The sequence below is a fragment of the Corapipo altera genome, unplaced genomic scaffold (genome assembly GCF_003945725.1).
Source record: "Corapipo altera isolate COAL_440 unplaced genomic scaffold, ASM394572v1 75, whole genome shotgun sequence".
Taxonomy (NCBI): Eukaryota; Metazoa; Chordata; class Aves; order Passeriformes; family Pipridae; genus Corapipo; species Corapipo altera.
In genome coordinates, this window is record NW_020884887.1 from 11,191,028 (window position 1) to 11,331,289 (window position 140,262).

General features: G+C 46.0%; 7 protein-coding genes and 1 long non-coding RNA gene across 20 annotated transcripts in view; 3 read left to right on the forward strand and 5 right to left on the reverse strand.

Annotated features, from left to right (window-relative positions):
• Positions 1-34,371: 34,371 nt before the first annotated feature.
• On the forward strand, positions 34,372-50,044 carry MGAT4B (alpha-1,3-mannosyl-glycoprotein 4-beta-N-acetylglucosaminyltransferase B; the record flags this gene model as incomplete). Its single annotated transcript, XM_027643506.1, has 14 exons — positions 34,372-34,624; positions 35,313-35,453; positions 36,269-36,402; positions 38,859-38,905; positions 40,956-41,069; positions 41,513-41,588; positions 41,966-42,080; positions 42,826-42,956; positions 45,903-46,010; positions 46,952-47,145; positions 47,555-47,633; positions 48,087-48,174; positions 48,849-48,961; positions 49,037-50,044. Coding segments are annotated over 14 exons (1,617 nt in total), but the record flags the coding sequence as incomplete, so codon positions are not given.
• A 369-nt stretch (positions 50,045-50,413) lies between these two features.
• Positions 50,414-57,336, reverse strand: LOC113947191 (leukotriene C4 synthase-like). Its single transcript, XM_027643515.1, is given in 5 exon segments — positions 50,414-50,845; positions 51,117-51,198; positions 51,925-51,995; positions 53,673-53,828; positions 57,254-57,336. Coding segments are annotated over 5 exon segments (540 nt in total). The 3' UTR covers positions 50,414-50,697.
• A 2,521-nt stretch (positions 57,337-59,857) lies between these two features.
• MAML1 (mastermind like transcriptional coactivator 1) lies at positions 59,858-82,318 on the reverse strand. 2 transcript variants are annotated; one of them, XM_027643775.1, is made up of 5 exons: positions 81,805-82,173; positions 71,663-73,072; positions 69,370-69,639; positions 66,358-66,472; positions 59,858-64,247 (listed from the first exon to the last, which is right to left on the reverse strand). In XM_027643775.1, the coding sequence occupies exons 1-5, from the start codon at positions 82,171-82,173 to the stop codon at positions 63,256-63,258; spliced, it is 3,156 nt and encodes a 1,051-aa protein (XP_027499576.1). In that variant the 3' UTR covers positions 59,858-63,255. The 2 variants fall into 2 exon arrangements, with proteins under 2 accessions (XP_027499576.1, XP_027499577.1); XM_027643776.1 differs by having other exon boundaries at positions 63,256-64,247; positions 71,663-73,069; positions 81,805-82,318.
• A 2,677-nt stretch (positions 82,319-84,995) lies between these two features.
• On the reverse strand, positions 84,996-103,463 carry CANX (calnexin). 3 transcript variants are annotated; one of them, XM_027643778.1, is made up of 15 exons: positions 103,384-103,463; positions 95,470-95,658; positions 94,934-95,007; positions 94,349-94,407; positions 93,985-94,126; positions 92,617-92,698; positions 91,004-91,196; positions 89,971-90,160; positions 89,119-89,232; positions 88,487-88,643; positions 87,959-88,174; positions 87,423-87,542; positions 87,181-87,319; positions 86,952-87,043; positions 84,996-86,359 (listed from the first exon to the last, which is right to left on the reverse strand). In XM_027643778.1, exons 2-15 carry the CDS (start codon positions 95,653-95,655, stop codon positions 86,306-86,308), a joined length of 1,818 nt encoding a protein of 605 aa, XP_027499579.1. In that variant the 5' UTR covers positions 95,656-95,658; positions 103,384-103,463; the 3' UTR covers positions 84,996-86,305. The 3 variants fall into 3 exon arrangements, with proteins under 3 accessions (XP_027499579.1, XP_027499580.1, XP_027499578.1); XM_027643779.1 differs by lacking the exon at positions 103,384-103,463 and adding an exon at positions 103,283-103,378; XM_027643777.1 differs by lacking the exon at positions 103,384-103,463 and adding an exon at positions 102,741-102,901.
• A 13,407-nt stretch (positions 103,464-116,870) lies between these two features.
• On the forward strand, positions 116,871-124,715 carry LOC113947333 (leukotriene C4 synthase-like). 5 transcript variants are annotated; one of them, XM_027643772.1, is made up of 6 exons: positions 116,871-117,163; positions 119,623-119,697; positions 120,501-120,600; positions 121,634-121,704; positions 121,938-122,019; positions 122,393-124,715. In XM_027643772.1, exons 2-6 carry the CDS (start codon positions 119,640-119,642, stop codon positions 122,517-122,519), a joined length of 438 nt encoding a protein of 145 aa, XP_027499573.1. In that variant the 5' UTR covers positions 116,871-117,163; positions 119,623-119,639; the 3' UTR covers positions 122,520-124,715. The 5 variants fall into 5 exon arrangements, with proteins under 5 accessions (XP_027499573.1, XP_027499571.1, XP_027499570.1 ...); XM_027643770.1 differs by having other exon boundaries at positions 116,873-117,163; positions 119,460-119,697; XM_027643769.1 differs by having other exon boundaries at positions 116,873-117,163; positions 119,526-119,697.
• A 5,346-nt stretch (positions 124,716-130,061) lies between these two features.
• LOC113946999 lies at positions 130,062-131,463 on the reverse strand. Its single transcript, XR_003527614.1, has 3 exons — positions 131,102-131,463; positions 130,370-130,731; positions 130,062-130,176 (listed from the first exon to the last, which is right to left on the reverse strand). It is a non-coding gene; the product is annotated as an uncharacterized LOC113946999 (long non-coding RNA).
• A 21-nt stretch (positions 131,464-131,484) lies between these two features.
• Positions 131,485-140,262, forward strand: part of HNRNPH1 (heterogeneous nuclear ribonucleoprotein H1) — a 16,032-nt gene continuing 7,254 nt past the window's right edge. The window contains exons 1-5 of one of the 6 annotated variants that reach the window (XM_027643124.1): positions 131,485-131,541; positions 132,102-132,233; positions 138,369-138,428; positions 139,261-139,398; positions 140,248-140,262. The exon at positions 140,248-140,262 is cut by the window's right edge and continues 141 nt beyond it. In XM_027643124.1, the coding sequence (XP_027498925.1) occupies positions 132,185-132,233; positions 138,369-138,428; positions 139,261-139,398; positions 140,248-140,262 (262 nt within the window). In that variant the 5' untranslated portion in view covers positions 131,485-131,541; positions 132,102-132,184. Of the gene's footprint in view, positions 131,542-131,932; positions 132,234-138,368; positions 138,429-138,968; positions 139,065-139,260; positions 139,399-140,247 lie in introns of those variants that run through there. The other 5 variants (XM_027643125.1, XM_027643126.1, XM_027643128.1 and 2 more) reach the window with 5 other exon arrangements.
• LOC113946997 (deoxycytidine kinase-like) lies at positions 132,826-137,953 on the reverse strand. The gene is made up of 7 exons (XM_027643130.1): positions 137,436-137,953; positions 136,769-136,884; positions 136,119-136,312; positions 135,754-135,901; positions 135,407-135,522; positions 133,915-134,014; positions 132,826-133,120 (listed from the first exon to the last, which is right to left on the reverse strand). Exons 1-7 carry the CDS (start codon positions 137,533-137,535, stop codon positions 133,097-133,099), a joined length of 798 nt encoding a protein of 265 aa, XP_027498931.1. The 5' UTR covers positions 137,536-137,953; the 3' UTR covers positions 132,826-133,096.

Here is a 140,262-nt window from a genome sequence, read left to right on the forward strand (position 1 = left end):
TGCAAAGCCAGCATCAGGGCTGGGGCAGCTCTGGGGGAAGGCTTTTTGGCTCTGATGGGCAGGATGACATGAGCCCATCCAGCCCAGCCACTTCCCTGGCAGCAGGGCAGGAGAGCTTGGGACGTGCCATTTCATCCTGGCAGCTTCAGGAGTCGGATGGGTGGCAGCTTGGACTCCCGTGCCTCATTTGTCACTGAAGGGCTCTCCTGTCGTGCTGCTAACGTGGTTTAAATCCCACCAGAGCTGCCTCCCACAGAGGTTTCAGTGACAGGCAATGCAGGGATGCTGTCAGGGTACTGGTGGATTGGTTTCCTTCTGCTGGTGGGATTTTTAAGTGGCCAAAATGTTTGCACATCCCGGTGTTGGTGTGTGCCCTTTCAGCCGGAAATGCTGGACCATGGTAGTCGTGCAGAGGCAGGGGAGCACTCTGAGAGCTGCTCTGTGGTTACCAGTGAGCAGTGGCTCTGCTCAGAGCTTCCTCCCATAAACAAAGTGAAAACAGTGTGCAGTGCTGTGTGGGCTTCCAGCAGTCCCTCCAGGTGGCCAACCCCACTGGGCAGTCTGTCCTCCTTTGACTCACCTGTATTTTTTAACAAATAGCTTTTCCCTGCTGCTCATGCAAGTGCTAAAATAGCAACCCGGGGTACCACTGTCCCTGTCCTTCTCGCAAGGACCCTTCCTGGGGTGTTTCCCTCTGACAGCAGCACAGTCAGTTACACACAGGGATCACTACAACAGGTCACAGATAACACCGGTTGGGCTGTGTCAGCACAGCAGGTTTCCGGCTGTTATGGTCATTTACGTATCAGGCCGTTATTCAATACAGAGCTGGAGGAGACCTTGGGAGGTCATTCAATCCATCTCCTGCCCTACCCACGATCGCTGATAACCAACCCCTTCCTGACAGATGTTTGTTGTATTCATTCTTAAAAAGCTCCGATGACAGAAACGCTCTAAGCTCCCCGGACAATCTGTCTGACATTTAGCAGCCCTGATATTGGATTTTTCTTATGACCTGAGCAGAAATGTCTTTTTCTTCAGTTTAGTTTTATGATTGCTCTTCTTTTTTCCATTTATTGGGCACAGGCAGAAAAGTTCCTTCTGTCCTTTGCAGGAGCCCAGTAGATATTTGGAAGTTGCTACTGTGTTTCCCTGCACTAATATAGATTAAACCACGCTAGTTCCTTTGATCACTCATTTTAGGTCATGTATTCTTGTTCTGCGGTTGTTCTTTGACTCTCTTCTGGACTATCATCCCTGGTGAGGAATGTTGCTTAGCCTGTGATAAAGGACTGAAATTGCTGCCATATTTTTGCTCAGAAGACTAAGGGATTACTTCATGTCTTTTACATACAGTGATCCTGTTAATACATCCCACTGTTTGCTTTTTGATTTTGCCACAGGTGACTCATGTTTAATTTTTTTATCCCATTGACCTTTCAGCCATTCCTTTCCAGAACTTTTCCTACTTTTCATTCCTTATCTTGTATTTGCCTGGTTAATTATTCTTACCAAATTGCATTACCTCACGCTTGCCCTTGTTGAACTGCATCCTTTTTTTTTTTATTTCAGACTGCTTTTTCTGAAGTGTCAGGATTGTTTTGAATTCTGATCTTGTCCTCCTGCATGCTTGCAGTCCCTCTCAGCTTGGTGTAGCCTTCCAAGGCAATCAGCATGTTTTCTCTGCCATCAGCCAAGTTGTGGATGAAAACACCGAGTGGTATTGGAGCTGGGATGGGTTTCACTGGAACCTGCTTCAGTGGGGTCTGTGCTCAGAGAGCAGTGACCACTTCACTGATGGTCTTCCCAGCAATGATTCAGCCCTTGCATCCCTCACTATGTCATGGGTACATCCCATTAGACACTATCAAAGGTCTCTCTGAAGTCTTTGCTTCTTGCCCTTTTCCTGCAAGCCCCGGCACCCCATCACAAAAAGAAATATTAGAAATTTGGTGTGATTTGTTCTTGATAAACAGAGGTTATCTCTTGCTCAAGTTCTCCTTGTCTTCTAAGCACTTCAACTGAAGTTAAGCTGATTATTCTGTAATTTCCTACCTCCTCATTATTCCCATTCCTGTATTTTTCAAAGATAGGCTTTGTGTTTGCCAGTCCTCTGTAACATCAGCCATCCCCTGTGAGTGACTGGAGACAGTTCCCAGTGATCCCGAGCTGCTCATGTTGTTGAGTTCTGGGAAAGGCTGGCAAGGTGTCCTCATTGCCTCTAGTGGGGAATAAAATGATATTAAAACACGTGCAGAGTATCGCAGAGCCTGCTTGTCTTCCCACTCTGTGTTGGGAGGACAAAACAATTAATCAAAAGAAAATAAACCAGAACAAACCATCTCTAGAGCTGCTTTTCCGTGACCAGCTCAGGGCTTGTTTACCTGCTAATGGCGTTCTGCTGTGCTGTGGTTATTACCAAAGTTTTGACCTCATGGTCTGCAAAAAGAGATGCTGCCTCTTTCCAATTATAAATGAGGTTTGAAATAGTCTGCTGGAGTGGGAAGAGAAGGGCAGCCTCAAATAGCACAACCAGTCACCCAGGCGGCCAGTGTCCAGCATCACGGGGTGTTTGGAGGTGGACCACGTGCTGTGCATCATGGTGGTGGGTGTCTTGGACAAAGTCTGATATTCTCTCTTTGCTGGTTCTAGGTTTAGATGTGGTTTAACTTTCAAAAACCAACAGCTACCATGGAAGAAGCTCTTCTGTGACCTGGTGTCATGCATCGTACCTGTAGGATTTAACTCTGGAGGATCAAGCCCTCAGGAAGGCACGGGCAGGCTCGGGCATTAACATGCCCAATGTGAGAATTCCAGGGGGTGTTTTACTGAGAGATCAGTCACTTTGTGACTTTAGATAAGTCACAAATGCAGATGGGATGAAGGCAAACAATATAACCTACCTGCAATTAAATTGTGTTTTTTTCTTTCCAATGACAAAAACTATTCAGTTCTCATCCACGATGTTTGTTCTCGTCTTGACGAACTGACCAACCATGTACTGTTTATGCAGCCCTTCTCTTTTCCCCTTGCAGCCCAGAGCCATAAATACTGCAGGATATTTGGGGTTTAAGTGTTTGTGTTTGGTTCTATATTGAACAGGAAATTCTAAACCCTTGTGTTGAACATTTTAAGGAGATTCCCAACATGCTGCCCCTTGGAAATGCTGCAGGTTGAAGTTGGGACTGCACCTCCTGAGTGGAGCTGCATAGCTCAGGGCAGGCTCTATCCCCATGCTGCCTGTGCACGCTTCCCCTGACAAGTTTTTTTCCCCCTCAAGTTTTAATGATTTATAGTTGCCCAGTGCCAGCCAGCTCCAGGCTTCCATTGTAAAACCCCAACTGCAGGTACCTCCGTACCTACAGATTTGCCTTTGCGTGGTGGGGTTGTTCTTTGTGTGGTGGTTTCACACCCCTAAGATCAGTTGTGACTATGTGGTGTTTTGGATGCTCATCCCAGGGGAACCTTTTTCCTGTGGGTGTTGTGAAAGCTCTTCAGAGCAGATGTGCAAAGCTCCTTGAAAGACTCGCCACTTGCACCCCGGTTGGGTATCTCGGTGCAGGTCTGAGCGTGGGGTCTCTCCCTTGACTTGTGGGCGTGGTGGGGAATGGGATGTTGGGTGGCTGGCGTTTTTGGGGCACTGGCTGCAGCGTGGACGTTGATCTGGTGCAGCAGGGAAGGCTCAGGCAGCACCTCTGTAAAGAAATCTCTCTTGTTCGGTGCTGCGCACAGTGGGATGCTCCGCGCACAGCGGGATGCTCTGCTCGTGGCAGGATGCTCTGCTTGCTGGGGTGTCCTTTGTAGGAAGCCAACTTTGTCCTGGAGGGATGTTCCTCTGTGTGTGTTTACAAAGTCTTCTTAAACAGTACATAAAAGCCGTGAACGCTAATCCGCTCTGGAAGCAGCAGAGTCGAAGCTTGTGGTACCGCTAAATATGAGCCGTATCATGAGGCATATGGGGGTTCCTGCTGCTTTTTCATTTATGATGCCTGCACCAGCTTGACTTCAGGTTTTTGTAGTTTCTTTGAGGTCTTAAGCTCTGGTTGCAGCCAAACGGATGTGAGTGCAAGCCCTGGTTTGAGCTGGGGTCATTTCACTGCAGCCCTTGGAAGTGTTTCCCAAGAGGAGAGTTGCCAGCTGCAGACCCAGCGGGTGCTTCTGATGGCTGAGGAGGTGCAGGCAGGGACCTGGCTGAGGAACTGGGAAGTTTAGAAATCTGTCATTAAAAGGCATGGTGAATAAAAAGATGTGCAGGAGCATTTTTGAGAGCTTTACTTGGCCTGTGTGGTGCTCAGCAGACATTGTGTAGAATTGGAATTGGGAATGCAACAGCATCTGCAAAATTATCCTGCCTATGATTTGACCAAATTAATCTTGAGAGCAAGGGGCACTGTGCAATCTGTTGATATGCTTTTACGAAAATAAATTTTTCATTGTCTGGAGACACATTTATTTCTGTTTTTACTTCTTTTCAGTTTTTATTAGGTATTGAAATGGGGCTCTTGACCTGTATTTCACGTGCACTTGTCCATGTCCTGTTGCTGCTCCCAGCTGTAAGAGCTGCAGTTGTGTGATGGAGTTGAAGTTACTGGAAGTGGAAGGGGCTTTTCTCCTAAGCTGTGTTCCTCGGAGTGGGAGATTTAGAGTCGTGTCCTTGCTGTGCTGTATCTCTCCCAGTCTTGGAAAAGTCAGCTGGCTGGTTTCATGCCTCAGTTCCCATCTGCTCTCTGGGGACAGTGACATCTCTTGTCACAGGGGTTTGGAGGACACAGCCAGGCTTCTGTGACAGCAGGGTCTGTGTCAGCGTGTAGGAGAGGAGCAGTCAGAGGAAGTTAACACACACCCCCCCAATTAGATCAAGTACTTCTCTTGGTTTACTTCTGTTGCAGAACAAAACTCTATCTCATTTGCAATTCCCTTTGATTCATCTAAAACAAATAATTGATTTGTACTTACATCCTGAATGTTCATTGATTATTCACTTAGTGTTTAATGTAAAACACATCTATAGCTGGCTAGTTTAAGTGAAGCTGCCAGTCATCTCTAGAAAGCCTTGAAGCCACTAAGCAGTGGAGAAATTGCTTTAGCAATAGATGGACAAGGCTGCTGCAGATAGGCTTGTGATATCCACAGTTCTCCCTGTTCACAAAACCCAAACCAGGACCAGTTTTTTCAGTTCATGATATAAAGAAACACACACACATACCCATCCTGGGGTGCCTGGCTCAGCACAGGCATCCACAGCCACCAGGGCTCTGTTGGAAACCCCTGCAGAGGTGAGGCTGAGCCACCTGCCTAGAAATATTTGGAGACGATGCTTTTATATTTCAGGTGAAGATTTTCCATATCATTTTCATGCTAATTTTAATGTTGAAGTTTTCTTTTTCATGAGACAAAGCCCAAGAGGGCGGGGGGCTGGGTGGGTGAAGGGGGCTGCTGCAGTGGCAGAACTCACTGGGCAAATAAAAGGACTGTGGAAAATATTAAAATAATCAAAGGGCTTCAGCGGGGGCAGGCAGTTTAGTGCTGTTAGGAGGAGAGGCTTTTCAGGGAGGGCTGATTAAGCATCTGCTTAACAGCTTCCTGATGCAGGCAGAGGATTGTTGTCTTCGATGGAGGAAAATACATTGTTTCTGCCTTCTCCATTTGAATTACAGTGCAGGGGTCTTTTTATTCAGCAATGGCCTTCTTGGGTTTATTTTTGAGCTCACATCAGGCTTCCCTGGCAAAGCGAGAAAATCTGGGAGTGGCAGATTCCTGTTTTAAATAATCTCTTTCTGCATTACTTGTGTCACTGACCACTTCTTCTTCTGTTTTTGTCCTGGTGTCAAGATACATTTGAGTCTCCTGGATCAGTGCATTAGCATGGATGCATCTCTGATGCACAGAGACAGCTCTGTAACTCCATCTTCCCTCCTGACTGCCCCTGCCTTGGAGTGCCTCTTCCAGTATTTAAATATTCTATCCCTTCTGTGCTATGTACAGGATAAATACTTACCTAAAGGTTAATCTGTATTTTGAAGTGACTCGACATGCACACGAAAATGTCTTGTGCAAGGTATTTTCATTTCTGCTTATATTAAAGTGGACAGCAGGAGCATTAAAATGTAAATTGTTAGGCTTTAAAGAAGCTTCTGGGCAAAAATTAATCTCCACTTGTCTTTTATGTTCATGATGAGTTTTGTTGTGTTGCAGTGTCCATTTACTTGTGACTATAATTGTTGCTCTGGTGGTTTAGGAGCTGTTTGTAGTGGGATGGATTTTGAACTGGGGGAAAAAGCACAGTGTTGGCTTGTGTCAGTGCTGGTGCCTGGTCCATGCCTGTTCCTCAATGAGTTTTTAGACCATCCTAATCATGTTTTCAAGTCTGCCTTAGAGCACTTCGGTTTTTCTTCTCTCCCTGCGATGGCAAGAGCTTTCTGGAAGGTTTAACCTGGTTTAAGCTGGAGACCCTTTTTTGTCAGTCGCTACTTGTACTTAGGCAGCAATAAATCCTTTGTGTATTGTCACTGTTCTGAGGAATGTCATGGCTTAGGGAGGAGGTCCGTGGTACCAAAAGGTTGTGTAGCTTTCATGAGCTCTTGTAAATAATCAAAGAAACACTTCTAATACTGAGAAATCAGCTACTTAAGATCTGTGTAAGAACACTAAATTCTTCTACAGCCTAGTTTATTGAAAACATGGTAATGAGACCAACCCTGCCAGTACCAAGAACTTCACACAGAAGAAAGTGGAGAAGTTTTCTGAGGGAGAACTAAATTTCTTTATCCCTCCCCAGAAGACAGACATCAGGGGAGCAGAGCTGCTGAGCAGTGTCCCCGAGCCATGTCCCCATGTAAAGAGCAAGAGCAGTGTTTGACCAGTCCTTTGCTGGGTGAATGGATGGACCTGGGTGGTGGTTGAACTCTCTCAGACTCAACCACTGCCACAGACAAGTACCTGTCAAATGAATTATTCAGTTAATGCTGGTGAAAATGGTGTGGTGGTCTCCCCTCCCCCTGCTCTGTGCCCTGACTGTGATCTTTTATTTGATCTTGCTTTTCATGTTTTAACCATTCCTTTTTCGTGTCATCTCTCATTGCGCTCTCTGGAGTTGGCTTTGATATCTTTTTTCTTTGTCTTCTATTTCACTTGATTTCCTCCCTTCCTTCTTCCTTTGATGTTGCAGAAAATGACCAGGATGGACATCTTCCCACATGTCTTCCTTGTCTTAATCTTGTCCAGTTCAAGTTATCCACTATTTGAAGAACTTTACCAGTTACTCATCTGTGTGGCTTCATTAAGTGCAAGCAATGATTTTGGGTAGAAGCTGGTTGGGCTGCCTGGGGAGGAGATGGTGCTGGTCTTTGCACTGGGTGTCAGGGGTTGTTCTGGGTCCACCTGGGTCCCAGGAGTGGTGGTGAGGCACGATAGAGCTCCCCCAGGACAAACCCTCCTGGTTCCAGAGTGGTGATGGGCCCTAGGGGTTGTTTCCACAGGCATCTTGCGTGGGTGGCTGGTGCTAATGGGGCAGCAGGAGCTCATCTTGCACCTCAGCTTCTAATAAATTGAAGGAAAAACAAAAACTGTGTTTAAAAGGAGATTAATTTGCTGACTTTGACGAGCAGGAAGTGCTTAGGTAAAAAAATGGAAATGCAAATTCTGGCTGAGCACAAGCTTCATCATTAGATGGCTGAAATTCTCCACTCTGTTGTGCCAGTGAATCTGCATGAAACATGTATTTTCCCTGAGCTAAAGAGCTGACCTGGGTGGGGGAGGTAAGTACCCAGAGTGGTGGATGAGCATAATTAGGACATGGATTGTGGGTTGGCTCCATATAGATCAGTTTGTGTTTCGTTAATGTCTGGTTCCACCCTGTCTGTCTGTTTTATTGGATTAATTTATTACTTTCTGAAAGTGCCTCTCCAGTGAGCTAAAATATCTATTTACTGGAAGTATTTGGTTACCATGAAAAAGTGTATTTGGCATGTGTTTGGCAAATATTAACTACTTTCTTCTGTTTCTTTTGCAATTTAATCTTCTATTTATCTTGGGTATTGATTGCTGAGGCCTTGGTAATTATTTGCTGATTTTGGAAATAATCATTTTAGAGGCTTGGATTACTTTTGTAATATTAATCATTACCATGGTGTGCTTGCCTGAAAGGATGGGAACTCTCTGACAGCTCCGGTTGCAGGGTGGACATTAACTGTCTGAAACTATGCCGCCATCTTAAAATAACAAAATCATTACTGGCGTTTTGCTCCTGAAACTAAGCAGATATTTGCAGGGATGCAAACCTGGCAGTTGCACTCAGCTCACAAATTTGCCGTTCCTCCTGATGGGAGGAGTGGCCAGATTCTGAAGTCAAATAAAAATATGGTTGTGTTCACTTTCCAAATTAATTTCATGGTGTGTTAGTCTCAGCTCTGGCGCGGGGTTGGTGGGTGATGGGCAGGGGCACAGCAGCAATGGAGCTTTGCCTGGGGGGAGAGAAGCAACACTCCAAAAGGGTCTTACACTTGCAAGTGAATGTGCTGCCATACAGTGGCACATCTTGCTTTGGGGGAAGGTGAGAAATTGGAAAGTCTCTGCTGGGAGCTGAGTAATTGGCACCTGCTATTATTGTGTCCCTCCTCCCCCTTTTAATATCTTGTTTATAGAGATACCTCTCCTACGGATCTCATTACACAGCCATAAAGCATGATTCTTTAAAAAATACATGCATTCCTATTCTTGTCGAGTCTGAATACCTACCTCCTTCATTTTCCATAAGGAGGAGGGATGGTTTTGGTGGCATCCAGGCATCTTTCCTCACTGCTGGGCAGAGTCGCAGGTGCCCATGAGGAGATGAGCTGTGCCCTTGCCATACCTGGACGGAGATGTAATTCTTCCATTAATACAGAACCTGGCAGGCAGTTAAGAGTGGCTGGGAGGGGAGTTTTGTCTTCTTGTTGTTTTAGGCCTTAAAGCAAGCGATTGTGTTGGCTGTTTGAATGATGTTGGCTCGATCTCCATCGGAGCTTGCACAGTGACATATATTACTAGAGAGCACGAGAGGCGACGTTTAGCCTACGCCCCTGGGATCTCTGGTGCAGTGAATCCCATTTCTTTCTCATGCATCAAGTGATATGTTTAATTGGTTTTAACAGTTTTGTCCTTGTTCTTTTATTGGTGGATTGTGGTGCAAAAGGAAGCTGGGAGCGTTTTTGGATCCTGTCCTGGGTAATTCGATGACTAAGTCTCGTTGAGCTTCATCTCCGTGCAGGTGCAGTGATGCATCTCCTGCAGGGGATGTGGTGGGAAGAGCGTCTCCTCCTCCTCCCAAACACTTGTGCGGGGAAGGAAGAGACGGAGAGGGCAAAATCATGTTTGTGACAATTGTTTTCTGATTCGTTTCATCACCTTAAAGAACAAAAATTATAAAAGGCGCCTCAGAAAAGAGGGCATTGCAGCAAGCCCTGGCAGGGATGTAATCTCTTTTCTTCATACGGAGGTATAAAGATAATTCCAATCGGGATTGAAACAGCGGATGGCAAATAATTCCTGAACAATCCGCTTATGGTGTTCCAGGATGCGAATGAAAACCACTAATGGGATAAAGAAGGATCTAGATAATTATCTTGACTGCATTAAATCCCATCCTTTCAGGAGAATACTCTTGTGCGGACACCAATTTCATGTGTATCAAATGCTAAAGCTGACTAGACATTTTCAAAGCTGGCTGATTCCAACTCAGTCATCCTTGCTTGGTGATCACATATCTTTTATCTACCTGGTTGGTCCTGATAAATCTGATTTCTGGTCTCTGCTGTCCTGGTTCCTTTTTTCCCCCTCCCCGCAGCAGGTTAAAGCTGTGACACACATTCTCTCCAGGGCGGATTTGAAGCCTCCTTCATCTTTTTCTTCTTTCATTTGGTTCACTGTTTTGGGAGACTTCCTGGAGTTTTTTTCCCTTTTACAGCTGGTAGTGCTGTTGTTTTAAATCTGGCAGAAGAGCTGCATGCAATATTAAGATGTGCAAGATATTTTTTAATTTGATCCATTTTTTTCTCCCATCAAGAGCTCTGCCTTGAAGTGCGGGGGATGACACCATGCTCCAAAACAAATCTAGTTGTACAGTCAGTTAATGAGGCTCTTGTTGTAGGCTCTTTGCTGCCTTTGTGTTTGAACCTAATGGACACCCCATGGATGGAGTGGAGGGTGGCAGGAAGAGAAAGGAACAGTTTTGTGTTGAGTGAGACCATGACATTTGGATGAGGCTGGAGTAGTTAAAAGTGTTCAAAGCTTTGCATTGCAGGAACTCTGTTCTCTGTGACCCCATGCTGTTTGGAGGTATGGGCCACAAAAACACACTTCTAAGAAGGTGGGTGTCAGAAATGCACCTCTAGGAAGCAGATGGTTCTTCTTTATCCCCTGTCAGCTCGGGCGGCTGAATTTTCCATCTGTCAGAGAGTCATTTCTGTTCTCCAGCCTCACACCAAGTGTTCACCAGGTGAACTGAGGCATCCCTGAGCCAGCTGCAGCATCCAGGCTGTGTGTCCCACAATGGGAGCTGGGCTGGGGACTTTCAGCTGAGATGGCTGCCCACGAGCCATCCTCCAGCTGGAAGAGGAGGATTGGCAGTCAGCATCATTCCTTTGCACTCTGGAGGACAGATGCTGTTCATGGCTGTCTTGTCAGGGAAAGACTCCCATCATTCGTATGGAGAGTGCCCAAATGCAGCTCCTCGGTGGCAGACCCTCTGAAACCACAGGGTTCCCATCTTTACTGCCATGGCAGCACTGTTTAGGCTCAGTTGTCTTTTGAAGTACAGAAGGGCTTCCTTGCTTTTAGTGAGAAGTTGAAGAAGAAATGCCATCCTGTCCAGGGTGGATTTGGGTTTCCAATCTCCTTCATGTCTCACAGAGAGGGTACAAGGGTCAGTTTTGTGCTGAAATCCAAGGAGCTGGTATGCTCATTTTGGCTGTGGACTGGAAATTGCTCTTGACACCAGCTTTGCTGTTTACATGACTATGAGCTGTCACTTGCCTGTCCCAACTAGTGGATGTCTTTGAAGGCACATGAAGCTCAGCCCTTCCATGCCAGGCTTAAATTTGGGACAGGTAGGCTGCACGAGGCTCTGATGTGCATTGGGGCACACCCCCATAAGGCACTTGCTGAGCCGGGCTGTGTGTAGAGAATAGGATACATGGTATCCTTGCTGCCTCTGGAAGGTTCTTTAAGAAATAAGTCATGTCAGAAACAGTGGTCACCTTTTGTTTTGGTGACATGACTTCTTGAACAGCAGCTCTTTAACTGAATTGCTCACACAGAAGAGTCAGTATCAAGGTTTCTTCAACTCCTGATCACAGTTGTGTCCCCTGGGGCTCTAGGAGCAGGGCTTAACTTTAACAGTGATGCCTGATGCAGGCTTTTGCCCTAAAACCACCGACATTCTGCAAGAGGAGTCTGTTGAGGTCTGACAGTTGACCCCTAAAAGTCAATTGATTCCTGTGTAAGGCAAGACACTCATCCTACACGCTAGTGACTTGCAGAGAGATCTTGGTGGGGATTTTTACCTGGTTCTTGGTATCACTACACACCCTTCAAATGAACAACTCATTAAGAAGTCTCGTTACTTGCTCCTCATTAAATGCATCTGGTTAGCCGAGTTGCTAGTTGAAGTCTCCTTTCTTCAACCTGGTGCTGAGATGGAGTGGTTCCTGGAGCTGTTGTGCTGAGTGTTACCTCCATGGAGCATTATAAACCATCTCCTGCCATCTCCTGCTTGGGTGAGCACTACCCAGAGAGAAATGGTGGATTTTTTCCAGATGTCTGCACAGCTCTCGAGTGACTTGCACGATGCACACACGGAGAAAGGCAGATACTCCATGTCTCTTTGAAAATCTGTCAAGACAGTGGCAGATCGCTTAGCCTGAGTTGTGTTGGCTGTTCATAACTTCTAAAATGCAGGTCAAGGAGTATTGCTGTAGTAGTTAAAGGTCAGGCAAAATTGCAACCTTTAGCCCTTCGTAGCAGCTGTGATCATCAAAGGAGGTGTTCTACTCCTGGGATTGAAACTTCAAGCGCTCATCTGTTGTTCCAGAGCACTGGTAATTATTCTTCAAGCCTTCAAACCAGAGGTGGCCATTTCTGCAGCTACCCCTGATGGTGTTCAGAGGCCCCACCTGAGACCAGGATCCTCTCTTGTGTGCCCTGAATGCCCTGGGTGCACCGGGAAGCCTCCCGTGAAAGGCTGGGCTAGGAGAAGTGGGCCCATGTAGGTGAGGCAGTTGTCAGTGGCAGAATTTAAAATCCACATCTACTCATCAGCATCATTTGGTGACCAAGATCACTGAGGTGATGGGATGTGTGTAAGGGTCATTTGCATCAGATTTGGTGGAGAGGATGAAAGGGAAAGATGCTGGCAAGAGAGGGCTCTTAGGTGGATAGAATTCAAATTGCCAACCAGTGCAGAAAAGGTCAAGAACTTTTTGTCTGCTGGTGTGTGGCATAGCACGGGGGTGAGAAGGTGTGGGTTTTATACTTGCTCTGTTGTTTAGTTTGGCTTCCAGGAGAAGTCCTTACCTCCTCCTGCTGCCAGCTTCCTCAGAGTTGCCCTCTTTCCCTCTGCTCTGCCTACACTTCTTGCTGTGATTTCAATTATTTATACCATTTCTTTTGCCCTTAAACTGCTCCACTGCCTGTGCACTGTTGAAGCAGCTGTCGCTTCCCAAGCCCGTTACGCTGATGTGTGAAGAGCCCATCCCTGTGCACACAACTCGTTAAGAGCATTTCAGGGCTCTTCAGTGTAGGCAACTATGTGAATGTAAAATTGCAATTGGATCTTATCTTATGGAAGATTTTGAGTGCGGGCCGGTGAAGTAATGATCTACTTATTAATGTAGGGTAGCAGGAGGGAGCTGCTGAGGGTTACAAGGGGAGAGAAGGAGGAGTTTTACAAAGGAGAATGTCCCCTTTCTTTGGTGTAAATTAAGCAGCTTACAACTAGAGGCATATTCTCCTCTCGGTTACATCAGTGTGCATTTGGAAGAACCTCGTTAAAATAACTAATGTCTTTTTAACACAGGCTGGTGTCACAGAGGAAGCCCTGGGTAACAGGGAGGCACAACCTCACCCGCTGGCCTGGATCCAAATCCAAGACTGGGAGAGGCAAATTCAGCCCTTCAATTTTGTCCTTCCTCATTTTTACCTCTGCAGCATTAAGCTTGGAAAATGAGCGGAAAATATTTAAATCCCTTTCTTCATTGCTGCCGTGTTCAGACTGAATTAACTCTCATCCAAAGCAAGCCTGTGCTATAGGAAACATCTGCCGTGGTCCAAATTGTGTTTTGAGGTCAGAATTAAAATGTATGTAACTGCTGAGCAGTGAACAATGGATCCTCAAATCCTGCTCTTTGCCAACTGTTGTTTTGCAAGATGTAATTTGTGTGTGTCCCTTGTACCTGTGCAGGTACACAAATGTGTTACTGAAATAAGAGCCAGCACAACGTGTTGTAGGAAATCATGGTTATAAGGTGGAGTGGTTTGCTAGAAAGTTAAATAATTTCTTATTTCAAGCCTACATTTGTTTATTTATATGACTTCTGCAAACCTTGTTTCTGAAGTGTACTAGTAATTGCTGTGAGGATGCAATTCTATTCATGGCACATCTGTGTCAGAGACAATATTTATGTGCAGTGGCTGCTCGTGAAATATTTGTTCTCCTCTTGGCTCCTCCATCCAATAAGTTGACGTGAGCTCTCAGGGAAAGTACCAACAATTTTTAGAGCTGTTCTAGATATAGTCCTTACAGAATTTTTTGATTGTGTAACTGAAAAGAGCTTTTGAAAAGATAGAACAAGTCTCAAGTATAAACTGGCCAGGGAGAGGCTGGTGCTTTGCTGTATTTGATGAGCTTCGAGTCTGCTGATGAAGAAAAACTAAAGCTCCCATTTTACAGAGTATTGTCTGAGGGTCAGGACTCGTGGGGTGTATTTGAGTGCCTGGGCTTCCTTCTGTCTTCTTTTGGGTAAAGACCATTCAAGTTCGAAAAAATTGCTCAAGTTCTGTAAATTGCATCCTGTCTTTCAGCTTAAATTGCAGATATAATTACAAAATAAACTGAGGAGCAACTGACAAAAATGAGTAAGGCAGAAGTTTGGGCAGGACTTCCTGTTTGCTAATGCCATGTGGTAAATGTTGGTACCATGTGCATTTCAGGGGTTAGTTACATTACACTGCCAAATTTCCAATGGATTAATGGACGTTTTTGTTCAGGCTGGGGGCTCCTGAGGCCCCAGAGCAGTAGGATGAGGGTAGTGGCACCTGACTCCTAGATGTGGAAGTGAATTGATGAAAAGCAAAGCCCTGGTTAAAGCTGGCTGGGTATCATTCACACAGGAGGGAAATCAAGGTACAGGAGAGGTTCCCAACCTGCTGGGTGCATAAATCCCTTTGGAACCTCCCTCTGACCATCCCTCCTGCAGCCCCTCAAACACAAAAGCTGTGTCTACAGAAGGATGGGTTTGCATTTCTCTTCTGGCATATTTGTTACTGAAGGAGTGGCATTTATTGGGTTTCTCTGGGAGGTCTGCACTTGTTCAGAGCTGGGAAGTTCTGCAGGGCTCAGGGAAGGAGCCTCGAGCTGTGGAAGCTGCCAGGAGCACAGACGGAGAGAGCATCCAAGCTGCAGCGTCTCACCCTGCTCAGCTGTATGTTCTTCAGCAAGGCTCCAGTGCTAGACAAAATACATGTGTGGGGAGGCAGACAGTGCCAGAGCCTCTCCAGGAGAGCAGCAGTTGGCCATTAGTGTGCTCAGAGGTTGGGTGGATTGATTGTGCTGCTGTGGGGTCCCAGGCGGGTGAAGGGGCAGGGGTGGGAGGTCACACCACGGGCTGCTGCCGGCGTGGAGGAAAGAGGGGGATTTTTATGTTTCGTGGCGCCTCTTTTCCTACTGTGGGAAAAGCTTCTGTTTTATGTGCCTGTGTAAATGCTTTATAGCCTGGGTGCTGTGAGTACTTAGAGTAGTTGCTCAAAAATTGATGGTGAATTTTTACTGTCTGCAGACAGTGTCTTCAGGTTCCAAGGATTCTTCTGTCGGTTTGTGATGTGGGTTTTTTTACTGCATTTAAATGAGTTATTTTATATAAATTCTTAGTATTTATAAATTCTGAGTATTGGCAGGCTTACAATCACTTTCTTTCTCTTCCCCCCTCCCCCTCCCCTCCTGTTTTCCTTTTTTTTCTTCTCTTTTAAACTTGTTTTTTCTAAGGGACTAAAACTGTGTCCTTCTTCCCAACAGCTTGCAAACTCCTAGTCTTGCTTTAGCCCAGTTAGGCCATTGTATGGAAACCCTAGAGATGATCTAAAATCCTCCAGATATTTTGAAGGTAGCCAGGAGAGCAGAAAAGAGATTTGTGGATGGCTCTGACAGAGGATAGCATGAAGTCCTCTGTCAGGCGTGGGTGGATCTGTACAGAAGGCATTATCTTCATAACCCCAGCCACAAGAATGCTTTAATCAAAGCTTTTTGTCAAGTACAGGATGCCCAGGTGTTGGGTGGGGTGTGCCAGGGTGGCTGTGGCCAGCACCGTTCTCTGCACCCGTCAGCAGCTCAGCCCATCCCTCATAAATCCTGCCAAGTACAGAATAGAAACAGGACCAAGTGTTTTTGTTCCTTCTCACACCTCTAGCAGGGGTTAAACGCAACCACAGAAAGAAAATAATTTTTTTGTGGGGCGCTAATGGGACCATCCATTTCGGATCCTACCTATGGCCAGAGCCTCATTCTCTAATTTTTGTTGCTCTGACTGCTTTGTTTTTCCTTCATTGCAATCAAGATAATGCAGTACAGTAGTGCACTAAGAATTCCAGCTATTCAATTACCTTTCAGAAGTTGACTTAATTGGCTCCTTAAGTGATAGCTCTTTGTTGTGTGCAATCAGCACCACTCAAGGAGGGAGCAGGAAGAGGAGAAGGACTTTGTTTCTAATCAATAAATAAAAGTCTTTGAAATAATGCTGCCTGCGATTTGTATCACAGGTTAAATTATGCCAAAGATGATCATCTGCACCTTTCTTGAGGGGCACGACCCTAGCAGAGTAATAAAGCTTTGCTATCCACAACCACGTGGACTATTTTACTCTGTGTTTCCAGTTAATCCAATATTCTCCTCTTGGATTTTTTTTTTTCCTCCCCCAAGTATTAGAGAAAACCGAAACCAAACTGCTGTGGAGCCCGGCACAGATGGTTTGGGAAAGTCTAATGTGTAATGACTAATCATTTGTTTTGCACCTCATAAAGTATGCAAATGAATGTGATACCTGATGATAAATAATTCAAAGTGGAGATGCAAGGCAAGGGGAGATTATAGAAGGAATAAATATATGTAAACCAACTTTAAAAAAAACCAAGCAATCTCAAAAGCCTAAGCTCTTCCAAGCTACAGTCCGTGGAAACAGCTGCTTCTTGGTGCAGGTTTGCCTCCAGTGCTTGAATCCAGGGAACTTTAGGCCAGCAGGATTTCCAGTTCATAGTCAGAGTTTGGCCAAAACTACAAATCTCAGGAGCTGCCACCGTTGCACAGCTCTGTTGTGCTTCAGGTCATCACTGAGCCTTGGTTTAGGCAGCAGGAAGACTTTGCCAAGCTCACCGGGTTTCTTTCAGATATATATATTTTGTTTTCTTTTCTCCTAGTTAGTGGGGGGAAAGTCCTGAGCTACTTCATAATTTCATTAAAGCTAAAATTATTAATTATAATTCACTATTTAGTCCTAATTAAAAATATTTTTAATCCAGAAAGGTCGTCTTGAGATTGCAAGAGGCACAAGACTGGAAGCCAGCCTCAGACCTCTGGTGCTGCCACTGCTTGGGGCAATTTCAGCTCCCATCCCTGAATCCATCCCCTTCCTAGCCACTGGAGTAGGTGAGAACTGCTGGTGCAGACCTGTAAGGAATCACAGGTTTTAATGTTTAAACATCCAGTGCACTCCTGGGTAGGGTGCATGTCTCTCTGCACTGCAATTCCAACACCTTCTGCACACGTAGGGAATTTCATTCGGTTTGGGGGAGCACCCATGGGGTGTTCTTTGCAGGGATTGGCCAACTCAGACCAAGCTGGGATTTAGTTGATTAAAGATGCTTCTTCCTTTGCTCCCTGCCCCATCCTGGTAAGAAATGGCTAATCACCCCTCAGTGCAATGTTCTTGCCGCAGGAGGGAAGATGATGGTGATCCAGATTTATAATCCAAAGAGCACCGAAGAGCAGCTTTTAAGATCATTTCAGGTGTCGGCTCGCAGGAGTTTTCACTAAACTGTGGAGGAGGTAGACTGAGTTTGCCCTTTTATTGGCCAGAAATAGCGATGCTGAAATGTCCTGGTCCAGCTCAGCATTTGGCAGCATTCCCTAAATTGCCAGCAGCCTCCTCCTGGCAGCCGCTGGCTGGTGTCAGGCGCCTTCGTGCCCAGACACCCCGACAAGGCTGTGTTTGTTAGCAGAGGGTTGGTACGGTCTTGCTTCGGTGGAGGAGTGGAGCTGAATGGTCATTTTGTGATGACAGTAATTGCAGCATCCGTGCAGTTTCACCCTCCAAGTGTTTCACTGATGATCCCAAGTGCCGGGTTGATTCCGTAGTGACTTTGCAGAGCGCCCAGTGGCACTGGGAAGGTTTGTGGCCTTTATTCACCAGATGCAGTAACTGTTGGTTTGCTCGTAATTTTGTCTATGTTGAGTTAAGCAATATAGAGGAAGAAGGGAAAAGAAGCAACTTTTTTGTTGCAAATTTACTCTGTGGCTTCTCTGGCTCCTGGGAGGAGCTGTTATGATAAAGTCTGATGTGTTTTCGCATCTGCCTATGAAGAATGTAGGATTTATCTTTCAAATGAAATTTGCTCTGCTGTGCTGCCAGCAGGGTGGTTTTTTTTTTGAGTAGCTATTTTTGTGAAATATAACCCGAGAATTTGTATTGGCTTAACACTTAAAATGTAGCCAGGGGAAGATGGAATATTTGTCTTTATTGTATTTGTTTCTCCTGTAATGAGACATTACTGTCTGTCGTAAAGGAAGCAGTCCTAGAGCCCAGGGAGCATGCCCAGTGATTTTCTGCTTGCTCCATTAGCTCGTGTGCAGACCTCCTGATTTTTTTATGTGCATGTGCTTTTCTACTTGTTTAATCCTGCCAACTGCTCTTCTGGTTGGAAATCCATTTCTATAATGCTGGGTATTACACAAATTTGTTGAAGCTCTTAATGCAGATAACGGGGAGGGGAGATGAGGCTGCTTTGCCCAGTCAGCCTGAGCCAACTTTCTGCTTCCCATCAGTCACACAGAGCTTTAGCTGCAGCTCACTGAGGGCACAAAATGCACGCAGTAAAGAAAAATAAAGTTTAAGGAACAGCTAGAGTGCTGTAAACGTCGCTTGGATTTTGATTTACGAAGTCCAAGCACAGCACAAATTGGATGGCTCACTGTGCCCTGTGGAAATCTCTTTGTCTGCCTTTTTTTGAAATATTTCCATAACTGGTAATCATGGGATTGTAGCAGAAAGCCCTTCTGTAAAGAGCTTTTTGGTCACTGCTGCTGTTTACTATGACTCTGCACAGTGTGTTATCACAGCTTGTCATTCATGGGAATATTCACCGGGAATTGCAGTGTGGATGCCAGCAGTGGGGCTTCCCAGCCCTGGAATTTGGGGGTTGTGTGTGTGATGCTTTGGGGACCAGAGCTGGGGTGGTGAGAGGCATCTTCTCTCTCCGAGCACTGTGTGTGATTTGCAGTGTTTGTGGAACTGTTTCCAGCAGAACTGAGCACATCCCTGCCTGTTGTACTGTTCTGGTTGTTTTAATCTGTTGAATTCATCCGTGGCACTTTGCCTGGTGGAGAGCGGTGGGAATGTTGTCAGCAGTGGCAGAGAAGGATGCCAGGCTGCTTTTTTTTATTATTATTTGTAGTGAAGCCATACGAAGTCCATCCAGGGCCTCATGATTAAGGTTTGAGTAGCTGTCAAGTGTGCATGTACCCTTTGTTTAAGCAATGGCGTAGGCGACCTGCTTAAAGTTTAGTCTGAGTTGATGTATTTGCGTTAATTTCTGACTTAACTGTCCAGTTCTATTAAAAATAAAAGGAATAAAATCATTCTGGCACACTCTGATAGCTACAGCATTTGGAAACTCCTCTCTTTCCTGATTTCTTCCCAAGAATACTCACAACACTTTTCTTTTTTAGGACCTTGCCCTAATAATTACATCTGCAAAGATCCACTGGGATGGGTTATCCCACAGGCAGGATTATGCCCTTAAATGGAAAATAAGCTGCCACAACAGCCAAAGTTTGGGGGGAAAAAAATCCTATTTTGGGAAAACTAAGTTGCTAAATGTGTTATTCCATGTCGTGGAGCTGCACAGTCAGGAAATGCTTCTTAGTGCAGAGAGGAAATGCTCATGTCTTCTAAACGCTTGCTGCATTCTTTTTTAATTGTCGTTAAAATAGGAAAACATACCCCTAATAAAACACCATCTACTACCCCCTCTGCTAAAGGGATGAGGGTGTGAGAAAACATTCGAGGGAGATGGGGAGGCCAGTCTTGCTTTATGAACTCTTTAATTTATTTGCTGGCTTCTGCTCCCTCCCTTTCCCTCCAAGCCAGGGTGGGTGCAGCTCCTCTCCAGGCTGCCCGTCCAGCTCCCCGGCCCCGCTGCCTCTCGGCCAACGATTTGGGCTAAATAATCCAATTAAGCTTTGCAGCTTATATAACTCCCTTGGCTTGAGGCAGCAGCCGGACTGACGGGGATAGAAAGCACATCTGGAAATAGTGTACACTAAACATGCTGCCGCGGACGGAGCCAAAGCGATTTGGACAAATTTGCTCATACGCACAAGATGTCCTTTGAACAGCAAGATGTGTGTGTACCGTCTCCTTGATGAAGAAGCTGAAGTTAGAGAATGCTCCTATCCATAAATTATTGCCCTAACTGGGAAACAAAACTGGTTTTTTTTCCTCCCTCCCCCGTCACCTTTGGAAGATCATCTGGCTCTTCCTTTTCAGCCCCAGAGGATCAACCAGGCCCTGTAGTACACTGGTCATAAATAACACATTTTTATTTCAAAGGTGGGAAGGACCTCCATCATCATTTAGAATGACTTCTTATCTGCTACCCATCATAGGAGTTGCTTTTTATTTAAGCTGAAATACAACCTGGTGAATAACTGGAACACAGCTCCAAAGAAACAAACAAGTATTTTTTCTGAGAATTCATTATAACCCTGATAATTTATCCTAATGGTTAATGGCACTATTAAAACATGGACATTTTATGTTGGCTTGAGGGTCGGGGAGAAAAAAGAACTCAGCCATTCCATATTTCAAGTAGTGTGCCCAGCACAAGCTTAGAAAAAACCCAGTGCACGTTTTGGCGCTCTCGGATGTCTGCTCTCCTGTTGGCATCCATTACTCTCTGTAGGGAAGTTATGGACATTAACAGCAGAATGCATTTCCTTTCATATGCAGTGATATGTGCTTATAGCTTCGTTTTATGGTCTGCTGTCTAATGTTAAAGAATTTATTTGTCACTGCAGGTGTGCAGGGTGGGCTTAGCACTCACGTCCTGCCTGTTCCTGGGCGCTTGCGTGGCTGCCTGTTTGACACCTCCCAAATCTGTGCTGGGGAAGGGTTGTAGAAACATCACCCCCCCCAAAAATCTGATATGGCACACACACACATACATACACATACACACATGCTCAGCTGCTGGGCTTATCCTCAGGAAAACATGCCCAGGGAATTAACTACAGTCAGTGTGCAGTGGCCAGATTGCCAATGAGTGGTGCCAGAGCTGCAGGGGTGCCGAGGGTGGTTTGGCAGAGGGTACATTGCTGGGGCACGGCAATGCCAAAGCAGTGCTCTGTGGTATCCTGACCCCACTGTGGCTTTTGAAGTGGCTTGGCCACTTCTGGGCCGTGCCCAGGAATATGCACCTTGTCAAAACCCTCCATGCCAAGGAGGTGGTGCAGAGCACTGGGTGGCTCTGCGGGGACTGCCCCTGTCTGCACCAATGTAGGGCTAATAAACACTTGGCCCCTACTGATTACAACATCCTGGGTGACAACATCCAGGATCCCTTCAGGATCTTTGCACTGGCAGAGCTTACTCTGGTTTGTTATGGAAAACTTCAGATATCTCTTCTAGTATGCTGAATTATAAGGCTGTTGTGATGCCCGTGCTCTCACTAGGCTTTGGGTATGGCCATGGGAGTATCTTCATAGTCCTAAATACCTACATACGAAGTCATGATCTTATAGTTTATACATTTTGGGGTTTTTCCATGGTCATAAGACTAAATAATGAGTTCCACAAAGGGGACTGTGTATCTTGAACTGCTCCTCCCAGCCCATGACTGCACTGGAGCTCTCCTGTCTCCATTGCTCCTTCAGATATGGTTTTACTGGCAATGATGACACAACTCTGCTGCAGCTTTTTCCACATTGCTGCTGTATCTGGCAGGCTGACTGCCTGCTCTTGATGTTTTATTCCTAAAGAAGACAAAAATTGGATTAGATTTTTCTCAGCTGTGCACGGTGGTGATCCTGGGTGACGAAGCTGATCTGTGTGAAGGAAGCTTTGGGAAGCTGGGAACGAGGGTAAGTTATTAACAGGGGACTCACCCAGGGTGTTTTGCTTTATTGATGCCTCATAAAGGCACTCCAAAGGATGAACTGATTGCTAAGCATTTCTTCACTTGCTCAATGACATCTTTTAGTACTCAAGGAGGTGCTGAGCAGCCTCAGTGGTCGGTGAGAGACCCTTTCCAAAGCGATGTTTGGATGCATCAGGGGTACTTAAAGCACCTGAGTACAGAAATCACCTCCTCGGGAACTGAAGTCCAATAAACCCCTTTGTACACAGGGAACAAGGGCTCCAATTACACTCTAAATGCTTGTGCTGAAAATTTTAAGGGCAGTTGTGTTGTGGGTGAGTCACGCTGCTGTTTTCCCTGTGCTGTGCTGAGCCTCACTCCCCCGTGGTGGGATTTTTCCTGAGTTTTGACCTCCTGGCACCCCTGGGACAGCCACACTGCAGCGAGCGGGGTCAGGCCCTGTGCTCCCTCCCTCCCACTGGTGTAGTTTGCTGTGATTTCTGCAGTTTAACTCCTTCAGTACCAGCTGTGACTTTGCTCAGAAGTGCTTGAGGTCTGTCTTATGCAAAAGCCCTCTCCCTCCTCTCTCCCTCCTGTGCCTATGCTGAGCAGCCATGGCCCCTCTGGAGCTCTGTGCCCACTCTTGCCTTCCCCTCACACCTCCTTGAATAGACAGCCTGATCTGATGTCATCCTACACATGCTCCTGTTGAGGACATACGGCTGCACTGGTGCTTTCTGGGCTGCATGAGATGCAACTGTTTAATCATGGAAAACTCTCTCAATGGGCTCTGACACTGTTTGCTGGGCATAGCTTGTGGGTTCCTGCAAGAAGACTGGGGATCTTCTCCTGGCAGCCCATTTTGCATTCTCCTGGCAGCACCTAAACATGTCAAATTTCTGTAACAAAGGTTCCCTCTGGGTAGAAGGTCTGGAAAACTGATCCACAGCAGCCCACATAGCAATTAGGTTACCTTATACATGGCACCAGTAAAGGTAACAGTGTGTGAAATACTGAAAACCCAAATCCATTTAAATAGACATGTTCAAAGGGAATGAGAGGTGTGAACAGCATATCTCTGCTCACAGGGAGCGTGAAGTGTCCTCTGCCAGGACTCAGCAGCACTTTAAGAATAGTTGTGAAATTAAGCATAAATACCATGGTCTTGTGGTCCCAGGCTCTGGGAAGCACACCTATTTTGGAGGTGGTAAGCAGCAGGCTGTAAGGCTCAGGGCATTGCCTTTAAGCCTTTAGGTAAACCTGACATTGCAAGAAAGCAAAACCTCTAGGGATGTGGTTTCAGAGCCATTTAAACTGTTCTCCGTTTGGGCTGTTGTCCAAAAGGGTATCCTAGTTCCCATGTGCTTCCTTTGCATCACTGGCTCGGTCAGCAGGATGATCTGACCCAAAATTAAGCCAGCAGTGAGGATGCTTTCTTTTCCAGCTGGATCAGCGCGTGGGATCATGGGGCTGGTTGGGTGTTGGTGCCCTCTGAGGAGACACAGAGTGCAGGGAGCACCCTGCCCATTCCGGCACACCCGACTGGAGATCACCAGGAGCTACTCCTGACACCTTGCCCTGAGCTCGGCGCGGGGGACTGGGAGAAGCCAGTAACATTTCAGAGCAGCAGCTTGTTGAGAAGCTTTCAGGCATCATTTAATAAGCAACCAAAGGTCTTAGCAGTAGGACACCCGTGTAGTCAGCATCCTCCTCCCCTCCAGCTGTTTATTTTCTACCCTTGAAACGTCCTGCAACCCCCACCTTGTGCTGTGCCATCACCAGCATCTGTGTTGCCTCTCAGCAGAGCTGGTCTGCTGGAATAACGCTGCTGCTGCTGCTGCTGGCACGAGGCTGCAGGGCAGCTCTGCAGCTGGGCTACTGTGGGATGTGGAACCAAGGCCGCCTGGTTCTGGGTTAGTCCTTGTGTTTTGGAGTAGGGAAAAGTTAAATTACTGCAGGTTGCTGTTGCTGGCAATTCAGTAATTTCATCTTTGTGCTTCCAGTGGTGGGTTTTCTGCAAGGGGAAGAAATAAGGGCTTTTTTTCACACTCTAAAGCAGTGAGAGGGGGAGGGGGTGTTGACATTATTTGATAACCCTTTCTCATGTTTTCTTGGCTGGTGAATGACAAAAGGGAGAAGTGGGTCTTCCTACTCTTTTAGCAGTATGTTTTTCTTCCAGGAATTATCCTAGCATATAAAATGAAACAAGAGCCCTCAGATAGCATCAACACTTATAGTTGGTCTAAGTGTGCTATTTAATGGCAATGTCTTGTTTTTCCTCCAGAGAGAAGAAAATGTACCCCATTAAGTGCTTGTGTTACAAGCCTGCACCCCAGGGGATAAATATTTCAAATATTAATGCTGAGTAATTTTTAAAAGGTTCTGCATGCCTTTTATTTCAAGCATTCTGCAAATTATTTAAGACTGCTAAAACGAAACGCCATTCAGATCAGCTCATCCCCGTGATCAGTATGTGATTTTAAAATCTGCTTCTACCCAAAGCACAGTCGTGCATCCGATCAGACGTTGGTACAATAGGGAAATTGTGACCTGTTTGTGGGTGCGGATCCGTAGGTAGACAAGATGTACAATTTACATACACAGCGGAGCGAGGGGAACACTCAATACCCTTTCACTCCAATACAGTCACATGCATTGCAAATGAGTTACTCCTTTGGAAAAAGAAGTCAAACCTGACTTGCATTGAAGTTCTCAGCTATTAACATCAGTGGAGCCAGGGACTGCAGCCAGAACTTCTGTGATTTCCTTGATATCCCTCTTAGTGCATCGCTCTAACTTTTCCATATGTGTTCTCTGGTTTATAACGCAGCAATACTTTATTTCGCTGTTGTAAAATTCTCTCATACACCCAGCCCTGCCAAAAGCTTCATATGTTATTGATTAAACAAATTCCCCCTGTTCCAGGATTTTGGCTGTTCCGAGTCCGGTGGCAACTTTAGTGGAACGATGAGTGCGATGGTCGATCGCACAAGGAGGTGGGGAAATACAAGGTCCCAGCACTTATTGCTGCTGATCAATAAACTCACCTTCAATTTGCAAAGTGGAGCTGATTTTTCCACCCGCCAGTGCCGCATCTCTCCTGAGATGGGCTGAGCTCGTCCGTCAGCTGCAAAGTGCTGGTGGCTCGTGGTCATTTGTGGGGGGGGATGATGATGGTGTTGGATTTTAATAATGTTGGGAGAAGGATTAACAAGAATTTCATTTCAACTCCTTCACAGGCAATTAGCGACAGCTGCTGCTGGAGAAAGGGCGTGATGATTAACACAGTGACCTTTGCAAGGATTGACTTCCCTTCTTGGAGGGATTCCTTTCGGACAGACTTGGGAGTCGTTAGCACTGAGCACAGAGCAGGATGCGTGGGGGCCTTGGGGTTTGGTGGAACAAGGCCTCTGTTTCACTATTAACTTAATTAGGTTGTAATAAAAAGGGTTTTCCTCTTGGACTGCAAGGCATTTGCTCTGCTTCAGAGTTTTCTCCTTCTGTAAAGCTCCAGAGCTGGGCCTTGCCAGCACCCGCGGGGACGAGGTCCTGCACACTCCAGCCATCAGTTGTTCCTTTGGGGTTGTTTTGCTTCACGAGATTTTACTCACTAGCTTTGCTGCTCATTGTGAGAACAAGGTGAAAGGGAAAGAAATGCAGTCCAGAGGTTTGGTGAGAGCCAAACAAATCCGATTTGGGTTTTTTACTGAGTGTGACTGGTTTGCAATCCAGTGTGAAGCTGACGGTCACAAGTGACAAGGAGAACAGCCCATGGTATGGTCGGTGCCCGGAGCCATGTGCCTGGAATTCAGTGATGCACGGACAAGGTGCTGCAGGTTCCTGCGTGTGCATTTTCAATTTGAGAGAGCAACATGCTGTGAGTCTGTTTCTGCTGCCCTGAGGTGCATCCAAGAGCATTTTCCATGCCCATGCCATGGAAGAACAGTGCATTAGGCAAATATATCTTCTTTTAAACCATGCAAAGGTTTGGTAGGATTGACCACATGTACAGGCTTTCAGCCTTTTCAATTCCTTTTTTTTTCCTTCTTTCTTTCCACCCCTCAGGTTTGCCTGTGTAATGTCCTCACTTAAAAATCCTGTCGAGCTGCAATTATTTCGAGGTTTAATGACCCGTGATTTCTGTAATGCTTTATTTTGTTCACTTTCAGCATGTTTTTATTCCCCAGTCAAATAAAGAGTATTAAAAAGCCCACCAAGAACAAAGCCTTCGCTTTCCATTTGAGAGAAAAATGCTTTGAAAGTCATATTTGTGCTACACAGGTAAATAATTAGATTGCTAATGAATTAGCTTTGCTTTGAAGACGAAAACTTCAGTGTTCCTAATTAAGTTGTAAGGAGACATAGAAATGCTGGGTCTTTCTCCCAAGGAAGAGGAGGCTCCCAACCTAGATGAGGCCAGGCTCAGCACCTTCCAGGTCTTCGACATTGTTTAAATTCCTCTGTGAATTCAGAGAAATAGTATACTTTCTCTGTGCAACACATTTCCTTTTATCAGTTTCAAATTAATATTTGAATGGGATGGTTTCTTACTCCTATATTTTGAGACAAGGAGAATGGAAGTCTGTGATATATTTTCATTATATCACTCTATTTTATATGCTTTTCATCATAAGCCCTATTATCATGCCCATCCTAAGATGAATAATCTCATATATTTTTTTCTTTCCTCACAGAGCAGGGTGTTTTTTTTCAGGCCTTTGATCATTCTTATCACCCTCTCTAAAGCCCCTTTTAAGTCTGTATTAATACTTTATTTTAGAAGAGGTGAAAACTATTCTGACATTAGGCAGCATAATTTTAATAATGTTGTAATCTTCATACTATTATTCCTCATCCCATTCACTAAGCACACTAACACCTTGTTTGCTTTCCTCTCCATCCTCCTTTTTTCCTTGGATTGCAGCTACCTGCAGAGCAGCATCAAGACACTGAGGCTGTGATCTCCTTAATATTATTAATTAAGAACCATGTGAAAAATACCTTGACTTCTCCTGCCCAATTATTTTGCATCTATCAGCTTTGACATCAGTTTGCTGTTTTGTTGGCTTTTCTCCTGATTATTTGCTTCATTTCTGGCTTTGGCAAACTTACCTTCTTGTCAGCTCCATGTTTGGCTACTTCACAAATTCACCTCCTTCCCCAGATCCTCACTAAATCTATTAGCTGGTGAGTTTAATACCTACCCTTATGGCTTCCTCCGCATAGTTAACCTTTTGCTATGATGAAAATTCACTGTTTAATCCCATCTTCTTTCTCTTTAGATCAATGGCAGTATTTGCCCTCTTCCCCTCTCCTCCTCAGCTGTTTTGCAGCAAAATAAATTGCCCTCCGATTTCTCTGTCTCATAAATCCCTTGAATGGGTTGATGAAACCCCAGGACAAATCAGAAGCACTAGTTCCCTTGTCAGAAGCTGATGGTGGTTTATACCTGCCGGGGATTTCCTCTCCTGCCAGAGCTTTTGTTTGGCAGGTAAAACCCAGGGGATTCGCAGTGATCTCGGAGCTCTTTGTACCCTTCAGTGTGATTCACCCACGGAGCTGGGCTGCAGAAAGAGATCCCAAACCTGCTCTACAGGTACCCAAGAGCAGTCTGACAGCTTCTGCTGCCTCTTCTGCCCTGATCCAAGACATTTTAGGCAGAGGTGATGGGCATTACTGTTCGCTTTCCTAATATTTGAGTTTCTACATCCTTGCTTTGGCACCTGCATCCATCCTGCCAGCTCCCTGAGGAGCTTTTGGGTCTGCGTGGAGGCATTTCTGTGACTTGTTCTCCTCCTTGGAATGGGGATTTACAATGTTCACCATCTGTATTATGTTTTACCATCCCCATAATGGGAAATCTGCTCATCCCCATCCCTGAAAACTTACTACTTAGGACTTTAAAAGCAAAAAAAAAAAAAAAGCTTATTTTTTGAAAGATCTGTGTGCCTGTTTGAACTGAATCTCAAATGCAAACAGTTGCTCCTACTTTTGAATAACAAGGCACAGGGGATATGAATTTTCCTCTCTCCTTCTGATGACGTGTGTGCTGAGACAACATTAAACTCCAGCGAGGAGACGCGCAACAGAAATATGATCAACACCTACTGCTGCAAAAAGAAATAGTGATTTAAAGGTGCCCGTGTTCCCTCGGGAGAGACCATCAGTGGAGAGATGCACTGCATTTCTATCTCATTACGTGGAGCTGCTGAAGGTTGAAATGCTGTTCAGTATAGCCCAGGCTCTTATTAAATGGCTGTATTAAAGAAAGGAACACACACACACACACACACACATATACTAGATTGGAGCTGGGCAAAGAGCTTTCTTCATTTGAGGATCATTTTTTCAGACAGGCTGACTTTTAATAAGCCTCTTGCTCTGGCTGATGTGTTGTCTCAGCTTGATGGTGATGTAGTGGGATGCTCAAACCCAGCAGCTGACCCAGGGGCAGCACAAGAGCCTCTGTGGTGCTGGCCTGAGCAGCTGGGTGGGCACTGACTGCAAAGAGTGACTCTTCCTGCCATGGCCCACCTGGGCAACCAGTGTCTTTTACAGGATAAGAAGGGTGGGTACTGGTTCTTGTAAGATGCTCCAGAATGGCTCTGTGTCCAACCAGGACAGCACTTGAGCACAGTTGGAGTGTAGCAGTGGCACCAAGGGGTGTGTCGTGGTGGTAGTTACACCAAAAAACAGCCCCAGTTCAGGATAGCACACACTGTAGGTAGTGACTGGACTGAAACAAAGTGTAAACAAAGGGCAGAAGATGAACAAGTAACTAAACCAGAGCTGCTATTTTTGATGGCTGCTTTGACCAGCGGTGACCATTATGCCCTATCCCTGGAAGTGTTCAAGGCCAGGTTTTATGGGGCTTGGAGCAGCCTGGTCTGGTGGAAGGTGTCCCTGCCCACTGCAGGGGGATGGAATGAGATGAGCTTTAAAGTCCTTTCCAACCCAAACTGTCAGGGCCAGTGCCAGCACGATCTAACCCAGCCCGATTGCTTTGAGCTGGGAAACCCTTGTGCCACCTCTCTGCTTCCCTGGTCCCAGCCCTGCCTGAAACTCTCCACACCTATAGCTATTTTCCCAATAATAATCAGCTTTCTAGGGGTACTAGAGATTCTATTTTCTGTGTTACTTTCTGTCTTGCTGGTAACCACAATTTATAACAGAGCGTAATATACTAAAGAAACCTTGGAAAAGTTTCTTTAAAAACTTGTTTTACTTTAAAAACCTTTTTTCTTAAAAAAAAAAGTAAAAACCTTACAGTAAAGAAACTTGGGGTGTATTTTTTTTAAGCAGCAGCTAGGAAATGTCTGTTTTGACTAAGTATCCAGGTGGTTTGGGACACAGTGGAGATGTAAATGTCACATATTGTTTACTGAATAGAGAGCATCCCTGTCTGCTGTGTAGTGATGGCACTGCTCACACTTTCCATGGGGAAAAATCAGCCCCCAGCAGGATAGTTGTGACTGCTGGAGCCTTTTAGGAGGTCCACCCTGCCAGACACCACCTACTCCCCAAAGTCTGGCCTCGACAGTGTTTGAATTTTTGCTGATTTGTCTCTCTTCTGTGTCATCTCACAGGAGCATCGTTAGTGTTTCTTTAGATTTGAAGGAAAAGACCTGCTCAGTCTTCATCCCTGGCAAGGGCAGTGACTTTGGGGGAGATATTTTTGATGCTGAGCTATCATCTCTTTTTCTTTCTACTACTTAAAAGAACATTTTAGTGTCACAACTTACCTGTAGCTCCACGTACCCCGACAGAGTCTCTTCTCGGTGTTTTTTGGGTCAGTGATTTGGGGGATTTTTTAATGGTGAGCCTGTAAAGCTGGTTTCTACTTTCTACAGCCAAATAAGCAAAGGGCAGCATTTTGCTTTTAATTGCTTTTAATTGCTTTTGAAATGTTTCTTGTGTGGAGTTACTGCAATCCCTGTGTACCTGTGTGCAAAGTGCCCAACACCTGTGTGCTGCACCAGCTATCAGATTTCCATGGGAAGCAGGACTATTCCATTTTTGCAGCTGAATTTAATTAATTAATACAGCACAGTAACTCCTTCTCTCTATTTTAATGGTCCAGTGGAATTCTGTTAGCAAAAGACCTAATGAATGTTGCGATTCAATCAGGGCAATCTAGAGTGTAATGCGTGGAGCAGTGCCAGCATTATATAAATCATTAAACATCAAAACGTAAAAAAAGAAAATTCCCTAATCATCATCTAACTCCAGGAGCTGCTGTAAATGGCTGGGGCCTGGTTCCTGTGCTTCTTCACTGCTTGCATTTGTGGATAACATAGATGCTGTAGCATGGGGAGGGGGTTGTTCATGTGCCCTGGAGTCCCCCCAGGGGCTTGCAAGTCCTACAGGGGGGAGCAGTTATTTATTAAAGAGGTGCTTTTAATAAAATGAGGGAGAACAGTCATTACAGAGAAATTTTCTGTAGCCAGTTCAATTTTCTGCTCCAACTTCACTTATGTTTTAAGGGAGCTGCACTTTTTCTTGGCTCTTTTTGCCCTGGGAACTCTTGCGCCAGCCGGTCAAAAGGTACAGTTATTCTCTTGGAGCTGAGATTTTATGGAGATAAACACTTCAGAGGTTTGAGGGTTGTTTTTAGTTTTTAAACCAAGTCTCTTGAAAGTCTTCCTAATGAGAAGCAAATCCAGCTAGCAAAGCCTTTGCGTTTGCTTTTGAAAAGATTGAATTGGAGGGAACTCTCTGGTGCTGGCCATGGGTCTGCTCTGCTGGGAGAGGTTATCGGCGGAGAACAAAACCAAAAGCAATTGGGCCTGAAATATGGACGTGTTTAAAATGCACCTCAGACTCCCTGGGAGGTTGGAGTGTGATTGGAAAGAAGAGTGCAAAATACAGAATTCTAACATTCCTGACTGTATATATAGATATACATATATATATATATATATGTGGATGACTATGTGAGATTTCAAGGTGGGGGTTTTATTGGCAATGGACTGATTTTGTGCCCATCTGCTGGTTTGGGACCAGATTAGGTATTTTGCTTTCGCTCAAAAACTGAAAATGGATAAGCAGAGTGGACACAGTTGTCCCAGCCCTCACCTCTGCTAGCAAACATGGTTTGCACTTAATAGTCACTTGAATAAGAATGAAGCCACAGAATTCTCCATCATGGAGAAATCCTTTTTACTAAACGGGTGCTGTCTTGCGTGGACGAATCCTTTGGAAAGGCTGCAGGAGCTCAGCTCTGTGGGGCATCCATAAGACTCCTGGGGCACCCATAAGCCCCACCAGCACATGCCCATCTGCTGCATCCTGGCTCCTGGAAAATCACAGAATCACAGAATGTTCTGAGTTGGAACATTTCAGGAGCTTCAACTCCTGAAAGGGCCCATTCAAGCCATCCCTGCCTGCTGCTTTACCAGTGGTTTGTGCTGTTGCTCAGCAAACCCAGCACAGAGTTCTCAGCTAAAAAAATGAAACCTGGCAGCTGTGGCTGGGGAGAGAAGGGAGTTTGGGGAGACATTGGTCAGTGAGTGATGCTCAACTGGATGCTTCCTGTGGCCTCTGTCCCTCAGCGCCAGGCTGCTCCCTACTCCAGGAATCCCCCCTCCAGATCTGCTCCAGTGAGCATGGGATGGACAGATGGTGACTGGCACTCAGCTGTGCCCAGCGCTGCTTCCCCGCCCTGCTGAGCACCGGAGGATGCTTGATGCCCTCCTGGAGCTTCACAGCCAGCCTGCTTCTAAAAACAGCTTGTGAAAAACCACTGAGTGCAAATATGGGCCCTGGCAACGTGAGAAATGTGTTCTTTGCAGGGCACTGGCCATGCACAATGTGTGCTGCAAGTTCGAGAGGTTTGTAGTCTCCCAGGTCTGTCCTGCAGCCTGTCACCTAACACCTTCTTTCTTTCTTAAACCAGTATATTTTAAGCCCAAAGCAATGTGTTATCTCTCAAAAAAAAAAGTAAGCTAAATCTTTTTTGTTTAGATATAGTTATAGCTGGGAGTTTTTGTCCTGCAGTGCATGAGTCTGGGGATATTTTAAGAGCTCTGTTATCTTGTGCTGTGAGGGAATACAATAAATATGTAGATAGGGAGTGCTGCTGCTTTGAAAGGTAAGTAAAGGCTCTGTGCTGAACTGACACTAGCTGAAAAATTTGTTCAGCCTAATTAGCAGCAAATCACTTCTGTGTCCAACCTTGCTTGTAGAGATGGGAGCCAATTCCCCCCCTTTTATCCTCTGCTGCCCTTCGTGGGTTTTCACAGCCCTCCCTGGCTGAGCGGTGAGGGTTTTTGTGAGGACACAGATCTGCAACCACGTGTCACTGCAGACTGATGAGTGCAAAATTACTGGAAATTCATGGGAAACTGTACTCCCATCTCAGGCTTTGTCTAGGATTGTTCAAGCTGTCATCAGAACCAGTCATGATCGATCAGCTTTTAAATTTCATGAAATTTTAATTAAAGAATGGAAAGCCTGCAAAGACATCATAGGACAAGAGCGCTGGAAACAAATACAATTTCACTTCCAACCATTAGCCAGAAAAGCAGCAAATGGTTGACTGCACATCACCATTGCAGTCTAAGGAAAAGTACAGCTCTTGGCTTTGGCGGGCAGGTCATTAGCGACTGAATAATCAGTGACATTTCCCTTCTAAATCTGACACAAATGAAGTGCAGTGCTCTGGAAAAAGCCATTAAGTGCAAAGCCTTGCCTTTACTCTGCTCCAGGTATTGCAGAACAAGTTCTAATGGCAGCCTTTGGCTGTGATTTGGCTTTGATAGTATCCAGGGGATAGTAACCCCCCAGGATGCCGAGAACCAAATGCTTCCAGCCTTGCACAAGCCATCGTGTTGTGCAAAAACAAAAGTGAGACTTGTTCCTTGCTGATGTTCACAGATGCAGCTGGTAAAAGATACAAGTAGGAAAACCTGTAATCTAGAATACTGGGAAGCTGAAAGGTGTATTCTTGTGCCTGAGAAGTACCAACAGGTAAAGGTCTTACTCGTGGTGGAGTCAATTTGGAGCTGACATCCTCCTGTGAATTCCCATGGCAGCGCTCAGAGCTGGGTGTTAACCTGTTTTCCTGCACATTTGAAAATGTTTTCTCGATGGGAGTGGAGAGAGAGTGACACTGCACAGGAAAAGGGAAGGACTGGTCTTGTTTATGTCTGTCCTTGACTTTCTCTGAATAACGTGTTGTCAGATGGACAGAGTAATCAAATGGGTGTAACTTCCTCTGCTCCCTCCCCGTGTGCCATGGCTTTGAAAATAGTGTCAAAAGGTTAATAGGAGCCAGACTGCCTTGGAGGGGGACTTGTGCTAAAGCAGCGAGTCTTTAAGAAGATTCTTCTGGGGGAAAAGACTGCATAGGGGAAACTTTTCCTAGGCAAAAGCATTACCAGGAGCTGGACTGGGAAGCACTGTTGTCTTGGAAACTCTGTGCTTTGGAGCTGGATGTCTGATCTTCAAAATTCCTTTTTCTTTTTCTTTATAGACCCCAAAATAGAAGTTGTTGATGCAGTCAGTGTATCTTTTTTCAATTGCTTTGATTTATATTTGGTCCTACTTTGGGAAGTTCCAGGGCAGTATTTTTGATCATTAGCTCTCCTGGTCATGTTTGGGTTAAGAGTCTACTATTCAGAGGGTAAATCTGTTTTGGGTATAGTCCCGTGAGTTATAGTCGTGCTGAAAACACATGAGTGACCACAGATAAAAGTGTATTTTTAATGAGCAATTTCATTAATAATAGGGAAAAAAACATCCCAGGAAGGTTTGTTAGTTGTTCACCAATTCCACTCCCAGCTATTGAATAGTTAGTTCCAGCTGAAGGCTCTTGTTAGTTTTATTGCCTAAGCAGGGCATGGGAGAAGATGTTGTTTGAAAACAAAAGGCTTTGTTGCCTTATCAGAAGTTTCTTTTTTATATATTAGGTTTATGATGTATCTTTACAGTGTGTATCCAAACACTTAAATTTATATAAGCATCCAGGCAGATATTGCCATGTGATATTCTTTATCCTGGCATGTTTTGGAGAGGTTAGATTCCCAAAATCTCTTTTGACTGTTAAAATTTGGGAGTATTTTCTGAAGCTGGAGGAGGTGCAGTTTAAACCCTCATCTCACTGCAGAGCAACATTTCCCCTTGCCAGCATTTTGCTTTCCATCACTCAGGGTCCTCCAGGAGATGGTGGTATTTGTGTGCCCAGAGAAGGGTAATGGAGCTGGGGAAGGGTATGGAGCACAAGCCTGATGAGGAGCAGCTGGGGGGGCTCAGCCTGGAGAAAAGGAGGCTCAGGGGGACCTTCTCACTCTCTACAACTCCCTGACAGGAGGTAGAGTTGGTCTCTTCTCCCAAGTAACAAGTGACAGGACAAGGAGGAAACAGCCTCAAGTTGCACCAGGTGAGGTTTAGATTGGATATTAGGAAAAAATTCTTCATGGAAAAGTCTGTCAAGCATTGGCACAGGCTGCCCAGGGGAGTGGTGGAATTACTTTCCCAAGAGGGATTTAAAAGATGTGTGTGGCACTTGGTGATGTGGTTTAGTGGTGAACATGGCAGTGCTGGCTTATCAGTTGGACTTGATGATCTTAGAGATCTTTCCCAATTTAAACAATTTTATGATTCTATTTCTACGTGACCCAGAACCCAAGTTAAAACAGAAAAAAGGGAGTAACTTTGTTTTGTTCTGCAACTTAACCTTCCCTCTCGCCGACCCTCTCACCAGTGGGTGCATGCTGGGCCACAGCTCCCATTAAATCCGTGATTTAAGGACTGAGGGGACAGGAGAGGTATGAGTGATGGGCGTTGCTTTTGTGCCTTGGAAACCTTCCGAGCACAGAGGACAAGGCTTCTCTCTCTTTCCCATCCACAGGTGACGTTGTGGACATCTACCAGCGGGAGTTCCTCGCCCTCCGGGACCGCCTGCACGCAGCCGAGCAGGAGAGCCTGAAGCGCTCGAAGGAGCTCAACCTGGTCCTGGAGGAGATCAAGAGAGCACTCTCGGAGAAGCAGGCCCTGCGGGATATAAACCGGACCTGGAGCAGCTTATCTGGTGAATAAACAGAGAAGTTGAGGATCTCGGGCAGTTTTGAAGCTGTTGCTAATGAGGAGGTAGAGAGGTGTGCGTGGTGTGCGTGTGTGCAGGGCTGTGGACAGGACCTGCTCTCCTCTCCCCCGGCACGAGCAAATTGTGGAGTTCAGAGGGACTTGGGAGCTCTTAAACTCCTGTTTAATTAGAGGTGCATATGCATCATTAAACAGAGATTTGCCTCTGCTGAGGATATTTGCCAATTTGCTTGCTTACAAGCTTTTTTCCTCCCTTGAAAGTCACACACACTGTTTCCTATGGCTGTATTGAATCCATATGGAAAATGGGTATCCAAAGAGAGGGGGGAGGAAGGAGTTAGGCTGGCTGAGCACCCCTCGCCAATTTATTTGTTTGTTTTTTTTTTCTTAAGTTGCTCGGTTGAAGAAAATTGGATCTCTACAGAAAGATCTGATTTGACCTTCATTTTATCTTCATTCTCCCCTCTCCTTCCCAAATATTTTGGGACTTCTTTGAGGCCCTCCTGGCTCCTGCTGAACTTTAATTGGGTTTGTGGTAGCATGTTAAAGGTTGGCCTGATTTTTTATAACCCAGCAGTAGTCTCAGGTGGCCAGGCTGCTCTAAAAAGGCTTTTTGCCTTGCAGTCTCTTCCTACCTACTGTGCCTTGCAATTGATTCCCTTTTCCTTTTTAAGACGAAACCAAGTTAAAACTGTGGAATATCACCAACAAGAATGTGCTGCACCTTCCCACCATCTTCCATCATTTGCCACATTTGCTGTCTAAGGAGAACAGTCTGCAGCCAGCCGTGCATGTGGGACAGGGGCGCACTGGAGGTAAATGGGAATTAGTGCTGCTTCTGGTGCTCTTCCTCACCTTGGTGCCTGTCCCTCCCCTTTCCTTCGGGCCTGGCTGTGGTGCAGGAATGAGCAGGACTGGAGGAACGGCTGCATGCATCATGCAAGCTTCCTTGGTATCGTGACATGTGGGGTGGGTAAGCCATGTCACGTCTGCAAGTCTACAGGGGAGTGCTGTCTGTGCTCTGGACTGGCCCTAAAATGTTCTCGATGCTTCTGCCAGATGTTGTTTGCTGCTTTCCATCTCCAGAATGCTCTAGCCTTTGCCTGGAAGGGGGTCAGATAATGCATAGTTTGCAGGTGCTTCATGGAAACTCTAATCCATTTGAGGAAACAAATCCCACCTGAAACAGGACTCTGGTTACTAGACAATTCCCCCCTGCTCCTAAATCCCAACGCCAAAGAACTGACTTACCTCTCCTAAACTGAAGTGCTTCTGGTCATGGGAGGGGCTTGAAGAACAGGAGTGGTCTTGAAGTTGCTGTTCACAGGCTGAAAAGGCCTCTGGGAGGGGGAGTGGGTTTGGGTGTGTCCTGAGACATCGTTCCTTCAGTAAGAAAAGGCAGGGTCTATCTGACTGCCATGAGTGCACTGGGGTGCTGCTGGTTGGCACTGAGCTGGGGAACAGGAGCGTGGGAACCCTGTGTAGCCCAGGAACCCACCAACCTGCTGCTCACTGCTGGGTTTTAATGACAGAGCCTGGCCCTGAGCAGGTGAACCATGAGGTGGTCAGGGAGCAGAGTGTGTTGCCCAACACAGCCCCCTCTCTAAAATCTCTCCATGGCCCTGGGCAGTGTCCGTCGTGATGGGAATCCCCAGCGTGAAGCGGGAGGTGCATTCCTACCTCACCGACACCCTCAACTCCCTCATCTCAGAGCTCACTCAGCAGGAGAAGGAGGACTCTGTCATCGTTGTCCTCATTGCCGAGGTAAGACACACCTTTCCCAGTTTGCCCTGTTTCCCTGGCTCCCATCCCACTGCCTGCCACACTTGCTGCCAAACAGGACACTGCTGACCCAGCCACCAGCTCTGTCTCTTGCTGGGAGGATAAGCCCAGCCCAGGACCATCAGGTGTGTCTTGCCCAAAATGAAACACCAGTTGGGCCAGAGAGGGTCAGGATGTGAACAGGCAAATGTGTCATGTTAGCAGCTGCCTGTGGGGCACATCTCATCTAAACTGTGGTGCTTCTTGCAGGGTACTTGAGTGGTTATTCCCTAAATGTGCTGAAGCAGCCCCATGACCCTGTCTAGGGGAGCTCTGAAGCAACTCTGTTTCACCACATATCTGTAGGACAGCCCTAACCCCCTCTCAAAACCCAAGAGTCGATGATTTGGGGCTGAGACTAATATGCCTCTTTGTACTGGTGCCTGGAGCCCAGAATCAGTTGCTGAATCCAAGGGCTAAAAAGCCTTGATACATTAATCCACTAGAGCTGCTTTTATCTATGGGTTTCGATGGTTATTTTTCTCCATGGCTTTCCCCTCAGGATTATTTTCTTGAGCCCGAAGTGCATTTGTCTTAATTTCCAGAAATCCAGTGAGAAAGATAAACCTCAGTAGCCTGTTACTGGGAGCGGAGTAGAGATGAATGTCTGGGTTTGCTGCCTGTTTACCCATAATGTGACATTTTGAGTAGCATTTGGCCTCAGGGGCTCTGGCTTGTATTTTGTACAAGAAGGTGTGCACAGATGGGTGCAGCCCTAAGTGCCCAGGACAAGGTTTGGTCCTGGCTGTCAGCTGCCTCCCTTGGAGCCAGGGCAGGTTTGGTGGCTGTTTTTGCAGTGTGTAGGTTGAAGCATGAGAGGTTTTAAGCAACTTGACCCAAACCAGCTGTTTTAAACTGCAGTAATATTATTTTTTGTTGACTTGAAAATAAGTTGCACACTGTGGTGGCAGCTCCTGACTTCCACGTGTACCTGTGATGAGGGAAGTAAATTAACAAAAACAACAGTAAATTAATTAAGTAAATAATTAAGTAAGTTAATTCCGATACTGTGAAGTGTAGGAGCACACAGGCCATATCCCAGTAACAGTGGTGGAAGTTGTTGCAGATCCCACCATTGTCACAAAGTTTGCCCTTAGAGCTACACCCACTTCTGTGCCTGCTCTGCCTCTTCTCAAAGCATTTCTCTATGTACCTACACTTGTTAGGGCTCCTTGGGCATGGGATAAAGAGTAAAAAGTGGAGAGGGTATGAACCTGGAGCAGATGCTGAGTAGTTTGGAGACTCAGCACAAGTGCAGCAACTGAATGTCCCTTGTGGGATGGGGACCTCTCATTTCCAAGAGCCACTGCATGTGTCATCCACAGTGGCTGGGCTGCCTGAGAGACCCAGGGGCTCCTTGGCTGCTGGATGGGAGCCCTGAGGTGAGGTAGCCACCTTGGCTGTCACCAACCCACTGTTTCAGACACTTTGAAGTGGAGCTGCATGTTTCCTGCCTTTGTTTTTCCCGTTGCTGTTTTTTTGGCAGCACTGAGGTAAGAAATCAGTCCAGTGCTGGGACTCTGAGCCCTATTTAGGAAAGGGACCTTTTCCTCTAGAGAAAACCCTCCCTTGTCACACTTCCAGTATGGAAGTGCTGTCCTCAGCTTGTGACACATGTCCCTGGTGTCTCACTTCTCACCTCCACTCGGCGCCGAGCGCAGCAGCAGCCGGTCCCGGCTTCTGCGATGCTGCGTCTGCAGATCCACCACAGTCCTGTGATCCATTTGACTGCCCAAAACAATGCCACCAGCAGGAAGCAGGAACAGTTTTTTCTCTGGGGTCTCCTGCCCTTTGTTCTGGGGTTTTGTTTTCCCATTCACTCTGCAGATGTTTTCTGTCCCGTGCCTGTCCCTGCGTTTGCACTTATCTCATCCTCAGATAGCGGCGCTGCCGACCTTTGTCTCCCAGCATGGGTTGCCAGGTTGATTGTGGGAACAAACTCAGGGTTCTTAGGAAGAAAAGTGTCAAAATGAACGTGAAATGAAAAATGCACACTTATAAATAAACCCCTCTTTTTCACCAAAGGGGTGGAGATCTTCTTCTGCTGAGGGTATTCGCTTGGATGCAAGCCAGTGGGTGTAGGGAAAAAATAAATAGCCCAGAAGTTAACACTTTGTACAAACACTTGGTGCTGGCAGGGACAGAAGTGCCACGAGAGCACATGGGGAAGATGTGCTTGAGTCCTTTGGGATGGATTTTGGTGTGTGATGCCTTTGTTTAACATTGGCCACAGAGGAGGGCTTGTGAGAGTAAAACTGGATAAAATGAGACCTGAAGGTGAATGAAGATGGTACAGAGGTGCTGACAGTACCCCCGGGGTGTGTTGAAGCTGATTTCTGAGCCATGGGGGACACAGGCTGAGGCTCAAGGCTCTAACACTGCTTTTCTTTTGTTTTCAGACGGATCCACAGTACACAGCCGGAGTGGCAGAGAATATCAAAAACTTGTAAGCATTTCCAAGTGGGTCCAGCATACAGCTTATGCCTGCAGCAAGGCCAGGGAATAGCTTCATTAAGGAGAAAACACACGCTTTTCTGCTTCCCTTTTTTATTTTGTTGTTGTTTCAGGGGTTTTTTTCCCCATTTTTAAACTCTGGGCTGTCTTTGCTATTGCTGCTTCCACTTTCTGCTTCTTCCAAAGTGCATATGCAGCTTCCAGGAGTCTGCTTTGTGCTCATGGCATTTAACACAGGCAGTCCTGTCGTTCTGTTTTGCTCCTTCTGTCCTGGGGCATTGTGAGGAGATGGATTATTTAAATTTCCAGTTGTTTCTGTGTCTAGTGCAGCCCTGTACCTGTTCTGTGCAGTCTGGGCAGTGTGGGAAGCACACCCAAATGCTCCTGCCTTATTTTGCTTTAAAAATCCACAATCCATCTTTCTTCCCCCTCCAACCCGTTTGTTTTCCCCTCGTTTCAGGCTCTAGTTACATTTGTCTCTTGTCTTGGCTGCTATTTATGTCCTGGAGCCTTAGTGGCTTTTGCAGCTTCGTCTGTGTCTGTTTAAGCCAAAGCTGGTGTTGGATCATTAACCGTGAGCCGGTCCAGGCGTTAACGGCGTCAGAGCTCTGAGGCAAAGGAAGAAGGTGATGAGAGAAGGGGCAGTGACTCCGGTCCAGCTCCTGCGATTGCATGTTTCCAAAGGATCGCAGTCGCCCTACGAAGGAGAAGCAAAAGGGCAGCACATCCTCCCGTCCCCGAGCCAATGATGGGAGAGGGGCTGGGAAGTGCGTGGTGAGGGTTGTGTTCCCGGGCACTTGCAGAAGAGCTAAAACAGAGCCCTCCATCTTGCTGTGCAGGAGCTGGCAGGGCTCCCCTCCTTCTGCCTGCTGGCAGGAGGACACACTTATCGGGGGATAATGGACTGATTGTCCGATGGAGCCTGATGAAATTACCGGGTGCCGCTGCAGAGAGCGCCTCTGCGCAGAAGACCAGAAACTTTAATTGACTTAATGATTTGATTTCTCGTCATCCCCCTCTCCAGTGCCTCCTACCCCTCCCTGATTCACTGAAATTATTTTTCTTCCAAATCGAATTGAGGTGGTGTGGGGCCAGGGCAGGCTGGACTTCTCTCGCAGGAGGGAAAAAGCTGTCGCTGCCTCAGTGCAGGTTTTGTCAGTTCAGTGTGAAGCTGCTGTTTTGCTGCTGCCCGAGGAAGGGAAGATTTGAAAATGTTAGCTGAAAAACCTGCCAGTCCCAAAGAAGGAATAAGGAAGGGAAAAATAAGTGAGAAGTTTTTGGCAGTCTTGCTGCTTTGTCTCCCTCTGCCCCATCTCCCGTCCTCCAGACTCTGCACAAACAAAGGAAATCAGCCTTGCACCAAATGTTCTTGAAAAGGCAGTATAAAAATAACTGGTTTTCCCGCTTATCTCTCACAGTTAGAGCAATCCTGGGGTATTGCTTGCAAGGGTGATGTAGGTGCCTGCTTTTCAGATGGGTGACATTATTTTCTGTTTGAGTTTGACTCTTTAAAGGGTTCTTAAGCACATTATAGGAAAAGTAGATGCTGATTTTATCAGCATAAGAGAACTAGGTAGAATTCCTGCTGGTTCTCTGAACTACAGCACAGCAGTGTTTTAAGCAACTTAGCAGAAATGTATAGCGTAATCTCAGCTAAATTAATTTTAATTACTGGTGCATTTGGGAAATCTCTAAATGCCAGTAATGCCAGCAAGTCCTTTCTTTGGTGAACCCATCTGCTGGTCGTTTAAGCCTGTGAAGAGTACATGGTGCTCACGGCTGGTCCTTAAATCTGACCTGTGTGTGTGCATGGGAGGGAGGAGGAGCATGTGGAGCAAATAGAGACCATGGGAGGGAGAGAACGGCTTAAAAACTCCATGGCAATCCCTGCTGACGTCCTTTGGTGAGGCCTGGAAGTACAGTAGCTGCTGGGGGAGTTTGACCTTAGGGGCTGTATTTTCTGTTTGGGTCTGCGGCTCAGTGATGGGTCTGTGGTGTGTCAGACATGGAGGTATTTGTTTACTGCTGCTTTTCTCCCTCAGATTCCCAAAGGAAATACACTCAGGTCTCCTGGAGGTAATTTCCCCGTCTCCACATTTCTATCCTGATTTCTCCCACCTGCGGGAATCCTTTGGGGACCCCAAGGAAAGAGTCAGGTAAGAATCAATGAGCTTATAAACAAGCAAGCCCTGAATTAAGGAACTATAACATCTTCCCTGCCGACTCCAGCAGAGAAAGCTCTTCTGCAGGGTCAGGCAAGGCCCTTAAACTTGCTTTATCCAAGAGCTGGAAGGATGTGGTGTGATGTGGCAGGGATGAACTGGCACCAGCTTTGCCAGGCTTGCCTTGTGCTGTGCTGTTTCCATCACCAAAGAAGGAGCTCATTTTAACCCAAATTATCTTCATTTTGGAAGTCCCTGAGCTTTCCAGTAACTCTTAGCTGACCAGTGTGAGACCAAAAGGGAGAGGCTGAATGCCATCCCCTCCACCTCCCAGAGCTGTGTCACCTTCTTGGCTTAAACCAAGCCTTGGGAGGCTCCCTGGAGCACCCCACTATCCCAGGAGAGGCCAGCACTCCCACTGTCTTTGTCTCTTGCAGGTGGAGGACGAAGCAGAACCTGGACTACTGCTTTTTAATGATGTATGCCCAGTCCAAAGGCATTTATTATGTGCAGGTGGGTGTGGTGCTGGGGGCAGAGGGAAGATGGGGGTACCTAAGAGTTCACTATGTCTCTTACCAGCTGAGAGAGGACAAAGAGCATGTCCAGTTGTGTGATGCAGCAGAGTGGCAGCGGGTTTTAACAAGATAGGTTCAAAAGCTGGGTTTCTAAAGTACTTTTAGACTTGGAGGCCTCCCACCTAGGGAGGGCAGGAATCCTTGTTTCCTTTAGCTTTTAGATTGAATGAGAAAAATCTGCTTGGTGCATCTTCTGAAACAAACTGGGTCTGTGCCAAAGCTTTCCTCTGGTCTGTGGTGGGATTGCTCTGCGTAGAGAGACTGTTACTGTGACCTGCATGTGTCATTGGCACTGAGTGTCCTTTCCTTTTACAGCTGGAGGATGATATTGTGGCCAAACCAAACTATCTCAGCACGATGAAGAACTTTGCCTTGCAGCAGCCCTCTGAGGAGTGGATGATCCTGGAGTTCTCTCAGCTGGGGTTCATTGGTAATGTTCTCCCCCACTCACCCCAGTCCTTTCAGGCACAGGCACAAGTGAGCATTTATACTCTTGGCCAAACAAATTGTCCCCACGAGATGGTAAAATACTTGGACTTGATCCCTCCCTATTTTTGCAGTGACCCTTGTCTTTGCACAGGGGAGAAAGATCCTCACAGCTGGTACTGGCGATACTCATTTTTGGTAAAAATAAACCTGGTCAGTGGCCCAGCTGACAGCCAAAAGCTTAAATGTGACCAGTAGCTTTTAGACTGGATGGGATCTGGATTTGCCTAAGAGTGTACAAAAGGAAGTTTACATCAGCCCAGAACTATTTTGGGATCAGCAGTACATGGCTGCAGTAGCAGTTTGATCTGTTGTTTTGGATACTTGTTTGATTGGCTTAAAACTTGTAGTTTTTGGGGCAGGAAATGGTCTGTCCTGCAGCTGGCTGAATGTTTTTCATCCTTATTTCTCACTACTGAATGGGAGAGTTTTAGACCTTTTGATACTGCTGTGACCTGTGAGACTCTAATGCTTTCTAATTCTGTGATGAATATTAAATCCGGAACTGTATTAGCAGTGCCAGCAGTGCTGGTACATAAACCAGAGCCACGTGGTATTTCCTTTACGTAGAGAGATGGTCAGATCCCACCTTCACAGCCCAGTCTCCCAAATTTTTACTCCCCAGCTCTGATTCTTGACCATTTCATACCATAGCTCTTCTCTCTCTTCTCTCTTTCTTTGTGCTGTAGGAAAAATGTTCAAGTCTCTGGATCTGAGCTTGATCGTGGAGTTCATCCTGATGTTCTATAAGGACAAACCCATTGACTGGCTACTGGATCACATCCTTTGGGTGAAAGTCTGCAACCCTGAGAAAGATGCAGTACGTGAACAACCTCAGTTGAAGGGAAACCTTCTATGGTGTGTGGGCAACTGTAGGCTTGGCTGTGTCTCCAGAGGACCTTCTCTGTGAGCTCTGGTGCTAACTGACTTTGCACCGATCCGTGCCATCCCTGTGGAGTGTGCCACAGGGTGCCCCTGTGGACTGTGCAAGCAGAGACCTGGGAGTTCAGGCTTTTGTATTCTGCAGCTGCCAGAAAAGGCATTATTTCTGCATCTAAGCACTAACAGGGTATTCCTCCTCCAGTCCTCGAGGACAGTAGCCATTCCCCATTCTTCTGTGTTGTTTTTCATTCCGGTGTGCTTCTCTCCCTGAAGCCATTCCCTGCTCGCTGACTGTAACCCCGGAATGACCCTTTGACGCCAGCCCCGTGTGCTGTAGCACCCGGAGCACGCATGGAGGCTGCCCAGAGAGCTCACCCAGGATGACCCAGAGCAAGCCCACCCTGCACAGTCTGCCAAAGTGAAGTCAGAGCACACAAAGCTCTTGTCAGGGTTTCCGGGAGGGTACAGAGAGGTGAAATGGGCTCTGTTTTCATGCTGCCATCTCGTTTGCAGAGCCATGTCCACACAAAGCCAGGAGCTCCTGCACCCTGCAGAGGTTGTGCTTGTGAGGTTGTGCCCTTCCCACTCACTTCAGCAGCAGTGAGGGGCTGAAGTGAGTGGGAAGGTTAGAGGAGGAATGTGTGTGGCAGCAGGTGAAAGATGAGGTCACCACCAGATACTCTTCTGTCTCCCCTCTGAACATACTGTGTTTACTCAAATGCTTGTTCACCCTCCTCCACCGGTGGAGAACAAGCAGTGGAGTCCCCATGCAGAGCTTGGATCCAGTCACTTAGGACAGACCTCATGGTCACAACTACATTGTGGTGACAAATGCCAGAGCAAGTGGTCACTCTGGGAATTAATATTGCATTTATGTCTTGAGAGGATGGGAAATACTCAGGGCTCTGCAGAATTGAGGCAAGGATGTGGTTTAATTTGGCCTGATTCCTGGCAGAGGCCGTGGTGTCAGCTTCAATCCCCCTTATGCAGCAGGACCAGTCTCAGATAATGTCCATTGAGTCCTCCTGGCAGTTCAAACCATGTGCTCAGGTGTGACAAAGCAATCCCCAGACCTGTCCGGCAGCCCCCATAGTCCTCACAGCCATGGGCAAAGGCAGGTCGGTGGGATGCTGGCATGGAGCTGGGAATGATGCTGCTGTCTGTGCCCCCGCCTTCGAAATCCTCAGCTTGAGCACTGATTAAATGTAGATCCTGCTGTGCAGGCTCATCTTCTCCTTAACTCATCTGCGCTCATCTTTTCCTACCTGGCGGAACCAAGGTTTTCCCAGGGGAAACTGCAAACCTCTTAAACATGTTGCCTTTTTAAAAATTAACCTACTTTCCATGTGGATTTCTGGCTCCTTTCCCCCACTGTTTGCATGATTAACTCTGCACAGCTCCCTTTCAAACATGACTTTCCCTTGTAAATCCCACTGTGAAGAATCAAATTGGTAGCAGGGAGGATTTGTCTTTTTGATTGAAAGTTTGTTTGACCTGAGCTTTTGGTAAGTGCTTTGCCTGCTCTGGATATATTCTGCTCTTTCTTTTTTAACTAATTTTAGATTTACCTGTGGTAGAGCTGTGTGAAAGGATGACCTTCTTACCACCAACTGAGCCATTCCCCCTCCTGGCTTGGCTGAGACAAGACTGCTTTCAGCAAACGTTTCTTTAGCAGAAGGGGAAAAGGGGAGAAAGAGATTTCAGGAGATGCTGTAGCTCCCTCCATTCCCCTTCCTCCTCCTCTCCTCATCCAGAGTGAGATAGACCTGATGGGGTTGCATCCATTGTTGCTGGCAATGAGTAGGCTCTGTCCCATTAGCATGGCTGGTTTTAATTTTCTAATGTAACGTGAGCTGGATTAGGGGATTATCTCCTTTGCAGCTTGCAGGGGTCATGCCTGGAATTTCCCAGCTCCCTGCACTGTGGCAGTGGCCTGTGCAGGCAGCCCTTGGCGGGGGCTTGGTTTGGTGCCCTGTCTGTGACAGGCATCCAGTGACACAGCACCCGTGGTGGGATTTCTGCCGGGGTTTCTCCTGGGTGAGAGGCTGCAAGAGCAGATGGTGTTAGGGGTGTGCATGCATTTCTTTTCCTGGAAAAAGCAAAAACCGGATAACAAATACCCTGTGTGCAGTTTTTAACCAGTATTTTTGTCCTGCTCCCCCAAACTGAGAGAAATGAACTATTTTTAAAATGTGAGTTCTCACCTCCCCACGCTCTCAGTGTTTTTCCCTTTTGTCCTTTATTCCCTCTCCATCGTCTCTCTCCCTCCACACCATGAAAAATCACTGCCTGGATTGGAGTTGCATCTCCAAGTTTATTTATGTGGTGGATAGGCGTGAAACAGCCCAGCAGCTTTGACAATGGCACGTGCTGAACATCTCTTTACAGCACCTGCCAGCAAACTGGAAACTGCCCATCCAAAAAGAGCCCACATTTGGTACCTGTTCACTTGGGCTCTGAATCATCCCAGGACTTACTGTACCTTCAGACATCGGTGATCCCAAGCTCTGAGTTGCAGGAAAAAGGCTTTCCCAATAAGCCAGGGACAAAAGAAACTAAATTCTCTGGCTGTCCCTGCTGACAGCACAGACAGGTTTTGCTCAGCATTCTAAACTATGCTTGGCAAGGAGAAATCTGGCACTTAGACCTGGATACTCTGGCTGCCTAGCAGAGCCCTGTGGGCAAGTGGCCGAGAGTCACTCAGTCTCTCCAGAGTGTGGCCAAAAGCCCTCTTGCCTTATTGGAGCCTAAATAACGCAGAAGGGCATAGAGATGGAGAGGCAGGGCTGTCTGTCACTCCTCGTGCCCTTGTCCATCCCTCTCGTGGGCCACAGTTGCCCACAGAGGTTTGAGCCCAGGGCACAGCAGGATTGTGTCATTTCAGAAACACTGCGACAGGCAGAAGGCAAACCTGAGGATCCGCTTCAAGCCCTCGCTCTTTCAGCATGTGGGAACCCACTCCTCCTTGGCTGGGAAGATACAGAAGCTGAAGGTGGGTACCAGCTGCCTGTCCAAGCTGCAGGTGGCCTGTCCTGCAGGCACCTGGGAACTGGCTGCCTTTGGGTAGGGACATCAGTGACAGCAGCTGGTGGGACGGTGGCAGCTGGATTTCTGTGCAGTGATTGTGTTTTATTCTGAGTTACAGTGAGCTCAGATAGCTCCTGCTCCTCAGAATGGCAGTGACATACACCAAGAGTCACTGCAAGTTCTTAAGCCTTGGTACCGGTCCTGGCCACCCATCCTAAGTGCCAAACCGGGCAAGTGACTTCGAAGCATCTACTGAAAAGCCCTGGAGAGATGACTCCCGGATTGGTCTGACTTCCTTTCCACCCCACTCCATGTTCCTGGGATTTGGTGATAGGTGAACTAAAGCTCGCTATGTAAGAGCTTAAATTGTTGATGTGTGTTTAAACATCAACAAAATAATCAAGCTTCCCACAACTACATGTGCAGGACCCATAGACATATCCCTGGGCTGTGCTCATCTCATGTCTGTGTGATTCCCAGGGAAATGGGTGGTGTAATCCAGTTTGTATCACGGTTCAGTGCCCATCAGGCTGTGTAATCCAGTCATTTTTATGCTATTGTCCCTCTCCCAGCTGCCTTCTCCTCAGGTGTAAGGACAGTTTCCAGAGCTCCTGGGGGAGGGACGTGCCTTCAGGGACACTTGGACAATGAAAGGCTCTTTGATGCTGGATCAGAGTGCAGAGCAGAAGTGTTTCTCTGTGCTGTCTCTCCTGAAACTCTGTCCTGGGATCCAGTCATGCATTCCCCTGCCTGGTGCCTTCCCCAGATCGCTTCCATCCCTCATCCTTCTGTGCTGTGCAAATGGAGAGCTTTTAATTTGCGGTGCCTTGTTGCTGGGTCCTCAGTTCCTCACGGGCAAGAACAGCTCATAGCTCTTCTCTGCCCTTTTGCTTTGTGACCCCCAAGGACAAGGACTTTGGAAAGCAGGCGCTGAGGAAAGAGCATGTCAACCCTCCTGCTGAGGTGAGCACCAGCCTGAAAACCTACCAGCACTTCACCTTGGAGAAGGCTTACCAGCGGGAGGACTTCTTCTGGGCCTTCACTCCCACTGCCGGAGACTTCATCAGATTCCGCTTCTTCAAACCGCTCCGGATCGAAAGGCCAGTGCTCGGGTGGGGTCAGCAGGAGGGCGTGGGGACAGCCTGGAGCATGCAGAGACACTTGCATTTTCCTCTTCTGGCAATTTAAATTAAATTTCTTGCCCATCTCCTCCGTGGCTGCCCAGGAGGAGGGAGCAGTGCTCCTGCAGGGGGAGGATAATTTGACCTTGCTGATTTGACCCTTTTCTGGTGGGGCCGTGTTTGCCAGACCCCCCTTTGCTTTCCTGCACTTGTGAGCAGTCCTTGAGTTAGGTTGTCTGGCACAGAAGGTCTCCTTCCAAACCATGTGCCATGGGCTTTTTGGGAAGGTGCCTGGTAGGTTGAGCTGTCTGATGATTCAGCTGGGGTGAAAGCTATCGTGTCCCCCCTCGCTCAGTGTGGGTTTCCATGGCTTTGGTCTCTGCCACAGGTTCTTCTTCCGCAGCGGGAACATCGAGCATCCAGAAGACAAACTTTTCAACACGACTGTGGAGGTTCTGCCGTTTGATGTAAGTGTTTTATTGAGAATTGAGGTGAGGGTGGAGTGCAAAGCAAAAGGGGTTTGAGAGAAGGGAACTGCTTTAAGCCACCAGGAAAATCTTAACAAGACTCAAGTGCCTCTGAGAGGTGCTGGCTGGGAGCCAGAGGGTCACACCCGATGTGATGCCACCTCAGGAGTGCAGCTGAGCATCACTGTGGAAGCTGTTCCTGCCTGCAGAGGGGATGCTCAGATGGGTGGGATGGTCCCAGAGGAGGGGATGGAGCAAGGATGGTGCAGTGGAAGCAGCAGCCTGAGGAACAGCAAATGTCCTCTTGTTTTGGGGTATGAGGCTCAGGGTGCCAGCCAGGAAATGAGGTGCCAGGGTCTCCTGGCATGGGCAGCTCAGGGGTTGCTGCTGTTCCTTAGGGCTTTTGGGTGGCTCTTGCCACTGGCCTTGCACAACACTCTTCTCTTTCTGCAGAGCCTGCAGTCGGATAAGGAAGCTTTGCAGGAGGGAAGAGGCGCAGTCGTCAAATACCGCAGGACACTGGATGGCTACATCCAGATAGGTACAGCAGGGCATGGGGTGGCAAAATGTCTGCTGGGTTTGATGGCTTGTCTTCACCTGCATGTGAATCAAGACCCTTAGTGGTGTTTGCTTGGCAAAGAGTCATTTCTGCTTGCCAGGAGCCAGGTTGGAACAGGATTTAATTATCGTTGTCTCCTTTGCTCCACTGCCCTCCATCTCAGACCAGGTTGTCCCCTTCAGGTAGATTTTGGTCTTGCATTTCTGCCTGTCTCTGCTCAGAGCTGGGACCAAATTATGCAGATTATCCAGTTGCTTAACCTGGGGTTAAAATCCTCCACCGTGAGTGATTTTGTGGTCTCAGTACTCACACCATTTGCAGGTCAGACTTTGTCTCTTGCCACCTAAACTTGTTTTAGTGCTTGACCTGCCCTTGGACAAGAATGAGTGATTGCTGCCTATGGGGACCTGTTGGTGTGGGGTGCAGCCCTGGTGTCCCTCTTAAGATGTCTTTTTTTTCCAAATTGATAAATAAAAGAAAAATTCCCTGGGACGTGCAGCACTTTGCCACTTTAGCATTCGTCTGCGTGCTGGCTGGTTTATCCTAGTTGCATTTCCGAAAAAAAAAAAGAAAATCACACCCCTCAGGGAGGGGGGGAGGTGGAGGGGCGATGCCAGGGGACTGTCCCTGCGTCACCCATGTGCTCTCCCCACCAGGCTCGTTCTCCAAGGGCGTTGCAGAGGGCGAGGTGGACCCGTCCTTCGGGCCACTGGAGGCCATCAGGCTGTCCATCCAGAGCGACTCCCCGGTGTGGATCATCCTGAGCGAGGTAAGCCGGGCTCCCTTAGCAGATCCCCACCGCAGCCCCACACGTTGCTCTGATCCCATCCCTCTCTTCTTTCAGATTTTTATCAAAAAAGCAGAGTGAAACGGGCATGAGGCAGAACGGACACACATGTGGATCCCTGGTCCTGCTCCCTCCCTCCCGCTCCCTCCTCCCCGCGGCGCCTTGCCCGGACAAGGACAGTGCAGGGCCGGCTGCCGGAGGTGGCACACGCCAACAGACCACAGCAAAGCTGCTGCCGGGCTGGCACCACCATCCCTAGCGGTGCTGTGGGGCCAGGGCCCGTCATCTTCTCCAGAAGAGGAACAAAAAGCAAAACCCAACACCCCGTGCAAAGGGCTGGCTTTGCTCCACTCCCTCGGCCCCTCGGGATGCTGGCTGCCGCTCGGGACACACGGACACGGGGGACAGTTTGGGGTCGGGATGAGCTTTAGTGAGCATGGGGACAAAAAGCACCTTCAGCCCAGGACAGGGCAATCTCTGGCTGTATTTGGGGACAGAGCAGGGCTTGGTCACGGTGAGTCCTGCCGGCTGACCCCACCGGTGTGCTGGGATGGAGGCGGCCAGGGACCGAGGTCTGCCCTGCCCTCGCCCAGGCAACAGTCCTGGCCACAGCTGAGGATTAAGCGAGGTCAAAGACTGACCCTCCTTCAGCAGAGGAGGAATGAATCCGAAGGGGTTGGAGCTATGAGTATGGCAGGGAAAACAAAAAAATAAAATACGCCACACTGTGCCTGCCAGCATTGATCACAGCCCCTTAACTCACGGTGAAGTCTCCAGTGTCTTCATGCCTTGAGATTGAGTGCAGAAACCATCTTTTTTAAATAACTATTTCAGTTATTTGTTGATGTGAGGTTTTTTTGGGGAAAAAAAAAAAGCAGAAGTAGCCCAGTTCAAAAATAGTAGGGATTAGTGTAAATCCCAATGTCCTTTCAGCTATACACTGGAATGCATTATACTACTTTAATGTGCTGTATTTTTTATTATTGGATACATTTGATTTTTCAAGTACATCTCTCTATATAAATATATAAAATAATGTGCACTGTAATAAAAGCTAAATTTAAACCTTTGGTGCAGCAGTGAAAGTCACTTGCAGCAGGGCTGCTTTAGTCACCTGTCAACCCCAAGTTCACAGTGGAAGGTGAAATCCAGAGAGGACAAAGTCCTACTGGGGAGTAGGTGATAAATGAAGCCAGGGCCAAGCCAAGGTCATTAAGTCAATGCCAAGAACAGACTTTAGCACTAGAGTCAGGCTTTTCTGCCAATATTTGGATATGGTTTTAGACAAGTTTACCCGTCCTTTCCAGTTAATCACAGCAGCTTTTCCTGTAAAACCCAGTCCCCAGCCCTCAGATGTTCTCACACCAGTTCCCAAGCACGTTTGACAATCACAGGTGATTTCTGTTGAGAAAAGGAATTTATTTTTGTGCATCCATGATGTGATCCTTCCAACACAGATCATTACAGCAGTAAGGAGGAGAGATGACAGCATGCGGGTCAATCTGTGCTCCACGAGGCAGAGCCAAAGGCATTTTAGAGCAGATAGTGCTACAAAACCCAGCAGTGAAGCAGGAGCTGGACAGCATTTTCTTCCCATGATCTCTGAAGAGCAGAGGAGTGCCAGCGTCAGCCTCCCTTCAGAGGGGACCACAGAGCCAGGGAGGTACTCACTCCCTGACTGTGCCAGCCGACCGTTTTTGGGAGAGCCATGGCCCCTCTCACTGGGCACTGTGTTGCTGGAGGGGCTGTGCCAGTGCTGCCATTCATGTGGAGGAGTGGGGCTGCAGGAAGTGTACCAGGAGCCCGGCCATTGCCAGCCCCAGCAGCAGCCAGAGCAGCAAGGCACTGGCATACATTGGTCCCAAGCTGGGCAGGAGAAAACACTCAGGTCAGACACCACCAGCCCATCTGGGACACAAGGTGTGCTGACAGGGCTTGGCACCCCCAACGCTTTGAGACAGTCAGGGAAGAGGTGACACAGCCACAAGCACATGGGGCAGGAGGGGAGGAGAAGGAGGTGATGCAAATCTGCCTTCAGTCCCACCCGTGGGAAGGAAACCTGCTGCAGGGGCCACATCCTGCCCCCAGCCTCCCTGGGCTGGTGTTGGGGTGCTTACGCCCAGGGCTGGGTACTCACCGTCCCTGCGCAGCCACGGTGTATCCCTGGAAGTACTTGAGGCGGGTGTAGAGGTACAGCAGCCCACATGCCACAGTCACATCTGGAGGGGAGAGGGGAGTCAAGTTCTGACAGGGCCAGGGGTCCCTGGACACTGCTGGGGCTGCCTTCCAGCACAGGTACCCACACCCCTGCTTCTCCCCGCAGATGGGGCATGGCCCCGAGAACCAGATGCAGAGGGACTAAGCTTTGAACCACTGCGGGAGTTTAAACGGGTTTTCTTCCTTCCCTTCTTGTGAGGGCCGAACTTCTCTGCCCCCCAGAGTTGCCCTGGGAGTTGGGTTGGCAACACTCCCATCCACGGTCTTTCCTTGCAACTTCCCTCTGGCAGCAACCAAGCCCCTGAACTCACTTGGTACAGCATAGACAGTGGATGAGTAACTGTTTGGGTTGTGGTTTCTTGTTCTGACATAGCAATTTGGGTATCATGTGGCAGCTTTGCCTCAGATTGCTGCCCCCCCAGCACTCTGGGACAGCCTGACCTTATCTAAGAGAAGCAGCACAGTGGGACAGCCAGGCTCTGCCAAAGGAGCAAGGGCTGCCAGTGCCTGCTCCTCCAGGCAGGAGGGAGGCTCAGCTGCTCCCAGCAGCTTCATGGATGCTGGAGTTGAGGTGCTCCTTAGTCCATCTGGCAAAAGGGGAACTTTGCTTTCCCCAAATAGTGGCCTCACAGGTACAGAGAGAAAGTGTCTGAGTTGCAGTGGGATTTAAACTGGGGGGCTTTTTTGGTTTGTGCACATGGCTTGGGGTTTTCCCCCATCCCTCTCACCTTGATGGAAGAAGATTCCAGCAATCCAGAGGAGCGAAATGAAGATTGGGAAGTACTCTGAGCAGTTTGCCCTGGTGAGAACAAGAGATGAGAGTTAAAACTGCCTCATATGTCAGAGCCTGGTTAACCAAGGTCAGAAAAGGAAGCTGGAAACACACATCAGAGCAAACCAAAACTCTGGAATGATGAGCTATGGCTGAGGTGGAGATTTGTCTCTGCTGGACCCTTGACAGGCTCTATCCTGGCCCCACAAACAGCACTGCCAGAGAGCTGCTGCACCTACAGTTGCTGGGGGAGAGGCTCCTTGTCAGTATTGAAGGAGATTTCTCTTCCCCTTGGACACCCAAATTTGCATGTCACACAAGTCACAGTCCAAGAAAGTTTTCTCTCAGATAAAATTCAGCAGAAAGTGATCAGATCTGCAGCCAGGTTTTCTTCTTCCTTTTTCCCTTAGTGACAAAAATAGAGATTTTCTGCCAGAAAGGACAGTAGGAGCTGTGCTATTAAAGACATTCAGTTTGGTTCTCAGTTTCTCCTACATTTTACCATTCCCTAGGTAATATAATCTTAATTTTGGCCAAGAATTTACCAACCTCTGGGGAATGGAGCCAAACTGTGAGCTGGAAAAAGGCTGAAGAACCCTATGCTGCAAATAGGAGTTTGAGCCTCAGTGAGGGGAGGCTGCCAGGTTTCCTCAAGTGAGTAATACAACAATACAATTTTTCCTTTATATATATATATATAACATTATCCATTTGCTTTTCCGCAGGGAAAAATAGGGGAAAAAAACCACAAAGAGGCAATACCTTTTTTCAAGTCTGAGTTCCCTGAGGTCACCTTCTCTGCAGATCATAGCAGAGGGCTTCCCAGCACACCACAGCCCATGGCACGACTTGGTTGATGCACATTTAATAGTAAAGTATTTAATTAAAAGCCACATCAGCAGAGTGGGGTTGATGCCTCCATGCAGGCTGGCCTTCCATGGCACCGCAGAAGGACTGAAGGGGGTATTTTTGTCACTCCACAAATGTTTCCTGCACACTGGCAAGGGAATGCAGGCTGCTTTGTTCAGTATTTAGTGCTGTGCTGGAACTACCCTTCAAACCAGCTCCGGCCAATTCCTTTCAATCGCTTACAAAACAGAACGACTGAGATGAAAGATGGAATCTGGTGCTTGCTGGAAGCTGAGGGGATCTGTGAACGCTTCCAGTTTAGCTCCAGCATTGCTCTCTCCATAGGAACAGAGCAAAAAGAAACAGCCCTCAGCATGGGCTCACCAGTGCTGACTCTCACAGTACAATGGCTTCTGAGAGGGAAAAAATTAAAACACCCTCGTAGCTGGTTCTCCCAGCAAGGCCCTTTGCTTCAATTCAACAGCAAAAACTTACAGGCAAATGTCAGGTTATTAATATATCTTCGGCTGCTCTCACGATTTGGAGCCAATGGTAGTATTAAATTTAATGATTCTAAGCATTAATGCTCCACACCTCTTTCATATGGCCACTAATTTGTAATTTGGCTGCCTCATGGTGCCAGAAGGAGGATTATCATGGATGGACAGAAACACCCCAGCCAAAGGGCTCTAAATCAGAACTCAGACCTCTGCACGCAGAGCATTGAAAAAGAAAAATCTAATATCAGTAACAATAAGTGAAAAGGAGACTTGAGGGTGACAAGTCTCTCCTGACAGTGACAGTTGACTCAAGTCACATCTAGACAAAGTCATCACAACAAAGACAAAATCTTACTGAGCTCTGAAGATCCGCTCAAACTCAGGGTGACCTGTTGTTTCAGGAGGGGAGATCTTGTACTTCCGACGGGCATAGATCACCTGCAGTGCAAAATAGGCTAAAAACAGAACAACACAGGAATGGTAACAGTCCAGCAGTGTTTGTTTAGCAAAGCTTTATCTAGCTTGGAATCAAGCAAGTGGTTAGAATAAAAGAGTCGATACGCTCTGGGTCCAACGTCCAGGGCTGTCACACATGACCTGGTATAAATGTGCATTTATTTCATGCTTGCACTTTAAATTCAGCTTTGGTTGTCCTGGCACAGCGCTGGAGCTGGATGGCACTTTGCATTATCTCACATCCTTGGTGCTGCTCCCCAGCACAACAAACACAGCAGGTCCTGCAAAGAACAATAAAATCTTCCCAAGTCCATTCCCATCATAGAATCATTTCTTAACCTTGCATTTGTGTTTAGAGTATCCATACACCCTCTGCCAGTCTGATGGGAATGATATATAACATTTTCCACTATTCCTAATGGGTGCAAAGCCTTTATACAAGGATGGACCACGTCACAGAGCAGCATCCAAGCAGTCAAGCACTGGGATATCATTAAGTCAATTAGATATGTTCATAATCATGGCAACAAAAGGAAATGGGGAAGGGGGTGATTATTTTTTCCCCTTCATTCCTGCAGGGGAGCCCCAAGGCTCCAGCAGTTCAAGAAGCAGAGATGCTGCCAATACCTGCTATGAGGCTGTGCCAGGTTTGGGCTGAGGCACTGACTTGGTGTCTGCTACACCAGTTCTTTGTACATTTGTAAAGGACATGGAAAGTCACTTTAAAACAATGGAAACATGAAGATTTGGACTGTTCCATTATTTATTGGAAGATCTTACTTCCACAGGTGATTGCTGATGCTTCAAGTGTTTTTATTTAGGTGCACCACTACACTGCTGATTTTATTGAAAACTCCTAATTTCATATAGGAGAAAACTAAATTATAAAAACAGTTACTCTGGTGGCTGTGGCAGTGTCACTGAGACACTTGGATGAGCAGATAGCAACTCACACAGCAATATTTCCAAGACATCACACAGAGACAAGGAGCCAGGGTGCAAGGCCTGCCTTGTGGACTGTCTTACTGTAACAAAGATAAAGGCAGAACAGCAGGATAGAGAAGGGGAAGTAGGGACAGATGTTCCAAGATTAAAGACAAGATGTGTGCCTGCAGAAAAGCATTAGAACATATGTAGAAGGGAATTAGAAATGTAAATAATCTGATGCTATGTGACGATGTGTATCACAACATTTTAGTAATTTAAATACACAGACATTCCTTGAAGAACACACTTTAGAACAATCAAGCATGTTCTAGTGTCTTCCACAGTGATCCAGCCCTAAATGAGAGGTGCTGAGAGAGCAAGGAGGGGAGATTCTTCTTTTTTGGGAAGAATCAGTCCCCAAAAGCACTTCTCAGAATGATGTGTTCATAAAACCCACACTGCACGAGCCTTCTCAGCATGGACTTTCAGAGAAAAAGAGTTCAACCTACTCTGTAGATCCTTTCAAACCATTTTTTTTGTGATTCATGTCTCGAGTTTAATCACCTGTGTGGATTCCCATGTGGCTTGCAGGGACTGAGCTCTCCCTGAACTTTGCTCCTTGGTGGAAATATTCTTCATTCTCTATTTGATTATGTCCACACACTTGTCAAACCATATCATAGCTGTTATCTGCCACATTAGAGTGAACATGGCAAACAAGCCCTGTGGGGCCTGACAGACAGTGACATTGCATAAGCTTCCTTTCCTTTGAAGTAAAATAAAGGAGGGGGGAAAACCTGGTGTAGAATAATTCTGCTGTGTGATACTGTGTTCACCACAGGGCTGGGGCACAGATCTGTGGGGCACTAAGCTCAGAGCTTCACTAAACTGAGCATGAAACTGCGGGCTCCCAGGAAATTCAAAAGAAAAAATAACAATCAACCAATGCTGTAACTAAGCTCAGCCATTAAACTGCATCTCCTACACCAGGATGTGATGGAGGAATATTCATAGGTACACAGCCCATTTCTGTGTTTCAGTGCTCACCTGCTCAGAATGAATCCCAGATCTGTAACTCACCTACAGAATGTCCCCTCAAAACATGCAAGGAAAGCCACTGCACAGCTCTGGCTCACAGTGACACGAGCAACATGTATTTCATACCAGTAGATAGAAAGAAAACACGTAGTATTTTGCCATTGCTCCTTGGCTTCCCATGCAGGGACCATAAAACCAAGATACTTTATCCAATCTAACACAGATAGGAGGGTGGCAATGCTTGCTGTTTATCTGTTGGCTTCACACCTGGGTATGGTTTGCATAGCATGAAAGCAAAATGCCTAAGGCTTCAACCTTTAAAAACAGTACCTGAAGTTCCCATAATAGAGACATATTTGAGACAAAACTGCTATCTAAGGATTTGCTACTGAGGGGTTCCCAAAGGAAAAGGGCTTAGCAGCATTTCTGTACCTCAATTTTAAGTTTTCTTCATGTCTTCTCTTTGCATACTAAATGCTCCCTCACCCCCACTTAGTTTAATAACAAAAAAATTCATAATATAGAAGCATCTTCCATTTGTAGTTGCAGATATTTCCCTTTAAATTGTTTGAGTGGAAATTATGATGTCAGAAATCTTGAACTCTATTCTTCAAGTTGCATATTTGTATTTTAAATAATACTTATACTAAGAGATTTATCATCTGATGGCTAAAAATACATGAGGCTGCTCAGAGATTCACATCCATTTGTAAGTAGAGGTGTGATAGCTCTATGGTGAATTAATTCAGTAATAATAAAACCCACAAACCTTCCCTTATAGAAATCTGAAGATTTCAATATAATGGGGGCTCTGTCCCCATCCCAGCCAGGGGAGTGTCCCCTTCCATGACCCTCCTGAAGGTAAGGGGGAGAGACTTTGCCCAAAGGACCCACAATTAAACAGAGCTTGGCAACAACACTGCTCTTTCTAAAAGGTCTAAATGCATCTATTTATACCACGAGAAGTCAGTGAGTTCCTCTGACGATGTTTGTGTCTATTTCTGACCAGAAGAGCTTACATTAGTTTCCAAATTACTGTGCTGTCAGTTCATCTTGTCATCTGCTCTGTGCAGTTCAGCTGTAAGGACACATGATGATATTGGTCACAGTGGAGAAATACCTGTGTGCATGAGGCTCTTTTCTCTGTACATACCATGTCTGTACACCGACCTCTTCATCAGCACACTTATAAACCTGCCTTCATTTTGGTTACCTCCAGCCACTCCAAGTTATATACTGCCTGCTAAAATTCAAGCACAAACTATTTTACTTTAAGAACATTCTACCGAAATTGTTTTAAGCCTAACAGTTTTACTTGCTGGCTCTGAGGTTTGCAGATCATTCTAGTCCCTATTAAATAATGACCACCCTCAGGCATGACACTTCTGCCACGAATGGCCAAACATTTGTATCATTTTACCCTGCTGGAAAACAGCAGTTTTCACTCCATAGAGACTCCAAGAAAAATACAGGAACCACATTTCACAAAGTTTAACATAATTAGCTCAACACTACCGAGCATTGTATAAAGGGCATTTACCTTGCTCCAGGACTCCCAAAACCGTGATGGTGGCCAGCTGGTCTATCTGATCCCTCATGGTGCTGACTGGAGCAAACCCCAGCCAGGTGTGATGGGTACAGCTGCACCCCAAACCTCTCTCCCACCCTCCCAATACCACACACTTCAACAGAACTGAGTTATACCCCTGAACACAGGTGTTTCCTCCACCACACCTCAACTCACCTTAACTCTCTCCACACCACAGGGTTTTCCAAAGCAGGCAGCCACCAGGAAATGGCTATTCCAGCCAAGTGCCTTTTGCTGAATGATGGAACAGTAAAAAGCTTTGCATGGGCAAACTGTGAAATTCTTGTAATTATATTTACAGATTTTACATGACGATTGAATTATACGTTGCCAGCAATGGAAAGATGAAGGAATTCTTTCCAGCCCTTTGTTGCTGGTTTTAATGAGCTCTGAAGCATCTCAACTATGTGAGAGGTTGTAAAAATTATTAACAAGCATTTGAAAATAAATGACTTGACCTTCTGTTCTTATCCCAAGGAGTGGAGTTGACCATGTTCAAGATTTGCACTCCAGCTGGAATAAGTTAATTCTGTTACTGGGTTCTGTAACTTTGAAAAGAGCATTCAGGTATTTTATGCTACTAATTACTGCTCTAAGGTTACCAAATAAGAATAAAGTTCTTTTCTAGCACTCACTCACCTTTCGCAGTTTTCTGATGTTTTTAAGGTTCTGCAGTACGAATCCTTTCCTGGCTATCATACAAAATAAAAGTTCTCAGTTCCAAATGGAAGGCAGCAGAGGATGTAGAAATAGACCCTCAAAAATATTACATTGACATCAGAATTCTAAAACATAAAATTTGAACACCAGCAATATTTTAGCACTGAGTAACTTCTTTCCCCACTCCACAAAAGTAAAATATGTATCAGTTCAAAACATTATCTTGTGTTTTGGAGCAATTTCATGTGGATGACTACTTTGACTTTAAAACTTGTAAAATCAACTAAGGCTTTCTGTTCATTTTGGTGAAAAGAGGGCACAGGACATGGCTGAGCCACTGCATTTTATTCTGTTCAGTCACATACACAAACCCTCAGTGCAGAATTTATGCACATACCAGACCTATCGTTTCTCTTGGGTGGGACAAAGCAAGTTTTTTGTTCTGGTTTGGCTCTTCATCGCCTCAAAACCCCATTGTGACAGCTCATCAAGTTGAAAACTTGTTAATGAATTCAAATATCCAGTATTACACTTTTTTGTGAATAACCACACATGTAAAAAAGCAAAACCACTCCCTTTCTCTATAAAACACTCATATGATGTGACTTCAGACTACCAGACTCAGACTGAAATAGAAATAAAACAATTAACCTTAACTGAACCTATTGGTGACCCACGATTTCACCTGGGGTGTCCAGGATAAGTTCAGAGGGGAAATGTCACCAGGAGTTCTGTTTCTGCTTATGCCAGTTCAACAAACAATTCAGACTTGAGAAAACACTTCCATTACAGAATTATTACATTAGTCTCAGGAAAAACACCAGCATCAAGGAAAAAACATCAAATCGGTTTCTGAGTTGGTCACAAGCTGCCACTGACTCCTTAAAATCTTTGGAAAAACACACAGGTCACTTCAGTGGGGATTGCTTGGGACATTCCTGGTTTACTCAACAATAACTGAAATGCAGCATTTTTAATGGGACAATAAAGTTAATTAAGCAGTAACTTCACAGTTCCCCAAAGGTTAAAATCAGCTGATCCTGGTCCTGTTACTTACTACGACATTTGGTTCTTTATAAGCTTATGAAGTTATAGGTCTCCTCCTCCCTCCAAACATAACACAAAACTTTGTGGGAGTAGGAATATATTAAAAAATACACTCTGGTAAGTCAGGGTGCTGTGAGGAAACCTGAAGGCTCCGAGTTGGGGCTGCAAACACAACACCTGCACGGTAAGACACCAACTCCAACACCTGGGGAATGATCCCTCAATTCTGAAGCCGTGCAGTGGCTCAGGGACTTTTCCAGCTTCAAGCCACAATCCTCACACACATTTCTGCCAGTATTTCATTCCTTGTTCAGAAACATCAACTCATGCCTGCAGAATGTGAGCCCCTGTCTCAGCTGGATTTCTGTGTGTGCCATCTGCCTACATCAAACAAGGCTTGAGGAAACCAGTTTGAACCTCGAAGGCCTGTTATTTTGAGGGAATTGGCATGTTTTTGGAACTCTACCATTTTTCACATGTGAGGTCTCAGTAGTTATTAACATCTTTCTCACCAGTAACAACCACCTCTGCAGCCGAATTTCCCAGCTTAAGGTCTACAATTGCATTCCAAGAAAAAAAAAAGCCCGGAAGCAGTGGGTGCAGCATAAAGCCTTATTTTCAAAGTAAAGTTTTCTAAGGCCCCTTTATCCAGTTCTGGCCTGTTTAAATGGACTTTCTGAAACTGTAAGAATTGGTAAGACACAGCAGCAGAATTTGAGCTGAGCAAAACTGTGTGTTGGGATGAAGGGAAGGAACCATCTCACTAGGAATGAAAATGCTGAACTCTGCTCAGCTCACACAAATGTATAAAGTCACACCATGTATGTTTAATACACTAGCAAAATATTTATTTTATAATGATAAAACAGAAGTGAAGGATTTCTTTTTGGTGTGCACCAGTAATTGTAGTAAAAGAATAAGGGGATTAATGGACTCTTTATACATTTCAATGACAAAAATTCATAAAGGTTAGCATCAAATTCAACTGTTCTCCATTTACAAGCATAAAACTTACCATAATACCCCCCAAAACACATATATAAAGAATTATAGTTTTAAAATCTATAAAAAGTAAAAAATATACAGTCAGAAGATCTAACTCTTATTCAAATCTTTAATATAAAATTGTAAACATTTATTTACACAAAGGAAATGTGTATAACAAAATTTTGAGCACCCTTTTCAATCGTATGGTGGTTTTTGGAAGGCAGTGGATGTTGCACAGTGACACTCTCACCTTGCCTGCCCAACCAAAACCGCAGTTTATAAATAAAGCCATGGGCGGCCGGCTGGGTTCAGTTCAGGGGAGACACATTTTATTGCTCTGAAGCTGCAGCAAATGGAAAGCCCAAGTGCATTTACAGACTTGTTACAGGGCATGAGGGCAGAGCCCAGCCCTTCCCATGCACCTGTGCACATCAAAACCGTATTTTCATTTCCATTGAACTGTTCCAACCTCGTTACAGTGACACCGTATTCCCAACAGTCCGACTGCGTTATGTGGACAGGGACCAAGGCCAGAAGCCAGGGCTGTTTGGATCCTGTTCACACATGGAGACCAATGGGCATTATAAGCCAGTTTTCCTTGAATCACACTTTTAATTTTACTCCAACAGTACCATGAAAAGGCCCTGTCATCAAATCCAGATACCTTCCTGAACAAACCCTCTGGTCAAGCAGGGCAATATCCACCTTAGCTTCCAGAAACAGTGGAGGAAAGAGCACATCTGCATTTTCCTGGACATTTAGCTGGATTGCCTTTTTGGTAGTAACAATGTAAAACAGCAGATGTTCTTTTCCTCCAATTAAGAAACCACAACTGGATGGATTGTATTTTGACTTATTCCGAACAAAGCCTGTGTGCAAAACCTACCAGAAAACAGAGCAGATTTCACCACAACCTAAACAGGGAAGAAAGAAAAGCTGAATCCTACTACCCTGTTATTTCTGTCAAGTGTTTGTAAGGGGGAGAGAAAACTAGTGACACTGAAAGATGTCACTTGAAATTGAGGTCCCAAGCACCCCCGACAGGAAGGGAAGGCACACTGGTGCAAAGTTAACCCTTAAAAATAAAAATACAGCAAACACTCCTTCCCCTGCCATTGCTAGTTTATATCTATAATCTTCTAATGACACTTACCTTGGACCAGGTTTTGGTTCAACTTCAAAGTAAACCAAGATCACTAGCTCTTTTCTTAGATTGCCAGTATAAGAAGAGTTAGCATCAGTTATTTGCATCTCAACTACTTATTCTAGAAAATATCAGAAGTGTCAACAAGCAAAGTCACCAACACCTCTGTCTTCCCATCCAAAGAGAATCTTTATGTTACCTTTTCAAAAGGGAGGGATTAAGCCTGCTTCAGGGAACTTCTATCCACTATTGAACGGTGGGATCCACTGATCAATGCACATCTTTCACCAACAGTTCAACATGATACAACAGCAAATCTGATCAACAGAGCAGAATTCATCCACACTAGGTAAGTGTGCTGCACAAACCATGTTCCATGCATATTTGGAAAGGGTTAAAGTATTAGTGTTAAAAAAGCAGTTTTTAAAAGTGCAAATTGTCTCATAAAGGAGCTGCAGATACAGTAAAATATTTTCCTTCTTTGAAACCAATGATATCTTTCACTTCCCTTCACACCCTCTGGAAAAACCCTCTCTCACACAATTCTGCAGTGCAGAAAACTCCTTAAGATGCCAGTCTATGTTGAAGGAAATTGCTTTAAAATCACAATGCTGGGTTTGGTTAGAAAGTTTAAAGGAGCTTTCCAAGAAAGTAGATTTAGAAAGGGAAGAGGTATTTGTGCATTTCAAACAAAAGCTTTCAACTTTATTTTCATTTTAAAATAAAGGTTAAGGCAAGGTGGTTTGTTGGTGGATAAGGGATTTTTTTGGTAGAGAGTAAGGACTTTGGAACACTGACTGTTCCCATTGTGTTTTGTCCTTTCTGGGACCAATCCCAACATATGGATAAGAGATCCCTTGGGCTGAGCTGAAGAACCAGCATCTGCTTCAAGGGATATTAAAGAAGTAAATCCACCAGACTATAGAAAGATTATCAAACTCGTAACCCAGTATTAAAAAACCAAAGTATTTAAAGGGGGAGACTTCCATATTGGAGCAACCCTGATATAACTATTCTCCCAGGCTGCCTGTGCTATTATTGCTCATAAGGACTTTCCACCTCCCAGCCAAATTCTTTTTTCCTCATTTTTATCCTGAAGTGACAAAGTCTTGTGCTCATTACTAACTCATTGCTAACCTCGGGGAATGAAGTGATCTCAAAAGTTAGTTTTACCTTTTACAACAAAGAAAACTAGATGAGCTGTCATGAAGCAAAGCCTTCATTTAAATACAACTACCTTTGGAAATAAGTTATGAAGAAACAGGTGCAAAGTAAATGGCTTTACAATTCACGTTAAACCTACTATAGTTTAAAAGTTCTCCCATGAGAAATTCCCCCTTTAAACACAGCAAGGTACAAGCCAAGAACTGTGCCTCTCTACAACAGAGTGCAAACTGCAGCTTAAAACACTACAATCTATGAAGGAAGATGACTGTCTAGACTAACTGGCCAGGTTTTAATACTTCCTCTCATCTATTACCAGCATCTAGATATATTTACTGTGAAATACCACTGAGAGTACAGGCACATGCTTCAGCAATGGGGAAAAGAAACAAGTCCAAACATTTTGCAAGCGTGCTCAGGTGCATAACAGCCTCTTCTCAAATAAAAAGTCAGAAGTTGGATGGACAGTACTATAACAACATGACAAGCTACAAACAAATAATTATTGCAAGTAATAGCTGCAGACTAAGCCCTAAACACAATTTGTGCAACTATTTGCTTTCTTTCTGCACTATTTCTGTGGAATTTTTGTTTTGTTTTTTAAATAATTAAACAATTTAGTCTTAAAACACTGCAAGTGAGATTTCTGGAAGGCTGGCTAGGACACAGTATTTTTTTGACCTGTTCAAGTGTGCGACTCCTCAGAGACCCCAGACAACGTGCACTCCTCCCGCAGACCCGCTCGGTGCACCGTGACCGTGTGTCAACACTCATTGAGAAGCAGCTCCAGTCTTTTTCCCAACCATTTTACCTCTAATGCCTGCAAGTCTCCTCAATGCCACAGGTTTTGGTTTTTTTTTGGTCCAAGTGTTGTTTATATGTCATGAAATAATTAAAAAAAGTAGAACCCCCACCCCCGGCCCCATTTTAATGAGTTCCTAACAACTCATCCAAATCGTTCATCCACTCCTCTGAAGTCCTGTTTTTCAGCAAAGAGTCTATCAGGTCTGTGTCACCAGTTAAGTTCTGAAGTCCATTATTGCCTGACTGGCCACTGTAGGAGAAAGGCAGCTCCTGACTGGTTGTCCTCACAGGGTACCCCTGGCTACAGTGCAGGTTTCCTCTGTTGGGCATTTGCTGATTTGGATTCTGGTTGAAAGCATTCAGGTCTGGAACAGTCTGGTTCATGCCAGGTAGCACTTGCTGTGAGGGTACCTGCTGTTGTGTAGGTGGGTTTGTCCGGGGCTGTGCACCCAAAGATGATGACAACATCTGCCCAGAGACGGCAGCGTTCATCGAGGTCATGGGTCTGCTGGTGCTTAGGCTTACCTGAGGCATTCCCTGGGCAAACTGTTGGTTGGACATCTTTAGATGAGTCTGCTGCATGTGGAAAGAGGAGTTGGCAGTAAATGGTCCTAAGCCACTGTTTGCTTGTGTCTGGTTGTTAATATTAGGGATACCTTGGTGTTGCCAAGATGGATTTTGAGCCCCCATAGCAGCTGGTACTCTTGCCATCTGTGGCTTAGATAAGGTTGGATTCAGTGCACCTTTATTGTGCTGCTGAGAAATACTTGAGTTTGCTAAGGTGTTCTGCCCATAGCCAGCAGGAACAGCAGTGCCCTGGCCCAAGCTGCCCTGCCTCTGCATCGGAGTCTGTCCATTGGCACTTGGAGCTGTGTGCTGGGGAACCATCTGTGTCATTCCAGACGCCAGGTTGTACAATCCCCCGCGCTGAATGTTTTGCATATTGGGATACTGAGTCACCCCCCGGTCCTGCTGACTGGAGCCCGACTGGAGTGGAGGAACAGGAGTGTGTCCAGGTCCCATCTGAATCATGTTCTGGGTCTGAGGAAACATCCGTGGGCTACTGGAGCTGGACTGTCCTAAATTACTGACCCCAGGCATGGCTGAAGATGACCCTGAAATACAAAGAAGTATTTTGTCCATTAAATACCTCGGTCCAACCAGAGCCAAGCCAGGCTTGTAGGCACAATAACCCAGAATGGAGGTGCAGCTGCATTTGTATAAACCAACCTCTGCAACCAGCACACAGGCAGCAGGAGTTTAATTAAAGAGTGTCAACTGTTGCTCCAGTTAGCACCTCCACCTTGATCTCAAACACAGATATGCCAATGTCCTAAAAAAATCTGAATACCACTTCTAAGAGCTCAGCATCATCGATTTAAAAAAAAAATTAAGACTTTAAAGGCAGGACTCTGATATTTCTTTGTGAACAAAGGTAAACACACATACTTTGAAGTGCATGTACAATTTGCTAAGCTGTTAAAAATACCACTTACTGCACACACAGTCAGTCATTCCATGCATACACTGTGTATCTCTTATCATACACCTGTAGAGTTGCCAGCCCTCCATTTTCCCTATTCCAGGAATTTCTTCTATTTATATAATTCAGTTTTCAGAAATTTTTGGTCAGGTATCTTTTGGATTTCCACAGTGAAATATTTGCTATGTTAATACACAGTGCTGATAACCAAGCAAGGTGATTTGCAAAAATGTATTCTCAGCAAACCAAAAAAAGTCCCTTGTTCTTGTAAATCCTGAGTTTAGAAGTTTCTTCCTGTGGAAGAAACAGCCCCCCCCACTTGAAGCAAAAAAAGCAGACCAGCACTGTGAAGTGTAATGCATATAACACCCCTCCCACTCCTTACAGTCGACCAAGGGAAACCTACCCACATTAGTACTTTCTCTACTTTCAAACCAAAAAGTAAACTGCAGAATTTTTGCATATTTTAAGACAGCTGAGGAGTACTGGGTTTCCATTATTACAAACATTATATTTGAATAAAAACTGAATTATCAAAAATTCAAATATAATTCAAATTATATTGAATTAATTATCAGCAAAGCACACCATAAAAACACCAGAGTTGGGGGGTGGATGAGCGGAGGAAGAGTCTCACTGTAAGAATACTTACAGTGAAAAGTAGTCACATACTGGGATTTAAGAGGCAAAAAAATAGTCATTATAAGGAAAAAATAATTTCAGTAATACTGATGTTCATTATAGCAAATCCCACTCTATTTCTAACAGTTGTACACTGTGTTTCTGTAGAAAAATGACAGGAGAAAAAAAATGTTTCAGTGCAATATTTGAAGGATGCTACTGCTCCCTGAGTTAGCACACAGTCCTTTTGTACTGGCATCAAGTTTTTTCACTTGAGTAACAAAACGCAGTCGTAGCTCTACCAGACACTGCACAGTAACAAACACAGTCAGGATGAAGGTGTCACATTTCCATTTGCATCTTTTCCCTTCAGTATTTATTTCTGCAGGAACACAGAGAGTAAGGAAACAAAATGAAGGGAGTAAGCACTTCTTTGTACTCTAAGTTTACGAAAAAAGACAAGTGGCTTCTTGATGCCATGTCAAGTAAGGATTTCTCAGGTAAGGAGATGAGCTTTTACTGTTCTCTAGTTCTTCCACATTTTTGAAGCTAATCCAGCTTAACAGTTAACAACATTTTTTATTTAACAATTAATATACCAAGTAATGAAGAGAATTCAAACTGCATTCCCTTCTAAAGGCAGCAGGGAGAAGAATGTCAGAGAATTTTAAACTCATTCTAGTAGATGAGAGAAATAATACACCACTTATTTTTCTTTAATGAGGGCCTATGATAGGTACAGGCAGTAGCGATGTCAGGCTTCAAAAAAACCCAAACCTGAATCCTAATATATCAAAGTTAAAAAGAATTTACAACCAGTAAAAGGAACCAGTAGTACAAAAAGGCCTTCAGAACAATGAAGGTACTTAAGAATTTTACTCATTTCCAAAACAACATTTAAGAAGCAGAAGCTTAAGATGTCCCAGATACCTGGGGCAGGGGAAGCTGTTGATTTGCAACTGAATCACAGTACAGGCCAAAAGGTTTTAAGGCACAGTGACGTGGGAAGGTGCTGTAATAAATTAATTAAAAGCTATCCAATCCGGGTAATTTGAAGACAGCTTGTTTTTTACTCCTGATATTTTTTCTGCCATTATTTCAATTGCTGTGTTTTTACTCACCTGTGAACTGTCCAACCTGTTGCTGGTATGGATTCTGTGGTTGATCCTGGTACTGGGGAGGAGGGCGAGTCAGGTGCCGCTGCAGCTGCTGCTCCTGCTGCTGCCGCTGTTTCTCCTAAGAAAGGTCCAATGCAGGACAATCAAAACACATGTCAAGCTTTTTCCAAGGGCTATCTTGGATAAAAACAAGTGATCTGCACACTTTTATGCCGAGCTGGTAATCAAAAGGGCTTCTGCAGCCTCAGAGTCACTTCAGACCTTTGTTCTCAAGGCTCAAACACAGTCAGTTTAATCTGGTGAGTGACAAGACCAGGAACTCAGAGACAGCAACATGCACTACAAGAGTTATTACAGTGTATGTCTGAAGCCCTTTAAACATTGAAAATCTGAGATGTTAGTCTTTTTATCAGTTATATAATCAATAGGAATTTTTAGAAATATTCTAAAGGACAAAAACAGGTACATGCATAAAAAGAGCAAAAGCCAGTGTGTATAAAAAAAAATATCACACATCCTTTTTTGCTCTTCATCCCCAAATCATTTTAGACCTCCCTTTAGAAATCACTAAAAATGCAAGTCAGAAATATCAACAGTATAACACAGAAAAGAGTGAACATGTAAATATTTTTCTAGTTCTTGCTTGCAAACATGAAAAAATATACACAAACCCAAATTCTAATACACCACAGGTTTTCCTAGAATATTATGGAGAACTGCAGAACTAAGTCCATAACAGAAGTCATACAAGTTTTGTAATCATTGTTTACAACCACTTTCTTAACAATGCACCAACCAACTGAAACAAAGCCAACTCATGTCACAAAATAACTGTGCCTCTTTAAAAGCACATTCAACCCGTACATATTTTATAATAAAAACATTTGAAAAATAAACCAAGCAAGTCTTCTATTAAGAACTTTAGGGAAAAATGAAATTTAAAGTCTCAAGGGGAATGTGGATGCACTAACAGTATCCTCAGATAATGACAGGTTTACAGACAACTGGCTACTGTTACAATATAAAAGGTATCAGGCACAGTATTTCTGGCTCTTCTTCTGCAGGCACCCTCAGCCAGACTGAAATTCTGAGGTAATCAAGTAGTGATAGTTACACAGAGCACAGAAGGGGGCAGAAATTCCCTTCCAAGAGTACTGGGGTAAAGGATACAAGCACAAAGCCTTTAGAGAAGAGATTGGTGCAATGTAACAATGGGCAAGATACACATCACTACCACCCTCCCGAAATGTCTACAGCTCCAAAGCTGTTGAGACATGCAGAGGAATGAAGAGGGCAGGCTGCCTGACAGAGAGGACCTGCTGCTTGCAGGACCAGTCAGACCTGAAAGAGGCTGACCACAGAAGCCAACAAGAGATGCCATAGCTCTGAGAGAAACCAAGAACTGTAGAAGCTGGCTTGGGGAAAAAAAAATGCAGAATATTAAATGCAAAGATAGCTTTAGAGTGGCAGGGAATGGCACTGAAGCTACCTGAAACTACAATTCTCTTGTAAAATAGAGATCAACAAATTCAGAAATCTTTCTGTAAAATTACATCCAGTATTGTGTGTATCCGAAGAAATAAATATCGAATTAGAATGCTAATGAGATCTAGCTTGACTGGGCAGCACAATGCCAATAAATGTGGCAAATGCAGTACCTAATGCTCCGAAGCAAAACTGCTCCTTATTTGGCACCAAAGTCCCAGCATCACTATACAAAGATGGAAGTTACAGAAGTTAGTTGTAGCTACCATAACTAGGGCATGAATGAAGTATTTTCACAATACTGATATTTACTGCATGTGCTGGCCAAGCAGAGGCAGAAAGGTAGGGGAAAAAACTATTTCATCACTGTGCTTGAGATGTGCTACTGACCACCCTGTTACTACACCATCCCACTGCTCAGAGAGGTCTGACACCTGTTAGGTCCATTACTGAGCTGAGGAAAACTACTGGGCCACAGCTTTAAGAGCTCTAAGAGAGCTCTTCACCATCCACCAGTGATGCAAAAGCACAAGCAGGAGGTCATTTCCTTTCTCCCTACCTACTCTCAAAGAATACTCATTTGTTAACATTTTGGAGAGTAATGGTTAGTCATCTTTGACATTTGATGCTAACACAGAAGTCAGCAAAGACTGAAGGATCTACCAAAAAGTATTCTAAGTTCAAAGATCATAGCACTTGTACAGAAAATACTATTATATTGATGATTAGGGCATTCTCTGTCTTTCATTCTTTGATAATGTAATTCCACCACAGTATTCCCTTAGTTCACATTGTTTTAACCCAGATCTCAAAAAACATACCTTTACCAACACTCATACTCACTCATACACTCAATTATCTAAAACACTGTCAACCACATTACTATGTTTTATCTACGCTGGCTCCAGAACTGAAGGGGTTTTTCTGTCACCTCAGCTGAGTCCTCTATTTTAATGGATATTTCCAGGTAACAAAAAAGCCATTGGCAGGATTTGGCACAGCCACAGTTCCACAATCCTGCAGATTCTACTACAATCTTCCCCACAAAATGGGCTTTCACATATTTTCAGTTCAGAGAAGGCTGTATCACTTCCTTCTTTCCTAAAGTTTTTGATGGACAGCTGATGGAGGGAGAACTTAGAGCACGTTCTAATACCTAAAGTGGGCTTACAAGAAGGCTGGAGAGGGACTTTTCACAAGGGCATGTAGTGATAGGACAAGGGGGAATGGCCTTAAGCTGAAGGAGGAAGAAATTATTTACTGTAAGAGTGGTGAGGCCCTGGCACAGGTTGCCCAGAGAAGCTGGGACTGCCCCATCCCTGGAAGTGTTTCAAGGCCAGGCTGAATGGGGCTTGGAGCAACCTGGTCTATGGAAGGTGTCTCTGCCCATGGCAGGGGCTTTGGAACTGGATGACCTTCAAGGTCCCTTCCAACCCAAACCAATCTCTGATTCTAAAACATCAAATGCTGTTTCATGCACCAAAGCAAATCAGCACAAATTAAAAAAACCAGACTGCTGGCCCCTCTCACCTGTTCTGCCAGCAGATGCTGCTGCCTCTGTTCCATGAGGAATTGCTGCTTCTGTTGCTCCATGAGCAGGTGCTTTTGTTGCTGCTCTCTCTGCTTCTGCTGGTCCATCAGCATTTGGTGTTGCTTCATCACTGCTGCTTGCTGCTGATTGCTGAGATAAGCTGAGTTGCTGTGGTTACCTGCCATGGAGACGTTTGGAGCCTGGGCACCCACACCAGGGCCCGGGACAGAGACGGGAACGCGAGGAACGTTAGGAGAAGGGTTTTGATCCTGTGGAATATAGGAAAAGTGACAGAGTTACAGAAATGCAACAGCTTCTCCACTTGTGAAGCTTGTTATGGAAGTTCTGCTAATTAAAGACAGCCAAACACCCATCTATACAGTGCCAGACACAGAACTGAGAGTTCAGAGTTACAGTCTGAAGCTCCATAACATCTAGGAATAGAGGTTTTAACTTCCATCTCAAAGTACTTCCCAAATTCCAGCTCAGACAGGCGAGTGTAGCTCTGTGTGCTTCTGCTCAGCCAGGTACTTCAAAAACACCAGCTTCAGTTTACTTTAGCAGCAGCTTTTCAAACACTAAATTTTAAACTTTCATTATATAAAGCATTTATTTAAATCCTGCCTCTTCTGTTAACATTTAACTCAACAAGTGTTTGTTGCCCCTCCTAAAGTTGCTGGTTTTTGGTATCAGAGCATATACTATTTTCAGGTGAAGGGGAGAAGGCTTTCACTTGTCAAAATGGGTCTTAACATATTTTTCCAGCAATCAAACCATCACTATATTTCACAGACAAAAATACTACTAGAGACAGGTCTGATATTATTAATTTTTCATTAAGTCTGCTATTTTTTTTTTTTTTTTGAGGCTGGAACTTGGGAGAACTAAAAATAACACGGAATGATTATCATTCAAGATCTGGTACTATCCTTTTTGTACCAGAAAATCCATTTGAAATCTGACAGTTTTCATTGTTTTTAAGCATAGTTCAGCCTCACCTCTAATTACACAAATAAATACCACATTCAAGTTCAGAATTCAGCTGATGGGTTTGGTTGTTGGTTCTCACTCTGCAGTTTCATAAGAAATCATGAGCCAAATATAAGTAATGCTGTGCTAAGTTGTTCTATGTGCAAGTTTTTGAGAAATTCTCCAGAAGCTTTCATCAGTATTTCTGTTAATTTGGTGCAAGTGTGGCAGTGTAGATGCAAGGTCACCCTCATGTTTTCCAGTGAGGGGGAGATGTGACACACAACTGTCTCCACCCTCCTTCTTCTTCCATCAAAATGTTGTAAGACTGTTACTTCTGCCAGCTTTTAAAGAGATTTTTTTGTACTTTATGAACTACACATTGATGTCAAATTTTTATTTGTACATCAGTGTGGTCTTTATCACAGACTAATCAGATCTTTTTCACAGCTTTTTTGTTTTGCTGAGAGAACATATGACTAGAGTTGCATCTCCAACAGCTTTTGCTGGAGGAGCCTTAATCCTTGTAACAAAGACCTTTTTCCTCAACAAGCCCCCTCGTGTGTGCATTGCAGGAACACATTACAGAATCCCAATGAATTTATACTTCCACCCACTACATAAAATTTCACCTGCAGCTTACCTGTAGTATCAGTTATATACACAGCAAAGAAGCACCATCTGGAATTTTCATTTACAGGAAAACCTGAAGCATATGCTTCAAGCAGACAAATATTACTATTATTCATCCTTAATTATACATTTCTCTCCTATCCCATGCTTCCCCAATCCCCAGAGACTTAACCAATAACAAATTCTTAGAACTGAAAAGCCCCAAGGAACAGGGCTTTTCTTCTGACCCAAGAAATCAGGAACGCAGCCCCCACTTCCACCTCTCTTCAAAAGCAGGTCTTTTTATAGCAAGCCAACTCTGACACAAGTAGGGACTGAAAACAAGGTAAAGCTTCTTTGAGAACACTGCTCAACACCACACTTTTACATGAGTTATTTTAGTCAAAAGTTTACAAAGCATCTATTTATCTTTGTAAGTAGAAACTTCTGTGAAGCACAACATAATTTGTTGCCCACAAAGCATATTAAGCTGGAAATCACATGTTACCACATGACCCAGAACCCAGCATTAAAAACTGACCCCCACGGAAAACAGACTTCATGATCCTTGTCTCAGCTTATCATGTACTATGATTTTCCTCTTTAAAACCAATGAAAACATCTGAAACCATATCAAGTAGTTTGTACCTTACCTATCTAATGACCCTAAATCCACTACTGAACAAAGGTAACAAACCCCAGGACATTCACCTGACTGTGTGGCAGTCGGTAGGCAATGTTTCCAGGCTTGGGTTTCAACAGGATCATCCCATTTTGGTCGTCGCTCACGTGGGACAGCGGTGCCTGCTGGCGCTGCTGGATGTAGGCCAGCATGGGGGTCTTGTTCTGCCCAGGGACTGCAACCCCCTGCTCACACTCTGCTTTGTAATGGGAAAGAGGTTTGGTGTTCCCATAGTCCAGCATAGAGCCCTGACTATTCACAGGGTTCTGGTTCAAGCTGTTTTGCTGATGACCCAAGATGTTCACATGGTAATTGCCTCCAGCTCTCGGCGAGCTTTTATTTCCCAAATTAGGCATCATGAGTTTCTGATTGTTGAAGTCTGGCTGATAAACTGATGGGCTAGTGGGATTTTCCATGGTATATGGGACAGCCAGTGGACTATGGGAAGGCCCAGACTGTGGCCACGTAGACATCTGATTTGTTTGGTGGACTTGTGAAGCTTGTTGCTGGTTCTGCAACATCTGATCTCTCTTCTGCTTGGCAGCAATCTGCTGAAGTTGATGAGCAGAAGACATTTCTTTGGCACTTCCTGGACCCTTCCCAGGTAACAACACATTGGGGAGAGGCCTCTGGACGTTCTGAGAGTGGTTTGATGCCTGCATCATGGGCTGATTAGGATTTTCAGTCATTGACTGAGTGGAAGGCTGGAACATAGCCTGAGAACTACCGACCGCTGGAGAAGCGGCACTTACAGGTACAGAAGCAGCACCAATAAATGCTGAACCTGAAGAAGTGGATCTAACCTGGGGAGATCCCAGCTGCTCTTGTTCAAAGGGTGCTGGGGAAAACTCAGTCTTTATGTTAATATCTTGTGCCAATGGAGTCTGTGCAGCTGAATTTGAAGAATCTGCATCTTTTTTGTCTTCGAAGTCATCGTTAAAGAGATCCTTCATATCTTCATCAGGCACTGATCTATTAAGCTCCTCAATAAGTTCCTTCCATTCTTGCTCATTCAGATTTAGATCAGGCATCAAGTTATTCTGAGATATAGAACCCCCTGCTCCAGCAATCATACAGGGAAGATCATCTACGGGCTCCTGCTTCAACTCTTTGTTCAAACTCAGAGGAAATGAATCATCAGCATCACCACCTCCATTCATCTGCAGGCTGGAATCTGGAAGACACTTCTTGCTGATGCCATCCAGCCCCATGGGATGTTTCCCGTTAAGTTGTAAGGTATCTCCGTTGCCAGATTTCTTGTCAAGATGATGGAGTGGAGACACAGGGGGCATTCCATTGGAAGAACCACTCACTCCAAGACCGTCATCGCGACGCAGCTTCTTGGACACAGAAAATACGTCTCCGTAGCCATTCTGCTGGTCTCCGTTCTGAGGGGAAGCAGCACTGTCAAGCTTTCTTTTCACAGTCTCATGGAGCTGCTGAAAAAAAAAAGGAGTATTTTAATTATGTAGTTCAATGTTTCATAGATTTGGATTTTTATTTCTCACCAGGACATTGTCTAGCTCTCAATAAGACATTTCAGAAAAAGAGGAAAAAAAAAAAGTTTACAGCTTTGCTTTGATAACGTTTTGTTTTCCAAGTCAGCACATGAGATGACTTCCTCACTATAATCTCTTTGGGAAAACTTTCAAAAACATGCACTACTTCAAACCTAGACCCCCTCCTTCAGACAAAACTAAAAGCTGCCATATACTCCAAGAAGAAAAAAAGAGTTGAAAAATGGCTGTGAACTGGAATGTGTTATTATTTTTCCTATTCAAAATGAGAAAAATATTGAAGAATGTTCAAAATCAAATTTTAAATGAGAATAAAAACCTGTATTTTATTTGACCCGTGTACACACAGTATAATTGCTCTGCGAGACTGTTTTATAAAGCAATCTCACATTTAAATATTTAGACAAAAAGAGTGATTCTCTTGTGATTATAACTTTAAGAGAAGAACTATGTATATAAATTTTGTACACAATCACACTTCTGGCACAAAAGCAAAACCAATTTGTCACTTAGCAACCATTGCTTCACACTTGTGGAAAACGCAACCCGGAGTTCAGCCAGTTCTATCCCGGCAGAGTATGTTTATTCCTTTCCTCTTTTCTCCTGAAGTATTTGCCAGCTGCTCCTCTCTGCTCTCCGACCACCAGAGCCCCAACCAGCTCAACAGTTGGTTTTTCAGTTAGTGAATGCAGATTCTTTTTCTCGTGGTGCCACCTAGAAGCGACCAGCGGCTACAGCAACAGTTTTACAGCCAGAGCCTGAGTGCCTTTGTTCAACTCCTCTTTTCCTGCCAGCGTTCTTCCAAAGAGAAAGTTCTTTCTATTGACCTCAAAAGTATCTGAAAACACAATTCATGCACACATCAAAGGTAACTGTAAACTCTTCCTTCCCTCGGGTGCATTCTGCTAAAAAAGTTGTGCTTTGCTGGTGCTGGAGCTCTACACCAACGCAGACAAATCTGTAGGGCAGAGACGCTGCTCGACGGCACAGTGTTTAAAGAGGGAAAAACCCCATCAGCTCCCACCCCTTGGTACAATCTCAGCAGGACACACGAGAGGAATCCCCACCAAGAGCCACCCGTCTGAGGCGTGGGCCACTGAACAACAGCGCTCTTAGATGGCAGAAAAGCAACTCGTTAAATAAACCTCAAGGACAAGGATGGTTCTTTGAATATTGCCTGCAGTCTTCACAAGGCAGTCCACTAACCCCTGGGGAAAACTGTCTCATCCAAGAAAAAACAGGGGAAACCTCAAGGTCTCAGCACTCAAGCAAGAGGTTGTATGTAGGGTCAGCAGAAATTATCTGAAGAATTTTATACACTTGCCTGGGCAACAGCATTCTTTGATTTAAGGACAGAAGGACTGGTTCACAGTTAATTGCTGCTATTTTTTTAAACAGTCTACAGTTAGCTGATCTTTGGGGAAAAAACCCAAAGAACACCATCTGTTTAATGCTTGCATAGGTAACAGCAAATAAACCCATTATTTGTTTAATGCTTGCATAGGTAGCAGCAAAGTCTTATTTTTATCTGTGGGACAGGCTGCAGCTTCCCTGGAGACCGTGATCTTCTAGATGGCTCATGGAAATAGCAGCAGAGTAGCAAGATCAGCAGCAGACCAAGTAGGATGAGGTGAGGTGAGGTGTACATTTAGAGAGGAGGCTGGAACTTGAAATCTCTTAATTTGAACATCGGGTCTCCAGCTTGGAGTAGCAGCTCTTGAGTGAATGTTTCAAATTCCAACTTGAAAGAATAATGGAAATTTACTTTTTTGTAAAAAGGTAAAACAGAGAGCAAGTAAGCTTCAACTCAATCATAAATATGGTTTTCAGCAAGTTTCCCATTGTTTACTTAATACCCCCACCAGGAAAACTGAAGTTCAAGGTGGATGAATAACTTGCCCAAGGTCATATGATGAGTCAAATTACTCAAAGTTTGGGAATGGATCCTCCTTAATTCTAAACACTGGGGGGAAAAACACTCTCTGAAAACTTATATAAAAATAATAACTTTGTTGTGTACAATGGACATATTCTGACATTTCCTGTATTAAAACAGAATAGATGTCAATTTGGGTCACTGCTGCAAATACAATTCATATAGACAACTCAAAGCAACCAGGACTTGAATCTGTACTAAGGTCTTTGCTGCTGTACTACATCATCTGCAATATATGCAGCTAACCAGTCTAACATTAAATCACCCATGTTTGTAAGGTACACTCACTGCAGTCTAGAAAAAGATATAGACCCCTAATACCCTCCACAGGCTGTTTCTCTCACTAAAAACATGTAGGAGCTTTTATATCTGTGTGGGTTTTAACAGTCATAACACTTACATATCTGATTCCTGGAGACATTGTGACTTTAGTTGCTCGAGACAAAATCCTCCTTTCACCTAAAACTATATATTACTTTGACAAAAAAAAGGAGATAAAGTTCTTCCCCAGTTTGTCCGTGTCTATCCAAATAATCTGGTTTGGAGAGGGGGGAAATAACAAGGTGCATGTGAGATACAAGCCAGACTGCAAGCTATCTACATATCAGCTGCTCCAACAGAGTTCTCAAGGCAAGAAAAACCTGTTCTATTCTGCCAAAACTCAAAAAACCCAACACACTGACAGAGTAAGGCATAGCTTGCTATTCACTAAGAAAATCCCTTCAGCTTTCATTTTCTTGCCCATCACCATCCTGTAAGACACAGTGGTCTTCCAGTACACTGTCCATGGTTTCCTTAGCACAATCAATCAACTTTATTTATAATACCAAGTCAATCATTTCCATTGTCACAAGACTGGATACAGAAATGTATTCCCATTTTCTCAGCCTACTCAATTTCCCAACTAAAGATGAACTTCCAAGATGATTGCTATCTAGCTTTGCCTGAAAGTATTACCCCAAAAGCATTTTTCTGAAGCATTTACACCAACATAGGAACAGCGAAAAGCAAAGGATGTGAACAGGTCTCAGTCCTTTGGCCCAGGACAGGACACAGAGTTTGACCAAGAGCCACCGAGGGGCCCCACGGGCTGCTCCTCCTCCACGTCACATCACCTGAGCTGCATTTTATTCATGTGAGCCAAGCAGACAGTGCTCAACGTGGTCATAAACACACTGAGCTGGCAGGAGCACACGTGCCTCACTGTGGATTCCTCATGCACAGAACACAAGCTGACAGAACCCAGGTGCCATCCATGGCAACAAGGTGTCCAACACAGCAGCCTCTGACCATGTAACCCACACACTGCACTTCACCAGGACACAGGCTCACAATGCCAGAGGTGGAGGTGTGTCCAGGCAGGTGACAAGGCTTCCATCCAAAACCAGACAGCACACGAAGAATTTTGATATGTCCAACCTCTGTCTTAAAACCCTCTGGACAGTCCTACTGTGGTCTTACTGCAGGGGCAGTTGAATGACTTTATAAAAGCTGTCCAGAACTACTACTGAAGCCCAGCAAGAAACTGGAAAAGCTTTAAACTTCATCTACAGCTTTTCTGCTAGGACTGGCAGAGTGCAAAACTTCAGAGTCCAGGGCAGTGCTCTCTTACTGTCTTGGTGGAATCACTGATCAAAACAGTGGCACAAAGTTGCTCTGGTTGGCTTTGTTGTTTGTTTTGTTCAGGTTTTTTGTTTAGTGTTGGCTATTTTGATGTGGACTCAATACCTGAAGACAGTCAATCGAAGTTCTTTTGCAAAATTCCACTAATTTACTATACTTTGAGTCCGGTATTCTGAAGACAGTATATATATATATATATATACAAACTAGAAACTGCATACAAGTTCCATTTCTTCTAAACAAAAACAAAGAAACAAAAACCAAAAAGCCCAAAACAACAAAAACCCTCACACCTAGTGAACATGACAGAAATGAAACTTTTAAAAAACCTGGTTCTCCATACTGTGCCTTTTAGGTTCTGTATAATGTTCTTATTTTGTTTTTTGAAGCATCTGTTACAGAGATTAAAATATTCTTACAGGACTCGGTAGAGCTTTAATTTTCTGTATTTTATTTGGAATTAGTTTACCATCTCAATTTTAGAACTAAGTCTACAAGGATTTATCATTAAATATCAGCAAGACAAATATAATGGCATTTTCAAAGAAGAAATACCTTATTACCCTAAAAATATAATAATAAACCAGCTCCAAGATGCTTCCTAGCTAGATACCAGCATTCTCACCTAGAAGGGGAAACAAAAATAGAATAAATGCATTTTTTCTGCCATGAAAGTGGCAGTACTGCAGCACATACAAACTCCCACAAACCAGAGTTTTGTAGGTCCTCTACAAACACTGATTCTCCTCTCCTGCCTGGCCAAGGACAGGAGCAACAAAGATGCAAAGATGACAACCATTTAGACTGGAACAACAATGCAAATACCAGAAATTGTAGTGTATGAATTTTGGATAGAAAACGTAACATTTTGACTACACAACATAGTAAGAACTCCTCATTTACTGTGCATCTACCCACAGATTCCAAAGCTGCATTCCCCCTTGCAAAGAAAGCATTTTATTACCCAACGTGTTCCTGCATTCCACTGTGCTGTCAGACCCAAACTGCTGGACTCATTTTAATTTTTTACTTTAATTCCAGAAGACTTTTGTATTTGGGTGACTGCCTGCTGGAGTGAAGAAGGGCTGTGGATAGGCACATCTATAAATATCCCAAGCCTGCATTAGTCACAAGGGGCAGCTTCTGCTACAGGAATTGTTCTGCTGAATCAAAAAAACTGCTGTGCCTTCAGCTGCAGTGCCGGATCCTCCACCTCACTTGAACTTCAACAGCAGCAGCAGATCAGTCACTCCCAGATCCTTACAACTTAGGAAGCATCACTGCATATCTAACAAATCTAGTGAGGGAAATGTTTCAAACATACAACAATACCTCACAGAGAATTAAAAGGAGACAAAGAAAAACCTGTCTGAGTTGTTGGGCAACAAACCATCAGACTTGTCAGCAAAAACAAACAGTGGTGGCAAGACTACACTGCACTATAGTTATGTATAAATAACATGTAAATAATTTGCTATTTTTGTGGTAAAATGTAACTTCACAATTTAACATCCCTATGCCACTGCTTACACAAAAATGAGATCTTCTGAACTGTTGGTTGAAGCCTGAGCTTTGTTAGAGGAGTGCCATTAATGCTTGTCAGAACACTCCAGGCAATCTGTTCCCTTTAATTCATTACTTCAGGTCTTTCAACCAAGAAACACTGCATTGCTCTTCTAAGCCTTAAATTTTCTTTTAAACTTTTTACTTGGTGCCTTTGCTTAATTTAGAACTTATCTATTATTAATGTAAAAACTTCTATTGCTCCCAAATAAATACTGGTCTGCTCTTCAGCTTTAACACAGAGCACTCCCAAGACAGGCCACTGACTAGACCTTTCCTGCTCATTCCAGAAATACTGTTTGTGGTTTTGTGGCAGTCCTAGACAAAGCAAGCTCTCTGCACAACAACTGCTCTCAGGTGGGGAAAAAAACTAGTAAGAAATAGGGAGCAGCTCTCCTTCCAAGACACCACATCATAAAACAAGGAGTGGAGATGAAAATACAGATCTTGCCATCCTCCCCATTCACATGTCAATGAAGTGCCTTCTGCTCAGCCATAATCTGCCTTCTAGTTTCTTACAGAAATACAAGGAAGCCAACCTTTCTCCTCCAGAGAATTTAAACAGCATTAGTAGAATGAACTTTCATGTATCAGAACCTGGCAAAGAGAAAAAAAGTGTTCTAGGAGACAAGCCCCATCTCTTCCCAACTTCCCTGTTTCTCAAAAATGTAAGATTAACGCAACAAACATTATCCAAACAACAAGCACCTACTTTGAACACAGCTTTAATGCCATCTTAAACAACAGAAATGTGAAGTAGATGTTTTTAAAAAGTAGGAAGATAGTTAGTTTTTCAACATTTCCTCAAATGAAGGACAGGCCTACATGGTGCACTAATAATCCCAGGTACTTCTGTATCAATACTGTATTCTCTCAGTTGCTGTAGCTCAACTTTTAGAACTGCTAAGTAAGAAAACAAGGAAGAATCTACCCCTTACTTCTGCTTGTAAGCAAGATCCATCCAACTTCGGGAATTAAACCAGAAAAAAGACTAATGGAAGAGACAATATCTGATTTTGTTTACTTGACAAATCATACAAGACACTGAGGAGGATGTGTTGGTGCCACCCTGTTCCCCGTGACTATTCTGGATTTACAGAAGGTGCTCTGCAGTGCAGCCCCTGGGAGTGCCCACACTCGTGGCAGTGCAGCTCCACATCCTACTTCTACAAGCCCTCTGATGCTACATCACAAACCCTTCACCTTTACATGGACTGTTCTCTTATTCAAGGACCAAAATAAAGGATTCATTAACTTTCAACACAGAGTCACAATTTCCAAAAGAAGATTCATATGCAGCTTCATAGAAAACTCTGGATCTTTACAGCAGCAATAGTTGATATAATGCATGTTTCACTGATCTAGCAGCATTCTTTGGAAAGGAATGTGTCCAGGGTGTTTTAAAACAAAGTAATTTTAGTGTTCATCCAAACTTTGTTGAACACTGTAAACCAAACCCATGTTCTTCCCATTCGAAGCACATGCTTTTTCTTGATAACTGCAACATGATGGCTAGAGGTAAAATACTAACTTAGAGAGGCACCTCTTGGGCCAAAGCAATTAAACTAGCAGAAGAAGTTTGTTGTTGTTGTTGTGCTTTTTTCCCAAGACTTGAATTACTAAGCAAACCAACTTTATACCCCAGTAACGAGCTGATGAATCAACAGCAGCAATTAAGCTTGCAGTCATGGATCCTGGGAAGGAAACAGCAGGGCAGCCCGAGGAAGAGTCATTCATACACTAAAACCCTCTTCTGTTGTGTAAATTGGCCACTGGCAGCAGCTTCCTGTACAAGGGCTTCCCCAGATGTGCAGTGCACTTCAGAACCTGCTGCTGTTGAGAGCCCTCATTATAATGGATGCTAATTAGATCAAATCCACATCCACAGCGATTTAAGAGAAACAACACCAATGAATTAGTGACATCTTTCTTTAGAAGGTCAATATGAAGACGTGTGGTGGCAGTTTAAACGACAGGATTTGATATGCTAAAGAGCTCTGTGTGTAACAAAAATACACATTATTAATGGGTAAAGCCCCATACGCAAAAAGCCTTAGAGCCCAGCAGGAAATAAACAGAACTGCCAAGTCTTTAGATAATAAAATACCAGTTTGAGTCATTTTTGTTCTGACACGAGTTTATGTTCAAGATCAGTCTGTTAAACAACGGCTAACTGTAAAGTTTTACAGAATCAGTGTCAGGAATGCACAGGGTTTCCTCTCTGCCTCAAGCACCTTTCTGTAACAGCCCCCTGAAGTGCTCTAACTGTGCCACAAGGACCTCACTCTTCTAAACAGTCAGCAAGTCCTAGAGTCTCAGAGGTGTATCAGGCAGAACAGAAACAATTCAGCTAAGTAACACTTTCAGCTCATCCTGTAAATACTGCAAACTGCACTGGTGCTGCCCAGTGCTGGTTACATTAAATATGACATCGATACACCCCATGTTTCAATATTTCACATCATGTCCAGGATACACAAGTATACAGTAAACTCTATCATGATACTATGTTAAAAACAGTACATGAGGTCCAAGACAACAGAGAATTACATTCTCCTTCTCTTCTAATCCAATTAAACACACAGACCACCCTAAAAACATGGTTTATTCTACATATTAACCTGGCAATGTTTCAGATTAATGCAGTATTCTCCTTTAAAGACACTCAGGATGGTACTCAATCATTTTCATGCAGGCCACCACTTAAAAATGCCTGGTTTTAAGGCAGACAGGTATTAAGACAGGCAGCCTTTAAGAGGTTATCCTACTAACCTACATTACTGACACATTAGCACACAGCAGTATATTTAAAGGGCCCAGAATAAGTTAAGCAATAGCTATCTTGATATACAAACAGGCCTGTGTGAATGTGTCCTGACAACCAGAAATGCTAGAGAAGCCAGAGAAACATGAAGATTTTGAGCTAAGCCAGTTTTTAATGGGTGGAGTGGGATTCCCATAGTGTTCACACCCACTAGAGTGAGTGACAAACAAGCAGCTGCCTTTCCACTGAAAATCTTTCCAATCTGTACCAGAATTAACAGACACATTATTTGTCTTAAAACTTCACCGAGTAACAATCATGTTCTGATCAAACAATTCCACTAAACCCTGACAGATTAAATTAAAGACATAAGCAGGCAAACAAAAAATCCAAAGCAGTATTAATGCCCCTCTGACAGTTTCTGCAGGGACATTTTAGGTGAATTAGCCAGAAACATAACTCAGTAACTGCTCTGAATGACTGTAACAATCAAAGAAAGGCTGGCACTACCCCTACCCCATCAGGCAGCAGCTTTTATGGGCTCTTCCAGCGTGCAAAGGTGACGAGTGAAAACAAAACACCTCTTATCAGCTGCGAAGTTGTAACACAGCAGAGTACAGCAAAGCAGCACCAACCTCAGCCCTCCCACCGCGGGCCACCACAGCTTGTTTTCCTTCCTCCATCCAGCTCCCGAGGAGCTTTCCCGGTGCCAGCCGGGCACCGCCGCCGGTCCCTCCCCGTCCCCAGCCGCAGTCCCGCGGGCCTTACCGCGATCAGGGCGCTGCTGCGGCCGTGCTGCTCGGCGCTGGCGGCCTCTCCGTCCAGCCCGTTGGCTCCGCTCCTCTCGGCGCTGCCCGCGGCGGCCGCGGCGGGCGGAGGGGGCGCGGGCGGCGGCGGCGCCGGGGGCGGCTGGCGGTGCTTGCCGGCCCGCTTGGCCTTGGCCTGCAGGCAGCGCTGGTGCAGGGCGAAGGTTTGCTGGCGCTCCAGCTCCAGGCGCTCCGGGGACACGGCCTGGTAGCGGGACTCGCAGGCGCTGTGGTGCCGCCGGCAGAGCTCGATGCGCCGGCGGAGCCGCTCCATGACCGCGCTGTGCCGCGGCACCACGAACTCCGCCATGGGGCAGGGGGGCAGCACCATGGGCCGGACGGCGAGGGGGCGGCCGCCGCCGCGGCTGCTGCTGCTGCTGCTCACCGGCTGCTCGCACCGGCGCACGCCATGGCGGGGCCGCCGCCGCCCCTCCCGCCGGCCTTACCTGCGCTCCCCCCCGGGATCGCCCCGGCTCCTCCTCCCCCCGCTGCCCCGGCCCGGCGCCCGCTTCGCTCCCCCCCGCCCCACTTCCTCCTTCTCCGCCGCGCCCGGCGCCGCTGCGCTGCGCCGCTCTCGCTCAGCCCTGCGCTCCCCGCGGGGCCGCCGCGCTGCCTCGGCCGCGGCGCTCAGGAGGCGCGGGCCGGCCCGGCCCCCCGGCCCCCCATTGTTGTCCGCGCCGCCGCCATCTTGGAACTGTTTTTCCCCTCCAGAGCCGAGTTGAGAATAAGGGGGCGGAGCTTCCTGGGTGGGGGGTACGTCACGGCGCGCGGCGCGTCACGAGCCGTGATTGACAGCCCCGCCAGCCAGTAGAAAGGTGCGGGGGCGCGAATGAGGTGGTGGAGACGATCGGGGGGCGGGGCCCGGCGCCTTTAAAGGGTACAGGTAGGGAAGGGGCGGGGCGACCGCGATACAGCCAATTAGGAGCGACGGGGGCGGAGCCAGCGGTGATTGACAGGGAGCGCGGGCATGGAGCGGAGCCCGCCCCGTCCCGTCCCGGCGAGTTCAGGGTCCCGGTGTCCCGGGAAAAGCCTTCTCCAAACAGGGTTCTGCACTGCAGGACCTCCGCTTTCGGGTCAAACTGCGAGCGAGCTTGCCCGTCGCAGGAGGAGCAGAGTCACCGCTCACCTCACCGGCACCCGATGCACCTTTGCTAATTACACAAAGAAAGCCAAACGGATTTCAGTTTCTTTATTGATTAGTTTTTACATTTTTTTTTTCAAGTCGCATCTACAAGTACCTGTTTGAAAGGGACATGAAATCACAGTCCTTGTTCAGCAACACTAAAAAAAAAAAAAAGTGAACCAAAAAAACCCCTTTTTGAAACCACAAGGCAAGAAGTGGCATTTACCACCAGTTTGGGATGTGGAGAGTGGGCATCACACCCAGGGATATACCCACAGCCTCACAGGAGGAGCTGAGCTTGTGAGGAAGGAGTAAGGAAGGAGAGACAACCACGGAAACGTACAACTACAAGCAGTCAGCACTAGCAAGCAGCCCTCCTCGGGCCCTGGAGTCAATCTTATAAACAGACCTTCAAAATGCACTTGAGAGGTCACAGCCTCAAGCTGTGACAATTCACTTTGCACCAGCCCCAGCAAGGTCAGATCACACCCAGCAATGCTTTGGGAAGGGTTAGTTGGTTAGCTGCATCCTTAATATCAACTCCCTGACCAAGCATCAGCTCCAGGAGAAAAACTGTTCCCAGCCCTTCTGCTGCCTCATGTTCTTCAGAGCCCATGGGTTTTGGTTTTTATTTTCCACCTCTGTCTAACACACCCCCCTCATCCTCAGACACAGCACATCAAGCTCAGCATCCTTTTCAAGAGCTGCCACCCTTGGGTGCACAGACACAAAAGGCCCAAATACACCTTCAAGACTTTGTAACACTTCCAAACCCAGTCGAAGGTGGAGCTTCACTACTTTAGAACACACAGTTATGCTTTAAAAGCACTCAGGATAAGCAGATAACTAATTTTTTTTCCTCCAAGACTTTAAAAATAAGAGCAATCCTGAGGTCAAACTGAGGCACCCAAGCCAGAAAGCAAGATAAAAAGTAACTTGAGTTGTCTATCCATTTTGGAAAGTCTTCATTTATTGTAGTGATTATTTAAAGCATACACTAAGGTATCAAAAAAAGCCATAACATGCAGACAGGAGACTTCTTCAGGAGATTTAGCAGAAGCAAATGTAGATTTACAATTAGATTTAATATAATACTATTTAAAAGCTGATAGCAGATCTCAAGTTCACTTTTGATGCTTTGAAAGAACATGTATGCACATGGGTCGTTTGGGAGTTTAAGGCAATTTGCATATTAAGATAAAAAACCATTAGATTAATAGATTTTTATGTTGTGCTCAAAATGTTAGCTGAATTGAAACCATTTACACATACTTCATCTCAAAGGACTGAGAGTCATAAATAGCAGCTGCTCCTTGATAAAAATACAGTCCTGAGAACAAGCCAGTAGCAATGCTTAAGTTATGACATCTTCCATGTCAGAGTATAAGCTATATTTGCAATAAGGAGCAGTATTTACCAGGTGTTCAACAGGCAAAGGCATTCTAAACATGCAACAGCTCCCAACAGAAGTCTGAAATTACTTCCAGTATCTTGCTTACAATAGTTTATTTGCACACTGCAGAAAGATCAAGAAATCCTGCTATGCATTTGTGATCACTAGTATTTCAAACACAACAACCAAGGGATACAACATAAGGACAGGCAGCAAGAAGTGTTTTACAGGAAAAAAAAACAAAAAACCAAACCAAAAACAAGAGTCTTTTAGTAATTGGTTAGACTGTTTGCAAGGTAATTGGTTAGATCGTTTGCAAGGTAATTGGTTAGATCGTTTGCAAGGTAATTGGAACACTCTTCCCTCCCCAGCCCCTGGGAATTATTCCCTACACTATACCTATCCTATGACCAAACAACACTGGAGTGTTAAAATTCAGTGCAAGAAGAGTAATTTTAGGACATTTAATTTCACTCTAAACAAAGGCAAAAGTTTATCTATATAGACATCCAAACGCCAACATATTTGGTACAGTGTAATGAATTACATCCATTTCACCTTCAGAGGTAATGCTCTTGTAGTGCTCACCTGCATTCCACAAAAAAAGTGTTTGAAACAGTATAATGTGGTAGACTCAACGCTTTAAAAAAATTTATTCAGCTGGAATTGGAACTCCCTAACATTCACAATATAATTTAGAATGCACTTGTTACATGAAGAGCAGATAAAGGACTTAAACAGTTTCACATACCAGTTAAGATATTCCACATGCTCCTTCCCCACCTACAATACTGACATCTTGGTTGTGTTTTTTTTTTTCTTTTTTTTTTCCCTTAACAAATACTCAGTTCAACTTGTGTACCTGCCTACCTCCCCCATTTCTACAGTAGACATACAGTGACAACAGTGAGAGGATATGGGACACTGTCTTATTCAGTGTTTGGACCCTGGAAAGGAGTAGGCCTAGCTATGAAATCGAGCTTGACAATGAGCTGAACATGAAGTGCTTCAGCAACTGAGGCAGAGCTGCTCTCAGGAAGAGCTGTATCTTCACACAGAGAGGAAAGAATCGGTGGCTGAGCAGAGGGGAAAGGGGGAAGTAGCCTAACCACACCTCCCCCCAAACCCTCAGCTTCACAAAAAGAGCTCAAGAACAAACAAAATCGGTTATCTGCAAGGTCTGCAGGATGAAATGCCACATTAACATGACCCACTCCAAATCCCAGATCGTTTGTCAACACTTAACAGGGCTTTAGCCATGCACAGTATCATATGCTATAGACTGTCTAACCCCCTCCTTCCACCCCTTCTTCCTCTTTTCCCTCCCCACCAAAAGAATGAAGTTCATTAATTACAGTTTCACTACTTGTTTCCCCATACATCCCCCCTAGTTTTTTTCTTTTGAGGGCAGAGGGGTTGTCAAAGACATTGACAACTTTTCTTTAAACAATTACCAAATTTTAAGGGATATAAAGACATTGGTGCATTTAGGAATTTACATATTTGTAAAAAAAACTAGTTATAAAACTGCATTATCACCTAGCACTTTCAAGATTCATTGTTATATTTCACTAATTAATATATTAAATTAAGCCAAGGTTTGAGGCTGGAAAAATTCTACCAATCTACTTAAAAACAGAAAAGAATATTTAAAACCAAAAATGAAAAGGTTAGTTATGTTACATTCCAAAATCCACAGCCCATTATATTAAATGCATTCTTTCTACAGGAATGATGCTCTTTAAAACAGATGATTGCAAATATTTTACTGCTAGACACTCCATTACATTGGATAGTGTGACTGGAACCTGTGGATGGTGAAATCTTGAGGTTTGTCCAAGTTTCAATGTAAGGTGTCCAAGGTCCTCTCCCAGAACCATGTTTCAAAACAAAAGAAAAAAAAAAACCAAAAAAAAAAAATCACAGATCAAGTTCTTATGACTTTTTTCAATCTTTCCTTGGCTTTCTGTTTCTGGGTGATCTATTCACAGTTTCCTCCTCCTGCAAGAAAGTAATTTGCGTAAATATTGAAATAAAACCTAAGATTATCTTTAATAACAATTTTGTGAAGATCTACAAAGAATAATCTACTTTCACTTCTACATTAGGATTTACTTTTTGAAAGGACCTACTGCTGTAACTACTTTATGGCAAACAGCCAAGTCCTTGTTTTCACAGTGGATGTACACTTTGCTGGGAACACTCAACAGCTTCTGCTGCTGGGAGAATCCTTTAACTTCAACACTCCACCCATTTTTAAGTCAGCCATTATGTCAGTGGGGAACACTAAAAGGTCACATCCTGGCTGCACACAAAGCTGAATAAGCCTTTTGCCTCAAGAAGATGCAGTTCATGCAGTCCCACTCCTCTGTCAAGGCAGGCTCTACACAGTGCCTTTAGCAAAGTGCCCAGTTCTGCTCAAGTTGGCCACAGCAATTCCTATTCTGCAGGGCCATATAAGTTTTCCAAAGTTCTGGTAGTGGGAGGGAGCATCATATGAGCCAGGTTAACTCTTAACACTGTAGTAAGGTCTGTTCTACATAAACTAAGGAAAAAAATGCACAAGTTTCCCTGAAAGACCAAGGGCTCTAACCTCTGATGCACGTTTCCGGTCATCATCCTCCTCCTCTTCCTCCTCCTCTTGACTAGCATTTCCTGGATCAGCATCACCTTTCTGCTTTTCTTCTAAGGGAAATAAAAAAAAAAGTTATTCCCATTTCTGACCTATCTTCAGTTCACCATTGCCTTTACTCCATGTCTGCCAATCCTGCTGGTTTATTCTGTCAGGGAGAATATTGTTCAAGAGTATCTAGTTTACCTACCCAGCTTTTCCTCATTTGCTTCCTCTTCCTCCTCTTCCTCTTCTTTTTCCCCTTTGTCTTTTTCTTCCTCTTTCTCATCATCCATCACATCAGGCTGAGGAGCATCAGTCTTTTTGTATTCTGCAGCACTTGGCTGTTTCTAAAAGACAGTGTCAAACCCAGGCAATTATTTGTGGCATCAAGGTACATTTTACTGAACCTCTTTTTAAACATGACATTAATTATCAGAGGAAATGCATTACCTTCCCAGAACAGCAGAAAAGGACAACAAGGAACACTGGCAAAGCCACAGTGAGGATGTAGACAACCCAAAGCCAGGGACGCTCTTCAGCAGCTGCCATCATCTGGCCCACAACACCAGGCTGTAGGACAAAAAGAACTGTCAAATTTCATCCCATACAGCAAGTTGTAGCACTTAAGTTTAAGGTACAGAATTTTCAAACATGCTTTTCGCAATTTTAAACGTTGTATTTCATACCACAAAAAAAAAAAAAATTAAAGCTAACCTGCACAAGTACTTTTTTCATGGTTTACAAATTAAGAATTAGGTTAAACAATCCAATTGTCAGAGCAAAAACTCAAAAGAGAGCAGTAAGTACTCACAGTTACTTATAGCAACCATTACCATACTATAATTAGGAATTAAGGCTCCAATCTGGTTTAGCATAACCCTCAGCCTTGGCACATACAGGTATACACTGACACAGGCTGTGGGAGAGAACAGCAGCAATGCTTCTACTGTTCCACTCAGCAGCACAATTAAACTTTCATCTCTCACCTCTGCAGCACCATCAGCTGCCTTTTTCAGTCCCCATCCATCATTGGCCCAATCATCAGCCACAGCTCTTTCAGTACAAATGATAAAGTTGTCAAAAAAGATGTCAGATGTCATGGACCATAACTCAAGTCCCACAGCAGTGAAGGGAGTCATCTTGAAAGGTTCCAAGTCTTCAAAAAAATCCGGGTTTGGGATCTTCCTAGGTTTCCATATACCCTAGGAAAGACAAAAGACATTCTGCCTCACCTAACAGAAAACAACTTTTAGTTCTCAGCCCATTTTGAATGGAGAGAAATAACAATCCTTTGCACTTAATTACAATGTCTATGGGTGCAACTTAGCAGGTTTTGGAAACCCACATAAAGAAGTGAAGCCTGGTAAGAAAGGATTTTGAATCTGTCCACTTGAAACACAGTGCAATTATAACAGCATTTGAATTCTTAATTACACCTGCTGAATCTAAATCATACTGCTTTTTGTCAGAGAAATGCTGCATTGGCCACCAGTTTATGCAAGGAAAACACCAACCTGATAGTTCACGTTATCAATCATAGGAGGTTTCCATTTGCCTTTGTAGTTTGGATTGTCAATCATTGGGCGCTGCCAGGTACCACAGCCAGGAGCTGCCTCACATTTAGGATTTGCAATCTGAGGTGCCTCCCATTCACCATCCATATCTTCATCCCTGCAACGGAAAATCCAGTTTTGAAGTCCACCCCTTGCCTTCATACAGCCTAAAACTTAGGCAAGTCCTAGGAAAACTAATACTCATAACATAAAATGGAGATACTGAAACTTTGTATAGCACATATACTGCATAAGGAAGAAGGATTTCAATGACTAACTGAAGCACAGAAGTTCAACAAAAGCCAGTCCCTGAGCACAGACTGCCCCGCTGCCCCTCCTAAGTAGGTACAACTGCAAGATGAACATCTCTGCCCTGTTCATTCTGCTTCAAATCACAGAAGAGCTGAAAAATGCAGAAGTGAATGCAGGACAAAACTCCTCAAACCAACTTTGCTGCCTTCTTTTGAAGCAAAACAGCCTGAATGGGCAACTTCATTAGCAAGTGGCAATGAACCAGGTATTCTTATACTCATAGAAGTCAGTACCAAAGCCATGAAATATATGCTGTTGCTTGCAACAGGCAGTAAACTTACCAATCTTCAGGCTTCTCAGCATCAGGGTCTGCTACATATTCTGGCTCATCATCCAGCCAGCCCTCTGGTTTCACAGCGTTTTCATCTGCGATCTTTGCAGGAGCATCCTCATCCCTGGAGAGTAGAACATTATGTATTAACACACACAGCACATAAGAGCTCTTAACCCCAAGGTATGATTCTACAGACTCTGAACAAGCCCACTGATGTAGACAGCCAGCCACCTTCACTTCTGTCAGGGTAACGCCATGATTTCAGAAAGGAATTGCCCTGCAATCTGTTCCTTAAACATGTGCCTCATGGCACATCATGGTGCCCACTGCAAGGTAATACTAATTTTTTAAAAGCCAGTCTAGAAAGAGGATATTACAGCAAATCCCATATCTTGGCAGTCACTGCAAACACACACTTGAGCTTGAAACTGAATCTGTCATTCACAAAGCACTGGCTCAAAGACAGAAAGCCAGGATCAGTTTCTGATTTAGGGAATCAGATTTTTCAGTCACTTTTAAACTAAGGCATTACACAAACAACTACAAACAGCTTTCAGTTACACCTTCTACAGCTCATCTTTGGATCTCATATGGATGAAAGCAACAGCTAGCATAGGTGTTTCTGTAAAATCTTTGTCTGTGGCCAACAGAATAACAGGAGCACTAAATAGAAACTCCCAGAGGATGTGGAACCTGTCTGCCTTTGTCTACCAAAGTACTGCTAAGATGCCTAAACTGACTGTATTTTGATTACAAGGACAAGACTCAAAACCTTCTGTAAGATATCTGAGAGAAACTTTGATCAGGACCAAATTATCAGGCTAAGGACTCCCTCAATTCCACCCCTCTATCAGCTTACCAGTCATCTGGTTTAACAGCATCTGGGTCTGGGATTTTTGGTCTCTCATCCCAGTCCTCAGGTTTCTGGTCATTTGGGTCCTCAATCTCTCGGGGTGGATTCACAGGAGGAGACATATCATTTAGCAAATTCCCACTGTTGACAACCGTTTGATCAACCAGTATCTCAAAACTATTATCAGGATTCAAGACTATAAGGAAAAAAGTTGTTGTAGTCATTCCATATATGATACAAAGTATGAGTCATAAAGCATCACTCATCCCCACTGTACAATCCAAGCTACCACCTACCCAACAACTGCTTTAAAGAACTGTTAAGGACCTTTCTCCTTATGCCAAAGTATAACTAGTGGTGATGTACCACATCTCACCTTGTGAGAAAGCAGACTCATGGCAGGAGTCCTACTTTAAACATGCTATAAGCACAGAGAGGTTTGTAGTGTGTTTTAGCAGTTACCACAAGTTGACTTTGGCACAGTAAGTATTGCTTTAGTAGTAACAATGTATATATTCACATTCTACTCAAGACTAAGACTTCCTACTACTGACTAACAAGATTTTAATCTCACTACTTTATTCAGTAGGAAAAGCTAACGTACTCCTTGAAAGATTTTAGTCAGAGCTAATATAGCAGACACTATTTCAGGAACCCCTGAGTTTGTCTGGTACTACAAAAACAGCAAAAAGACCAACACTCTGCCTCTAAATCTAAAGCACACTGTATCCCAAGTTATTGAGGGGCAGCATTCAGGTAGTTCATAAATGCTGATGATTATTTCAGAAAACTGCTCTGAAATTCAGTTCTCCTTTAAGTATTAAGGTCTCATGACCTTTCTTATATGAAACCAGACCTCCTGTAAGTATGAAATAAGCCTTTGTAGAGATGTCCAGTTTTTGCATTTGAAGCTTTCAAGTGGTTTTTAGTTGTACAGTGCACTGCCACAAACACTCAGTTGTTTATCTTGCTCACTTTATGAGCTTTTGATTCAGGAAACGTTGGAGTTATTAACATGCACGTTTAACAGTCACCATACCTAGAGTATAAAGATGAGTCTTCTTATCAGTGAAGTAACTCTTCAGGTCTGCATCTGGACGCTTTGCATGTTTCTCCTCATATTTGCCAGTCTTTGGGTTTTTGTGCCGGAAGATGAAGTGCAATTTATAGTCCTCTCCACATTTGTCAGGGCCAAACATTATTGTATATGGAGTTTTGTCATGGAACTGGTCCTTTAAAAACAATGCAAAACTTCACTCCATCATTTTGAAATACAACTTAAGTCATTGCCTGCCATAAGAACTCCTAATTCGTTAGAAATTATTCTGCAACTTGCATATCAAGCCCCACACTAAAGCTTGTATTCCTCACACAAGCCTCTAGAAAAAACACCAGAATTATCAAAGCTCCTTCATTTTGCACCTTTGGTCTGCCCTTTTCACATGGAAAACACCAGCTATATAAGTGTTATCAGAAAGATTAGTGTGACAACCACAATGTTTAAGTATATCTCTATATTACAATAAAGTATTTCAAGAGCTATCAACATAGAAGTATCAGTTACTGGCAATAAAGAATGAGTAGCTAGTCCAGCCAGTTTCTTTCACACAAAGTGATAAGCAGCACTAAAAGTGAGGCCGAGTTGAATTTATGGGCTGAGGTAGTCTCAATCTGATATCTAACTGGATATAATCATTTCACCATTGAACACTGACTGCAAGTCTTTGTTCTTGCTAATGTTATTTTAAAATTCAATGCACATACAAAACTGATTGGGCAGCCAAGAAATCTTCTGGGTGTTTGTGGCTGTTTTGGATTTTTTTTTAATACTTTGGAATCTCTATTAATAATACAACTCCAATGAGACTGCAGAAGGAAAGAAGAAGGATGGGTAACAAGCCATAAAAGGTATGTCCTATAAAGTCTAGGAAGAAGGCAAAAGAAAACCCACAGGCTACAAAAACCTGTGCAAGGTGACCCAGCAGTTCAGCTTTGTCTGAAGAGGCACTTCAAGGGAAGTGTATGATTGAGAGGACATAAAACAATTCTTAAGCCTTAGGGTTGGTATCACAGTCTCTTCCATCGACCGCAATTTTAAGACAGTGCATTCAAGGGTCATTTATGAAACACAAATAGTTCTATATAGGTCATGTGTGCAGCTGAACATGTGAGATTGTATCCAGTCCAACTTCTCAAGACTTAAATATACCCAGTAACTCCCATGGGTTCACATGTCAAAGACAAGGCAAAAATGCAAGGCATAGTTTTAGTTATCTGCATTAGTCTGTTTTAGAAGATGAAACATGGAATCTTCCTTCTGTGCTGAGTTTCCTGAAGAGACTTTTCCTCATACATGGGCTACTCTCCTAAGCACTTTTTCCTTGGTCCTACAGTCCAGGGAAATCTGAAGTGCTGCAGAGTTTGGAAAAGGTCTGCAACTGCTCAGCTACCAGGGAACTCCAGAGTTTCCACTCAAGGGGCCATTACATTTCAGTATTTATCCTCTCCAACTGGAAACACCAGGAAAACGCTCAGTGCAAAGTACTTTGGCAATCAGGTCCCACTGCCTTCACTGAAGAGGTTTCTTCAGGAAGAAGCAAAATGAAAAACCTTTCTTTCACAGCTAATACTCAAAGTAGTAACATTACTCACCAGGTTCAGCTCCGGGGTTTTTGAAAGCAATTTCACATAGGCCCCACCACATTCTATTCCATTTTGGAAGTTTACCTCATACCTAATTTTAGTTTTGGATAGAAAGGGGAGAGAACATGTTATACAGGAGGAAAAATTACTTTTGTAATACACAATTACAATTTTTAGGTACAAATTAAGAGCAAGGTTGTTCTGGTTTTGTTTGTTTTAAATCACTTGCCCAGTGAATATTAAAAATACACACTACACTCTAAGGACTGAGAAAATATTCACAAGGGCCTCAGAAAAAATAAAAACTGAAGATTTAGAAGACTTAACCTGACAGAAAATATTAAAGAAATTGAGTGTTGGTCTAGAAGATTATGATCTATAAGTAGAAAGAAGGAAGAAAAAGCTTTCCAATATATCAGGCACTCCAATAGAGATTGAGGTGAGACAATTATTTTGCCCACAACTACCATGGTAGACAGACAACTCAATCTGCAAGACTACCAAAGGAAAAACAACTAGGTCCTAGGATAAGCCCCTTTAGGGTTATAAGCATACATCAGAACATTTAGGGATGCCAAGGAGTCTGAAGAAAGGTGAAACATCTCTGTCAGGAATAGGCTATGTATGCGTGCCAGCAGCTGGAATGGATGACCACTGGAATTTATTTTTAGCCTCATATTTTGAGCCAAAACTAAACAGTCATGCAAAGCAAAGTGAACAACTCATTATCTTGTGCAAATATGAATTAGTTTACTCTTTGTTTAAAACTGATAAAGTCAGTAATAAACCATAATTCAATTGTTCTCACTGAATTATTTTTTCCCCTGACTTGCTGGTCTAACAGACATCCAGGTAGATTCTTCTACATTGGTTGTGGCCAAACAGAACTACACAAGCTGTTCATTTTCCAGCAAATGAATGAAGACAGAGGAAGGAGGAAACAAGTGCATCTTTACCACTATGTCCACTCCACCTCAGAAACAGGGGGCAGTTTACTGCATAATGAAGTGCACTGACCTACATACAGACCAGCTTTTGTTCAAAAGGACAAGGACTTCCACTATTAGCAGTACAAAAGTCACTTGCCTGACCTTGTTACTACAATTAAACCAAGTGAACTGAAGCCATAAGACAGGTTACCAAGTCTAGTTTACACAGATTTCTTCCTTTTTCATGTTCAAAAAGAACCATGCTGTTCCCAACTTTCCCCTTTGGGAATCTGGGTTACTATTCTCCTCTTACTTAAATATTATAACAGGTTACAACATCTTGTGTCATGTAGACCCGCAGTCAACAACAGCTCATTTATGGAATTAACCTCAGCCTGCTGTCCTGTCATTCTGGAAACAAGAGAACACCAAGTTATCCTTTACTTACTGTATAATAAGGGGTTTGGTATCAAACACAAATGGCTTTGAAAGTTTGGATGAAATCGCGTGATGCTTGGCTCGGGTCACCAGTACAAGCCCTTTGTCTCCTGGAAGCTTAGTGTCCTTCATGTCTTGGACTTCCCATTTACCTGGGGAGAAATTAACCCAATGTTACCAGTTTCTAAAATCTCCAAGTGGACCATTTGTCTAAATTAGAACTTCATATTGTTAGCCAGGTATATAAATACTCCTTCCATTTTCTCCAATGAATATTTTAGTTGGGAAACAAAAAAGAAAGCCTTGCACCTCTTCTTCAGATATGACAAACGACTTCAGAAACATTTATCATCCAAAACCTGGATTTAACTCACCATCATATTTTGCAATCTCATCATCTGTATCATCTTTCTTGGCTCTGGAAAGGATCCATCTAGAGGACAGACATCCAATGGTCAAAACCCCATCCTTTCTCCCTTACACACACTAAAAATCCTGCCCTTAAGATAAGACATCCCTTGCTGTCCTATGACTACACCCCAGTGTCTTGATCCCCCACGGAGCTCTACTCCCAAGCCTGCAAACTTTTCTGCATTTGCCACTTCCCTCCCCCAAAGCAGGATCATGGCCTCCTGAGAGAGCGTCCCACTCTTGTTCAAAAAAGTAAAAACAGTACCTCACCATCCACACATTTACCTGAGGAAAGTAAAAGTCAGATGAGGATTAAACCATTACACTTGTATGCCTCACCTGCCCCTTGTTATTAGAGCTTAAGGAAATACTGCTTTAGTCCAGCACTTTAACAGCCAGCCTCAAGAAGGCAGTGCTGTAAATCCTCACCAACCAGGGCCCTTTGATTCAGTTTTGAATAACACCACCTCTGCAGAGAGGGTTTCATTGCCTTTCACAAAGACTTTAAGTTGTTTGCTGTACTGAATCATCCTTCAGATTATACTCACCCATCCAGAGTTCCTTTATCAAATGACTCTGCAAAATACACTTCACCAGTTGGGACTGGGGGCCTGTAGGTAACCTATTGGAAAAGAGGGGCACTTATGCACCTTTCAAGACAAATTCCCTTCAGAAATACAGGCACATAAAGCTCACATTCCTCCTCTATACTCAAGTACAGCTCTCCTGGATGCCCTTCCAACATAAATACAGAAGTTACATAAATATTGCTGCTTGTGCCAAGCTGTAGTGCTCTTGCCTTCAATTAAAACTCAAGTATATACCTAGCTGAGAATATTAGTGTTAACTCCTGATAATCACATCACACATTCCAAGGTTAGATCTAAGTCTTCTGGAAGAATCTGAGGGACATGACAACAGAAACAAAGCCCCCAAGCTTAAATCCAAGCCCTACTCCCAGATAACATCTTTAATAACATCACAACATATTAAAGGTTAGTAAAGTAAAGACAACTCTGATCAGACTCACATTAACCTCAACACAAGCAGTAATTCAGTTTTTAAAAAAAGGTTCATGTCAAACCTTTGGAGCTGGAGGAGGACTGCTTGTTTCAGATTTTGACTCTTCTACCTCCTCAATGCCATCGTCCAAGTCATCCTCGATATCAACTACATCATCAGCATCGTTGTCTTCATCCATATCATGTGCCTGGGCAGCAAGGATCCCAAGAGCTAGCAGGGTCACATACAGTAGCCATTTCAGCTCCATGGTCTGGATAAAGAAGAGAAGGCAGAGAGGTCAAGCCAGCACTGCACACAGAACGACGTGTTGCTTCTCAGTACAAACCCAAGCATCCAAGGCAACAGGTGAAGTGCCTTGTCCTGCCACGGAAAGAAAAGTGCAAACTTATCTTTTCAGCCCTGTTATTTACTGCATCTGGCTGGCTGAGACAGCTCTAAAAGCTGGAGAGGAATACAACATAAAGCTAAGTATTTAATACAAAACAGATGTTAACTGAGCGGAGAACCATGCTGCAGAACTGTCATCATTTTGTTCTTACGCTGCCACAGCCCACAAGCAGGACAGCAGACATGTACACACCACCACAACTTATGTGGCTCCAAAAGCCTAAGGAGAAAACCTATTTTGTGCTTATGAAGGACTTTAAATGCAGCATGCAGAAACTGAAGCTTTCATTCAGTTCAGAAATTGAAATACAATTTTCTAGTTCTTCCAAGCAGAGAGTAACCCACGGAGTAATCAATCCTCATCTCCTGTTCCATATATTTTTTTGTCCTTTCAATTGCGGAACTCTGGTGTTTTCAATCACCAACCCCTTCCCCAGGTTTTATTCTGGAATTATTGCCAACAGTCATAGATACTACTGGCAGATGTCTATAAGCAGTTGAGGCTACTGAGGCAGACCCAGGAGAAACAGATGGTTGATTCGATTCCCTTCTTTCAGTCTCTAATTTAACAAGATGACCAAAGAGTAGCTGTTAACTGAGGCTTAACAGAATTGAAATATGACACTTAAATTAATTCATAAGGTGCTCCTAAAACATCTGTCACACCTAAAACATGGTAGATGCTGGCAAGCCATAGCTTAAATTACTTTGTAAGTAAAATTGGTTTCCATTTGACTTTCTCACTAGAAAAATATAAGATTACTGTACCTTTAGGTTGATACAGAAGGCAACGCTTCTAGAGTGCTGCTCAGTTTTATTTGCCCAAAACTGTTTGCCCAAACAACCTCACCTTTTCTCCTTTATGCCTCATTCCAAATTTTTCTTCCAAAACCAAAGTTGTAACTGACACTAATTCTTTTTGAAAGCAAGTATCAAATCAAACATCTCCTCCTTCCCTTACACTCCTGCCTCAGGTGTAGCCCTGCAGACTTACAAACATAACTCAAGCAGAGTTAACAGTGCCTGTAGGGGCCTAAGATCCTGCTCGAAAACAAACTTTCAACTTTTCGAAGCATGTTTAGGCAACTAAAAGAATTTACAGACTTAAAGGCTTATCAGAACTACCTGATACTCCAAAATTACACTGCATACCAGACCCATCATTCTCAGACTATTCTTTAACTTACTTCTAATGACAGAGGGGATGTTTCATAAGTACAACAGAAACTGTATTTTAAAGACTTGTGCTGAGGTCACGTCCAGTTTGTCACTACAGTAACACACAATTGCAGCCAGTTTTCCAACAATAGCGATGGCCTTGAGGATTATTGTCCAAATGCATGTGCACAGACCTTCCCCCTCAGCTCAGGCAACTGCACCCAAACACCTCTGAGCCAAAAAGACAATCATTCCAGAAGGAATAGCCGACAAAAACTTTCAAGGGTTGTTATATACGAGCAAGACTTGTTTTTTTTAGTACAGTGTACAGCCAAAACTGAACACAGTTTCAGACCCCTTAGCAGTTCATAGTTCTTGTTACTAGTGTGGAAATGACAACACAAAACCAAAGCATGAAAACAGTCAAGAAAGGTTCAAGTTCTTCTTGTACAGATAAGATGTTCTCTGAATAAACTTATGCCCACCGGCACAAAACCAGTACAGAAAACATGAGCCTGAAATTTCATCTCAGAAAGTGATCTTTAGAGTTCTGAGTGTGCCCTGTGTGACTGAAGCAAGAACAGATGAGATGGCACAAGGAAGGACACCTTTCCAAGGAAAGGCTTCCACTTTGTCTTACCTTACCAATAGGGCATCACCAAGTGCTTCTGGAATGGAGCCAAATTCAGGAAGATTATACCCCAAGTTTTATAACTTCTTTCAAATTATATTATGCAGACAGAATGAGTACTTTATGATATGGAAAGTGATATGAGGAAGTTACACTTAAAAGTGAGCCAATTCTCTCCTCTCCTAAAAGAGAGGAGTTTCTGCACCCCTCCTCCCAACCTTGTGCAAAGGGTATTAATGGCTTAGCATGCAAGTAATCCCTTAAGCAATCTCACCACCAGCCAACCAGCAATAAAGTTTTGGTGAAAGAATTAAATCATCCCCCACAACTTTCTTGCCAGTACTGACTCCATATTTAATAATTACCTACCTCACAATCCCCCCCAACTACAACCCTTTGTAAATATTTACCAAAGTCCATTTGCTGCTGACAAATGATTGCACCCAAGTGGCAAAGCTGCATGGCCTCATATTGCAAGGCTGCTCCAGAAATTCTTCTGTCAAAGCATTCTAGTGGAACCAGACAATTCTGCCAGTGACCACACAGCAGGGGTAGAAGCTTTGGCACTGCACATCTCTACTCCTGATAAAGCCACAGTATCTACCCTACAAGTCTACATTTATCAGTTAATGTTCTGTTCAAATTTGAGCCCTCACTGACCCTCACTTCAAGGGAGAAGTACTGTCTGATCAAGTTTCCAAGCAAGCTTAGTTTTTTCTCACCCCTCCCCAAAAAAAAAAAGCTAAAAAAGTCTGAAGAGAAGCTAATCCAGTTCCATGTCCTTACCTCTTTATAATCATTGGCAAGCAGTAGTCACAGATTTATATTCCTACAGAAAGATGCTTAGGACATTTCCTACACATTAAATCAGTCCCAAATTTGACATAAGCTACCATTCATACACCTTGAGTACAGGTTGGTAGCTTCTTCTGCAACTGCCAGTTACCATGCCAAGCTCCTTATTCTGTTTAACCTGTAACAATACACAAACTGACTGAATTATAAAGAAATAAAAGACACTATGTTCTCAGAAGAGCAATCTAAGAGAAGCACACATTTTCAATATTTAAAAATCTACTTCTGTCCATAATGGATGTAGTGCTACAGGAGGAAATTTCAAATTCACTTCACAAAACCCTTAGGGACACAACACAAACACAATTATGTGTTAGTAAATTAGGTTATTCCTAAATAGAACAGGAGGGGAGTGGGAGAGAGAAGAAATTCAGGTTTTATACAAAACAGGCATAAATCAAATTTTAGTGGAGCTTTAAGTTGCTGGCAACTACAGGTGTTCAATTAGTCACCTAAAATGTAGTCTGAACCTTCAGACACCCAGCCACCTACTCTATTATGATCAGAGTTCTCCCTTGAAGAAGTGTCCAATTTCCAAGCAAGCACCATTGTTAGCCATTTTTTAGTCTGCCTGCACTCCCCTTCTTCAGCTTTAACTGTGCAGTATTTCTGAAGGTTGGTGTGTTTCTGATCATGCAATTGCCGAGAGCCATTAACAAAGGAACACTTTCATAATAGGTGAGAGCTTCTGACGTCTCCATTCTACTTCAGTGCAACCCTCCCTTTCACCATAACAACGTTTCAAGCCAGAGATGACTAAAACTCCATCTCCTTTTTTTTAAATCCGGTCTTCAGACGCTTACAGACACTGGCACACCACTGAGACCGAAGGGAAAACTACCACAGAGTAATCCCAAAGTACAAATCAGGAAGAGAGTTCAAGACTCCCAGGGCTACAGATCACTTGTTTTCCCTCTGTGCCCACCCACAGCCAGCTTCTAAACCAGAAAACCTAAGAGTTGATAGTTAAGCTGTTCACCTGACTGTCAAAAGGCTGAGGTATTTTCCCCTGGAACTTACAGGACCTATAGCAGAGAACTGAAAAGAGACACTTGGAAGAGCTGCACTACAGACTTTACAAAGTCAAAATGAAACCAAATTGGAGATTCAGAGAGAGAATCAGCTTCTTGCCCCACTCTCAACACGTGGCTAAGGGATTGCTACCTTTGGAGTTCAAGGCTTTCAAGAAAGTCATGCAGTTTCAGAGACTAATTTTTATTTAGAATTGCCCTTTCTCTGGGCATAAAGGGAAAAGTTCTTCTCATTTATTGGCACGACACTGGAAACACTTGGCTCATACAGCAAACAGTTGTCACCATTCTCTCTAACATATACATGTCCCATGGACAGAGAGTGAAAGGGCTCACAAAAAAGATGTTCAAGTCCTCTGTTATCATACTTCCAGAACATACTATTTAGTAACTTCCCTGTCAGGTCAAACAGAGCCTGCAAAACCAGTTTAATCATCTCCTTGGTTACTAACCTATTTCAGTGGTTCATCAAGCCAGTTCTTAACACAGCATATTTCAGAATATATAACTACATTTGAATGGCTACTGGCTATGTAGTTTACTACTTACTTACTTTTTAAAAGAATTAACAGTCACATTAAATGGGTCTTACTAAAAATAAGTCACTTACTATGAACTACACCTCTGCAATTTAACTGGATGAGCATCAGTGGTTTCTATTTCAGCAGCATCTGAAGTCTCAGCTGAGTGACTTAAGCATGGGAAGAGCAAATTCTGCTAGCAAAGTCCTGTGTTCCAAACACCGGATTTCAGCAGAAGCACATCAGTAAAAACAAGCACAATGCATTCTCATACAAGGTAAGAATTAGGGAAGAAAAATTTAAAGACACAAAAGTAAAGAAATTTCATCGCAACACACAAAAAAAAATGCAAAGAGACAAGAACAGAAAGGTTGAGACACAGATACCCTTTTTCCCTCTCAAATGAGTTTTCTGTGGTTTCTGAGTAAAGGCTTGGTTACCCTACTTGGTAGTGCACTAGTTTCTTAAAGTCAGAACTACTGAAGAGCAGAGGAAATCTCTTGTACAGCTCACAATCTCTCCGCCTTCCACATCCTGCCTCCTCTGCGGTGCCAGGGTAACTGTTTACACAGCCTCATGATGAACCAGCAGCTGGTTTAAGATGGCTCGAAGTCCTTCTGTCCTGTTATTTTAACCCTGTATCAATACCCCAGGCCAACCCAGCAAAAGCAAAGAGCTGTAGCAGTACAAGTGGAAGGAGCATGAGATAAAGTAGCCAAGGATAAAGGAAACAAAGCTGTTGGCAGCAGAGTCAGCTTAATGCCTCAGTTCCAAGCACAGGTCTTGTCACCTGCACCTGCCTGACCTGTCTTTGGGCAGACTTGGGGGATGGACACACAGCAAAGCTGAACAACTGTGAGGTCAAACGCTGCATTAACTCCCAGTATTGCACCCTACCACCCCTCTAAGGGGGGAGCATAACAAAATTATGTTCATATATATGCAGCAATTCATATGATGCAGACAATACTTTTCCCCCTTATATATTCAGTTCTGCAGCCAGACAATTTCCAGCATTGTGAAGATTCTGCCTTTAGCATCATAACTCAATGAAGAGCAGACAAAGCTAAAGCAAGACCACCTTGCTTACAAGGGCCCAGAGGCAAGAGCTCTCTGTAGGAGTGGTTTGCACCCCTTCCCCCACTTTTTTTTTTTTTTTTTTAAGGAGAGGGTGGCTTGGATACACTGCTACATGAGGAAAAAAGGTCTTCTGGAAAGGATTAGCCAAACCTCTCTTGGAGAGCCCCACAGAAAAAGCTGCCTCTTGTTTGGGTTGTAAGGAGCACAAACCAGGCAAGGGATTAGGTGTGAAAAGGGACAACAACAAGGCTTGCTTTTAATAGGCATTTCAAATATGCCAGTTTCTAAAAATAATGTACAACAGTGCGGGTACAGTACAGGAGCAAACAGCAGATACTGTTTGTCAGCAGAGATATCCTTCCAGCAGAACTGGAAGTCCTTGGAGGGTGAAGACACAGCCATGAGGCTTTTTGACCATAAAACAGATGGGCTGCTAGGAAAATTGTATTAGGTGGGGGAAGATCTGGAGGCACCCCAAGATCTTTCAGACCATCAAGCCTAGAAATCAATTCAAGTTTGCCCTGCTACAGAATTGATTCCAGCAAGAACAGGCTGCCACCATGATTACTACCAGAGGCAGAAATTGAAAGGCCAGAAAAGGAAGTGAAGGGCAGGGCTAAGTACAAATCACAGCAAATTCTCAGTAAAGGATTTATTCATTCACTGAGGGGGAAGTGCTGCAGCACACCAAATGCCAGAGTAATCTGATGGAAGCTGGAAACTTTGTTACTATTTTGCATTAGATTCCTTTCCTAGGAGGGTATTTGATCCCAGAAACAGTTTACACCTTACAAACAGCTTGTGACATTGCCTGTGAATTGCACAAATATCTTCTTCAAAATGTTATTTTTTTAAAACTAGAAATACTAAGACTTAATACAAACACGAAGTTTTACTCAATGCTTTTCCTAGTTTTATTAAGTGTTTTGGACAAGCCCACAGTAAGGTGGTCTTTTAAGTCAAGTGCATCAGCGTGAAACCAGAGTAACACATTTCAACCTATATTTAACCAGTATTTTATCTGCATTACCTCATACATTATTATAGTTCCGCTATCTTCTTGCAGTCTTTTTGCAACAACCAAAACCACAATGGGTAATTTTGTTCCATAAGACCTGTGTGTTAACTATGCTTGCTTGACAACGTTAAGTAAACACACTGCATTTAGAAATGCATTACATGCCTAGAGACCAGTTTTCATACATCTAACATACTCTACATAAGTTCCAGAAAGACTTTTCCACAATGCTCTGCAGAAACGCTGTAGCATTAATTATGTTAACACTCATCATATTAAAGTCTGGATCTTTAATATTACTATTACCATTAATACATGTCTGCTTCCCCTCACAACCAAATCACCTGCAGCATTTCTCTTTCTGCAGCCTAGAAAGTTCTTAACCACAAATCTGCATGTGAAAGTTCACTCTCTAGAATCAGAACAGGCAAGAAAGCAGCGGGCTGTACATACTTTAATTCAAAGGTCTGGGGGGGGGTTTGTTTTAAAAGCACACAACACAATCTTCAGCCAGAAACCAGAACTGAGGTGTCATTCATAGACTATTTTGAAGACACTCCACACGAATAATATTTGGGAGGCAAAAATTAAACTGCACATTATGAGTCCCTCAGATTCTCAATTCTCAGACCTTCCTTGTCTGCACCTCACCTGTTGGCCTCCAGCTCTGCGTCCCGAGCTCACCCTTTCCAGAGGCTTCTCCTTCCCCTCGCTCGGCCCGAGCCAGGCCCCACGACACGCTCCGCACCCACCTCCTCTCCTCCCTCTGCGGGGCTTCACAGGGAGCACGTTCGGGCGGCTCACGGCTATTTTTGACATTAGAATACATAGCCAGACCCAACCCAGACCACATCCAGCCCACATCCACCTCCCACCCTCGGTCCCAGGCCGCTCCCGCCCCAGCACCCCCGGCTCCAACCGCTGCCCGGCCCGGCGCTCACAGAACTTACCAGAAGAGCCGCCGCTCTCTCCGGGCCGCCCCGAGCCCTGCGGGTGCCGAGCGGGACCCGCTGCAACCCTGCGCCCGCCCCCGCCCGCAGGAGCCTCGCCCCGACCCCCGGGGGTGTCCACCGACCCCCGCACGGGGCCGGGGCCGGGGCCTGGCCCCGCACGGGCCGCCCGCCGACCCCCTGGGGCCCAGCCGCGCTCCGCCGCACGCCCCCCGACAGGCCCGGCTGCCCCGCCGCCCTCACCCCGCGGGCGAGCCCGTTCGCCGCTCCCCCGCCCCGATGTCCCGGAGCCGCGGTAGCTGCGGAGGCAGAGGACAGACAGACGGACGGACGGACACACTCACCCCTCGCCACCCCGGCCTCCGCCACCGCCCCCGGGCTCCCCTCGCCTCCGTCACGTGCCCGCGCGCCCGCCGCCCGCCTCTCTGCCGCGCGTCGACCCCGCCCCCGCCCCACCGCGCTCCGCCCCTCCCATTGGCGGACGGCGCGCACGCCCGCCTCCCCGGCCGCGGGTCCCGCACTCTGATTGGCTGTCGACAACGCCGCTCAGCGACCGGCCCGCCCCTAAACACGCCCCCAACGGCGCTGCCCTTCGTGGAGCGCTGCTATTGGCTGGCGACGGTGCAGGAAGTGCTGCGTGATTGGGTGGTTGCTGGGAGGCCGTTGGGGGGTGGGCGGGGTTTCAACGAGTCTGGGTCCAGAGGCGCTGCGGTGGCGGACGGCACGTTGAGGGCGGTAGGGGGCGGTAAGGGGAGGTCGGGGGCGGGGCCAGCACCGCCTCACGCCCCGCCCACACCGTCATGGCCCTCACCCGCCTCACCCACCACCCTCCGGTTAAACTGCAAAGCCGTCTTTATGTCTTCTCGTTCTGTAGCTCTTTAAAAAAGGGGGTTTGGGTTTTCCTGCCTATTCAGAAAATTCGGTGTGCCCAGTCTTTTTTTCGCTCAGTTACAAGCTGAGGTTTCAATAAAATGGTGAACACGTGCTCCAATGGGTTTGTAACATGGCAGTGCTGCTCAGCAGACCAGAAGCTTTAAGCAGGGCTGTATTTCCAAAATGTATTTCTGAGAGGTGAAATACTGTTAAACGCTCAATATTTGTACATCGAACCAGTACAGAAACACAGGGGAATGCAGGAATAACTGCCCCTGCTGTGCCAGGTGGGATGGAGAGGCCGAAGGAGGTGCTGGGTTTGATGGGGTCAAACCACTGTCACAAGATTAAAGCTGAGGTATCCCTGTGTCCCAGCACACGTGCAGCCGTGTGGGAGGGCAGGGAATGTGGACCCACGGTGAGGAAAAGAGGCTCCTGGTACCCTGCCAGTAACACAACTCTTTAAACTTGTCTCTGAGCTGCTCCAGCTGAGAACAGTTCAATGGAAAACTGTGCATGAACCACCCAGTTCAAAGCAAACGCCCGTGTGGGCTGCGGGCTGCAGCATGTTCCAGGAGATAGGCATTCTGTAGGAATACCAAATCCAACATGGCTAGGAAGGGCAGGAAAAAGTAAGGAAGAAAAGGGTGGTGTTTTTCCCCTTTGTAAACATAAATCTGTTTTGAGTCGATGCAATGAGTCAGCAGCATAAGTCTCCCCACAGAGAAAATTCCACCGCGTTAGGACAATGCAAGCAGGGCCCCGGTGTTCAGAAATAAGGCTCAGCATAAATGAAATCAGCAAATCCCTGCTTGCACTGAAGTTTGGAATCAAACACATTTTTCCAGAAAGCCACCAAGCTGGCTCCTAAACCTCCCTGTTGAGCTGCACCCAGAGGCTAAAGAGAAGGTGCAGACAGACAGGCAGGAAAATAGCCACATACTATAGCAATATAGCAACAGCCACACAAATAGCAGCACAGGAGATACCAAGTACTTTAAATAAGAACCTAAAAACACCACAGAAGAATACTTTTGAGAGTAACAAAGTAATATATTTTAGCAAGCTGCCTCCTTAATCTAGGCTAAACCCATTTTTCCACCAAATATCTTTCAAGCCCCTCTCTTGAAACACTTTATTATCTCCAACACAACTGCAGGACAGTGTAATATTCCCACTGCAATCACAGAAGCACCAGGAAGTAAAATATACACACACGTCTGTCCTACATGCTTCCCTTTTCTCTCCCACCCTTTCCCAAAAGAGAAGACATTCCTTCCTTTTACAACCTGCTGAATCATGGCACAGGCAGGCAGTCCCGGAGCTGGCTCCTGCCTGTGCTGCTTTGTCATCCAAGGGAACAGAGCAACATAATTAAAAAAAAAAAAAAAAAAGAAACTGCTAAAAGTGTATCCTACACTGGGATTTTCAAGGTGTTTGAACTTAGATAAAAGGAATACAGAACCAACACAAGAGAGAGAGATAATCCAGAAGAAAAACAAAAAAAGATGAATAAAGGAAACAGAAAACACACACATAGAGATTTTATTGCTTTGGCAGCTGAGAAGGTGATATTTTTAGACTCTGGACTGCCAGGGCAGGGGTGATGAAAGAAAGAGCATGGCAGATACCACACGGCAAACATGACATTGTCAAGGAAAAAGATTTTGGTGTGTTCAGGCTTTACTGCAACAGATTTGCCTGGGTCTACTGACAAACACTTGGGGAGCGTGCCGATCTCTATCTTTGGCAGTAAAGTTGGAAAGGCAAAAATCAGTCAGTGTGGCAAGACTGGCAGAGCTTGAACAAGTGCAGACCAGAGGTGAGAGGCAATCCTCAGCTTATAAGTGCACTACAGCTCTCAATGATTGCATTTTGGGTAACTTTTCTTGCTGTGAGTGTTACCAGACAGAGAAACCTCCTGGACTTTCCACTGGTGCTTCCTTAATTCCCTCTCCAAAGAACTCTTCCTTCCTTAATCCCTGCAGGGCATCACCACATTGCTACAGCTCCCCTTGCATCTCAAGCACTAGTAGTACATCTTTTCAGACTGCTCTTCTCTGGAAAACTAGCAAGAAGTAGGTGGAAAATTCAGCAGGTCAGAGTGGGGAGACATGAGGGACACCACACTGGCAGAGAGCAGGCAGGCAAGGCAGATGACCAGCAGGAGAGCATTGACTTTTGCTCTTTCAAACTTTGAACTGCAGGAGGGAATACAAGCTCTCATCTCTGTACGGGGCAATGTCTACATGCCCTGGTATGCTTTCCATGGAAAACATATTTCTTTACAATGGCATCTCTGGAGAGCATGCCTGAGAAAAGAGTGGGGAAAGATACATGAACATTATCAAAATGGGGGGACAATAAGTGTCTAAAAAGGACATAATGAAGTCCTGCCATTTTCAGAGCTAATAGACATCAATGTAAGAAGTGTTATAAATTAACTGTAATAAGATGAGGCAGATAAGTAGAAAAAAAAGCCAACAGAGAAGCAGAAGCAGAGCACTCACGGATGGGAGGAGACAGGCAGACACAGTACTGGGGGGGAAGAAGGTAACCCATCCACCTCATACCATTTGCACAAGCTGGGAAGTGTCCCTGTGAAGAGGAATTTTACAGAAAACTTCTGGGACTCAGAAACTCAGAGTTGCCCAAGACAAGACAGTAAGTGTAGGTTTAGTCTGGACGTAAGGTAGGGAAATCCTGATGGTTACCATGAGTGGTACATAGCTTTCCCAGCTCTCTTAGGCATTGCACCAGTTTGCTGGGCACCACTTTGTTCCCACTGTGCCCCTTTCCCACCAGTTCTTTCACAGACTGGATGTAGGTTTGCTTAAGAGTAGCCTTCAAGTATCCCCAAAATTGTATCCTCCCTGAGGGTCTCACACCTGAGGCACTTTTATCTGAGCATGGTTGCAACACACCTAACTAGGGAAATGCAGATTACCCTTGAGATTTAAACATGGCATCCTCTGACCAGCTAAACACTCATCAGCAACAGGTTGCCACCACCTTGGTGTCCTGAGGGCATCATCAATGCCCAGACCTTTTTGCAAAGGAGAAAATTCTTGATTCCCAGAGGTCACTGAGAACAAGGGCACAGAGAGGGGCTGTGAGTTTTATTAGTGATAAGGCCAAAAGAGAGACATGGCACTGAAACAGAGTCTTTCCACTTTAGCTCACTCGTTTCAGATCCACTGGAGCTGACAGTGACTGACAGTAGCTGCTCTCCCCCAGCTGCTCGTGGCTCCATGGCAATTCCTCTACAACTGGTGTCCCTACAGCACTCAAACCTCCCTTGTGAGTCGGTACTGCCTTGCTGGCTCAGGGCTGGTTATTTGTTTGTTTGGAAGCAGTTGTTTTGCCAAGGAAGCTTTTGCTTGTTTGTTTTGAAGGAAAAAAAAAACATTTTCCCTTCTGAATAGTCAAGTTTCCAAACATCTTAAGTTTTGACAGATTGTTTGGGTGTGCTTAATAGCAACTGAAATTCCATTCAAATATACACTATCCTGGGGAGAAAGGAAAGAGGTAAATGGGTATATTATTTGTGGGAGAGAGGGGCAGGATGAGGAAGTAAGGAAAGGAAGGAAAGTGAGGGAAGGGAGGGAGGGAGACAGGGAGCAAAGGAGGGACAGAGGGAGCTTCTTCTTTTCCCATGCCAAAATGTGATTGCTTCAGGGCATGTCAAGGTCCCATGACCAGAATTTTCCAAGAGCCCAACATTCTCACCCCACTCACCCCTTGGCTTCAGGGGACAGGAATTCCTCCAGCCCTGCAGGAGAAGCCAGGCATCTGGGACCAGATGCAGCCCTTGAATAACTGAGCTGGCCTCAGCACATCGGTCCCTCTCTGCAGCTGCCTGCCTTCCCCACCAAAAACAGGCAGAATCACATAGAGCTGCTGCATTCCTGACATGCCACGTAAACAACACAAGGCCACCTCAAACCTCTGGCCTGTCCTGATCCCAATATACTGGAATCAATAAACAAGGAATTAGCAGCACTTAACCTCTCCAGATGGGCTACTCTCCCATTTGCAATCATCAGCTCCTAGAGCTGAAGAGGCTGAATAACAGTAAACCAACATTTCAGTCATTTCAGTGGGTCTTTGTCTGTGTTTGACCAAAAAACCCTCATCACTCTCTTCTTTGAAGGAAGACAGAAATCCAGATGTGGTCAGTACTTTGCATGCTGTTTTTTGATCCCTATGTTTTACACTTCGCTGCTGTTTTCACTTAAATCTTGCATGTGGTTTTACACTGAGCCTATTTCCTTTATAATACCAGCATGTCACCCTCCATGTGGCTTCCTCCTGTGTGCTCCTGTGGCCATGCCATGGCTGGTGTTGGGCACCTGTCCCAGCTGAAAGGAAATCAGCTGAAAGGCATGTGGTTTTTCTCTGTTGGATTCAAAGAACTGGCTTTTTTTAGGAGCAGCACAGATGTAGATATGCTTGAACAACTTGTGAAAATGAACCTCTGACACTCAGTGATGCTGATGAAGGCAGGTTGGTGCTAAAATACTCCACTATCAGTCACAATGGTCCAGGTGGGACATACGTCCTATTCAGTTGCCCATGGTATGGAGCATCATCTTCTGGTGGATAGCCCAGGTGGAAAACTGAGCTTGACAACCTCTTCAATTGCCATCAAGAGCTCTGTAAGCCAGTAAGGTGCAGGAGGGACTTGCTTCTGAGAAACAACCCTCCCAGGGAAGAGCTCTTCCCAGAAACAGCTCCTTCCCAGTCGTGTGTGAGATGTGAGGAGGAGCACGTGCCCACAGGGAGGGGACACGGCACAGCTGCACTGCAGCCACGGTGGCTGCAACCAGCCAGCAAGGATTTCATGAGCACTCACTGTATCCCCAGTAACCACTGGGTCAGAAACTGGAGCTGCAGGGCAGAGGGACTGGCACATTTACTTCCCTCTCCAAAAACAACAGCAGTGCTGCAGTCCCTGCTTGAGACATTATGCCAGGGGGGCATCCATGCCTGTGCTCACTCCAGAGGGTTACAGCAGATGACAGCAGTAAGTCTGTGTGTGCTGAGGATTTATGTCCATCTCTCAGTTCCAACATAAATTTATTAATAAAGAGGTGAAAATGTTTCCCTATAAATGGAAATTACATAAGAGACATTTCCTGACATCAGGTTCTAACTAAGCTCACAAACCCACCTCTCTGCAATCACCAGCAGCTCCCCAGGTGGTCAGAGATGCTCTTTCCCCACTGCCGTGCCGGGACTGGGTTTGGATCCCTGAACCACAGTGATCTGTGTTTCCTTCCACTACTTGGGGTGTTTCCTTCCACTACTTGGGGTGTCTCCTGACCTAACCCTATCTGGCAGGAAGGTGACCTGTGCATCCATAGATAAGTTCTGCCCCAAGGAGCAGCCAGAAGATCTCCAACACGTTCATCCCAGGCTGGAACCCTTCCCTTTGCAGGCAGGACACCCCTTCCTGCACTGGTAGGGTTGCAATGCCCACAGCTAAAAGCTTCACCAACCTGTGGCAGCTTCTGCATCCCAGCCCCTGGAGACCATCCCCACCTTCCTGTTCTGATGTTTTTATTTTCCTGTCTTGTATAGTTATTGCTCAGGAAAAAAAAAAAGGCTGATGCACATTTATTTTCCAAAGAAAATTATAAGAAAATTACTCTCCCTGTAAGCTGGTGTCTCCTGTGCTTTCCCAAGGACAGCAAAGGGGTCTGGATGAAGGGACTCTAAGCAGGCAGGTTACCGACAGTGGAGGGAGAATCTCCTTCTGCTGTTTCTCTCAGGGGCAGGTCCTGCCGAGCACCCGCTGTTCCATCCGCAGCTCCCCGCTGCCGTCTGGTGGCAAAAATGCACTACAGACCTCCCACCCAGCCCGGGGTTCTCCTCCCAAGACGGCGCCAGGCACTTGCACAGGGCGTGTGGTTTGGGGCCCCCGTCTCGCACCCTTCCTGGTCTCGCCTGCCCTCCCCTCCCTGCAGAGCCGCGCTGAAACTCCGCCTCTTTTCTGCAGAAAAAGGCTCTATTCTCTGCCAGGAAGGAAGGGGATAAGCAAACCCTATGTTTTGAAGGATCCAACTGTGCCTCTGGGAATGAGACGTGTCTCCAGCGCTTCTCAGCAGTAGATCCCAGCTCCTGGCAGCCTTTCGCCAACATCCCCAAGAAGTGCAGGCACTTCTGAGACCCCGGATGCCCAGGGTTAGCTGGAAATGATGAAGAGATTTTCATCCCCGGTTGCTGGGAGCAAAGTATCTAGGAGTGAAGGGCTTATGGGATTTGCTGCTGCTTGTATTTGTGATAAACGTCTCCTAGGAAAGTGTAAGTGCTGGGTCTGGAGGTGGTCCCGCGGCTGCCTGGCCTCTGGAGCCCAGCAGGAACAAAGGGTGTGCTGAGTACTCTGTTACCATGGAGTGCCCCGGCTGCCAAGCCCTGCTGTGCCCAGGGATGGCAGTGAGTCCTCACAGATGTGGCAGTAGGATGAAGAACAGGACCAAGGCCAGCCCCTTCTTCCAGCCCATTGTACGAAGCTGTGTGCAGCAAAGGTGACCTCAGCAGGTCCAGCCTGGTGATCCTCCTGCATTTCCTTGCATTGCTGTGGCTGGTAAAACCAAAATAACATTACAGTGCTGTGTGCATTCCCTCCCTCGTTTGAGTGGTTACAGAGGAAAATTTTCTTTCATTAACTTGTTGTCAGTCTGAGCCCTTGCCTGAAAGCATCTGGTAACGGGCAGAAGGTGTGCACTGTGGAGATGTACTGGAGGTTTCTTTCATGGAAGTATCTATGTTTATATTGTATCTGACCCAGGAGGTCCCTGAAGTGTAGAGTGAACCTGAGACACAGACTGTGAGGTCCGTATTATCTTTGTAGACATCTGAAAACCCTTCAGATGGGAAGCCGAGGCTGTCACATCACCGGCAAGCACCCACAAGATCCCTGAAGCCCTTCTTGGCATCAGACCAAGGGCTCTGCTTTGTTCATGACAAAGTGGAGACAAGGGACCTGATGACTGTATTAACACCAAACATTTCTGCCCATCCTGACTCCTTCCAAGGGAATAGCAGAGCCTTTCCTGGGCTTACCTACCGAGTGTGGGCCTTGCTGCCACTGCTGTCTGATTATGGGGGAGTGAAAGGAAATGATGCTTAGAGTTATTTCAGAAATCAAAGAACTTTTTTGAAGCAGATCTAGGCAAGAACACGTCAACCAAAGAGGACTTCAGTGAGAATATGGGATCCACTGGGTTTTCTTCCAGTTCAGTGTAATGCCAATGATCAGCATAGCCCTAAGGGTGTGGTGTTCTTGCTCTTCTTTACTGTCCTGAGCTTAGCTTCACCTCAGTTTTCAGTTTAGCTGACTGGAAAGCTGGAAATTGTAAAAACCCCTAAACATGGCCATTATAACAATGTTTCCAGGGGAAATGGTGAGTCAGGGGTTGAGGAGCAGCACTGTGGCTGTGTGCAAGTGCAGTAAGTGGTGTAGTATTTTCTGTAGTGATAGGAGATGCTGCAGCTGTCTAATGTAGAAACCCAAGGGAGTGCGGAGGTGGGGCCTTATTTCAGAACTCTCTGGCTATTAAAGCAAGCAAAATTTGGGGGATGAGAGGCTTCCTTTGATATATGGGCAGATAGGGAAATGAAGGTAGTCTAGTCAGTCATAGAAATGCTTGGCGTGAGAGGGAAAGGAATGGATAAGGTTACACAAGTGGAACGTGACAACCTTTGCTTTCATTTTCAAGTCAAATAGCTCAGCATTAGATCTTATCACTCAAGGCTTGAATTAGTCATGTGGTGAGTATCATAACTGAAAGAAATAGATCAGATTATAAAGGGAAGCTGCTACCAAGCTCAGTGAAAACTCAAAAGAATGAGGAGGAATGAAGAGATAGATCCGATTAAGATTAATAAAAACATCAGCTGTGCCTTAGGGAATGTTGGTGTTCTCAAACACAAATTCCAGAGTCAAAAATATTGTGCTTTAGTTTTCCATCAAGAAACTGAGCTGTGCAAGAGCTTGAATTCTTTCAGAGTGTGCTAACTGCTCAAGATGAAGAGGCTGACCTGCCCCTTTGGTTGCCTGCATAAAGAAACTGTGTGTTATAACTATCTAGTGTCAAACAAACTATCCAGTGAGTATCAAACAAGCTCACTATTTTGATTTTACATTTCCAGTCCATTTCTTTCATTGATTCTAAATGTTTCCCCCATTAGACTCTCCTTTTCACAAATGCATTTACTTGGAACTGGAATTAGTCACTGACTTACTTTGCACAAGCTCAACATTTGCTTCCTTTATTATTTTAATCTAAGACTTTGTCCTTTGAACAGGTACATTTTTAATCTGTCCATCAATTCAGTGATAAGAGTCTTTCCTTTTGTTTCTGCTGGACAACCTTCACCCAAGGTAAAAGTGAGATGAACTGTGAGCTTTCTGCAATTCCAGATAGATTTTTGTTAGAGGATGTTTCCTGGTACTTTTTTACAAGGTAGCAAAAAGAATCAGAGATCCTCCTCTCTTTATGAATATAAAGATGTAAGTCTGAGGCAAACTCAAAAATCTCCAGATGAAATTTGACATGGAACATGTTTCTAATTGTTTACTACATTTTTTAAGCTGATTAAAGAACAAGGTCTGCTTTACAGCTCTTCACAGATTTATATATATATGTGTGTGTGTATTTATATATTAAAAATCTGTATCTCTGTAATAAAAAAATGAACTGATTTTCACTGGAGTAAAAAGAAGCGTTCTGCAGATAGTAGCTGACCAGGTTAATCTATTGTAAATATTGTACCTCTGAAAATTATAGGTGGAGACTTTTCTGCTTGCTTAATAACCAAACACTGGTCCCTGATAAGTTCTGTACCACTGGACTGGATCCATTCTGGATCTCTGCAGATGCTGAGTGAAAGCACTAAATTGCAATGTAAAAGGGCGATGACCAGCACTATATCAGGGCTTTCAAATACCAAAGATCAGGCTCCTGTGTGCTGTGCTCAACTTGCTTTGCCACACCAGACCCCTGATAAAAGCCTGCTCCGATCCTGCAGAGGTAGGAGACAGGGAATGATGTCCTGAAGGCTGGAGCCTGTGTAGGCAGGAGGCATCGAGCACTGACTTGGGCATTGAGGATTTTCTTAATGGAATTGCTACCATCAAGGCATGTAAAGTTATTAGGTAGCATCCCAGTCCTGTGCAGCGTGGACCAGATAGACAGATGCTAGAAAATAGGTTTTCTTAAATGTGATGCAATGGGCAGTGGGATCCTCATCCCAGCACTGTCTGTCTCACTTGTTGCCCTCACAGGCACAAATCAAAACCACTGTGTCTACATGGTTTGAGGACAACGTATTGAGAATGTGGTGGCTTGTGGAGGATTTGTCTCACTAAGAAAGTCTTCCACTGAATGCCCCTTGCTGTAAGAGGACACTGGAATTACGATGGGAAACTGGAAGTGGTGCAAGACTTCTTGTGTAAAGGCTACAAGAAATCCTTGAATTACAGTAGGTTCTGTCTGCCTTCTTCCCCAGCAGAGCTCCAGGGTGCTGGTAGAGCAGCTCTAACCAGGAGCTCAAAAACTGCCCAGTGTCACTCAGTGAATCCTCTTCTTGTCAGACTTACAGAACTGTCCATCCTTCTTCCAGGCTTTAGGAGGCAGAAGTAAGATCACTTCAATTGCCATTTCAGCCTCCCAGTGGTTAAAAGCAAGGGTGTGCAGGCAAGTTTACCACAAGGTATTTAGCACTATTTCTGGTCACTGGATTCTTTTACACCATTGTATCATGCAACCATTTCACACCCTAAAAATAAACCCAGGTGGTTTTTAAAGCAAGTCCTTTGTCCCAGTGTGGGATTGGTCACCGCTTTGTGACTGCTGAGAGGTGGTTTCTTATGTTTGACCAAAGATCCTTGTTCTTGACACTTCTCAAAGGCCTTCAGGAAGAGCAAGATTTTCTAACCTGCAGCCTGTCTGTCTGTCTGTCCTGGCTTCCCACGAAACAGCTCCTCACTGCCTGCCTCTGTGGGCCAGCATCCTCATAGCTGGGGAAGCTGAAGTTACTCAGAAGGTACTGGAAGAAGACTGGTGCTAGGATGAGTGCTTGGTCCCAGTGGCACCTCTGGGACTGCTCTTAGCCCAGCTTTGCAACCCAGGAGCTGGGACAGAAAAGGAAAGGCTCAGAAGGAGTCTTTACTTCTGGTACCTTAAATGGTGACCCCTAACTTGAGATAGGGTAGGAATTATCTGCCCTTGCTGGGGGACAGCACAGCTGGGGCAGCTTCACGCAGCGTCTGGGCTCTACATGAGGCCAGAGGAGTCACACTCCTGTGCACCAGGAGTGTCCCCAGCCCAGCTCTCCCTGCAGCTGCCACTACTGTCGAGTACTCACAGACGAGCTTGACCTCGGCCAGACTCTGACACACAAATGCTACAACAAATGATAGACAGTAACCAGAAACCCATCTGCTCCCACACCCATATCTTGACCTTGAGACCCTTGGTCTGTCTCCCTGGTCCTGCGCCAGCAGGAGATGCGGGGGCTGGCTGTGTTTCATTTCTCCTTTGCAGATGGGAGAAGGAACAGAGCCTGTTTGTGTTCCTCTGGACTCAGTGATTTATGTGACCTGGGCAGCCTCTTCCCTCTGCTTGCACTGCACTTGCAGCCTCGCAGTGTATGTGCCCCTCACTGGCACCATCCCCAGGACTGGGGCTCTGCTCCCTGCCCAGCACGTCACTCAGGGCATCTTCTGGGGGCATGACAGGGGAAGAATTAAAAGAAAAACAGTCCAAATGATGGTCTGCTCTCATCTGCAGCATTTGCCTTTGGTTCATTCCAAAGATACATTTCAAAACTTTTTTACACCTTTGACGTCAGAGGAGCTTTACAGAAACATCCGTGTGTTTCCCAACACATCCAGCTGCGCTGCCTCCAGCACCTTCTGCCCTTGCATGAGCCCCTCCGTGGGTGTCATCCCTCGTCCCATGCTGATGGCTGGACACTCTGTGGTCTCACCCTCCGTGTTTGTCCGGCTGAGCTATGGCCCAGGGTTATGAACAAGGTGACACAAGGCAGGACACTCAGCAGGACTCAGGTTCCACTGGGTGCAGTCCTGCAGCACTAAGCAAGGAGAGAAGAGCAGCTCCATGAGGACCTAATGCAGACCTCCCTCCAAATCACCTCCTTTCCCTTAACCCCATGTGGGGCAGGACTCTGGTGTGAGAAGTCACCATAAGGCAGAGGGACCACTGCACTCCTGATTGCCCCATCCCTGCAGATATGACCTTACACAGCAACACCTCCCCATTTCAGGTGAATTCCCCTGACTCTTTCTCTGTGTCTGGCAAGCCAAGGCTCTCTCCTTCACAGGAGACCTACCAGGAAATCCAGTCTCCTCCCTGGAAAATGTTTCCTTAGAGCTACCTGCACTCTGCTCCTCTCCAATGCTCCCTCATAACCAGGTAGGGCTGTCCAGCATCTGGCTTTCTGTACAAACAAGATAGAAAAGCTAAATTGTTCTATTTCTTCACCTCTATAATTTAGAAAAAGAGAAGCTGTGCTCCATGACCCTTCTTCAGACTTTGATATATTTTGATGTACTCTGTAGCCTTGTAATTTTCCCCCCACATCATTATAAGATAATACTAAGTGTGTGTTAACATAAGAGCTGCCAAAGATGTTTGAAAGGCTTGTTTGTCCCTCTGCAAAGGGAAATCCTCCCCCTCCCTGCCATATGCACTTATCGCTCCAGAGATATATTGTTCTTCGAACTACTCAGAAGTGCAGTTGCCTTTCTTGCATTGTTCTGTTTTGTTTATTTGCTATTTCTGACATTCTGCTGAACAGGGAGTAGGAAAATTGGCAAAACATATGAAGAAGACTTTCGTTGTGTGACAATAACACAATGCAGGGTAAGAGAGGGATTTAATTAATATTTTTAACAGATGTTGATCATAAAAGAAGGAGTATTATTCATTTGCATGTATCAGTGCCTTTTGATGACGGGTTAAGTGGAGAATTTTGGCATTGCTTTTGTACTGATGTGCCCTCCAGTCAGATTTAATATGCACACAGAAAAAGCTCACCAAACTCCATTAGAAGAAAGCTTTAAAAAAAATTTCTCCAAATTATCCCTAACTTAATGAGTATATATACTCATTTATGTAGTCTTCCAAAGACTCAGCTTTTCACCTTACTTTTTGGAAAGTTGCTTTTAATGTTTTTCCTGTTTAAAGTGAATCTTTTCACTTTTATGGGGATGAGAAGCTCTGTAAGTAGGTGCTTGGCAGTGGTCCTGCTCCATGTAGTAACATTCAAGCTGCCCAGGGATTGGTTTAGCCCTTAGAAATTTTGCTATAACTAAATATTTGAGAACATTTATATGACCTCTTTGATATGCCACAGATATATAAATGTCAGGAATATCTGTCTGAAATCAGTCTGGATAAACAGCCTGAGGCACATCTCTGATACACACTGAGTTTGTATTCCAAGGGATAAGTTGCATATAATGCCAGCCAGGATGTTGGTGGCAAAACCAACCACCTGCTCTTTTACTTTGTGAAAGGAGGAGCCTCTGTATAGATGCACATCTTAGGGAGGCGTGGTAATTCTTGTCATGCCAAATTTTTATGGTTATTTCAAAATGCAAAACCCGGGAAACATCTCACATCTCTCAGATCTGAGCTCAGCCTGCACCTTGCTGGGAGCCCTGGCGGGAACTGCAGAGCAGCAACTGTCCCCACTTCCTGGGAATGTGCAGTCAGCTGTGTCTTCCTAAGGGGTGAAATAATGAATTGGCTTTTTCTTGCTATGTTTTGAGCCTGTCCTTCCTTTTACGGCTGTAAAAGCCAAGAATTCTAGGAAAATCTCAACACGTGTTGGTCTGAGTTAACAGAAGCCTTCCTGGGTGTGGGGAGGTCAGGAGAGCACATCCCCAACCCCACCACCCTACCCTGAGGAACTGTTACTTGAACAGACTGAGTTGCTTGGGGCTGAGCTCTCTTTATCTCTCTCAAACTAGAAAAACACTTCCTGCGAGAAGAAATTCTTTTGGATGAACCCTCCCAACTTTTTTTCTATGTGCTGTTAGAAGGACAGTAATTATTCTTGCAGGCAGGTCCACAGCCACAGATTTGGATGTACTCAGTGGCTGCAAAAGAATTCGAAGGGAAAGGAAGCATAAGTACGACCTAGATTAGAAAATACTTCCATATTTGTACAATACGACTGGAAGGACGAGGCGCCTTCATGCTTCGCAGCTGAAAGGTAAGTTGCCCATCTGCAAAATATTCCCCCTTCCACTGTCAGGAAGCTCTTGGGCCATTTTATGCTCCTAAAATACATTTCTAGGGGATGTTACTGCAGGTAACAGTGCTGGACTCAGCACTGCTGGCTTCTCCTTGCTCTGCTGCTCCTGGAGAGTAAGAGGTGCTGCAAACTCTGGATGTTTAAAACGCCTCTAAGCCTTTTGTGTTGATCATTTTTCTCCCCAAGGTTGTTTTTTAATCCCTGTTGATGTTGCAGTCTAGCTCACAGTGTTTCCCTACCATGATAATTAATGAGGATGCAGAAAGGATTATTGGCTGCAGGAAGAGGTGGCATAAGCAACCATGGGCACAGAGAAATGCCTCCAGTGAGGACTCAGTGGGAGGTGCGAGGACTTTGGTCCACGCCAGTCCAGCCTCCCTGTGGCAGGGCCATGTTCACGCAGTGTAACTTAGAGTGCAGAGCTGGGAAGTGGGAGACAATGTTTCAGTAGCTCTTGCTCAGAAAATCCACCCCAAGGTGCACCTGGGACTTCAGGACTTGCCTTTGCTTAGGAGGAAATTTGGCTGTGTCACCCTCGGTAGGTGAGGTTTTGCGATGTGCTGTTGTCTGCAGGGTGCTGAGGCTGTCCAACAGTGACAGTCCCCCCCTCGAAGGGCATTTGGCACTGGGAGGAGGGTACTTGTGCAGGAGGTTTGCCTGTTCTTGCAAACGCCAAGTGAGAATGGAAAATAAGGAAGTTCTGATGGTGACAACGAGGGACAAGAAAAATGTGCCCTTTGGGAGATTAAAACCAGCTTGAAAAATTATGCGTACAAGGGAGGGAGGAGGAGGGGAGGGACATCTGTGCTTGTTTATTCATTCATATTTCTGCTGACCTTTATTATACTTAGACTATGCTAGATGATGATAGTAGAAGTATTTTGTGTCTAATGATGATCTGGAGGATGGGTGTGTTCTGTGTCACCTGTACAGCTCCTCCTGGCTCAAATTCCCTTACACTCCACTGTCATCTGATGAAGGTGTAAGCTCAGATCTTTTTAGTTCAGTTGTTTTGCTTTATATTTTCTTTTGCTAGTGGGCTGTGATCAGACAGGAGCAGAGAGAAATCAAACATTATTAAGCACTTTGAGACCTTTTGTCCTTTTTGAGCTAACACACGGGAGGTCTTAATTTCTTTGACAACTAAATGGAAGAAAACACAATGTTCTTCATATTTCTGAACAGCCACTGGAATGAAAAAGGTTCAATTCTGAGATGAAAGAATTAATCTTAGAGCTGGTGCATGAAAAACAGTGTGGGTTGTGTTTGATATTTGGAGCAACACTAAGTTGGGACATTGTTATAGCCATTTCAGGTGTCTTTATAACACACAGAGAGGCAGAAAACCAGAACCAGCATGGTGCTTCTTAGAAAGTCTATCAAGGACATCAGGCATACAATGTAATTCCTGCTTTAATATAATTTTCTGTAATAGTGGTGTTCAACGATCACTTTGACTTAACCTGCTTTCCTTTTTCCTTGATCTGATGGGAGAATTCTTCAAATGAAGGGAGAGGAAGGAAACAAAGCTGGCTGTCCCTGCAGCTCTGGGCCATTCCAGCTTTGTGCTGTTAGAAGGGAATTATCTAAGTAGGCATCTCCTGACATGTGAAAACATAATTTTCCTTTTGCTATGTCCTAATGAATTCCTCAGGTTTTTCCTCAGGCAGAACTCTCTCTGGTGCTTACATGGAGAGTTCATTGGGCTGAGGATTGATTAGAAGCCTTAAATGCACAGCTCCCAGTCTTTCCAGTATGAGGGCCAGCTCTGAAGCCCTCTGGGTGTCTGACAGTCGTTCTGCAGGACTCATCCCCAAATAAAGCGTCACTGTGCAGGACAGATCTAGGGATTTTTATACTTTATCACGTCCTGTCTTACCCTTGCAGAGCGTTTTTCATTCAGGGGTTTTATTTGACACTGTCTCAGCACTGTGGCTGAGTCTATGTAGGGATATGTACACAGGAATATGTACCTTGGAACACTGCCTGTTCTGGTGCTCTGGTGAGGCACAACAGCCCAGTTGGTTTCTCATGCAACATCAAAGGGAGGGATGTGCCTTGGCCTGCATTTTAAAGCAGATGCCCCTGGGGGAGCAGATCACCGGCCTTTTGAAATTTGTCTATCCATTCTGCTCCCATTTCCCTTTATCTCTGCTCTCTGCTTTTCCACTTCGTCATAACTCATTCTGGGAAAAGGGAGGCAGGAACGGAAATACTCCTTTAGACCTGTCTCCACTGATTTCCATTTCCACAGGGCAAGTCAGACTCCTCCTGGGTGTGAGTACCACAGACTAAATCTTCCCTTTGTTTGTTAAATTAGAGCAAACATATGCTGCCAGCTACCACAGCCAACTGCCACATCAGCAAAGACTGAACCTGGCCAGAGGAGCTTCTAAGCAAGAAATCACATTTTCTAAGGTTTGGAAGAGTCAGTATGTTGGATCAGATTCATCTGCTCGCTGCTGTGACAGTCCTGGGAGTCCTGGAGCAAGGTAGGGACTATCAGATGCACATGCTCAAATACTTGCTGGGTCAATCTACTGCACCTCCACTGATTTTCTTTCATTTTCATATTTAATGTCTAATATGACACTGGCACTTTGCTGCTTTTCAGACGGTAAACTGATATCTTGTCTGGGTTTTGGAAAGTATTCAACCAAATGAGTGCCTGGGAAGCCCTTTCTCTGAAATGGCCTGCCTCCTTCATTTGGGAATTTCTTGGTTGATCTACAGACACATAGAATTTCTTTCATTGGGTTTACAGCAGTTCCTGAAGTGTGTGTAGATACGAGCATACAGAGAGCTCTGCAGTGTGGAAATGTGGAAGGAGGGGCTGTGATGGGTCACATGGAACCACCCAGCCATGGGTCCACATTGTGCGACAATTTAATTCTGTGCCTGGGTGACTTATCTGTGGCATTGGTTCTGTCCCTCCTCAGTCAGAACTTGGAAAGAGGAAAAAACTAAAAGATTTAAAAGAAAATTGTGAGTAACAAAGTGCATCAGAATTGTGTAACAGTTTCTATGGAACTGAGGATATCTTAATTACCCAGGAGAGAAAGCAGATAACACCGGTGATACATGATTGCATACTCTTCACTTCACTGTTGCACGGGGTCATTCCTTTTCCATACCTAAAAGGCATCTGGGATTTTACTCTAACTTTCTCTGCTATGATGGGTTGTGGGGTCAGGAGGAGCATGCAGATTTTTTTCCCCAACGTCTGACCATCTCCTGACCCCACTGTGCCCAGCCACAGGACTGACCACGGCTACTTTTCTCTCTTTTGCTGCAGCCTACTTCTTCCTCCAGGTGATCTATGCTAGGAGGTTGTTTGGCATTTCACCTCCAAAGACCTCAGGCCCACCTGAATTTGAGAGGGTCTTTCGAGCACAGTAAGAACCTCCTTCTACCTGATGTTTGCCAGATCTCGTGTAATGGCACTGCCTTTCCCCTGCTTTGCCATTCCTTTCTCAGGACTGTAATTCAGCAGTTACCTCCCTCGGGGTTAATTAGTGGGTTGAAGAGCCAACATCAAGACTGGACTGGCTCTTGAGTCCTGAACCAGCCATTGCTGATAGAAATCACGTAGGAATCTGCTGCACAGTGAAGGGCTGCTAAAGTCAGCTCTTGGTGCCTGAGACTTTGTCTGGTTTTAGCCAAGTGGTGTTCAAACCTCAGGCAGCTTCAGCCCTGCTCTGAATCCCACTCACTGGGAAGGACAGGCTCCCAAAAAGATCTCATTGGGTCTGGGATGGGGATGTGGGGATTGTGGTGACACTATCCATTATCTCTGCCTGACTTCTGTTCTAGGGCTGCGGTGGGGAGGGAGGCAGAGAGGGAGGAGCTTCCACTTTTGCTGGAAAACAAGCAACTGGGCAGCAGGAGCAGGATCCCCTCAGCCATCCCTTTCTCTGCTCCTTCACCAGCCTAAAGTCAGCCTCATCCAGCATCTTTTGGCCCTATTTTGTCTTTAGGAGGATGAAGCATAGTATACAAGCAACCCAAACAGCCATGTGCTCCCTCCCACTCCTACATGAAGCCAAGCTGCTCTGGCCTTACCTGCTTGAGGGGCAGACCTTCCCTGCAGCTCTTCCCTGGGGCTTTGGGACATTGATAGAAGGGTTTGGGTTGTGGCACTTGGGAAGGGGGAGTGGGGGTGGTTCACAAAGCCTTTCTGTGCACAGTCTGACCTGGGCACCTTTCCTTTAATTTTTTTTGCCCTGGAAACCCAGTTCCTTCCACTGTCTAATTTCTGTGAATAAAGCTGGGACAGGAACTGTGGGGAAAGGTGCAAGCCTGGAGGCTTCTTATGGCAACATCTCTTCTAAAAAACAATAGCCTCCAGCATCTGGAAACTGCTAGGGGAACCAAAAAAGGAAGAGCTTCCTTCTTTTCCTTGTTTATGACCTTCCTCTTTCCTGCCAGGGTGAACTCCTCTGAGTATTTTCCAGTTTTCCTGGCACTTCTGTGGCAGGCTGGACTCTTCTTCCATCAAGGTGAGAATATCCCATTACCTGGTTTGTCACTGGATCTGTTCCCCTGAGTACTGGCTCAGTCCTCAGGTCCCGTTCACCTTCTGAACAATAAGTTAAGCAGTAATTCTGTCTCTGAGGGAGGGTAAAGCCAGAGGACACAAAATCTCTATTCCTTCACTTTGGGCTACCTCTGTAGCTCCAAGTGGCTCCAAAAAGCTTTTGGAGCTGGTGACTGTGATCTCTCTTAACCACAGGTCTGGCTGCAGCTTTGGGTCTGCTCTATCTCTACTTCCGCTACTGCTACTTTACAGGATACAGGGCATCATCTTCAGAAAGGTAAACACCTCTGCTAGAGCCTGGAGTGCCTGGTAACCCCTGAGGAGTTGTATTTGGGAACATAATGTGCTTTGAGGAAACTCAGGACTCCCAGATGCTTCACTTCGGGGTTCCTGCATGGCTCAGCCTTGTCTGTGATGAGTAATGAGGGTGTGGATGCAGGACTGGGGGCAGCTACACACATATGGGGCAAGGCTGGAGCTGCACCGAGCCCTTTCAGGGTGTGCTCCCTGGAGGCAGGAGCAGCGCATGGCACCCTGCAGAGGGGACAGGGGACAGCCAGGAGCTGCCTTCCCACCCCACTTCTGCAGAGAGGAAGGGACCATTCCCGGGCAGGATACTCGGTCTCAGCAGGCTGCCTCTCTCCCACCAGGCTAGCCCCGATATACTTTTCCACTGGAGTTCTCTGGATTCTCGCTGGAGCATCAGCCCTGGGTATCCTGCATTCCTTGCTCTCTCACTACGTGGGGCTGAACGTCCTCCAACTTCTCACAGCGTGACCCAGTCCTCTGTCCCTCATCAGTGTCCTCACCTCGGAGTTCTGCTCCCTCCTGCACTCCGTTACAGACTGGCTGCAACTCACACAGCCCCCAGCAACAAATCCACCCTCATCTGAGTTTTTATCACCTCCCTTCTCGCTGCCCAGCACCAGCACGAACTGCTGAGCTCTTCAGGAGGTATTTTTCCCCCGCGGCACTTTTGTGTGCCAAGTGCTCCATATCTGGCAGCTCCATCATGCGAAACACCAACGATCCAAACCAAGGAGAGTTTTAGGAAAGCTGGACACATAAAAGCAAACTCTTCTCAGTCTGAGTTTCCCAGTGAGCTTCCCCAGGGAATGGCCATGTGTTCCCTGTTCTCCAACAGCCCTGCCTGCAGCCAGGGCACTGAACACGGGTTCATGCCAGTTTTCCAAGGCCCACACCTATTAAAGGCATTTGTTTGGTATTCAGTGTGGGCTGTGGCATAACAAAAGAGGTGAGGGGTAAACAGGAGCAGCCATCAACATGTTGTGCAAAGGTCTGTTAGTGTCTGTTAATGCCTGATGCTGCTCATCAGCCATTGCCTATGAGACTGCACAAACTCATCACTGCTGCGTGTGTGACTTCCAACACTGCTTGGCAACAAGGTGCACAATTAAAAAGTCACTGAACTTGCTGTTCTAGGTGTCTCCTTGTGAGTCTGCAGCTAGCAGGGAACAGCAACATGAGTGTTTGAATGCAAGGTGGCTGCCTTGGTTTCCCTGATGTGCAGTCCAACACAGCCTGCAACCTTGTGTTCCACAAGAGGAAAGCTCTGAAGAGGGAGAAGCTGATTTTTGGAGATGCTGAGCTCACCGATTGGGTGCTGAGCCGCTCAGCACCAAGAAGTGTTTTCCACTGCGTGGTTTGCACGGTGCTCAAGTCCCACCTGCATCAGGAAGGGCTGGATTTTCACAGGAGTCCACCATTCACAACACTGATGCTTTTGGCCATTGGTGCATTTGGTGCCCTCCTGTTAGTGACACAGCTCAGGAAACACCAGCAATGCTCCCTGTGTCGTCACAGGGGGAATTCACACCAAACCCGGAGAGCAAAAATAACTGCATGAGCATGCTGCCAGTCTAACCACACTGTAAAGCCTGCTGGTCACCCCTCCCTTCAGCAGCAGCAGGCATATCTATACTGTAAGAACAAAAGGCAGGGTTTTTTTGAGGAAGTGATTAATTCTTCACATTGTTTCATTTCCTTCCCTGCATTTTAAATTGGCTTACCCAGCAAAACCCCCAGTCTATTTTGCTTTTGGGCTCTCCCGCCTTGGAGTCCTGCCACTGCACTGAGGCTGGCAAACACTGCAGGGGAAGGCTTAAAGCCAGACAAAAATAACTGTACGACACTTGTCTCTACAAAGTTTTTGGTGCAGCGCAGCCCCATCCTCACAGGAACCCCTGAGTGTCACAGTGAGATAAACAACAACTTTTTTCCTGGCATCTTTGGTGACACACTTCCAAAAAGGTTGAGCATAGTTTAACCCTGGCTGTGCCTTAGCAAGGTCTGGGGCTAGCAAGGGAGGGACAGACATATCACCTGCCCCCAGGGAGGTTTCACTTAGCCTTTACATTAACAGGTCCCACCATCTCCTGAAGTTGATCCCCAGTCTTCACCTTTTTACCAGTACGAGTCACCTCCCAGAGGGTTAATACAGAAGGACCAGCCCCAGCTACTGGTGCAGGTCCTGACTCCATGTCAAAACCCCACTGTTTGGGGTTAGTCCAAGTGGGTGCTCAGTGGTTCTGCAAACACAATCTCTGTTTTATCCTACAACCAATTTTCTAAGCCTGCTGTATCAACCTGGAGCCACTACCCACCTCAGCCCTGCTTGTGTCCACTCTGTGTGTGACAGGGCTGCAGAATGACTCAGAGGAGGGAAATTAATGATTCAGCAGTGAGTTGTAGCCAGCTTCTCCCCTTGGATTCACAGAAGACCATTAAAAATCCTGTCATGTCGCAGTCAGGCTCTGGCCTTGGTGTCTGCCATCACTAGTTCTGCCATAGAAAACCTGCCGGGCACATCATTGGCCCTTCAAGCCACTGTCAGAGGGGCCATTTCAGGTGCCCTGAGCAGAAGGAAAGCTGCTCCCCTCCACTAGGGCTGCTGTCATTCCTCTGCTGCTTCATCAAAGAAAACAGCTTTGCACTGGTCCATGGTTCAACCATGCAGGCCACGGTTTTGGGATTTACCCAGTTCACAGTCTGCTGCCCAGCACGGTGTGCTGGTGCTCTATGGCACCAGTTTGCCCACCTGCATCTGCTGCAGAGGTGCTGAGGGGCCAGTGGGCTGGCAGGGGCTGTGCTGGGGGGCTCCCCCTGCCACCCCGAGCCACCGTCCCGCTGGTGTGAAGGCCACCCCATGAGCTCCAGTTTAAGGGTGATCCCACCGGCACTGCTGCACAGCCCATGTCCAGCGCCAAGGGTGGGGGTGCCCCCTCTGCCCCGCGATGGGGGCCAGACCCGCGCAGACAGACCCGCTCCCCCCCATCTTTGTGTTCCCGCTCTCCCCGGGATTCGTGTCCCCTCTCCCCTGTGGGGTTTATGTCCCCACTCCCTCCGGGATTCGCATCCCAGCTCTCCCCCTGGTTCGTGTCCCCACTCCCTCCGGGATTTGTGTCCCCGCTCCGGCCGCCCCGCCGCTTCCTCCTGGGGCCGGGAGAGGGCGCCGGTGCCCCGCGGCTGGGGCGGCGGGCGGGGGGCCCGGGGGTGCCCCGGAGGTCCGGGGGGTCCAAGAGAAGCGGCCACCGGCGGCTCTGGGCCCGCCGCCCGTACCGGGGCACCTCCGGCCGCACCCGAGACGTGCCCGGGGCAGCGCTCCCGGGGCAGCCGGCACGGCCGCTGGCACCCGGGCATGACCCGCCTGCTTCGAGCTTGATCCGTGCTGGGCCAGGCTCTGGCATTAACGTTATTGGATTGGGGGAGTCCTGGAGCCTCGCAAGAATCTCCTGGAGACGCTTACGACACGCATAAAGAGCCCCTGCAAGCTCCGTGCGGATTCCCGAGCTCCTTCCTGCTTCCTTCCCTTACAGCTGCCAGTTCATTGTCAGCAATAGGGGAGAGCAAAAGGTTTGGCGTCAGGTATTTGGAAGCAAATCCACCCTGATAGTGCCACAGGCTCCCAGGAGAAGCAACCAGCCGGATGAGAGGCCGGTAGAGAGCAAAGGAAACCCGCAGAACCAGCGAGAATTGGGTTTTTTTATCACGAGAAGCGCAGAGGCTGAACTTGTAAACAACTCTCCGTCCCCGTGGGGCTGTTTGCCACGCGAGGGGCGGTGAAGGCACAGCATTCCATCCGGGCTCCCGGCAAGTCTTTTGTATCCCGGTGCAGAACCTTGTAGCTTATTATCTTGAAAACTTCAAGGGCGCCCGCGTGTGCTTTCCTACCCGTGACGTGATGGTCGGTGCCGGATAAGTGCACAGACAGGTCTGGTGCGGGCAGCAGCGAGTTTGCACGTGGCCACCAGCACCGACATACTGTGCCCTGGGACTGGGGAAAAAAGCACCCGAGCCCATGGAAGAGCTCCCCAATCCCTCCGTAGCACGGCGTGGTGGGATAGGTGGAGGACACCCTGGAATTTCCCTGGGAAGCAGCACTGCTAACTTTCTTAGGAGAGGGAGGTGTTTGGGAGGGGAACTCCCGTGAGGCTGGGAATGGAGGGTGCAGCTGGTGGCCGTGGCTTTGTGGCACTGGCATGTCACCCAGGTTTCCATAGCACCAGCATCCATAACACGGGGCCAAGAGGAGGGAGAGAAGTAGGTCAGACAGGGCTAACAATACCCAGACGTGTCTATCTGCGGCTCAGCCTGATCCAGGAAAGGGGGTGAAACGAACAAGAAAGGAAGAGAAAAAGAGGGGGGAAAAAAGGAAAATACAGAGTATCCACAGATTGAGCAATGCATTTCTTTTCCTCAGAAAAATAAAGACCTTTTAAAGCCACCTTTGTGTATCAGCGCTGAGCAACCGAGACTAGCACCCACCTCCTGCCCATCTGACAACAGACTACAAGGGAATTCAAATGCTAATTTGGAGCCAGGCTTCTCAATGGGCCTTTATTTCTGCAGCAGCACCAGGATCAGAGCTCTGGGGAGGCAGCCGGCTGGAACTGTGAGGATGCAAACTCCAGAGAGGGACTGTGGGACTCTTTCCCCTCTCCGTTCCTCACCCTCACTTTGTTACCCCTTGTCTTAGTTTTACTTGTTCACATGCAAGTGACTTCAAGGGAAAAAGAAAGGCAGGCACAGAGGAGTTGTTCAAGTGAAATACCCTCAGCAGTGACCCATTTTATGTGCTGAGTCTGCAGAGGCCTTGCCGTCCATGTCCCAGCATTTTGGGGGTTACCTGTTTACAGCACAGTCGTTTCGAGCTCTGTATCCATCAATGCCAAAACTAGGGAGAACATTGTGGGCAGTAAGATCCAGAAGCCTGTTGATCCAAGTAAACATACAGACACACAGATCTGCTGGGGATGTAACAGACCAAGATCAGAGGAAGGAGTGCTTTGCTCAGGGGGAACTGGGGGGTGGAAGTGCAAGAGCACAACCCTCGCTGGAGAGACTGAGAGGGACTGGGGTGGCTGTGGCTGATCCGTGTCATACCTGCGGTTTGAGAGCACTGTGTTTGGCTCAAACACCATCACGGAGGAGCCACAGCAGTGGATGGAGCACAGGGTGTTTCAGCCAGGCCAGTGAGAGCAGGCCCTTGCCTGCAGGCAAGTTCGCCCTTCACATTAACCACAGGCCACAGCCCTGTGCAGTGAAAAACATTCCTGCGTTTGATAGTGGGGTAAAATCTAAGCAAAACCAAAGCTATCTGCTACTTTGCTAGCAGGCTGGGAGGAAAATCCACACCTTGAGGATACAATTTGCCTCATCCTCACCAGTTTTCTACTTCCCAGCAATTACCACTTACTTGTAGGAGAGCACCAAGAATTCACCTTTCCCGGGGTAAGGGCAGAGCCACAGTATATATAAGGGGAACAGGCCTTAACATGCCCCTTTGAGAATGCCCTCCCTCCAAAGGAAAACTCACATTCCTGCTGTGGTAGCTTAGGGAAGAGCATGCCCAGCTCCAGCCCCCACCGATGCTGTGCCAGACTCTGTGTTCAGGGACTGAAGGTAAAAGTCAGGTAGGGAGAGCAAAAGGGGAGCACTCAGGAGGACTCACAGAGCACTTGTGGAGTGGAGTGAGAGAATAAAAGATCAGTGCCTGAGCATGTGCATCAGCCACGTTGCTTTGACATTACACTGCTTGACAAGAGAAAGCTGGATGACCCCTAACTAAGGCAACATTGCCTGCAAGGAGTGGAAGTCAGGGATCATCATGCCAGTGAGGATGAAAACAGTGAGCTGCTGTGGTCAGTGCTTCTGAGCCTGCAGTTGGTGAGGGGCTAAAATAGGCTGTATTTCATGGATGTGGGTGACCAAGATAACAAGAGCTCCTGACTGTTACCTGCCCTGATACAGCTCCAACAGCACACTCTCACAACACTGGACTGAGTAACCCCAATATGAAGTATTTACAGCTTTGCAGCTCATTCTCCTGGGAGGGTGTGAGGAAATGCAGGCAAGGCTTGTTGGGAGGGATGGGAATGGCCACTTGCCCACCACTCCCCTGGCAGCACACGGATTGAACTGCTGTGAATGTTCTGCCTGAGTGAAGAAACCTTTCCCAGGAGCAGCCTGATGAGCTCAGCACGGAGCTGCACGGCCAGATGGCTCCTGGGCCAGAGCTGACTCACGGCCACACAGCTCAGGCAGGCAAAACACCCCGGTACCTGCAGGAGTCACCGCAGCACTGCTGCACCCGCGCTCACAGCCAGGCAGCCCCATCGGGAGAAACCAAAGGTGTCCTGCCAACTGCCATAATTACAACGTTGCAGAACTGAAACGGTGACGGGCCCGAGTTACAGGAACAAGCAGAAAAGCACCAGCCTGATGAACTCCCAACCCAGCCCCGAGAAGGTACGACCACCGAGGGAACAGAACAGAGGCAACTCTTCCATTCTCGCAGTGGCAAGGACGGCGAGTGCAAGCCGTGGATATTAAGGGAAGGGTGATGGATTCAAACAGTGCAGCAGTGGCCTCACAGAGAACTAGGGACTTGGGTATCTGCTTTTCACTAAAGCAGTGTTTATCAGCCTCTCCAACTGTTTTCCAGACTGGCTGGGCTTCTTAGTGAACTACAGATTGGGAAACATGAGCTCTGTCCAGTCTCTGCTGCAGACCACCATTTTCAGAGTAGTGAATAAAGGTAAAAAAAAAAAAAAAAAAAGAAGTGAAAAGAAAGAAAGGTGAAGTGTAGCCAAAAATCCACTTAAATTGTGGGAGGGAGGCTGCACTGGCAAAGCTGTGAACTGGCAGCATTAGCGGGTGATAAACGTGGCCATGTTATCTAATGTGGCAGAACACACATCATGCATTTTTAATAGCATTGTTTAGCTTCTATTTGTCACAGCATCACAGCTAGAGGCTGTTTCTAAAGCCATGGGAAATAACAGAAAGGTTATAATTGAATTGTAGGGCTTTTGACTGGAAGTCATGCACACAGAAACCCACAAAGCATTGGTATAAGATCTCCATGTATTCCCTGTTTTCAGATCTCAAATGAAAAGTAAGTCAGCTGCAGCAGTATTTATTGAGGGTTAATCAGGTCTGCAGATTAACTGTAAGATTCTGAATTCTAGCTGCTTATATGCAAACACGAGGCACATGCAACACATGTAGCTGAGACATGAAAAATGAAGTTTATGATGGATGCAGAACACATGGATAACATTAGCTATGGAAGAAAGGAAGGCTATCCACCATCCAGTGATGATGGATAAGGGGTTCTGTCATCTCTTCAGAGCAGGTATTTAAGCTCTGATCACTTCTCCCTAGAATAGCAAATGCTGACTCACGAAGGAAACGTTGGTAATTATTTTTGCATTGTAATAATGTCTCCAAAACCTACTCAGAAATGAGCATCTGCTTCACTCCCAGACATGCAAAGTGTCTCCATATGGTTGGATGCCTATGGAACCCTTGAACCAGAGCTGCAGATTCTCTCCACTGTTTTCTCTCTGCAGAAAGAAACATAATCAAGCTAACAAAGAGAGCCTGGTGCCTGAGCAGGTAGAAGGCTTCAAGAGCTTTACTTTGGTACAGCTTAACACTTCACATGCACACTGAGCTTTATGCATACATCTCTCTGCAGGTTGGACTGGGCCTCCTGCTGTGGGTCACTGTTTCCAGCCCCACACTCCATGAATCTGAAGGAAATTGGGGATGTTGCATGGGGGCTGTGTGAGTACCTGGCACATCATTTCTCCAGCAGTTTCGAATCAGGAGGCCACGTCTTGGCCATTTTCTCCTGGATGAACTACAACACCCAGCAGGCTGAGCTCGGCTTGGATTACAGCCCTCCCTCCCTGGAGGTTGAAAGAGGCGAAATGTATCTTTTGGGAACGCCAATGGGAAAATGAGAGCAGCTCCCCTCCCCTGCTGTCTGGACGGCAGGTGTGCCTTTCCCCTTCGCAGGAATGAAACAAGGAAATTCTGAAGTAGAACAAAGCCCTCTCAGAGAAAAACACGTCCCCAGAGCTGCGGCGTGAGCTGAGACAGACACACTGGAGTTCAACTGGGTCTGCTGGAGAGAAGGTGGAGGTGTCAGGCTGGCACCATAAAAAGCTGGGTAAACATGATGCCCAAGAAGAAATCGTGGAAGCAATAAACCTAATAAAATCCTGTATCAGTGTTTCCAGCAGGATTTTTATCTCCTGTCCCATTCTCTACAAGTGCTCACATGCCATGGGACCACCCCCACTTGCAAAAGCACTTACCATTCAGGGCCTCTGAGGAAAAGGGCTGCTGCTCTTAGCAGTAACTCCACTTCAATTGTTATTTATTTTCATCTTTCAAACACTGCATATACATTGGCTAATTATATCTCTTTGATGACTATTTATGTCTTTGCTTGCCTCTGCTGTCCACAGTCACGTTCTTCCCCTGGAAGTGCCTATACCAAACTTCCTATTGGATGTGTCAAAGGCTGGCTGGATTTTGCCTAAGCTTCAAAACAGCTACATACTTGCAAAAAAGAAAACCCCTCATATGACCTTTCTTCTAACACTGGGAGGATATTCGTGCAGCAGAACTCCTTGTCAGTGTGAACACAGGATGACTTTAATTTCCTAAGAGAAATCTAAAGAGAAAACTTACATCAGAATGCTCTTTGACTACAACAAACATAAGATCAAGAAAATACTGGGCAAACCAGGCTTTATTTATCACTGAAAATTAGATAGCAAGTCAGCCACTACAGTCCTCTTAAAGCCATTTAGCCATTTGGATCATGATGCATAAACAACAGAAACCCCATTTTCTGTCCTTTTCCAAATGCAGTAATGGGGACTAAAAAGTCCAGTCAAAACTAACAAAATGACACATAGTAAATGTACCCCAGCGTATGATTATTAATATACATTATAAGAAGCCAGAAAAAAAAAAAAGAAGCATTTTCTCACTATTGAGGCTTCAGAGGGGATTAGCAAAGGGATTTTCTTTACACTAACCACTAAACAAAGCTGTGAGCAGACGCCACACCTCCACAGTCCTAAGGTCACCTCTTATCTGCTCAACCGCTCCCTTGCAGTTATTTTAACCTGAAGCCGTTCCAGCTCATGATTCCTTGTGGAGGGTTTCAGTCAGGTTGTGAGGGAGCGCACTGAGGGTGCAGGGGCCATGTGGGAAGTGGCCATTCCCACCTGCCACCCGGGGATTCCCAGCGGCAGCTCCAGCGCAGGAACCCTCTGTTCCAAGCCCAGCCCCGCCACCCGCAGTCCCTGAGCGCGGCCCGGGGGGTCCTGTGGCACCCACAGCCCCGGCCCGGCCCGGCCCGCGCAGGCCCGGCGGCGGCGGGAGGCGGGGCCGGCCCAGCTGACACGGGCGGCGGGCGGGGCCGCAGTGCGCGGAGCCGTCGATCGCCGCCGCAGCCCCGCGGCCGCAGCTCGCCGTGAGCGGGGGCTCCCAGGGGGGAGCGGGGACGAAGCGGGGCTGGGGGAGGGTGGATCGGCGGGGCGGATGGGGAGGGAGGGACAAGGCCACCGCCATGTCCGGGGGAGCGGGACGGGCGGGGGCGGGACTCGAACCGGCGGCTGGACGGGGGGTTCAGACTCGAGCTGGGGCAGGCGGGACTCGCAGCCGGGTCCCCCGGGGAGGGGGCTCGCGGGACCCCCCGCGGCGGCCGCGCTTCTCCCCCCCCCCATCCGCCGCTCCCCCCCCCGCCGCGCGCGCGGGGCCGGACGTGACTGGCCGTGTTCAATTTGTCACGCGGCCATTGGCTGGCGGGGGCGGGCGGCGTGTGACGTCAGCGCGCGGCGCGGCGCGGCCGGCGGCCATTTATAGGCGCGGAGCGGGCGCTGCGCATTCGGAGCTGAGCGAACGGCATCGAGAACGCTCCGCGGTCGCATCGCGCCTCATCCCCGCCGGGAGCGCCCAGAAACCACCCAGGCCGCCGCGAGCCACCTTCCCCGGCCGCCGCTGAGCTTTTTTTTGTTTCCGTTTGTCGCGCAGCGCCCGAGCGCCCCCCCCTTCCTCTCCCCACCTCCGCCCAGCTTTGTTCTTCTCACGGGCCCTGCGGGGAAGGCGCGGCCAGGATGGACCCTTGTCACACCGAGGAGACCGAGGGCGAGATCCCCGGCTTGGGTAAGGCCCGGCGGCGGCGGGGGGGGGGAGAGGGGCCGGGAGGGAAGGACTGGGGGGGAGGGAGGGGAGGCCGGTCTGTCCCGGAGGTGCCGCGGAGGCCCCGCGATGGCGGCGGGGCCGCTGAGGGGGCTCGGCCCGGCCGCGTGCGCAGCTCAATCCCCAGCTCAGTCCCCAGCGTGCGTCGTGCGGGCGGGGCCGGGCCGGGGGGGGCTCTCCGGGGTCGCTGTCCCGCCTCCGCCGCGCCCGCGGGTCCCTCCCCGCGCGGGGGGGGGGGGGGTGGGGGGGGGGGGAATTGGGGTGCGGGGGGGATTGGGGGATGAGATCGTAAACGAGATAAGCGCAAATTACAGTTTATTACAGGTCTAACGTCCAGTCTTAAGTAGCGTTAAAGCCGGTGGGAACGGCCACGCGATTAAGCAGAAGTTGAAAGTAAAGGTTTTTCTGGACGCCATAACAGTCTCGTCTTAAAATGGTGAACCCGTGCCAGTTATTGCAAAACAACCCAGCTCAGCGCCTGCTATCTGTTTACTGGGTGTCAGCCATTGACAACCGCTGAGCTCCCCCGCGGGGACAAACAGCTCATAGGCAGTAGGATTTTTAAGTCTTTATTAAACAGTGGAGAATACACAGGAAAAACATTATCGAAGCGCCCCATATTTGTTCGTTTTAGCTATACAGAAAATTATCAAACTCACCGAAGTCAGACAAGGGAAAAAAAACCGCAAATGATATTTTACATTTCAGTTTTGCCTTAAAATAAGCTATACAGGTAATGCATTTGGTTAAAGTAAATTCTTGAACACACTGATTAAGTCTAAATCTGGAACTTCAGGGACTTGTTGTTTAAATTAATTTTCATCTTCTTAAGAAGTCAGGAAAGACTTGACCTGTCAAGAACAAAAAAGTATATATAATATTTGATGTATTAAAAGCTGAAATACCAGGCTTTTCCCTTTGTTTGGAAACAAATGGTTTGTTACTATACAGTTTCCAAGGATGTTTTGCCCCTGCATTTTTAATTCATGACCTGAAATGCTGGTGGCCTTTCAGAGGGGCAGGGTTAAAGGTGGCATGTCTGAGTGTAGTCTGTACAGAACTCTAAGCTGTTAATTGCTAGTTTCTATGAGGATATAATAAGAAATACCTCCACAACTGAACATTGTGCTCCCCTTCCTGGTTTATTTTGAACTATTTAATGGGAGGGATTAGGTTTGAAGGAGTCATACTGCAGTAATATCAAACTGATGACCCAGAACAAGATGGGGGAGGGTTTGGTAGAAGAGCACATCCCCAGGCTTTACAGGAGTTTTGTTTGTTTGTTTGTTTTTTTGCTACAGCCTGGGCACACAACACACTGCTCCAGCATTTACTCCCTAAGTCTTGCCTTTCCTTGGAACTGGTAAACACCATTTTAACTCAAGTGACCTCTTTACTGCCACCTTGTTTCCTCAAATGGCTGTTTACCTTCCTTCCCAACTCTACTTGGAAGTCTTTTGGAACTCTTCAGGAATCTGAGCCCTGTGTATAACCTTTGTCAGATGTGTTGTGTGAGAGGGTAGAAAGATCTCGAAGGAGAATGATTTTGCAAGCCTCAAACAAGCATTTCATCACAAATTTTAAGAATGTAAATTGATAACTACAGAAAAAAAGCAGATACAGAGAAACAATATTAGCTACTTACCTTATCGATCAGGTACTCCTGTTTAATCTCATCATTCTTAAAATCTTCATTAACATCCAAAACTAGAATAGGAATCTCTTTAAGGTTCTCAAAATCAACTCTGTTAAATGGAAAAACATGGCATAAAGTATTGTGCATAAGACTCCAGCTCTTTAGTTGCTTTCCAAGGGTGCAGCATTAGTCAGATTACCACGTGCACCTGAGATGTTAATGCTGGTGGCCATGACTTAAGTGTAAAGCCCAAGTCAAGTTTGTCCTTAATTGCTCTTGTGTAACCCAGTCAACATGGTATCACCACAACTTCCATAGATTTCACAAATCTGGGCTCTTAGTATCTATTTGTTACGTACAAGTGGGAGGAAAAGATAGTTTTTTACTTTAGCTTTCTTTATCCCATTCTTTTTGTCACAGAATCAATCATCAGGAATTGATTCTGTAAGAGTGAGTATTTTTTTTAAAGTATCACCCTGAGTCTTCCCCCACCTAATCCATTTACTGATATGCATTTTTAAAGCTTCCTTGCATGGGGATGGCCTCTTTAACAGGTTATAAGACCGATATTTAAAATGTCTTAGAGATAAGCAAAAGACCATTTTGGCTTCTGTGCAACTGGATGTGTTTTTCTCTTCAAGCAGTAGTTATTCTTCTAAGTGTGGAAATGTAGTAAGTGTGCTGAACAACATTCTAACTTGTGCTTGCAGACTTCAAGTGATTCTGTGAAAAACACAGGAAATGCTTGCTTACAAGTTGGGAATGAGTACACAACATACACATTCCCAAAATTCCACACTATGTGCTGCCTTCTGTCTCCAAAGCATTTGGGTAATCCTACATCAAACTTAGGAAAGTAGATGTGACTGATAATGTACTTTTCCTAGAACTGTAGTGCTTCTCAGTCAGTAGAGTATTTTGGGCTCCTTTAGGGGAAAACCTGAAGTCTGCTTTCACGTTTAGAGATCCCTTAGATGGGAAAGCTGGTAAGAATAAGGAAGTTGGGGCAAGGTGTGCAGAGATCACTCAGTTGCTGATTGGATTTGTGTGTAATAGTGTCTGCCAAAAGCCTTTCTGATTAAATATTAATCCTGGCTTCAAAATAAACTAAACTTTGTTGAAATATAGTCCTGCAAGTTTAAAGGTAGTTGGGACCTTGCCCCCCCATGCACTGGAACACAAAGCTGCTTAGTAAGTGACTTCTGTGATTGGCCATCGAACACTATTTTATCTGCCCTATTCCTGTGCCCTTCCAATTAGCAAAATCCATATCCTTGCTGGAGTTACAGCTATAAAGCTTCCTAGTTGGAGCTAATGCTTAACAAAGGTTTCAAATTAGATGAAGCTCCATCTTTAAAAACTGAGAAGTGGGTCTAAAAATAAATCCTTTCAAGTGTGCCTGAGTGAAGCTAGACTTAAACTTTGGTTTTATCAGCTTTAGTATAAAGCTGGAAGAACCTTGCCTGCAAGTTGAAACTTGCTACAGAAAATGGGTTCCTACCTCATAGTCCTTTCATGGAGCCAGGTTTCGTGTTTATAGTGGAGGTTTTCCAAATACTCAAGCTCAATTCCTTGTTCCTCTTCTCTTCCCCTCATCTGTAGCCTTTCCATGCATTTCTGGAAAAAGAAGTATAAATGTGGTCATTAATCATGTGTTGTAGGTTAAATCAGCTCAAAGGATCAAGTGGTCCTTAACTCAGGAGGACTAATGCTGGACATTAGTGAGCATTAATTTTAAATGCTTGGCTGAACATAAACAAGTTAAGTCTGTAATAACTTTTTTTTACCCTCTTAAGCCCCTGGAAAATGAAGTTGGAACTGAAAAACTTTCACCTTCAGTGAGCATACCTGGGGTGTGGTTCTGAGGTAGATCATGCCATCCAGTTCTATATCTGATTGAAACTGGTTCAAGAGCCATGTGTGCCAGTCCTGATAAATAGACCACTCTGTTTCATTAATGTTTCCAGACTCAAACAGGTTAGAAGCAAATACGTATCTGCAATGAAAGACAGCAGTCTCAAGCCAGGAATGACAAAAATGAACTACCAAAACACTTGTCACTAGAACAGAAGCATGGTACTGAAAAACGTCTGCCCTTAATCAAGCCTGCTCCCTGCAGGTATTATTTTAATATCAAGTGTTTCTCCAGCTCTGTGTCTTTAAAGACCTGGAGCTATTAATGTGAGTTCTTGCTGTGCTGTGAGAATAATTACCTGTCACTGTACACAGATCTCTCAAAAAATTGCACTGGATGTTCTGCTTCCTGTAGCTTTGCTGAGACTGGTTTTAACTGTGCTCTTACTCGGCTCAAGCAAGCATAAGTCTGAAAGGTGTAAGCCCATCTTGTGGGTTTGTCGTACAGCATTTGAAGCAGATTTCCTCCGCTCTTCTGAGATGTTGAAAGTTCCTAGAAGGCAAGAGAAAAAAATTCGATGCCAGCATATTGGCAGGATTTTATTCCATTTCCTCAATCTGGAATTCGGGTTTGTTAAAGTGAGAATTCATAGACTTGCTTTTTTTGTGTGTGGGGTGGTTTTTTTGTGGTTTTTTTTTTTTTTGTAAGGAAAATGCTTAGGCATAGGATCAAAGAGACTTTTCTGTCAGGTGATTGTAGCAGTCATAACTGATTCTTGGTTGGTTGTCGAGTTCCACATTTTAGTGTGATTCTGTGGAGTAGGGATATGATTTGGAATATACATTCAGTAGTATCTTGCCTTAAGATTTCTGAGTGCCTGACCACCTGGTATGATAGTGGGGACGACTCTGGCTACTGCAGACTAAGTACGGTTGGATTTTGGCATAGCTCCCTCATCACAAAACTCCTTGCAGTTTGGTTGTCCTGACCCACATCCCACACACCTACCTGATACTCATCCTCGGCTGTCTGGACATTGCACCACTTGGCGATGGGCTCGGGGATGATCTCCCACTCATCGCTGTGCTTCTCCAGCAGCCTGACAAACGTTGACTTCCCTGCAGCTGCAGGAGATATGAGGAGTTCACTGAGGGTTGATCAGAGCGGTGGTAGGTGAGGGGTACAGGGGCAGCGGTGAGGTTTGTGAGGGGCAGTCGGTGCGGCATTGGGGGCGCGGGGCTCCCGGGGCGAAAACAGCGCTAATCTGCGGCACCAGAAGGGCCGCGCCCGGGCCGGGCGGGCGATAAGACACCGAGCCGACATTTTAGGAGCTTTGGCGGCGGGCGGAGCTCGGCGCGGCCGGCGGGGGGAGCGCGGGAGCGGCCGCGCAGGCGCCGGGAATTGGCGCGGGCGGGAGCGAACGGGCAGCGCATCCCGGCGGAGTTCATCTCCACAGTCTCCCTGCGCCTCGGGGGCACCGACGGGCACCCGGCCGTGGCGGTGGTTTCCCGACGTGGTCCCGACCCCGTTCTCCCTGCAGAGCCCCTCGCTGCCCGCAGAGCCGGGCGGAGAAGCCCCGCATTGCCCTCTCCCCTCCTCCTCCGCCATCCCAGCCCCTCGGCGCGCTCCTGTGCTGCCCCCCCGGCCGGCCCCTATCCCGCGCCGCCGAGCTCACCGATGTTCCCCTCGATGGAAACTTTCCTGAGGCGCTTCTGGAAGCTGGAGTCGAGGGAGCCGGCGGGGCTCTGGCGGTGCCGCTTGGCGGGGGTGGACATGGCTTTTCGGAGCGGGAGCCCAGGGGGTTCCCAGCAGCTCCCGCGCAGTTTTAAGTATCCCGCCCGCCGGTGGGCGGGATGGCCGCTCCCCGGGAAGAGGCGGAGGCGCTGCCCCCTCCCGCCGCCCCTTGTACCCCGCTCCTGCCGCCGCGGGATTCCGAAATGGGCGTTCGGCGGCTGAAATGGGGCAGGGCAGCTTTGTGCGGGAAGTGACTAACGCGGTTCCACTGACTGAGCAGATTTGCATTAGTGCAAACGACTGCGCTCTGTGCTCGATTTACAGAAGTATCCTAAGTATGCGGGATTTTTTTGTTTTGCTTTGGTTTTTTAATTTTTCAAAAATCCTCCAGCTGTGGCAGTTCGGTAGTTGTTAGTGGTCCAGATCGGTGTTTTTAAAGTAAACACCTCAAGGACTTGCATGAGAGATGAGGCCATGTAGGTTTGTAATCCTTTTTGGTACTGACTGGAGAAGAAACATGCATGGATGAATGATGTTCATCCAGAGGCAGCTCTGAGCAGCTTCTGGGCTGTAATAATAAAATAACCTGTGTCAGGGGCTTTACGGAGCCTGCTCACCTCTGGGCACTATTCCCCTACCCCCTGCGTGGGCAAGTTGAAACATGAGCTGCTTGTTCTTTCCAGTGGAAGGAGAGGGCATGGAGGATTTTTAGATGGTGAGTTACTCCTGTAACTCCTGCCTCTACGAGATTCAGGGTGAAATCTAGCCAGGTCTGGTGTGTTTGGAGGAGACGGGAGGGAGTAAACTTTTCCTTTCTTTTATGATAATTGTGACCCATTGTCTCTTCTCTCCCCATCTCCTCCAAACACACCAGGCTTCAGTGACCGAAGCGAGCAGATTGTTTCACGTGGGGTAGCGTCAGCATTTGAAGCTGGTAAGTGCTAGTTCCCACACACCTCTCTGTGCAGCCAGAGCCCTCTCGCTGTCGGTGCGGGCCGAGTGTCGGCACCGGGACCGGCCCGGGCGGGCGGTGTGAGGGTGAGGGGGGGGCTGAGGGCGTGCGGGGCATGCGCAGAGCGGCGCTCGGGGCACGCGAGGCCGGGGCTTTGTTCGGCGCGCGGGCGGGCGGGCGGCGCGTGCGCACAGGCGCGGACAGGCGGCGGCGCGCGCGGGATGTCCCGGGGGCGGGGCCGGGCCCAGCGCGCACGCGCACGATCCGGCCACGCTGCAGCCGCTCCTCCCGTGAGCGTGACTGGCGCGGGGCTCGCGGCGCTCGGTGCCCTGTGCTCTGTACCCGCTCCACGCACACGCACACACGTCGCTCTCCCCGAACCTGCCGCGGGCGCTGCACCATCGCCGGGGGCCCGCGGGCCCGCCAGGGCGGCGTCCGGGCCCGCGCTCTTTGTGCGGCGGAAGGCCCGGCCCAGCGGAAGCGGGAACACCCGCCGCCATTTCCTAGCGCGCTCTCGCCACAGGCTCGCCCGCTCGCTGCCGCCTGACCGGGACTAGGCGCTCTCCGGACAGCGGATCAGGCTCGGAGCCCTAGAACCAGCGCGGAGCCCCACCATGTGTGCGTGCGGGGAAGGGGCAGGGCGCGGGCCGGGGGCGGGAGCGGCGCCGTGAGAGTGAGGCGGCAGCGCCCGAGGCAGAGGAGGCTCGGGGAGGGCCAGGGCACAGGCCAGGGGGGCCGCCGGGCGCTCTGAGGGGGTGCGGGTGGCGGCCGTGCTGAGCACGAGTCTCAAAGGGCCCGTTCTGGTCTTCTCCAGCAACCACAGAAGCCGAGACAGAGCAGAGCCTCACCCCCAATGTGATGCTCAACACGGAGAGCAGCGAGGGATATGTGGTGAAAGTCCGGGGACTGCCTTGGTCCTGCTCCACCGAGGAGGTGCAGAGGTTCTTCTCTGGTAAGTGGGGCCGGGGTGGGGGTGTCAGAGAGGGACCAGGCTCTGTTGAGTGGATCGTGCATCCTTCCCGGAGACTGTGCCGGTGGGAGCGCTGCAGGGAGCAGCAGCAGGAATCATTCAGGAGCCAGTGAAGTTTGTAATGCAGCAAGTGCTTCAGGCAGGGCCCGGTATGCAAAGCCATGCTTGTGTGAGCAGGAACTCCACACAAAGGGACTTAGTCTGCACGGTTCTGGGGTGGCCACAGTTGCCTTCACTGCTTGAGCAACCAGGAAAGAGAAGCTTCCATTTTAAAGAAAACTTCAAAATTCTTGCTTGAGATTAAACTATATGAGTTTAATTCTCTGTGTTGTCCTAACAGGCTCTCTTGTGAAGTGTTCACTGTCTATGTCCTTGCCCCGAATTAGTAGCATTCTGCAGTAATGAATAGTAGTGAGAAACACCAGCTTTCTGCAGTGGCTGGAGATTTTAAAGCTGCTTCAGGAATTTTGATGAATTGGACTTGGTTCTGATTTAGTTTATTACACTTGCACTGATTGCTGTTACTTCTTGTTTGTTTTAAGCTGATGAGAAAGTTAAGATCAAAAGCAGTGCATTTAACTTGAGGCAGAGAAGCTTTGAAAATGGATAGGTAATTTGTGGTTGGCAATCTGTAGGTTTGACTAGAAGAGTAACTTAATTTTATTGAGTCCCTTTGGTCATTGTAAGGTTGTAACAAGAATACTGCTGGTTTTGTCATCTTGATACAACTTGATAGTTGTTACATTTTTCTTTTTAGAATATGTGCAACTCATAAAGTCACAATGTTCCTATTATAACTAAATTAATTCTGACCTTCCTATTTGTTTTCAGATTGCAAAATTCTGA

Bases quoted from the DNA above. Each gene is read 5' to 3' on its own strand.
- MAML1 (XM_027643775.1), bottom strand. From the start codon at position 82,173: ATGGTGCTGCCCCCCTGCCCCATGGCGGAGTTCGTGGTGCCGCGGCAC. The intron at 66,473-69,369 runs GTGAGAGGGGCC...GACCTTTCTTAG, and splicing joins AGCATCTGCTGGCAGAACAG to GAGAAACAGCGGCAGCAGCA. The intron at 64,248-66,357 runs GTGAGTAAAAAC...TTTGTATTTCAG, and splicing joins ACAGGTTGGACAGTTCACAG to GGTCATCTTCAGCCATGCCT.
- CANX (XM_027643778.1), bottom strand. From the start codon at position 95,655: ATGGAGCTGAAATGGCTACTGTATGTGACCCTGCTAGCTCTTGGGATC. The intron at 90,161-91,003 runs GTATGGTGACTG...TTTTCCTTATAG, and splicing joins GACTCATCTTTATACTCTAG to TCTTGAATCCTGATAATAGT. The intron at 86,360-86,951 runs GTTAGAGCCCTT...ACTTTCTTGCAG, and splicing joins ACCGGAAACGTGCATCAGAG to GAGGAGGAAACTGTGAATAG.
- LOC113947333 (XM_027643772.1), top strand. From the start codon at position 119,640: ATGTTGGATCAGATTCATCTGCTCGCTGCTGTGACAGTCCTGGGAGTC. The intron at 119,698-120,500 runs GTAGGGACTATC...CTTTTGCTGCAG, and splicing joins CCTGGGAGTCCTGGAGCAAG to CCTACTTCTTCCTCCAGGTG. The intron at 121,705-121,937 runs GTGAGAATATCC...TCTTAACCACAG, and splicing joins TGGACTCTTCTTCCATCAAG to GTCTGGCTGCAGCTTTGGGT.
- LOC113946997 (XM_027643130.1), bottom strand. From the start codon at position 137,535: ATGTCCACCCCCGCCAAGCGGCACCGCCAGAGCCCCGCCGGCTCCCTC. The intron at 135,902-136,118 runs GTAATTATTCTC...CTTTCATTGCAG, and splicing joins AGATCTGTGTACAGTGACAG to ATACGTATTTGCTTCTAACC. The intron at 135,523-135,753 runs GTATGCTCACTG...TTCTTTTTCCAG, and splicing joins ACCTCAGAACCACACCCCAG to AAATGCATGGAAAGGCTACA.